The 118,320-nt window shown below is 47.8% G+C and overlaps 1 protein-coding gene and 1 pseudogene across 2 annotated transcripts; one reads left to right on the forward strand and one right to left on the reverse strand.

The window, feature by feature from the left end:
- Nucleotides 1-19,414: 19,414 nt before the first annotated feature.
- Nucleotides 19,415-114,742, reverse strand: LOC147118275 (uncharacterized; annotated as a pseudogene). Its single transcript, XR_015077897.1, has 4 exons — nt 114,659-114,742; nt 99,868-101,451; nt 86,678-86,827; nt 19,415-20,756 (listed from the first exon to the last, which is right to left on the reverse strand). The product of XR_015077897.1 is annotated as an uncharacterized LOC147118275 (transcript).
- On the forward strand, nt 64,232-65,224 carry LOC147118276 (uncharacterized). Its single transcript, XM_085987008.1, has one exon. The coding sequence runs from the start codon at nt 64,232-64,234 to the stop codon at nt 65,216-65,218; it is 987 nt and encodes a 328-aa protein (XP_085843134.1). The 3' UTR covers nt 65,219-65,224.
- Nucleotides 114,743-118,320: the final 3,578 nt, after the last annotated feature.

The following is a 118,320-nucleotide window of genomic DNA, read 5'->3' on the forward strand; positions in this document are numbered from 1 at the left end:
CAAGTCCCACTCCAGGGATGTGGGTTCAAATCCCGCTGCAGGGACTTGAGCACATAAAGCGAGGCTGACACTCCAGTGCAGTACTGAGGGAGCGCCGCACTGTCGGAGGGGCAGTACTGAGGGAGCGCCGCACTATCGGACGGACAATACTGAGGGAGCGCTGCACTGTCGGAGGGGCAGTACTGAGGGAGCGCCGCACTGTCGGAGGGGCAGTACTGAGGGAGCGCCGCAATGTCGGAGGGGCAGTACTGAGGGAGCGCCGCACTGTCGGAGGGTCAGTACTGAGGGAGCGCTGCACAGTCGGAGGGGCAGTACTGAGGGAGAGCCGCACTGCCGGAAGGTCAGTACTGAGGGAGCGCCGCACTATCGGACGGACAATACTGAGGGAGCGCTGCACTGTCAGAGGGGCAGTACTGAGGGAGCGCCGCACTGTCGGAGGGGCAGTACTGAGGGAGCGCTGCACTGTCGGAGGCGCAGTGCTGAGGGAGCGCTGCTCCATTGGAGGGGCTGTACTGTGGGAGCACCGCACTGTCGGAGGGGCAGTACTGAGGGAGCACCGCACTGTCGGAGGGGCAGTACTGAGGGAGTGCTGCACTGTCGGAGAGTCAGTAGTGAGGGAGTGCTGCACAGTCGGAGGGGCCGTATTGAGGGAGCGCCGCACTGTCGGAGGGGCAGTACTGAGGGAGTGCTGCACTGTCGGAGGGGCAGTACTGAGGGAGCTCTGCACTGTCGGAGGGGCAGTACTGAGGGAGCACTGCTCCATCGGAGGGGCTGTACTGTGGGAGCGCCGCACTTTCAGAGGGGTGGTACTGAGGGAGTGCCGTATTGTCGGAGGGGCTGTACTGTGGAGCGCCGCATTGTCAGAGGGGCACTAATGAAGGAGCGCTGCAGTATCAAGGTGCGGTCTTACGGATGAGACATTAAACCAAGGTCCCCGTCTGCCCCCTCAGGTGGACGTAAAAGATCCCGTGGTGCTATTTCAAAGAAGTTATCCCCGGTGTTTTGAGCCCAATATTTATCCCTCAATCAACATGATGAAGAAACAGATTATCTGGTCATTATCACATTGCTGTTTGTGGGAGCTTGCTGTGCGCAAATTGACTGTCACGTTTCCCACATTACAACAGTGACTACACTTCAAAAGTACTTCATTGGCTGTAAAGCGCTTTGGGACGTCCAGTGGTCATGAAAGGCGGTTAAGAAGGCAAATGCTATGCTGGCCTTCATTACAAGAGGATTTGAGTACAGGAGTAAAGGAGTCTTACTCCAATTATATCTTCTTCTTAGGCAGTCCCTCGGAACCGAGGATGACTTGCCTACACATTAAAAATGAGTTCTCAGGTGACTGATGAGTCCAATGCGGGACCTACAGTCTCTGTCACAGGTGGGGCAGACGGTGGTTGAAGGGGTGGACGGGTGGGGTGCTTGGGTTGATGTGCGCTCCTTGCGTTTGGCTTCCCCCTGCTTCTGGCGAAGAGACTCGAGGTGTTCGGCACCTTCCCGGATGCTTCTCCACTTTGTGCGGTCTTGGGCCAGGGATTCCCAGGTGTCGGTGGGGATGTTGCACGTTTTCAAGGAGGCTTTGAGGGTGTCCTTGAAGCGTTTCCTCTGCCCACCTGGGGCTCTCTTGTCGTGTCGGAGCTCTGAGTAGAGCGCTTGTTTTGGGAGTCTCGTACTGGGCATGCGGACAATGTGACCCGTCCATCGGAGCTGAACAAGCATGGTCAAAGCTTCGATGCTGGGGATGTTGGCCTGTTTTGTCCTTGACAGTGGTCTCCAGTCGTTCACCCACCACTGACATTAGACTGATTGGCCTGTAGTTACCAGGTTTATCCCTCTCCCCTTTTTAAAACAGGGGTGTAACATTTGCTATGCTCCAGTCTTCTGGCACCAATCCCATATATCTGAGGGAGATTGAAAGATTGTGGTCAGAGCTTCTGCTATTTCCACCCTAGCTTCCCTCAGCAACCTAGGATGCATCGCATCTGGACCAGGTGACTTGTTAACTTTGAGTGATGACAACAGGTTTGCTAGCACTGTTGGGGGGGGGGGGTTTAAACTAACTTGGCAGGGGGATGGGATACAGAGGGGAGCTGAAATAGGGGGTGATGTGCTGCCAAATATAGAGAAAAAAACAAGTCAGCTTGGTAGACAGGGCAAATATATAAGGGCAAGGCTGGATGGCATCTATTTTAATGCAAGGAGTCTTGCAAATAAGGTGGATGAACTGAAGGTGTTGATAAACACATGGGAGTATGATATTGTTGCTATCACGGAGACATGGTTGAGGGAGGGGCAAGACTGGCAGCTCAATATTCCGGGGTACAGAATCTTCAGGCGAGACAGAGGGGGAGGTATAAGAGGAGGGGGTGTCGCAATATTAATTAAGGAGTCAATTACTGCAGTAAGGAGGGATGATATATTAGCAGGTTCCTCTAATGAGGCCATATGGGTGGAGCTTAAAAACAAAAAGGGGCAAGCACTTTGCTGGGAGTGTACTATAGGCCTCCAAACAGTCAGGGGGAGATAGAGGAACAGATATGTAGACAAATCTCAGAGAAATGTGCAAATAATAGGGTAATAATAATGGGGGATTTCAACTTCCCCAATATTAACTGGGATAGTTAGAGTGTGAAAGGCTCAGAGGGTGTAGAATTCTTAAAGTGCATCCAGGAGAGCTTTTTGAGCCAGCATGTAGAAAGTCCTACAAGAGAGGGGGCGGTACTGGACCTAATTCTAGGGAATGTGGCCGGTCAAGTGGAAAAAGTGCTAGTAGGTGAGCACTTTGGTGACAGTGACCATAATATGGTAAGATTTAAGGTGGTCATGGAAAAGGACAGGGATGGGCCGGAAATAAAGGTTCTAAATTGGGGGAAGGCCGATTTTAATAGGATAAGGCAGGATCTGGCCAAAATGGACTGGGATCAGCTACCTGTAGGAAAATCCGCATCAGAGCAATGGGAGGCTTTCAGAAGGGAGATTGGGATCACACAATGGCAACATGTTCCCGTAAAGGTCAAGGGTGGTTCCAAAAACCACAGGGAACCTTGGATGTCAGGGGATATACGAGAATGGATTAGGAAAAAAAGGAGGGCTTTTGGCAGATACAAAAGGCTAAAGACGGAGGAAGCCCTAGAGGAGTACAAAAAGTGCAGGGGGATACTTAAAAAAGAAATTAGGAGATCAAGGAGGGGCCATGAAATAACACTGGCGAGCAAAATAAAGGAAAATCCTAAGATGTTTTATAAGTATATTAAGGGTAAGAGGATAACTAGGGAAAAAATAGGGCCCATTAGGGACAAAAGTGGCAATCTGTGTGTGGAGCCGGAAGATGTAGGAGGGGTTCTAAATGAATTTTTTGCATCTGTTTTCACTATGGAGAAGGACGATGTAGACATAGAAATAGGGCGGGGGGACTGTAATATGCTCGAACATATTCACATCGAGAGGGAGGAGGTATTGGCGGTTTTAGCTGGCCTAAAAATGGATAAATCCCCAGGCCCGGATGAAATGTATCCCAGGCTGCTGTGTGAGGCAAAGGAAGAGATTGCGGGGGCTCTAACACATATATTCAGGACCTCTCTGGCCACAGGGGATGTGCCAGAGGACTGGAGAACCGCTAATGTAGTACCATTATTCAAGAAGGGAAGTAGGGAAAAACCGGGGAACTACAGGCCAGTGAGCCTAACATCAGTGGTAGGAAAATTATTGGAAAAAATTCTGAGGGACAAAATTTGTCTCCACTTGGAGAGGCAAGGATTAATCAGGGATAGTCAACATGGCTTTGTCAAGGGAAGATCATGTCCGACTAATTTGATTGAATTTTTTGAGGGGGTGACTAGGTGTGTGGATGAGGGTAATGCAGTGGATGTGGTATATATGGATTTCAGTAAGGCCTTCGATAAAGTCCCGCACAGGAGACTGGTCAAGAAGGTAAGAGCCCATGGAATCCAGGGTGCCTTGGCACATTGGATACAAAACTGGCTTAGTGACAGAAGGCAGAGGGTGATGGTCGAAGGTTGTTTTTGTGACTGGAAGCCTGTGGCCAGTGGGGTACCACAGGGATCGGTGCTGGGTCCCTTGCTGTTTGTGGTCTACATTAATGACTTGGATATGAATGTAAAAGGTATGATCAGTAAGTTCGCGGATGATACAAAAATTGGTAGGGTGGTAAATAGCGAGGAGGGTAGCCTCAGTCTGCAGGACGATATAGATGGGTTGGTCAGATGGGCGGAACAGTGGCAAATGGAATTTAACCCGGAAAAGTGCGAGGTGATGCACTTTGGGGGGACTAACAAGGCAAGGGAATACACAATGAATGGTAAGACCCTAGGCAAGACGGAGGGTCAGAGGGATCTGGGTGTGCAAGTACACAGATCCCTGAAGGCGGCGGAACAGGTGGATAAGGTGGTAAAAAAGGCATATGGGATACTTGCCTTCATTAGCCGAGGCATTGAATATAAGAGCAAGGAGGTTATGATGGAACTGTATAAAACACTGGTTAGGCCACAGCTGGAATACTGCGTGCAGTTCTGGTCGCCACACTACAGGAAGGATGTGATCGCGTTGGAGAGGGTGCAGAGGAGGTTCACCAGGATGTTACCTGGGCTGGAGCGCTTCAGCTATGAAGAGAGACTGGGCAGATTGGGTTTGTTTTCCTTGGAGCAGAGGAGGCTGAGGGGGGACATGATTGAGGTGTACAAAATTATGAGGGGCATAGATAGGATGGATGCTGAGGAGCTTTTTCCCTTAGTAGAGGGGTCAATAACTAGGGGGCATAGATTCAAGGTAAAGGGCGGGAGGTTTAGAGGGGATTTGAGAAAGAACTTTTTCACCCAGAGGGTGGTTGGAGTCTGGAACTCACTGCCTGAAAGGGTGGTAGAGGCAGGAACCCTCACAACATTTAAGAAGCATTTGGATGAGCACTTGAAATGCCATAACATACAAGGATACGGACCAAATGCTGGAATATGGGATTAGATCAGACAGGGCTTGATGGCCGGTGTGGACACGATGGGCCAAAGGGCCTCTATCCGTGCTGTATAACTCTATGACTCTATGAACCTATTTAGCATCTCCTTTCTATCCATTTTTATCCAATTTCTCTACTCCCCCCTCCTCTACTGCGACATTAACTTCATCCTCTTCTTTTGTGGAGACAGATGCAAAGTACTCATTCAGTACCTGAGCCCGCCCTCTGCCTCCGTATGATCATAATACAGTCAAGCAGAGTCAGCATGGTTTATGAAAGGGAAATCATGTTGATAAATTTGCTGGAGTTCTTTGAGGATGTACCGAGCAGGCTGGATAAAGGAGAACCAGCGGATGTGGTGTATTTGGATTTCCAGAGGGCATTCAATAAGGTGCCACATAAAGGGTTACTGCACACGATAAGAGCTCACGGGGTTGAGGGTAATATATTAGCATGGATAGAGGATTGGCTAACTAACAGAAAACAGAGTCAGGATAAATGGGTCAAATGCAGGAAGGATGTTCTCGATGGCCGGGGAGTCCAGAACCAGGGGTCACAGTCTAAGGATAAGGGGTAAGCCATTTAGGACAGAGATGAGGAGGAATTTCTTCACCCAGAGAGTGGTGAATCTGTGGAATTCTCTACCACACAAGGCAGTTGAGGCCAATTCATTAAATATATTCAAGAAGGAGTTAGATATATTTCTTAAGGCCAGAAGGATCAAGGGATATGGGGAGAAGGCAGGGACAGGGCACTGAAGCAAATTATTATTTAAATGGAGAGAGATTACAAAATGCTGCAGTACAGAGTGACCTAGGGGTCCTTTTTCATGAAACACAAAAAGTTAGCATGCAGTTTTGGTCTCCTTATTTAAGGAGGGATATACTTGCATTGGAGGCAGTTCAGAGAAGGTTCACGAGGTTGATTCCTGAGATGAAGGGGTTGTCTTATGAGGAAAGGTTGAGCAGGTTGGGCCTATACTCATTGGAATTTAGAAGAATGAGAGGTGACCTTATTGAAACATATAAGATACTGAGGGGGCTCGACAGGGTAGATGCAGAGAGGATGTTTCCCCTCGTGGGGAAATCTAGAACTCGGGGGCACAGTTTCAGAATAATGGGTCGCCCTTTTAGAACTGAGATGAGGAGGAATTTCTTCTCTCAGAGGGTCGTAAATCTGTGGAATTCTCTGCCCCAGAGAGCTGTGGAGGCTGGGTCATTAAATACATTTAAGGTGGAGATAGACAGGTTTTTGAACAATAAGGGAGTGAAGGGTTATGGGGAGCGGGCAGGGAAATGGAGCTGAGCCCAAGATCAGATCAGCCATGATCTCATTAAATGGCGGAGCAGGCTCGAGGGGCCAAATGGCCGACTCCTGCTTCTATTTCTTATGTTCTTATGATGAGATCCTATTTGGTCGCTAATCAGCCCCACCATTCCTTTAACTATCCTTTTACTTTTCATGTTTATAGAAGATTTTTTCCCTTTTATGTTACCCCCTAATCTTTTCTCATATTGTCTCTTTGCCCTTCTTATATCCTGTTTCAATTTCCCCCCGCACTCTCTGTATTCTACCTGGTTTTTGACTCTATTCTGTACCTGACATTTGTCGTAAACCTCCTTTTTCTGTTTTATTCTAACCTCGATGTCCTTTGTCATTGGGAGCTTTAGCTTTGGATGGCCCATCTTTCCTCCTTATGGGAATATGCTTGGTTTGTACCTGAACTATCTCAGCCTTGAAGGCCTGCCATTGGTCATTCACTGTTTTCCTGGACAATCTTTGTTTCCAGTCCACCTGAGCTCGATCCCTTCTCAAATCACTGAAATTGACTCTCTTCCAGCTGGGTATTTTCACCGTTGATTTTATTTTGTCCCTTTCCATAACTACTTTAAACCTAATGATATTGTGATCACTGTTAACCAGATCCCTCCTGCCCCAGAACCGATGAGAGACCCTTTAAATGATCTGACTGTGCAAAGAGGTTTCAGAGTTCATCCCACCTGCTGAGTCACCAGTCTGTTCACACACATCCTCAAAAAAGGAAGATGTTTTAGAAAGGCTGGCGGCACTAAAAGTTCACAGCCATCTCAGAGCAGTGTCCCTTTAATTACAATCTCGCAAAACAAGGAGAATTACTGTCCCTTTAACTACCACAAATCCCTGTGTGGAGGAGAGGGGAGATACAGTCTGTCCCAGTAACTGTCGCAGAACAGAATTAACGACCCTGTTCCATAAGGGCTTGACCCTCCCCCACTCCCTGCTTTTCCTCAAGTGTATCATTCTTAAAATTCTCATCCTTGTTTCCAAATCCCTCCGTGGCCTCGCCCCTCCCTATCTCTGTAATCTCTTCCAGCCCCGACAACCTTCCGAGATATTTGCGCTCCTCTAATTCTGGCCTCTTGAGCATCCCCGATTTTAATCGCTCCACCATTGGCGGCCGTGCCTTCAGCTGCCTGGGCCCTAAGCTCTGGAATTCCTTCCCTAAACCTTTCCATCTCTCTACCTCTCTCTCCTTCTTTAAGATGCTCCTTAAAACCTACTTCTTTGACCAAGCTTTTGGTCATCTGCCCGAATATCGCTTTATGTGGCTCGGTGTCAAATTTTGTTTTCTAACGCTCCTGTGAAGAGCCTTGGGATGTTTCACTACATTAAAGGTGCTTTATAAATACAAGTGGTTGTTGTTTCCTGAAACTAATAACAAATTCCCCAGGGGGAAAAAAATTGTATTTTTACTCCCAGATATTAAAAAGTTTGTGCCACAGAAGCACGAGGTTCATCTGCTTTTATTCGTGAATTTAAAAAGTCTGTATTGCAATCTGAGCCCGTGTGTTGTGAGCCAAAGAGCCTTGTGTCCAATGAGGGGAATAAAGGCCCACAGCCTCCCCTGGCCCCGGGCCCTGAACAAGGGACTGGAGAAACTCGCTGCCCTGCGGATCAATCAGCTGGTGCAAGTCCCGCCCCTCAGGCTCCCCGATTGGTTGGAGGACCCACCGCCAGCTCGCTCCTCCAGCCCTGCCCCGCTCGCTCCCTATTGGTCGGAAGCGCCCATCAATCAGGCCCTGGGCCTGGGTCACATGTCCCTCACAAAGAAAGCCCCGCGCGGTCGCCGGGCAGAGCTGCTGGTCGGCGGGAGCGGGGTCGGGAGATTAATAAACTGTGGGTAGGCTGCGCCGCAGGGTTTATAAAGTTAGAAAACGGCCTCAGGCCCGAATGAGATCCAGCGGCCTGGTCTATGTTCCACCGGACGGCAGCTGTGAGGCTTTTTCTCGGCAACAGGCCCGGGTTAGGTGCCGCCATCTTGGTGAAGGAAAGACAGACCGGTTCCACCTGCAGCACGGCACATGCGTGGCCATCTTGGTACAGGAACAAAGAGTGGGCGGGCTTCAGGGTCCCTGTGACCAGGAGAGACAATCATTGACTCATTGATTTTATTCTCACTCTGCACACAGTGGGTGGAGAACTGAAGGTTTCAGGGTCCCAGTGACCAGGAGAGACAATCATTGACTCATTGATTTTATTCTCACTCTGCACACAGTGGGTGTAGAACTGAACCCAACCAGAGCAGAGGGAGGGAGAAAACTGGGAGTGGAGGAAAGAAATGTTGGAGATGGTGCGATGGGTTTGGATTTCAGCACAGGGAGGAGGGAGAGTGTGTGGGATGGGGATTTACAGCTTTGGGGTTAAAATGTGTTATTTTGGTCATATTTCTAGGTTTGCCATTTTCTGCCCACAGGGCAATCACAGTGCACTGACCAACACCTCAGCTTGTCAGAAAAGGGCAGGTGGAACCGAGCCAAAGGCAGCTCTGGGACTTCATCTTCTGAGCATTGGGTTGGGAAAGAAGAATTCCATTGTTTATTGGGCCCTGGGCGAGCACTGCCCTCCCTCCCACAATTTGAATATTTTGATGCATCTGTCTATTTATATACTAGGAATGTTTTAATTGCTTTCACAGCAAAATGCATTTATTATTAAACCTTCACAGAAGGCAACTGTGGTAAGAATTGAATAAAACTCAGAGAGTTGTCGGGATCTGGAACGCTCGACCTGAAAAGGTCATGAGCTGATTCCATCAATGATTTTAAAAGGGAGTTGGGCGGGTACTTGAGGATGAGGATCTTACAGGGTTACGGACAACAAGCAGGGATGTGGGACGAAGCACGAGGGCTCTTTCTAAGAGCCAGCACAGGCACGATCGGCCGAATGGCCTCCTTTGTGCTGTACTTTTCCATGATTCTATGAAAGCTAACAGAACCAAACAAAGAAATGATCTTCCTTGGTTATTGATCATTTCACTAAATTTCAACAGAGTTCTCTATACACCAACAACAACTTACCTTTATATAGAGCTTTTAAAACATCTCAAGGCACTTTACAGTAGGGTAATAAGACAACCATCGACACACATATTTTGTTTGTGGTCCAGTGCACTGACACAAAGTTCCTTCACAACTGTAATAATTTTATTGCGGTTGTTGTGAAGACTGCGCTCACTCTGCTCATACACCTGGTCTCCAAAGGAGGCAAAACAGGACTAATGCTGCCGAGCTCAGCTCTTTTTGATCAGAAAATATCAACTGTTTTGCCTCGCCAGGAAATGCACAAAAGAGGCAGCAGTGCTCATTGGCTGCCCAGGGAAGTCCTATTTAGATTAAACTCCTTCACCCAGAGGGTGCTGAGAATGTGGAACTTGCTGCCACAGGGAGTAGTTGAGGCGAAGAGCATGGATGTATTTAAGGGGAAGCTGGATAAACACATGGGAGAAAGGAATAGAAGGAGATGCTGATAGGGTGAGATGAAGAGAGATGGGAGGAGGCTTGTGTGGAGCATAAACACCGCACGGACCAGTTGGGCCGAATGGCCTGTTTCTGTGCTGTACAATCTGTGTAATTCTATGTAATAAGAGAGGAGAGAATGTTCCATAGAAATTAGAATTATCTGTTCTGAATTTTAATCCTGAACTTACAGTGATGTCTTTTGTAAACTGCTTTTACAGGGAATATCGTCGGCCTTTGAATGTGGAAGGAGAAATGTTTGCCTGTTCTGTCTGTGGGAAAAGATTTCAAAGATCGGTGTGACTGGAAAAGCACCGAGACACACACCCAAGTGAGAGTGTTCCAGTGCACTGACTGTGGAAAGAGCTTTAACCAGTTACACAGTCTGAAAAAACATCGCACCGTTCACAGCGGGGAGAAACCGTACATGTGTTGTGTGTGTGGATGAGGCTTCAACCGATTGTCCAACCTGGAGAGACACAAGGACACCCACACCATGGAGAAAATGTGGGGACTGAGGGAAGGGATTTAGCTCCCCGTCCCGGCTGGAAACTCATCGTGCAGTCACACCGGGGAGAGGCTGTTCACCTGCTCCGAGTGTGGGAAGGGATTTGGTCAGTCATCCCACCTTCTGACACACCAGCGACTTCACACTGAGGAGAGACCATTCAGTTGCTCTCACTGTGGGAAGAGCTCCAGGCAATCATCTCACGTCATTGAGCACCAGCGCATTCACACTGGGGAGAGACCGTTCACCTGCCCTGTGTGTGAGAAGGGATTCACTAATTCATCCACCCTGCTGATACACTAGCACATTCACACTGCAGAGAGGCCATTCACCTGCCCCGTATGTGAGAAGGGATTCACTAATTCCTCTGACCTTCTGAGACACCAGCGCATTCACACTGGGGAGAGGCCATCCACCTGCTCAGTGTGTGGGAAGGGATTCAATCAGTCATCCAACCTGCTGACACACCAGCGAGCTCACACTGGGGTGAGGTCGTTCACTTGCTCCGTGTGTGGGAAGAGATTCAATCAGTCATCCAACCTGCTGGCACACCAGCGAGTTCACACCGGGGAGAGGCCATTCACCTGCTCAGTGTATGAGAAGAGATTCAATCAGTCATCCAACCTGCTGAGACACCAGCAAGTTCACAAGTGACTGCAGAGGTTTGATTCTGCTGTTATTGCTGCTGTTAATCACATCCAGGACTGAACCATGTTCATTCTGACAGTTGGGGTTTGTTTCTGCTGATGTTAATAACCCCTATAACTGGGCTGGATTTTAATATTCTGGATATATAGCTGATTGAGTTGTTGGGGCTGCAGAGTCCCTTTAAGTACTGCTGTCTGATCTTTCCCCTTAATTTCTGATGCGTGTTCCTGAAATATTTTACAATAAAATTATGAACTTTTACTTCAATCGGATATTAATCTTTGCTATAAAATCTACAATTCATTGTCTGAAAGATTCCATTGATTATCATCTCCAATTAGAAAGTGCTGATTAATCCTCACTGACAACTCTTACTGACTTACACATTACACACAGTGGCACCTCCATTATCCACCAGAAAGAAGGGGAATGGGAATTGGTGGAGAATCGAGAGTCCCCAAATGTTGCCCCTCCCGTGTGGTACAGCAATCCCCTCGGCCCGGGAATGGAGACAAGTCCAGTTATAGTGACGGGATGAGTTAAAGGTATTTACTCAGACAGGCAGAAGGTGGGAAGTGGTGTTCCACGGGGATTGGTGCTGGGACCACTGTTGTTCACCATTTTCATGAATGATTTGGACTTGGGAATCAGAAGTACAATTTCAAAATTTGCTGATGACACTAAATTGGGGGGTGCAGTTAATACTGAGGAAGACTGCGATAGCATCCTTGTAGAATTATTCAGTTGTGTTCAGTAAATAACACCATCTGTTAATTTGCTTTGACTGATCACATCACTATACAGTTATGTGAAAAACAGAAATCATTAAAAGCTCCCAATTTCAGAATTGTTAGATTCAAACTCAACTACTTCCAAGTACAATCTAACATTTCAAAAATTGTAATGGATGTAGGCGAGATAATGGCCCAGAAATTAGGCTCGGGGGCTTGCCATGCGTGCAAGCCCCCGATGAGCACTTACCCGGCGTGCCTGCCGTTCGGCTCCCGTGACGCTTGCAATTCCTGTTTTCAGTTGATTACTCCCGGGCAGTGTCTGAGGTGATCAATTCTTTGCTTTTGCGAAATGCCTTCTTACAGTTTTTGCTCCATTCCCATGGTACCCCCTTCTGTAAAAGAGCGTTTAGCGGGTGCAGTACCGTGGATAGATTTGGTAGAAATTTATGGTAATAGTTAATCAATCCTAGAAACGACCTCAACTGAGAGACATTATCCGGAGCGGGAGCCTTTAAAACTGCCTCTATCTTGTCAGGAGACTTATGAAGCCCAATGACATGACCACAGTACGAGATCCGCTTCTGGAAGAACTCACATTTCTGCCGATTAACTCTAAGTCCATACTCTTTCAGTCTGTTGAGCACCAGTTTCAAGTTTGCGAGGTATTCTTCATCACCATCACCTGTAATCAGAATATTGTCCAGGTAACATTGTGTGCCTGGAATTCCCTGTAATACCTGCTCCATGGCCCTCTGCCAAATTGCTGGAGCCGATGCCACTCCAAAAACCAGCCTATTGTACCGGTACAAACCTCGATGCGTGTTGATCGTGAGGTATTGGCGTGACTCTTCTTCAACCTCCATCTGCAAGTACGCCTGCGCCAGGTCTATCTTGGTGAAGTGTTTCCCACCAGACAACGAAGCAAAAATATCCTCAATCCGCGGAAGCGGATACTGCACCGTGTGAAGCACCGGATTAACGGTGATTTTGAAATCTCCACAGATGCGAACCTTCCCTGGTTCTCCTGGCTTGTTGCTCGAAGGAAGTTTCATAACGGGAACAATGGGCGTAGCCCACTCACTCCAATCTACCTTAGACAGTACACCTGAACGTTCTAGCGCTTCCAGTTCCGCTTCTACAGTAGGTCGTATTGCATAGGGTACCGGTCTGGCTTTAAAAAATTTTGGGTGTGCATGTTCATCAATCTTGATGTTTGCCGTAATTCCTCTCAGTGTTCCCAGTCCCTGCTGGAACACCTCTTTAGCATCATCCAATATTTTGGACAATCGTTTAGGTTTGACATCTGTTTCCCCGGAATCTACCGTTAGTGCCTTCAAGGAGTGCCTGTCCATATTCATTTTCCTAATCCACTCCCGTCCCAGTAGTGGTGGACCTCCTTCAGGTAGCACATATAAGTCCATTACTTGGCTTTCTTCACCCTTGTGGACCACTTTTACCTCTATCTTTCCGATGGGGTACACTCTTTGCCCCGTGTATGTTTTCAATATAATCTCCGTATCCCGTAGGGGAATATGTTGGAATAACCTTTTGTAATCTTTCTTATTCATGACCGTCAATGCCGACCCAGTGTCCAATTCCATCTTTACTTGGACTCCTGCTATCTGAAGGGTGACCCAAATTGTCTGGAGATCTGCATCCTTACCAACGTTGTGTACTCTTAAGCTACCCAGTTCATTACTGCTAGCGTCTGAATCTGACTTCTGTTCGGTCGAACTGTTCTTTGTCACCTTGTGTACCTTTATGTATTTTCCTTGCGGTGACTTTTTGTTGCTGGTCTTCTTTCCTGACCGGCATACTTTAGCTATGTGGCCAAGCCTGCCACACGTTCTGCATTCTTGGTTTTTAAACCAACACTGGTTCTGATCGTGCGTTGTCTTTCCACAACGATAACATTTTACAGTACTCAAACCCAATTTATTTGTACTGAGTTCCGGTGACCGTAGCTGCATTACTGCCGTGCCTCTTGCTGCGGCTTCGTGTGCTGCTGCCACAGTGACCGCTTTCTCAAGCGTCAGCTCATTCTCCTCGAGCAGTCGCTTTTGTGTATCTTCTTTTAATAAACCACACACAAATTTATCTCGTAGCGCCTCTGTCAGTCTCGTTCCAAACTGGCAGTACTTTGCTAGCTTACGCAATTCCATTAAATATTCAGCATTGCTTTCATCCTTCAGCTGCCTTCTGCTGTAAAATTTAAATCGTTCCGCTAGCATCAGCGGCGTGGGGTTTAGATGATTTTTCAGGACAGTAACAATCTCCTCGAACGTCTTATCCGCCGGTTCATCTGGTGATAAAAGGTGTTTCAATTGCCCGTATGTCTTCGCACCCATTAAGTTTAATAATGTTAGTGCTTTCTCTTCATCTGGGATTTTATTTGCTTTACAATAATTTTGTATGCGTTCTACATACATGGCCCAATCTTCTATGTCGCTATCAAAGGTATTAATGTTCCCATGTTTAGGCATCATTGCAATTTAATTTATTTTTATTTTTATCCAAGATGGCGGCTTCCCGCTCTTGTCTTCGTCCTCCGCCTACAAAATGGCGGTTTTCCCGCGCTTGGCGGTCTTCACCCGTCCCCCGACGATGTCTCCGCTTCACCGTGGCTCTCGCGCCTTCAGTTGCCCCAGACACTGCGCCTTTTTAGCCCGAATGCGGCCCGGCCCTTATCACCAGCCGCGATCGATGTCCCCGCGCTGCGCCTTTCGGCCCGAATGCGGCCCGGCCCTTATCTCCGGTCGCGATCGATCTCACCGCACTTATTCCTCCGTCTTCCCTCCCCGTCTGTACAGCCAACGCGGCCGACTTTCTGGTCGCGTCGCTGCCCGGCTTACCCACCACCGAGGTAGAAAGAAGATAGTTGACAGCCGCTGATGGAGGCTTCGAGTTCAGGATGTCTTCTGCACTCTGGTTTCTCGATGTCTGCCGCGCGACGTGTCTTCCAGCAGGGTGATGAGGGTGGAAGCCTCTCTTCAACGTCCGTTCTGTGGACGAAGCCGCCGTGGATATAAACTGCCGCAGGGTAAGAATCGGACTCGTCGCCACTGTTAAGTCTGTGTGTTCTAGTTGTAATTACTAACACAGACTACAAGATTAAAGTTCAACAGGTCTTTACTGGTTGGAGGTCAGGACTATACTAAAATACAATATTACTACACAGTGCTTATATACCGGTGGTCACCACCGGTATTACGTATACAGCAGCCAGAGAAAGTAGTACATCTCTTAAGGTGGAACAGGCTTAAGTTCTCTTAAGGTGGAACAGGTTACATACACCACACTTCCTGCATCTAGTCTGTCCAGGCCTGACAGAATTTTATAGGTTTCGATGAGATCCCCTCTCAATCTTCTAAACTCCAGTGAGTATAAGCCCAATCGACACAATCTCTCGTCATACGTCATTCCTGCCATCCCAGGTATCAGCCTGGTGAATCTTCGCTGCACTCCTTCCATGGTAAGAATGTCCTTCCTCAGGTAAGGCGACCAAAACTGCACACAATACTCAAGGTGCGGTCTCACCAAGGCCCTGTACAACTGTAGCAAGATATCCTTGTTCCTGTACTCGAACCCTCTTGCTACGAAGGCCAACATACCATTTGCCTTCTTAACCGCCTGCTGCATCTGCATGCTTACCTTCAGCGACTGGTGCACAAGAACACCCAGGTCTCTTTGCACTTCCCCTTCTCCCAATCTATTGCCATTCAAATAATAATCTGCCTTCCTGTTTTTGCCTCACATTTATCCACATTATAGTGCATTTGCCATGTTCCTGCCCAATACCCAACCTGTCCAAATCATACTGGAGTTTCACGACATCCTCCTCACAGCTTACCCACCCACCCAGCTTTGTGTCGTCTGCAAATTTGGAGATATTACATCCAATTCCCTCGTCCAGATCATTAATATATACTGTGAACAGCTGGGATCCTAGGACCGATCCTTGCAGTACCCCAGTAGTCACTGCCTGCCACTCGGAAAATGACCCGTTTATTCCAACTCCTTGCTTTCTGTCCGCCAACCAGTTCTCTATCCAAGTCACTACCTTTCCCCCAATCCCATGTGCCTTAATTTTGCACGCTAATCTCTTATGTGGGACCTTATCGAAAGCCTTCTGAAAGTCCAAACACACCACATCCACTGGTTGCAAAAGTTCATTCATGAGTTTGATAGTAAGAACTGTCAAACTCATGAAAACTCAGGGCGCCCAAAACAGCACTTAAACTACAAATAAAAGTTAAAAAAACATCCCACTAAATAAATGAACTATGAATAAATGTAAAAAAACTATTTTAAACAATTAATCAAATTAGGGTCTAAAAATACATTTACTTTACTGTAAATTCTTTAAAAATAATAAACCTGTGGAAAAAAAATTCTAAATTGTATTAATAGACCACTTACCTGTAAAACTAAGTACTTACATCTGGTATTTTCAAGCATAAAAACCGGAGGCATTTACGCACGGGCAACTCTTTACAAAAAAAGGAAATTCAGCATGCACGCGCTGCCTGATACGTCGTACGCATTCCACCTCTTAACCCCTTGGTTCAGAGGACAGGAAATGCCGGTTTTCAGCGCATGCACTGTGCATCCTGAAAACCAGCACTTCCATCGGGCCCACGCGTGAGTACACCGTCCGTACTCACACGTTGGGACCGGAATTACTGGCCCATTAGGGCTGTTGTCCAACACAATCCAAACACAGTGACACACAGACAGATGGGCAGGTGTAGCTTCACAGCGAATCCTTTCAAGCCTCACTAAAAAGTGGCAGACTGGCAATCCATTGTTCACTAATGGAGTTGTGATCTTTGTAAATTAAGAAATGGAAATGTGTCAAAGAGTTGATTAACAGAGTGGGGCATCATATTCCTTTGATTTCTATTTCTGACACCAGGCAACAGAAAAAGGTCATTACAACACGACATAAACAGACTCTTCAGGTGTGAGACATCAGACTTCAGAACAACACATTTGCCAGCTCTGGCCACAAACCTCAGTACAGTCAACCTTTCAGCAGCTGCAGCCCGGATTAAATAACTAGTAGTTTAACATGTCTAGTAGAACTTTTGTATCAAAATAAAACAAACGTATTTGTAACACAAACACAATTAATAATTAAATCACAATGTGATTGTGAGGATCGATTATCGCCTCTTGATATCTTCCGTGTCCACCAGTCGAGGAAGGTATCAAGTGAACCGGTGGACACCGCCTGCTCCCTCTCCAGGGCCACCCGGGCAGGGACAAGGCCATGGGAGAGAGGCAGGCAGCCAGAGTGACCCCCCCATGGGCCCCGCCCATCCTGGGCCTACAAATTGCTGTTTTCACCAGGCGCAAGAGCAGGTCCAGGAGAAGATCCTCCGACTTACCCACCCCCACTCCGCACCAGGCGGCCAAAGATTAGGAGTGTGGGGCTAAAGTGTAACCAAGGGTTGAGGAGCAGCCCCTTCAGGTAACTATACAGGGGCTGCAACCTCTCACACTGAATATATACACGGCCCGTGGACTCCTCTTGGCCGCAGAAAACACATCTGGCCTTGGAGTCCGGAAAGGAGCTTAAACTGTTGCACACGACAGCTCCCTGCAACAGTCGCCACCCCAGATCCCCAGTGGTGCCGGGAAGGACCCCCGCATAGAGAGCCCTCCATTGGGGACCCTCGCCTCCGTCAGACAGCAAGATGACCCGCCAGTCTGATTGACATTGGGCAATAAACTAAATTAATCAATAAATGATACAGAAACCCAAGTCCCCGGGTCCTCAGCCCTGGTGTGAAGTACGCTGACCACCAATTTTCCGTTACTAACTCGCACCTCAGGCCCCGCCCAGTCTGGTTTAATTACTAAATGTTTTCTAACTCGGGTTCAGGCCTGCCATTCTGAGGGAAACAAGGCCTCATTTATTGGTGTGTCCCACCCAAGCGGCTGTTAATGGCTTTAATAAACTGGCAGCAAGGTTTTATTTAAAGGTGGAAAGAGGTGAAAAACGCAACTAGCGATGCCTCAAAACTCGCAGACAGAGAAATCCACTTCATCAGCGCCCCTGCCACAGGATTCAATATCCACCCCCTCTACCACTGGTGCACTGTGTCTGCAGTATGTACGGTCCACAAGATGACCATGGTCAGGCCATGTGGAGTCAAGGGCCAGGCAACAGAATGGATGGAAAGTTCGCTACAAACTTCCCTTAACTCCAACCCTCTGATTTTTGTTTTGTAGCCAGCTTTCCATCCACACAGCCTGACCTTGGTCATCTTGTAGATCTTACATACTGTTATGGATAGCAAGCTGGTCACGAAACAGAAAACAGAGAGTAGGGGTTGGGAGCAGCTACTCAGGCTGGCAAAAGGTGGGAAGTGGTGTTCCACAGGGATCGGTGCTGGGATCACTGTTGTTCACCATTTACAGAAACGATTTGGACACGTGAATCAGAAGAACAATTTCAAAATTTGTCGATGAGACCAAATTGGGAGGTAGAGTTAATACTGAGGAAGACAAAATGCAAGAAGATATTAATAAATTTCAGAATGGGCATGTAATTGGCAAATGAATTTCACTATAGGTCAGTGTGAGGTGGTGTGTTAATGAATGTCACTATAGATCAGTGTGAGGTGGTGTGTTAATGAATTTCACTGTAGATCAGTGTGAGGTGGTGTGTTTTGGTGGGAATAAGGAGGCCACACACTACTTGGACAAGGGGGTAAAAGTGGGTTGCTTTGTGCCTCCTGTGATATTCAGCAGGTTAGCGGTGGCGGTAGATGGTAGCGCCCCGCGGCACTGCACCGCTGGCAATGACGTCATCGCCATGCGCAGCACCCCGGCTGCAACCTTGGGTTGCTACCCCTGACCTATCGCCGGACGATATGTCCGACAGGGTCAGAGATCGTTCCTGTAGCCGTGGCGGCGCCACTTAAAGGGCAGGTGTCGGGTGGCAACTTCTTATTTTGGCTGACTGCCAGCACCTGCCCCCTTCCCCGTTCTTCTTCGGGGTGTCGGCCGCGATCGCTCAGCCCGGCGTTCTTCTTGATCCAACACCCCGTTCCCCGGTGGTCCAGCAGGGCCCTGGTGTGTGCAGTGCTAGACCCCTCCCCTTTAATCAGGGAGGGCGGTCTGCTATGACGCGGTGCTATGTGCCGATGGGCGTGGCGCTGTTGCACAAAGCACCGTGAAATTCACTGGTAGCGCCTCAAGAGGGAGGGGAGCGCTTCCAGTAGCACCCTGTCTCCTGCTTGGGGCGCTACCGCTGAATTTAATGCGCAGGGGCGCTAACTTTTTTGGAGGGCTAAAATTAGCCCCGGCGATGTTAGCGACCCAAAGGGGGCATCACCAAATTTATCCCCCAAAAGTCTAAATGGGCTGGAGGAGCAGAGGGCTCCCGGGATACAGATACACAAATCACTAAAAGTAACGACACACAGGTTAATAAGGCCATTAAAAAAATAGCACTGGGCTACATTCCTAAAGGAGCCTTCTGTTCCGTGCCTAGGAGCTCTGAACCATGGCAGAGAGCAGCTGGGACACGTTTCTCACACGCCTCGAGATTAACCCGCACGGCAACTTTGCTGTCAGTGAAGAGGGACAAGAAAGACCAAAGTGCCATTTGCCCCTCTCAGTGTGGCCCTGAAGGACTGTGTCCAGGTTGGAGTTCTGTTCCCACCGTACGATCCTCTCCCAGATTGTCCTTTCTGAGCTCCAGCCAGGAGATGCTAAACACTCAGGTGGGAAAGGAGAAAATCTGCAACAATGTGTTTAACACAAAGTTGATTTATTTGACATATATCCAGAATATTAAACTCCAGCCCAGTTGCCGGAGTTATTAACATCAGCAGAAACATTCCCCACCTGTCAGAATGAACATGGTTCAGTCCTGGATGTGATTAACAGCAGCAACAACAGAATCCAACCCCTGCAATCAATTGTGAACTCGCTGGTGTGTCAGCAGGTGGGATGACTGAGTGAATCCCTTCCCGCACTCAGAGCAGGTGAACGGCCTCTCCCCAGTGTGAACTCGCTGGTGTGTCAGCAGGTGGGATGACTGAGTGAATCCCTTCCCACACATGGAGCAGGTGAACGGCCTCTCCCCAGTGTGAATGCGCTGGTGTACAGTGAGTTCAGATGATCGCCTGAACCCAGTTCCGCAGTGCGAGCACCTGAATGGTCTCTCCCCAGTGTGAACACGTTGATGGCGTAACAGTTCCCCAGAACCTTTATAGCACTTCCCACAGTCTGAGCAGTTAAAAGGTCTCTCATCAGTGTGAACTCGCTGGTGTGTCAGCAGGTGGGATGAATTAGTGAATCCCTTCCCACACTCAGAGCAGGTGAACGGCCTCTCCCCAGTGTGAACTCGCTGGTGTCTCAGCAGGCGGGATGAGCGAGTGAATCCCTTCCCACACTCAGAGCAGGTGAACGGCCTCTCCCCGGTGTGAACACGCTGGTGTGTCTGAAGGTCAGATGACTGAGTGAATCCCTTCCCACACTCAGAGCAGGTGAAAGGCCTCTCCCCAGTGTGAACTCGCTGGTGATTCAGCAGGTGGGATGAATTAGTGAATCCCTTCCCACACATGGAGCAGGTGAACGGCCTCTCCCCAGTGTGAACTCGCTGGTGTGTCAGCAGGTGGGATGAATTAGTGAATCCCTTCCCACACTCAGAGCAGGTGAACGGTCTCTCCCCAGTGTGAACTCGCTGGTGTGTCAGCAGGTCAGATGACTGAGTGAATCCCTTCCCACACTCAGAGCAGGTGAACGGCCTCTCCCCAGTGTGAACTCGCTGGTGATTCAGCAGGTGGGTTGAATTAGTGAATCGCTTCCCACACTCAGAGCAGGTGAACGGCCTCTCCCCAGTGTGAACTCGCTGGTGTCTCAGTAGGTGGGATGACTGAGTGAATCCCTTCCCACACTCAGAGCAGGTGAACGGCCTCTCCCCGGTGTGAACCCGCTGGTGTGTCTGAAGGTCATATGACTGAGTGAATCCCTTCCCACACTCAGAGCAGGTGAACGGCCTCTCCCCAGTGTGAATGCGCTTGTGTCTCGCTAGGCCAGATGATTGGCTGAAGCCTCGTCCACACACAGAACACGTGTACGGTTTCTCCCCGCTGTGAACGGTGCTTTTTGCTTCCATATTCAAAGGCCGATGAGTTCCTGATGAATCGAGTGACTGTCAGATCTTGACGTGATGTTTGGTTTGAGTTTCCCGTCTGCAAATCCTCCCCTTCTAATACCCTGTAAAATGAATTTAAAACAGGGAGCGTGAGAGAGAACCCACTAAAGAGGCAGGTTGTGAAATTGAGCTCAATGAATCTGGTTATTTGTGGGGCCGGCACTAGAAAAAAGTGACCATGAAAGCTGCCGGATTGTCATAAAATCCCACTGGTTCACTAATGTCCCTCGGTGAAGGGAATCTGCCACCTGGTCTGGGCCGCTGGCCTCTATGGGAGGAGAGAGAGAGGTGGGAGTGGGAGGGGGCGAAGGAGATGGACTTTATACATCTGCAACTCGACCAGAACTTTGACAGAACCTCCAAAACCCGCAACCTCCAGCACCTAGAAGGACAAAGGCAGAAGGTGCATGGGAGTACCATCACCTCCAACTTCTCCAAGTCACACACCATCCTGACTTGGACATATATCGCCGCTGCTACATCATCACTGGGTGAAAATCCAGGAACTCCTTACACAACAGCATTGTGGGAGTACCTTCACCACACGGACTGCAGCGGTTCAAGAAGGCAGCCCACCATCACCTTCTCAACGGGAAGATGGGGATTGGCAACATATTCTGGTCTTGCGAGCGATGCCCACATCCCAAGAATGAATTAAAACAAACCTGTATATGTAAAATGGATTAAAAGCCTCTACAGAAATACTTGTTCCTAAAACAATACTCTTTTACATTGTGCGGACAGTGTCTGTGTAATAACCTAATCTCCCCCAGAATCCACCACCCTTGACTGTCACACATTGGAAATTGGTGGGTCCTCCTGGGCTCAGAAGTACTGGGGATTAAACCCAGCAGCTTCTCCTCCATCTCCACTCCAGCTCAAACTGAAGCAACAAAAAGACCTCCACAGGCGGCCAGGGACCTTCCGTCAGCCTGCAATAAAACTCTTCCCCACAGCCGCTGACTAATGGTGGCCGCAGCACCCACAATTCCCCGCGCCCCAGAAACCGCTCTATCCAACGCGCTGATTTCCCCGCTGAGAGTGCGCATGCTCCCCGGGGTCGCGGGCCATTCTGGGAGCCTGGCTCCGGTCCTTTGCCCCGAGTCGGACTTGGTGGAACGGGCTGAAGAAACCGGGAAGTGGCGGCTCGGATGGGGGAGGCGCTGCACCCTGGGTTTCCTGGTGCTGGGGCCCTGGCCGCACGTCCGCTGGGCCCGGCCGCTCTGATTCTGATTGTGTTTTTTGATGAGGTAACAGAGAGGGTTGATGGGGGCAATGCGGTTAACTTGGTGTACATGGATTTCCAAAAGGCGTTCGACAAAGAGCCACATCCTAGGCTTACCAGCAAACTTGATACCCATGGAATAATAGGGACAGTGGCAGCATGGATACGAAATTAGCAAAGTGACAGGAAACAGAGAGTAGTGGTGAACGGTTGTTTTTCAGACTGGAGGAAGGTACACAGTGGTGTTCCCCAGGGGTCGGTACTAGGATCACTGCTTTTCTTGATATATATTAATGACTTGGACTTGGGTGTACAGGGCACAGTTTCAAAATATGCAGATGACACAAAACTTGGAAGTAAAGTGAACAGTGAGGAGGATAGTGATAGACTTCAAGAGGACATAGACATGCTGGTGGAATGGGCGGACACATGGGAGATGAAATTTAACGCAGAAAAGTGCGAACTGATATATTTTGGTAGGAAGAATGAGGAGAGGCAATATAAACTAAAGGGTATAAGTCTAAAATGTGTGCATGAACAGAGAGACCTGGGGGTATGTGTGCACAAATCATTGAAGGTGGCAGGGCAGGTTGAGAAAGTGGTTAAAAAAGCATACGGGATCCTGGGCTTTATAAATAGAGGCATAGAGTACAAAAACAAGGAAGTGATGATGAACCTTTATAAAACACTGGTTCGGCCTCAACTGGAGTATTGTGTCCAATTCTGGGCACCGCACTTTAGGAAGGATGTGAAGACCTTAGTGATGGTGCAGAAAAGATTTACAAGAATGGTTCCAGGGATGAGAGACTTCAGTTACGTGGATAGACTCGAGAAGCTGGGGTGGTTCTCCTTAGAGTAGAGAAGGTTGAGAGGAGATTTGATGGAGGTGTTCAAAATCGTGAGGGGGTCTGGAAAGAGTAGAGAGAAACTGTTCCCATTGGCGGAAGGGTCAAGAACCAGAGGACACAGATTTAAGGTGATTGGCAGAAGAACCAAAGGCGACATGAGGAAAAACTTTTTTATGCAGCGAGTGGTTAGGATCTGGAATGCACGGCCTGAAAGGGTGGTGGAGGCAGATTCAATCACCGCTTTCAAAAGGGAATTGGATAAATGCCTGAAGTAAAGAAATGTGCAGGGTTACGGGGAAAGGGCGGGGAGTGGGACTCGCTGAAGTGGTCTTGCAGAGAGCCGGCACAGGCTCGACGGGCTGAATGGCCACCTTCTGTGCTGTAACCATTCTATGATTATATAAAATATTAGAAAGTTTGTTCCACAGAAGCACGAGGTTTATCTGCTTTTATTGATGAATTAAAAAAGTCTCTATTAAAACCTGAGCCAGTGTGTTGTGAGCCAAAGAGCCTTGTGTCCAATGAGGGGAATAAAGGCCCACAGCCTCCCCTGGCCCCGGGCCCTGAACAAGGGACTGGAGAAACTCACTGCCCTGTGGATCAGACAATCAGCCGGCGCAAGTCCCGCCCCTCAGGCTCCCCGATTGGTTGGAGGACCCGCCGCCGGCTCGCTCCTCCAGCCCCGCCCCGCTCGCTCCCTATTGGTCGGAAGCTCCCGTCAATCAGGCCCTGGGCTGGGTCACGTGTCCCCGAGGAGATCACGTGCTCTGTCCAACTGACACCGCTCGGTCCGGGGCCTCGCGGACTCTCAGGATTTTCTATTTCTCTTTATTCTCTCCCGATCCACCCCTCCCCCCCAATCCCGCACGAATCTCCACCCAATCGGAGTGGAGAAAACTCACTTTGCGTCACCAATCGCGACTCTGGAACCGACACCAAGGACTTTCCCCGGAATGGTCTGCGCCGACTCCGTCCGGCAGGATCCGAGTGCGCAGGCGCAGCTCCGAGTGGGGGAGGGGGGTTGGTCTCCTCTGGGCATGCGCGGTTGTTGCCCTTGGTGACCGGGAGGGGTCGCTGTGCCGGACTCGGCCCAAACCGCCGCTCCCTGTGCGCATGCGCGGACTATCGTCAGTCAATCAACCATCAGCCAGAAGAGGTCGCTGGTGAGACCAGTGAAGAAAGAAAGACTTGCATTTCTATAGCGCCTTTCACCACCACCGGACGACCCAAAGTGCTTTACAGCCAATGAAGTACAAGTGTAGTCACTGTTGTAATGTAGGAAATGCAGCAGTCAAATAGCGCACACAGCAAGCTCCCACAAACAGCAATGTGATAATGACCAGATAATCTATCTTTTTGTTAACTCTGTTTCTCTCTCTACGGATGTTGCCTGGCCTGCTGAGTGTTTCCAGCATTTCCTGTTGTTATTTCAGATTTCCAGCATCCGCAGTATTTTGCTATTATCCTTTTGTTACATTGATTGAGGGATAAACATTGGCTAGGACACCGGGGATATTTCCCCTGCTCTTTCCCACATTACAACAGTGACTACACCTCAAAAGTACTTCATTGGCTGTAAAGCACTTCAAGACGTCTGCTGGTCATGAAAGCACTATATAAATGCAAGTCTTTCTTTCTCAAAATAGTGTCATGGGATCTTTTACATCCACCTGAGAGAGCAGACAGGGCCTCAGTTTAATGTCTCATCTGAAAGACGCCACCTCTGACAGTGCCTCAGTACTGCACTGGAGTGTCAGCCTGAATTTTTGTGCTCTAGTCTCTGGAGCGGGACTTGAACCCACAACCTTATGCCTCAGAGGCAAGAGTGCTACCATAGAGTCATAGATTTATACAGCACAGAAAGGGGCCCTTCGGCCCATCGTGTCCGCGCCGGCCATCAAGCCCTGTCTATTCTAATCCCATTTTCCAGCACTTGGTCCGTAGCCTTGTATGCTATGGCGGTTCAAGTGCTCATCTAAATGCTTCTTGAATGTTGTGAGGGTTCCTGCCTCTATCACCCTTTCAGGCAGTGAGTTCCAGATTCCAACCACCCTCTGGGTGAAAAAGTTCTTCCTCAAATCCCCTCTAAACCTCCTGCCCCTTACCTTGAAACTATGCCCCCTGGTGATTGACCCCTCTACTAAGGGGAAAAGTTCCTTTCTATCTACCCTATCTATGCCCCTCATAATTTTGTACACCTCAATCAGGTCCCCCCTCAGCCTTCTCTGCTCTAAGGAAAACAACCCCAGCCTGTCCAGTCTGTCTTCATAGCTGAAGCGCTCCAGCCCAGGTAACACCCTGGTGAATCTCCTCTGCACCCTCTCCAATGCAATCATATCCTTCCTATAGTGTGGCAACCAGAACTGCACACAGTATTCCAGCTGTGGCCTAACTAGCGTTTTGTACAGCTCCATCATAACCTCCCTGCTCTTGCCTTCATTAGCCGAGGCATAGAATATAAGTATCCCATATGCCTTCTTAACCACCTTATCTAGCTGTCCTGCTGCCCTCATGGATCTATGTACATGCACACCAAGGTCCCTCTGATCCTCTGTCCTTCCTAGGGTTCTACCATTCATTGTGTATTCCCTTGTTAGTCCTCCCAAAATGCATCACCTCACACTTTTCAGGGTTAAATTCCATTTGCCACTGTGCTGCCCATCTGACCAACCCGTCTATAATCTCCTGTAGCCTGAGGCTTCCCTCCTCGCTATTTACCACTCCACCAATTTTTGTGTCATCTGCGAACTTACTGATCATACCTCCTACATTCATATCTAAATCATTAATGTATACTACAAGCAGCAAAGGACCCAGCACCGATCCCTGCGGTACACCACTGGACACAGGCTTCCAGTCACAAAAACAACCTTCGACCATCACCCTCTGCCTCCTGCCACTAAGCCAATTTTGGATCCAATGTGCCAAATTGCCCTGGATCCCATGGGCTCTTACCTTCTTGACCAGTCTCCCATGTGGGACTTTGTCAAAAGCCTTACTGAAGTCCATGTAGACTACATCAACTGGACTACCCTCATCCACACACCTAGTCACCCCCATCGAAAAATTCAATCAAATTGGTTAGACATGATCTCCCCCTGACAAAGCCATGCTGACTATCCTCAGAATTTTTTCCAATAATTTCCCTACCACTGATGTTAGGCTCACTGGCTTGTAATTCCCTGGTTTATCCCTACTACCCTTGTTGAATAATGGTACGACGTTAGCTGTTCGCCAGTCCTCTGGCACCTCCCCTGTGGCCAGAGAGGTTCTGAAAATGTGTGTCAGAGCCCCTGCAATCTCCTCCCTTGCCTCACACAGCAGGCTGGGATACATCTCGTCTGGGCCTGGGGGTTTATCCACTTTTAAGCCCGCTAAAACCACTAGTACCTCCTCCCTCTCAATACTAATTTGTTCAAGTATATCACAATCCCCCTGCCTGATTTCTATGCCTGCATCGTCCTTCTCCACAGTGAACACAGATGCAAAATATTAATTTAAAACCTCACCTACATCTTCTGGCTCTACACACAGATTGCCACTTTGGTCCCTAATGGGCTCTACTCTTTCCCTGGTTTTCCTCTTGCCCTTAATATACTAATAACACACCTTGGGATTTTCCTTTATTTTGCCTGCCAGTGTTTTTTCATGACCCCTCCTCGTTCTCCTAATTTCTTTTTTAAGTACCCCCCTGCACTTTCTATACTCCTCTAGGGCTTCCACTGTTTTTAGTCCTTTGTATCTGCCAAAAGCCTCCCTTTTTTTCCCTAAACCATTCTTGTATGTCCCTTGACATCCAGGGTTCCCTGGGCTTGTTGGTCCCACCCTTGACCTTTACGGGAACATGCTGGCGTTGTACTCTCTCTATTTCCTTTCTGAAAGACTCCCACTGCTCTGATGTGGATTTTCCTACAAGTAGCTGATCCCAGTCCACTTTGGCCAGATCCTGCCTTATCATATTAAAATCGGCCTTCCCCCAATTTAGAACCTTTATTTCCGGTCCATCTTTGTCCTTTTCCATAACTACTTTAAATCTCACCGAATTATGGTCACTGTCACCAAAATGCTCTCCTACTAACCTTTCTACCACTTGCCCTGCTATATTCCCTCGAATTAGGTCCAGTACCGCCCCCTCTCTTGTAGGACTTTCTACATGTTGGCTGAAAAAGCTCTCCTGGATGCACTTTAAGAATTCCACACCCTCTAAGCCTTTCACACTCTGACTATCCCAGTTAATACTGGGGAAGTTGAAATCCCCAACAATTATTACCCTATTATTCCTACACTTCTCTGAGATTAGCCTACATATCTGTTCCTCTATCTCCCCCTTACTGTTTGGGGGCCTATAGTACACTCCCAGCAAAGTGCTTGCCCCCTTTTTGTTTTTAAGTTCTACCCATATGGCCTCATTAGGGGAACCTGCTAAGGTATCATCCCTTCTTACAGCAGAAATTGACTCCTTGAGTAATATTACTAACCTGATTTTTGGTCAACTCTTGGAGTATTCACGCTTAATAAATCTCCGGGAGAAGGAGTCGCTTCACTTGTACTGGTTACATAAGAACATAAGAAATAGGAGCAGGAGTAGGCCAATCGGCCCCTCGAGCCTGCTCCGCCATTCAATAAGATCATGGCTGATCTGATCCTAACCTCAAATCTACTTTCACTCTCCATCCCACCCGAACCCATGTGATCTCCCGGGAGAGGCAAAAAACCAGATAAAAAACCCAATGGCCAATTTGGGAGAAAAAATCTGGGAAATTCCTCTCCGACCCATCTAGGCGATTGAAACTCATCCAGGAGATCACTCTGTCCCTGTATTTCCTGCAGTACTTACCTTCTGTCAAAGGTGATCTCCACCCCAGCCAGGAACAGGCCCAATTTACTCTTGAAGGACTCCTAGTTGGCAGCCTGTTCCCGAGGTCTCCACTAATCCCTGTGAATAGAACCATCTCCTGAAATCTAACACAGAATTAGAATACAAGTAGGAGCAGGACCAGGCTACACGGCCACTGGGCCCGCTCCGCCACCCACAGGGCCATGACCGATCCAAACCTAGCCTCATGTCTGATATCCTGCCCGCTCCCCGTAACCCCTAATTCCATTTACTTCTAGGAAACTGTCTATTTCTGTTTTAAATTAATTTAATGATGTAGCTTCCACAGATCTCTGGGGCAACAAATTCCACAGACCTACCACCCTCTGAGTGAAGAAGTTTCTCCTCATCTCAGTTTTGAAAGAGCAGCCCCTTATTCTAAGATTATGCCCCCTAGTTCCAGTTTCACCCATCATTGGGAACATCCTCACCGCATCCACCCGATCAAGCCCCTTCACAATCTTATATGTTTCGATAAGATCGCCTCTCATTCTTCTGAACTCCAATGAGTAGAGTCCCAATCTACTCAACCTCTCCTCATATGTCAACCCCCTCATCTCCGGAATTAACCGAGTGAACCTTCTTTGTACTGCCTCGAGAGCAAGTATGTCTTTTCTTAAGTATGGATACCAAAACTGTATTCGGTATTCCAGGTGTGGTCTCACCAATACCTTGTACAACTGCAGCAATACCTCCCTGTTTTTATATTCCATCTCCCTAGCAATAATAGCCAACATTCCATTGGCCTTCTTAATCACTTGCTGCACCTGCATACTAACTTTTTGTGTTTCGTGCAGCAGGACCCCCAGATCCCTTTGTACTTCAGTACTTTCCAGTTTCTTGCCATTAAGATAATAACTTGCTCTATGATTTTTCCTGCCAAAGTGCATAACCTCACACTTTCCAGTATTATATTCCATCTGCCAAATCTCTGTCCACTTACTTACCCTGTCTATGTCCCTTTGCAGGTTTATGTCCTCCTCACTCACTGCTTTCCCTCCCATCTTTGTATCATCTGCAAACTTGGATATGTTACACTCGGTCCCCTCCTCCAAATCATTAATATAGATTGTAAAGAGTTGGGGTCCCAGCACTGACCCCTGCGGAACACCACTAGTTACTGATTGCCAGTCTGAGAATGAACCATTTATCCCAATTCTCTGCCTTCTGTTAGATAGCCAATCCTCCACTCATGCCAGAATATTACCCCCAATCCCATGATTTTTTATCTTGAGCAATAATCTTTTGTGTGGCACCTTGCCAAATGCCTTTTGGAAGTCTAAATACACTACGTCCACTGGTTCCCAATTATCCACTCTGTATGTTACGTCCTCAAAGAACTCAAGCAAATTTGTCAAACATGACTTCCCCTTCATAAAACCATGCTGACTTTGTCCTATTAAATTATGTTTATCCAACTGTCCCATTACTGTCTCCTTAATAATGGACTCCAACATTTTACCAACCACAAATGTTAGGCTAACTGGTCTATAGTTTCCAGCCTTCTGCCTACTACCCTTTTTAAATAAGGGTTTTACATTAGCAGTTTTCCAATCAGCCGGGACCTTTGCTGAGTCCAGGGAGTTTTGGAAAATTATTACCAATGCATCCGCAATCCCTACCGCCACTTCCCTCAAGACCCTAGGATGTAAGCCATCAGGTCCAGGGGAGGGGCAGTACTGCGGGAGCACCGCACTGTCGGGGGAAGCAATGCTGTGGGAGAGCCGCATTGTCGGAGGGGCAGTAATGAAGGAGCGCTGCAGTGTCGGCGGTGCCGTCTGACGGATGAGACGTTAATCCGAGGCCCCCGTCTGCTCCCTCAGGTGGATGTAAAAGATCCCGTGGTGCTATTTCGAAGATGTTATCCCCGGTGTTTTGATCCCAATATTTATCCCTCAATCAAAATGATGAAAAAAGATTATCTGGCCATTTTCACATTGCTGTTTGTGGGAGCTTGCTGTGCGCAAATTGGCTGCCGCGTTTCCCACATTACAACAGTGACTACACTTCAAAAGTACTTCATTGGCTGTAAAGCACTTTGGGACGTCCGGTGGTCATGAAAGGCGGTTAAGAAGGCAAATGGTATGCTGGCCTTCATTCCAAGAGGATTTGAGTACAGGAGTAAAGAAGTCTTACTCCAATTATATCTTCTTAGGCAGTCCCTCGGAACCGAGGATGACTTGCTTACACATTAAAAATGAGTTCTCAGGTGACTGATGAGTTCACACAGGTGGGGCAGACGGTAGTTGAAGAGGCGGGTGGGTGGGGTGCTTGGGTTGACGTGCGCTCCTTGCGCTTGGCTTCCGCTTGCTCCTGGCAAAGAGACTCGAGGTGTTCGGCGCCTTCTCGGATGCTTCTTCTCCACTTTGTGCGGTCTTGGGCCAGGGATTCCCAGGTGTCGGTGGGGATATTGCACCTTTTCAAGGAGGCTTTGAGGGTGTCCTTGAAGCATTTCCTCTGTCCACCTGGGGCTCTCTTGCCTTGCCGGAGCTCCGAGTAGAGCGCTTGTTTTGGGAGTCTCGTATCGGGCATGCAGACAATGTGACCCGTCCATCGGAGCTGATTGAGCGTGGTCAAAGCTTCGATGCTGGGGATGTTGGCCTGAGCAAGAACACTGACGTTGGTGCGTCTATCCTGCCAATGAATTTGCAGGATCTTGCGGAGGCAGTGTGGTAAACCACTGTTATAGTTATCACTGTATATTGTTCTCACTGTTCTCACTGTAACATCACTACACGAGGTCGCCTCTTGTCGCACTGTTATACCTGGGCTGACCACCTCCGACTCCGCCCATTACCTGCCCAGGTATAAAGGTAGCTGACTGGCTAGTATTCCTCCCTGTTGGATCGGATCACCCACGAGGGTGGGCTCTGTTATTTAGCCAATAAAAACCTTCAGTTACGTTCTTAACTCGTCGCCTTTTATTGGACTAATTGATAGGCATATCAATTTTATTGGCTAAATAACAGAGCCCACCCTCGTGGGTGATCCGATCCAACAGGGAGGAATACTAGCCAGTCAGCTACCTTTATACCTGGGCAGGTAATGGGCGGAGTCGGAGGTGGTCAGCCCAGGTATAACAGTGCGACAAGAGGCGACCTCGTGTAGTGATGTTACAGTGAGAACAGTGAGAACAATATACAGTGATAACTATAACAGTGGTTTACCACAGGCAGCGTTGGTGGTACCTCTCCAGTGCACCTCAAATCACTGGAGAGGTACCACCAACGCTGCCTCCAATTATATAGGGCCTTGGTGAGACCACACCTGGAGTACTGGGTACAATTTTGGTCTCCTTACCGAAGGAAGGATATACTTGTCATAGAGGGAGTGCAACAAAGGTTCACGAGATTGATTCCTGGGATGGCGGGACTGTCGTATTAGAAGAGATTGAGTAAACTAGACCTGTATTCTCTTGAATTCAGAAGAATGAGAGGAGATCTCATTGAAGAATACAAAATTATACATTAATTTGGGCTAACCAAATTAGTAACAATATTGTGGAGGAGGAATTCCTGGAGTGTTTACGGGATGGTTTCCTGGACCAATATGTCGAGGAACCAACCAGAGATCAGGCCTTCTTAGACTGGGTATTATGTAACGAGAAAGGATTAATTAACAGTCTTGTTGTACGAGGCCCCTTGGGTCAGATCGATCATAATATGATAGAATTCTCCATTAAGATGGAGAATTCTAAGTTGTTGAATCAGAGACTAGATACTGAATTTAAATAAAGGAAACTACGATGGTCTGAGGAGCGAGTTGGGTCGGATTGATTGGGGAATGTCACTCAAAGGGTTGACGGTGGATAGGCAATGGCAAACATTTGTTCATCCCAGTTTGGCATAAAAATAAAACAAAAAAGGTGACTCAACCGTGGCTAACGAGGGTAATTAGGGATAGCATAAGATCCAAGGAGAGGACATATAAATTGGCCAGAAAAAGCAGTAATCCAATGGATTGGGAGCAGTTAAGGATTCAACAAAGGAGGACAAAGCGATTAATTAAGAAAGGGAAAATAGAATACGAGAGTAAGCTTGCAGCAAACATAATAACTGACTGTAAAAGCTTTTATAGATATGTGAAGAGAAAAAGATTGGTGAATTCAAGCGTAGGTCCCTTGCAGTCAGAATCAGGGGAATTTATAATGGGGAACAAAGAAATGGCAGACCAACTAAATGCATATTTTGGTTCTGTCTTCACAAAGGAGGACACAAATAACCTCCCAGAGATGCTGGTGAACATAGGGTCTGATGAAAGGGAGGAACTGAAAGAAATCAGTATTTGTAGGGAAATGGTGTTAAGGAAATTGATGGGATTGAAGGCCGATAAATCCCCAGGGCCTGATAATCTACATCCTAGGGTACTTAAGGAAGTGGCCCTAGAAATTGTAGATGCATTGCTGATCATCTTCCAACATTCGATGGAATCTGGAACAGTACCCATGGATTGGAGGGTAGCTAATGTTAGCCCACTATTCAAAAAAGGTGGTAGAGAGAAAACGGGGAATTACAGACCGGTAAGCCTGACATCGGTAGTGGGGAAAATGCTAGAGTCCATTATAAAAGATGTAATAGCAGAGCACTTGGAAAACAGTGACAGGATTAGACAAAGTCAACATAGATTCACAAAAGGTAAATCGTGCTTGACTAATATACTGGAATTTTTTCAGGATGTAACTGGTAAAATAGATAAGGGAGAACCAGTGGATGTGGTGTATCTGGACTTTCAGAAGGCCCTCGATAAGGTCCCGCATAAGCGATTAGCGTGTAAAGTTAAGGCACATGGGATTAGGGGCAAGGTATTGACTTGGATAGAGAACTGGTTGGCAGACAGTAAGCAAAGAGTTGGAATAAACGGGTCCTTTTCCGAGTGGCAGGCAGTGACTCGTGGGGTACCGCAGGGATCGGTCCTTGGACCCCAGCTATCACAATATATATTAATGATCTAGACAAGGGAACTGGATGTAATATCTCCAAATTTGCAGATGACACAAAGCTGGGTGGGCGTGTGTGCTGTGAGGAGGATGTCGAGAAACTCCAGGATGATTTGGACAGGTTGGGTGATTGGGCAGAAGCATGGCAGAGGCAATATAATGTGGATAAATGTGAGGTTGTCCACTTTGGTGGCAAAAACAGGAAGGCAGATTATTATCTAAATGGCAATAGATTGGGAGAAGGGGAAGTGCAACGAGACCTGGGTGTCCTTGTGCACCAGTCGCTGAAGGTGAGCATGCAGGTGCAGCAGGCGGTTAAGGCGGCAAATGGTATGTTGGCCTTCGTAGTGAGAGGGTTTGAGTACAGGAACAAGGATGTCTTGCTGCAGTTGTACAGGCCTTGGTGAGACCACATCTTGAGTATTGTGTGCAGTTTTGGTTGCCTTATCTGAGGAAGGATATTCTTGCCATGGAAGGAGTTCAGCGAAGATTCACCAGGCTGATACCTGGGATGGCAGGAATGATGTATGAGGAGAGATTGGGTCGATTGGGCTTGTACTCGCTGGAGTTTAGAAGAATGAGAGGGGATCTCATTGAAACTTATAAAATTCTGGCAGGACTGGACAGACTAGATGCAGGGAGGTTGTTCCCGATGGCCGGGGAGTCCAGAACCAGGGGTCACAGTCTAAGGATAAGGGGTAGGCCTTTTAGGACAGAAATGAGAAGGCAGGGACAGGGTACTGAACTTGGATGATCAGCACTGATCGCATTGAATGGTGGAGCAGGCTCGAGGGGCCGAATGGCCTACTCCTGCTCCTATCTTCTATGTTTCTATCTCTTATGCGGGACCTTATCGAAAGCCTTTTGAAAGTCCAAATACACCACATCCACTGGTTCTCCCTTATCTATTTTACCAGTTACATCCTCAAAAAATTCCAGTAGATTAGTCAAGCACGATTTACCTTTTGTAAATCCATGTTGACTTTGTCCGATCTGGTCACTGTTTACCAAGTGCTCTGCTATTACATCTAGCATTTTCCCCACTACTGATGTCAGGCTTACCGGTGTATAATTTCCCGTTTTCTCTCTACCACCTTTTTTGAACAGTGGGGTAACACTAGCTACCCGCCAATCCATGGGTACTGTTCCAGAGTCTATCAAATTTTGGAAGATGACCAGCAATGCATCTACTATTTCTAGGGCCACTTCCTTAAGTACCCTAGGATGTAGATGATCTTCTATGTTTCTATGTATTCAATCTTTCCTTGTAGCTGAAATTCTCTAGTCCTGGCAACATCCTCGTAAATCTCCCGTCTCGAGCAGTCACATCTTTCCTGCAATGGGGCGAGCAGAACTGCATGCGGTGGTCTAACTGGTGTTTTTGTAAAGTTCAAGCAGAACCTCCCTGCTCTTACATGATACAGAGAGAGGCACTGCCCCTTTAAATACCTGGGGGGGCACCCATTCCCCTTTAAATGGTCAAGCAATTGTTTTTGTTGAAAAGGGGCTGCAGTCCCCTTTAACTCACACCCCCCCCGCCCCCCCTGCTCTCACCCACCACAAATACTCACAAGAGAGAGAGAGAGGAGGAAGAATGCTGGTCTTTGTCCCTTTAAAAGTGGCTGCCCACCAAAATGTTCACAGCACCAGGGCTCTTTGTTCTGGATAAAAGTCGAAAAGAAAAAAGGTTCACTTATTTTTAAATGAATGCAATTAATGAATAGCCTTGCAATAAAGGTAATGCAAAGGAATAAACACTCACAAGCTGGGTTTTTTCCACCCTCTCCTTCCCTTCCCTTTAACAGCTCCTGCAGACAATGAAAGCAGGAAAGCGGCCTGCAGCCCACCGAGGTCCCACCCCCCTCCCTCCCGCGCCGCCATTGGTTGGAGGACCGTCAGCCCGCCCGGTCCTCCCAGCGTTTTCCGCGCTCCTGATTGGCGGGTGCCTCGCGTCAATCACGCCTCCGATTACGCGCTGACGCCAGCACGCAACGACCAGAGGTCGGTTGGATCGGCGCACGCCACCGCAAGGTAAAAAAAGACACCCCACACAAATGAGGAAAAACAATAATAATAATAATCGCACTTTAGAGGGGAGGAGGTTGGGTGAATTAATGAGTGTTTTCAATTTGTTTCGCAAAAAAAAAAATTTGAAAAGCTTCCCAACGGGGCGAGGCGGGCTGCGCATGCACTCCAGCCAGCCTCTGACTCCCCCACGTGGGCCCGGGGGCCGGACGCGCCCACTTGCCTTCCCCTGCACCAATCAGAGCGCGGGCAGGGGCTTCTATCAATCGTCACCTGTCAATCGCCCTCCCTTCCCCCCCTCGTAGTGTCGATTGACAGCGGTGTCAGCCAATGAGGTGCAGGAAGGGGCGGGGCCAGGGCCAGGACTGACAGCAAGCCTGAACTAACTCAATTAAATACCTGCATGCAGCCAAAAAAAAACTTTTATTTACTCAGCAGAAAAAACAGCAAAGCAAATGAGGTTTGCTGAGTCAGCAAAGTCTATTTTAGAAACATAGAAGATAGGAGCAGGAGTCGGCCATTCGGCCCCTCGAGCCTGCTCCGCCATTCAATGAGATCATGGCTGATCATCCAAACTCAGTAATAACAACAGAAAATGCTGGAAAAACTCAGCAAGTCAGGCAACATCCGTGGAGAGAAATTTGAGTTGACGTTTCGGGTTTGACCCTTCTTCAAAACTGGAGAGAAAAGGAACTAGATCGAAGGCAGGGCTGCGATCGGACAAAAGAATAAAAGAACCAAAAGAAGTAAAAGAGATTAGAAGCTAGATGAGATGGTAATAGGCTGTGATTAGGTGTAAAGTGTACTGGCAGGGCAAAAGATAGCTGCCAGGTGTGAGAGAGAAACAAAAGGAAAGAAGGGGGCGGGGGAAAGGAAAGGAGTGGAAAAATATAAGTGAAAATGAAATAGGGGCCGAGGTTATGATCTGAAATTGTTGAACTCGATATTGAGACCGGAAGGCTGCAGAGTGCCTAATCGGAAGATGAGGTGCTGTTCCTCGAGTTTACGTTGAGCTTCCGTGGAACAGTACAAGAGGCCAAGGACGGTGAGGTCCGAGTGGGAATGGAGCGGTGAATTGAAATGACAGGCGACCGGAAGCTCGGGGTCACCCTTACGGACTGAACGGAGGTGTTCCGCAAAGCGGTCACCCAATCTGCGTTTGGTCTCCCCAATGTAGAGGAGACCGCATCGTGAGCAGCGAATACAGTATACTAGATTGCGAGAAGTACAAGTAAATCGCTGTTTCACCTGGAAGGGGTGTTTGGGGCCCTGGACAGTGGGAAGGGGGGAGGTATAGGGGCAGGTGTTACATCTCCTCCGCTCGCACGGGAAGGTGCCAGGCGAAGGGGTTGACACTGCCCTCGACCGTGTCAGTTCTATCTCCCGCACCTCTGCCCTCACCCCTGCCCCTCCCTCCCGGAACCACGATAGGGTTCCCCTTGTCCTCACCTTTCACCCCACCAGCCTCCACATTCAACGGATCATCCTCCGGCATTTCCGCTACCTCCAAAGTGATCCCACCACCAAACGTATCTTCCCCTCCCCTCCCCTTTCAGCATTCCGCAGGGACCGCTCTCTCCGAGACACCCTAGTCCACTCCTCTATCACCCCAAACAGCCCTTCCCCTTCGCCTGGCACCTTCCCGTGCAAGCGGAGGAGATGTAACACCTGCCCCTATACCTCCCCCCTCCCCACTGTCCAGGGCCCCAAACACCCCTTCCAGGTGAAACAGCGATTTACTTGTACTTCTCGCAATCTAGTATACTGTATTCGCTGCTCACGATGCGGTCTCCTCTACATTGGGGAGACCAAACGCAGATTGGGTGACCGCTTTGCGGAACACCTCCGTTCAGTCCGTAAGGGTGACCCCGAGCTTCCGGTCGTCTGTCATTTCAATTCACCGCTCCATTCCCACTCGGACCTCACCGTCCTTGGCCTCTTGTACTGTTCCACGGAAGCTCAACGTAAACTCGAGGAACAGCACCTCATCTTCCGATTAGGCACTCTGCAGCCTTCCGGTCTCAATATCGAGTTCAACAATTTCAGATCATAACCTCGGCCCCCATTTCATTTTCACTTATATTTTTCCACTCCTTTCCTTTCCCCCCCCCCCCTTTCCTTTTGTTTCTCTCTCACACCTGGCAGCTATCTTTTGCCCTGCCAGTACACTTTACACCTAATCACAGCCTATTACCATCTCGTCTAGCTTCTAATCTCTTTTACTTCTTTTGGTTCTTTTATTCTTTTGTCCGATCGCAGCCCTGCCTTCGATCTAGTTCCTTTTCTCTCCAGTTTTGAAGAAGGGTCAAACCCGAAACGTCAACTCAAATTTCTCTCCACGGATGTTGCCTGACTTGCTGAGTTTTTCCAGCATTTTCTGTTGTTATTTCGGATTTCCAACATCTGCAGTATTTTGCTATCGTATCCAAACTCAGTACCCTGTCCCTGTCTTCTCCCCATATCCCTTGATCCCTTTAGCCTTAAGAAATATATCTAACTCCTTCTTGAATATATTTAATGAATTGGCCTCCACCGCCCTCTGTGGCAGAGAATTCCACAGGTTCACCACTCTCTGGGTGAAGTAATTCGGCCCCTCGAGTCTGCTCCGCCATTCAATGAGATCATGGCTGGCCTGCAGCCTCACTCCATACACCCGCCTTTGGCCCATATCCCTTAATACCTTTGGTTAACAAAAATCTATCAGTCTCCGATTTAGAATGAACGATTGATCTGGCATCAATTGCCGTTTGTGGAAGAGAGTTCGAAACCTCTACCACCCTTTGTGTGTAGAAGTGTTTCCTAATTTCTTCCTGAAAGGTCTGGCTCTAATTTTTAGACTCTGCCCCCAGTCCTAGAATCCCCAACCAGCGGAAATAGTTTCTCTCTATTGCCCCTCTCTATTTCCCCTCAATATCTTCAAAACTTCCATCAGATCGCCCTTTAACCTTCTAAATTCTAGGGAATACAACCCTAGTTTGTGTAATAACAACAGAAAATGCTGGAAAAACTCAGCAGGTCAGGCAACATCCGTGGAGAGAAATTTGAGTTGACGTTTCGGGTTGGACCCTTCTTCAAAACTGGAAAGAAAAGAAACTAGATCGGAGGCAGGGCTGCGATTGGACTAAAGAATAAAAGAAACAAAAGAAGTAAAAGAGATTAGAAGCTAGACGAGATGGTAATAGGCTGGGATTAGGTGTAAAGTGTACTGGCAGGGCAAAAGATAGCTGCCAGGTGTGAGAGAGAAACAAAAGGAAAGGGGGGGGGGGGTGAAAGGAGTGGAACAATTACAAGAGAAAATGAAATGGGGGCCGAGCTTATGATCTGAAATTGTTGAACTCGATATTGAGTCCGGAAGGCTGCAGAGTGCCTAATCGGAAGATGAGGTGCTGTTCCTCGAGTTTACGTTGAGCCTCCGTGGAACAATGCAAGAGGCCGAGGACGGTGAGGTCCGAGTGGGAATGGAGCGGTGAATTAAAATGACAGGCGACCGGAAGCTCGGGGTCACCCTTACGGACTGAACGGAGGTGTTCCGCAAAGCGGTCACCCAATCTGCGTTTGGTCTCCCCAATGTAGAGGAGACCGCATCGTGAGCAGCGAATACAGTGTACTAGATTGCGAGAAGTACAAGTAAATCGCTGTTTCACCTGGAAAGGGGTGTTTGGGGAATCTCTCCTCGTAACTTAACCCTTGGAGTCTTTGAAAGAGCTCTCCACTTAATCCCACTCCCCTCATATCCCTGCAAATTTTCCCCCTTAAAGTATCGATCCAATTCTCTTTTGAAAGTTACTATTGAATCTGCTTCCACCGCCCTTTCAGGCAGCGCATTCCAGATCACAACAACTCGCTGCGTAAAAAACATTCCCCTCATCTCCCCTCTGGTTCTTTTACCGATTATCTTCAATCTGTGTCCTCTGGTTACCGACCCTCCTGCCACTGGAAACAGTTTCTCTTTATTTACTCTATCAAAACCCTTCATGATTTTGAACGCCTCTATTAAATCTCCCCTTAACCTTCTGCTCTAAGGATAACAATCCCAGCTTCTCCAGTCTTGCCACATAACTGAAGTCCCTCATTCTTGGAACCATTATGGTAAATCTCCTCTGCACCCTCTCCAAGGCCTTGACATCCTTCCTAAAGTGTGGTGCCCAGAATTGAACACAATACTCCAGCTGGGGACGAACCCAGTGATTTATAAAGGTTTAAGAACATAAGAAATAGGAGCAGGAGTAGGCCATTCGGCCCTTCGAACCTGCTCCGCCATTCAATGAGATCATGGCTGATCTTCTGTCTCAACTCCATTCACCGGCCCTATCGCCATATCCCTTGATGCCCTTACTAGTCAGAAATCTATCGACTTCTGTTTGGAATATACCCAATGATTGAGCCTTCACAGCCCTCTGGGGTAGAGAATTTCAAAGATTCACCACCCTCTGTGTGAAGAAATTTCTTCTCATCTCAGTCTTGAATGGCCTACCTTTTATCCTGAGGCTGTGGCCCCTGGTTCTAGACTCCCCAGCCAAGGGAAACATTCTCCCAGCACCCACCCTATCAAGCCCTGTAATAATTTTGTATGTTTCAATGAGATCCCCTCTCATTCTGCTGAATTCAAGAGAATACAGGCCTAGTTTACTCAATCTCTTCTCATACGACAGTCCCGCCATCCCAGGAATCAATCTCATGAACCTTCATTGCACTCCCTCTATGGCAAGTATATCCTTCCTTAGGTAAGGAGACCAAAATTGTACACAGTACTCCAGGTGTGGCCTCACCAAGGCCCTATATAATTGGAGTAAGACTTCTTTACTCCTGTACTCAAATCCTCTTGTAATGAAGGCCAGCATACCATTTGCCTTCCTAATGGCTTGCTGCACCTGCACATTCACTTTCAGTGACTCATGTACAAGTACACCCAGGTCCCTTTGAGCATCTGCATTCCCCAATCTTTCACCATTTAGGAAATACTCTGCCTTTCTGTTTTTTCTACCAAAGTGGATAACTTCACATTTATCCACATTATATTCCATCTGCCATGTTCTCGCCCATTCACTGAGCCTGTTGAGATCTCCTTGAAGCCTCTTCACATCCTCTTCACAACTGACACTGCCACCTAGCTTTGTATCATCAGCAAATTTGGCAGTGTTACATTTAGTCCCCTCATCCAAATCATTGATATAGATTGTGAATAGCTGGCGCCCAAGCACCGATCCCCACTAGTCACAGCCTGCCATCCTGAAAAAGATCCGTTTATTCCTACTCTTTGTTTGCTGTCTGTTAACCAGTTCTCAATCCATGCTAGTATATTACCCCCAATTCCATGTGCCCTAATTTTGTTCACCAACCTCTTGTGTGGGACCTTATCGAAGGCCTTCTGAAAATCCAGATACACCACATCTACCGGTTTCCCTTTGAGGATGTAACTAGTGGAATAGACAAAGAACTCAAATAGGTTTGTCAAACAGGATTTCCCTTTCATAAATCCAGGTTGACTCTGCCCAATCTTACTATTAGTTTCCAAGTGCCCAGTTGTTGCATCCTTTATAATAGATTCCAGCATTTTCCCAACTGCTGATGTGAGGCTAACAGGTCTGTAGTTCCCCGTTTTCTCTCTCCCTCCTTTCTTAAATAGCGGGGTTACATTTGCTATCCTCCAATCTGCAGGAACCGTTCCAGAAGCTATAGAATTTTGGAAGATGACAACCAATGCGTCCACTATCCCAATGGCCACCTCTTTCAAAACTCTAGGATGTAGGTCATCCGGTCCTTGGGATTTATCGACTTTTAGTCCCATTAATTTTGCTAGTACTGTTTTTTTTACTAATAGTAATTTCTTTAAGTCCCTCATTCTCGCCACACCCTTGGTTTTCTCATATTTCTGGGAGGTTTTCTGTGTCTTCCTCCATGAAGACAGAAACAAAGTATTTATTTAATTTCTCTGCCATTTCCTCATTCCCCATTATAAATTCTCCCGTCTCTGACTGTAAAGGACCTACATTTACCTTCACCAGTCTTTTCCTTTTCACATACCTATAGAAGCTTTTACAATCCGTTTTTATATTTCCGCTAGTTTGTGCTCATAATCCATTTTCCCTTTTATCAATTTCTTGGTCCCCCTTTGTTGATTTCTAAAAAGGTCCCAATCCTCAGGCTGACTGCTTTTTCTGGCTTAATACTAGCTTTCATTTCTTTTGTTAGCCATGGTTGGATCACTTTTCCTTTTGGGTTTTTATGCCCTAGAGGAATATATGTTTGTTGCAATTTATGCATTATTTCCTTGAATGTTAGCCATTGTATGTCCACCTTCATACCTTTTAGTGTAGTCTCCCAACCTACCATGGCCAACTTGTCCCTCATACCCTTGTAGTTTCCTCTGTTTAGATTGAAGACCTTAGTTTCAGATTGGACTACATCACTCTCAAACTTAATGTAAAATTCAATCATATTATGGTCACTTGTCCCTAAAGGTCCCTTTACCACAAGATTATTCATTAGCCCTTTCTCATTACACAGTACCAGATCCAGAATAGCCTGTTCCCTGGTTGGTTCTTCCACATAATGATCCAGGAAACCATCTTCCATGCATTCCAAGAATTTGTCCTCCACACCATTAGTGGTAATTTGATTTGCCCAGTCAATATGTAGTATATAATTCCCTCAATCTGGAGAATAGAAGTACAGTGGATTCGCGCGCGATCTTCTCGAGTCTGTTCCAACTGACCGGTTTAAGTGGCCTGTTCTTATACACAAGCTTGGTTATTGTGAGAAGGATATGCTGCTCGGGTTAGATGAAGTAGGGCGGGAGGAGGCTCGTGTGGAGCATAAACACCAGCATGGACCTGTTGGGCCAAATGGCCTCTTTCTGTGCTGTACACTCGATGTCACACTCAGGAAATGGGATTGTTTGGACCTGTCTGATGACCTCCTCCTGAACCCCTGCTGAATGGCCTCGCCTCAGTGTGACAGCACTTTTAAATCTCTTCCCGTGGTCAGAACATTTTACAGAGTCTCAGTGGGAACTCGCAGCTCTCTAAATAGGTTGGATGCTCAGCGAACAGCGACTGTCCGGTGTGAACTCGCTGGTGTCCGAGCAGGCTGGACGACTGAGTTTATCCCTTCCTGCACTAGGAGCAGTACACATGGATTGGCGGGTAGCTAATGTTACCCCACTGTTCAAAAAGGGTGGTAGAGAGAAAACGGGGAATTACAGACCAGTAAGCCTGACATCGGTAGTGGGGAAAATGCTAGAGTCCATTATAAAGGATGTAATAGCAGAACAGTTGGAAAAAAGTGACCGGGTCGGACAAAGTCAACATGGATTTACAAAAGTTAAATCGTGCTTGACTAATCTACTGGAATTTTTTGAGGATGTAACTGGTAAAATAGATAAGGGAGAACCAGTGGATGTGGTGTATTTGGATTTTCAAAAGGCTTTCGATAAGGTCCCGCATAAGAGATTAGCGTGTAAAATTAAGGTACATGGGATTGGGGGCAAGGAATTTACTTGGATAGAGAACTGGTTGGCAGACAGAAAGCAAAGAGTTGGAATAAACGGGTCTTTTTCCGAGTGGCAGGCAGTGACTAGTGGGGTACCACAGGGATCGGTCCTTGGACCCCAGCTATTCACAATATATATTAATGATCTGGACGAGGGAACTAGATGTAATATCTCCAAGTTTGCAGACGACACAAAGCTGGGTGGGCGTGTGTGCTGTGAGGAGGATACCGAGAAACTCCAGTATGATTTGGACAGGTTGGGTGATTGGGCAGAAGCATGGCAGATGCAATATAACGTGGATAAATGCGAGGTTATCCACTTTGGTGTCAAAAACAGGAAGGCAAATTATTATCTGAATGGCAATAGATTGGGAGAAGGGGAAGTGCAATGAGACCTGGGCACCCTTGTGCACCAGTCGCTGAAAGTAAGCATGCAGGTGCAGCAGGCGATTAAGAAGCCAAATGGTATGTTGGCCTTCGTAGCGAGAGGGTTTGAGTACAGGAACAAGGATGTCTTGCTGCAGTTCTACAGGGCCTTGGTGAGACCACATCTGGAGTATTGTGTGCAGTTTTGGTCGCCTTATCTGAGGAAGGATGTTCTTGCCATGAAAGGAGTGCAGCGAAGATTCACCAGGCTGATACCTGGGATGGCAGGAATGATGTATGAGGAGATATTGGGTCGATTGGGCTTGTACTCGCTGGAGTTTAGAAGAATGAGAGGGGATCTCATCGAAACTTATAGAATTCTAACAGGACTAGACAGACTAGATGCAGGAAGGATGTTCCCGATGGCAGGGGAGTCCAGAACCAGGGGTCACAGTCTAAGGATAAGGGGTAAGCCATTTAGGACAGAAATGAGGAGGAATTTCTTCACCCAGAGAGTGGTGAAGCTGTGGAATTCTCTACCAAAGAAGGCAGTAGAGGCCAATTCATTAAATATATTCAAGAAGGAGTTGGATATATTTCTTAAGGCTAGGGGGATCAAGGGATATGGAGAGGGTACTGAGTTTGGATGATCAGCCATGATCTCATTGAATGGCGGAGCAGGCTCGAGGGGCCGAATGGCCTACTCCTGCTCCTATCTTCTATGTTTCTATGTCATGGAGGGAGTGCGGCGAAGATTCACCAGACTGATACCTGGGATGGCAGGAATGACATATGAGGAGAGATTGGGTCGACTGGGCTTATACTTGCTGGAGTTTAGAAGAATGAGAGGGGATCTCATTGAAATGTATAAAATTCTAACAGGACTACACAGACTAGATGCAGGAAGCATGTTCCCGATGGTCATGGATTCCAGAACCAGGGGTCGCATAGAAACATTGAAGATAGGAGCAGGAGTAGGCCATTCGGCCCCTCGATCCTGCTCCGCCATTCAATGAGATCATGGCTGATCATCCAAATTCAGTACCCTGTCCCTGTCCTCTCCCTATATCCCTTGATCCTTTTAGCCTTAAGAAATATATCTAACTCCTTCTTGAATACATTTAATGAATTGGCCTCAACTGCCTTGTGTGGTAGAGAATTCCATAGGTTCACCACTCTCTGGGTGAAGAAATTCCTCCTCATCTCTAAGTCTAAGGATCAGGGGTAAGCCATTTAGGACAGAGGCCATAGGCAGTAGGCCAATTCATTAAATATATTCAAGAAGGAGTTGGATATATTTCTTAAGGCTAAAGGGATCAAGGGATATGGAGAGAAGGCAGGAACAGGGTACTGAATTTGGATGATCAGCCATGATCTCATTGAATGGCGGTGCAGGCTCGAGAGGCCGAATGGCCGACTCCTGCTCCTATCTTCTATGTTTCTTCTTTGTTTAATCTGAAGAACATATGAGAGAGGGGGAGTGAGTCCCTTTAAATGTGGAGGGGGTGGGTGTCCCTTTAAATGTGGAGGGGGTGGGTGTCCCTTTAAATGTGGGGGTGGTGGTATCTCTTTAAATGTGGAGAGGCGGGGCCGCGCATGCTCATTCGGCCCCTCTCCACGCCACGAGGCAGCCAGTGCGCCTGCGCGGGGCCTCCGGGGCGCACAAGGCCGGGCCCGGGGAAGAGGCGGAATCAGCGGCCGGGGTAAAGTAAAGTGTTGTGGAATCGATTTAAATCGAGGTGAGGGGGGGGAGCGGAGAGCGAGATTATAAACTAAAATACGAGAAAAATCGAACCTGAGAGTCGGGCGGGCGGGACATCCGTGGACGCCGAACGGAGCGGTTTGACCGCGCGGGGCGGCGGAGTGACCCGGAGCAATGTGATTCTGACTGACGGGAGCGCTGACCAATAGGAAAAGGGCTGAGGTGGGAGGCCTGAACTGGGCGGCCTGGTGCTCCAACCAATGGCGGCGCGGCTAGGGGGCGGGACCTTCCTGCCCGGCGCTGAGGCTGGGGCCCGATTGTGACGTCATCACAGGAAGCGGCCCAATCAGGTGGATGGAGGCCCGACCCGGGCCTGTGACTGATGGGAGCTCTGACCAATAGGACGAGGGCTGAGGCGGGAGGACTGAACTGGGCGGCCTGGTCCTCCAACCAATGGTGGCGCGGCAAGGGGGCGGGGCCTCCTCTCCAGCTCGGTTGCGCTGGGGCCGATTGTGACGCGCTGTCCCCAGGTTGTAATGATATCAGCAAATAGTGATGTTATTTGCCTGTTCGATTATGATGTCTTAATAGCATGATTGCAGGTATTGATTACTTATGCCTGACCAGCAGAGGTCATGTGACCGAGAGAAGCAAGGCAGAGAGTTTTACTTTCACTTTGATTCTAGCTGCATCACAGTATAGAGTGTTCTGTAAAAAGGCTGTTAAAAAGAGTTGAATAGACTTTAGATTAAAACAACTTTCTCTTTCAATAAATGAGTCTTTATTGAACCCAAAAAGAAAACAACACACAGGTGAGAGCAGCTCAGTCAGCACAGAGCTGGGGCTGGAATCTGGGAGAGGGGCCGCAGGCAGCGGGCCTGACAAAGGGGCACAAGCTTCACAATACAAGCTGCTTTCAAATGCACAATTGTTTCCTGCACACAGCCTTGGTCACTCTGCAAAAAAAACTGTTTAACAATTCAGATTCAGATTAGATTCAGATTCAGATGAGATTTATTTGCCATATGTAACAAGTACAATGGAATGCTTGTTCCCCGTAGGGACGCGTTAGCTATACATAGAGCGCCGCGTTCAGAATCAATACAATGGCTTCCCGTGGCAGTGGGAGCACGATGTCCCTCAGCCGCTCCGTCCTCCTCTTCACCGCGGCCTCCTCCTCACCGTTGCCGGCTCCACGTGTGGTGGCTTGCTTCTCCCGCTCTGGCCACCATGCCCAACTCCCCTCCTCCCATCCGGACTGCGAGTTACCCGAAATGGAGCTGCCGGCCGACGTGCTGCAGCTTGTCGTTGAGTCTGCTGCTGCTGCTCGTTGCGCTGCGCTCCTCTGCCCGACTCGCCGAACACATCGTCGGGATGTGAATGCTCCAATGCGGCCTCCTCTTCACCGTCGCCGGCTCCACGCTCCACGGCCCGGGCCCTACTTCTCCCTCTCCCGGGTCGGCCTATGGCCACCATGCTCGGCTCCCCTCCTCCCAGTCGGAATTCCTTCCCACTGAGGAGCTGCCGGCCGATGTGCTCCAGCGGGTTGGCTTGGCTGCTGCTGTTGCTAACCGCGCTGCGCTGCCTCTGCCCGACTCGCCGAGCACCTCGCTCCGGTTGCGGGAGCGAGCGACGAGAGCTGGCCACCCGAAACAGGGAGAGCGATCTCAGCACCGGACCGTCACGGCCGCCATCTTGAAATTCATCATAACTCCCCTGCTTTAGGAGAGGCGTAGAGTGCAATAAGCAAGGAAGTTATGATGAAACTGTGTAAAAGACTGGAGTCAGCTGTGGCTCAGTGGATATCAGAGTCAGAAGGTTGTGGGTTCAAATCCCGTTCCAGGGACTGGAGCATATAAAGCGAGGCTGACACTCCAGTGCGGTGCTGAGGGAGCGCCGCACTGTCGGAGGGGCAGTGCTGAGGGAGTGCTGCACTGTCGGAGGGGCAGTACTGTGGGAGCGCTGCACTGTCGGAGGGGCAGTACTGAGGGAGCACCGCACTGTCGGAGGGGTGGTGCTGAGGGAGCGCCACACTGTCGGAGGGGCGTTGCTGAGGGAGCGCTGCACTGTCGGAGGGGCAGTACTGAGGGAGCGCTGCTCCATCGGAGGGGCAGTGCTCATGGAGTGCTGCTCCATCGGAGGGGCAGTACTGCGGGAGCGCCGCACTGTCGGGGGAAGCAATGCTGTGGGAGTGCCGCATTGTCGGAGGGGCAGTAATGAAGGAGCGCTGCAGTGTCGGAGGTGCCATCCTACGGATGAGACGTTAAACCGAGGCCCCCGTCTGCCCCCTCAGGTGGATGTAAAAGATCCCGTGGTGCTATGTTGAAGAAGTTATCCCCGGTGTTTTGAGCCCAATATTTATCCCTCAATCAACATGACGAAAAAACATTATCTGGTCATTATCACATTGCTGTTTGTGGGAGCTTGCTGTGCGCAAATTGGCTGCCGCGTTTCCCACATTACAACAGTGACTACACTTCAAAAGTACTTCATTGGCTGTAAAGCGCTTTGGGACGTCCGGTGGTCGTGAAAGGCAGTTAAGAAGGCAAATGGTATGCTGGCCTTCATTACAAGAGGATTTGAGTACAGGAGTAAAGAAGTCTTACTCCAATTATATCTTCTTCTTTCTTCTTAGGCAGTCCCTCGGAACCGAGGATGACTTGCTTCCACATTAAAAATGAGTTCTCAGGTGTAAGGGTAAACCGGGAGAGCTTCTTCTCCCTGAGACGGACCCTCTGATATAAAGGGTCAACTGGATCCATGTTTATCTGTAATTTAAACAGAGGTCTGGTCGTCTTCCGAGCTCTTTCCCCTAGAGGAGAGGGTAGAATGGGGGTCTTTAGTGTTAAATGGTTTCACCTGGGTCCATTGCTTCCATCACATACCCGTCAGTTCTTGTAGACAAACACATGTATCACTTGTCATTAATACAGTACATGGCCCCATCCAATGGGCCCCATTCTCTTTCTTCCGTTAACTTGCGTCATTACTTGTTGATCTATTCTGGGCAACTCGTCTGGTTTAAGTCCAGCATTCTGCCTTTCTAGATCTTTCATCTGTTGTTGTTTCCTCACTTCTTTATCTGGTGCTTGTACCTCCTGATTTAGTTGTACTAAGTATCGCCTTAATCTATCTTGTACTGGTCCTGGTTCTCCCACCCCTCCAGCCAAATCCTCTGGTAGTCTCATAGCTCGTCCTGTAATTAATTCATAGGGGGTCAGTCCGGTCGTTTGTCCTAGGGTGGCTCGCAGCCTCATTAGTATGCTGGGTAATAATTCCGACCATCCCTTCCCTGTTTCTTGGATGGCTTTTGTCGGCATGTTTTTCAGTGTCCTATTCATTCTTTCTACCATCCCCGAGCTCTGGGGGTGATATGGTATGTGATGTTTTTGTGTCACATGTAGCAGCTTACAGATTTCTTTCATTATTTTGCCGGTGAAATGAGTGCCGTTGTCTGAGTCAATTTGCAGAGGCACTCCCCAACGGGGTATAACCTCGGTAGCCAATATTAGTGCAATTGTTTTTGCAGAGCAGTCTCGGGTGGCAAAGGCTTCCACCCACCTGGTAAATTGGTCAATTATTACCAGGCAATATTTCTTCCCCGGTCTTGTGCTAAGGGGCCGGTAAAGTCAATTTGTAAGTTTTCCCAGGGTCCTTGGGGCCTGGGTTGGTTTGCTACTCTAACTCTACATCTCTGTCCTACATTATTCTTGCGCGTATTATACAGCGGTGGCAATATTTCGCTACTTCCCGACCTATCTTTGGCCACCACCAGTACTGTGTCAGTAGGTGCAACATGTTACTTCTGCCAGTATGTGTTACACCATTGTGGTGATTATTCTTTATGTTTAGTAAGAAGTATTGTGATTGGTTGTTTGTTTCCTGCCTTGGGATATATGCTGTAATCTCATTGGTAGTTGATGTCATGTGATTTGTGGTGGCCATCTTAAATTCAGTTCTTTCCAGCCTTTGGTTGGGACTGGGTGTTGAAGATGTGCTACCGGATTTTTAAGTTAATAAAGCCTAGATTAGAAAGGCAAATCTATTCTTTACTTCAATTTATTAACTTTATGTCAGAATGGAGCGATATCTTCAACCAGAACGATTCAATGCTGACCCTAATTCTGCAGGAGTGGATGATAAATGGAAACATTGGTATTGTACATTTTAAAACTTTTTGGGCGTGTTGGATCAAGAGTCTCTAAATAAGCTGAATATGCTGATCAACTACATTGCTCCGGATGTGTATAAGTATATTTTGGACTGTAAAACTTACAAAGTGGCTATTTCTACATTGGAAAAGATTTTTGTTAAACCAAAGAATGAGGTATTTGCATGTCACCTTCTATCTGCCCGTCGGCAGCAGGTGGGAGAATCTTTGGATACTTATTTACAAGCACTTCGGTGCCTTAGTGTTAACTGTAATTATAAGGCCGTGACGGCTGAAGAATATAAGGAAGAATCGGTACGGGATGCTTTTATTAATGGATTACTGTCTAGATCAATTCATCAGCGGTTGTTAGAAAATAAGACTTTGGATCTTAAGAGTGATTTTGAGCAAGCTTCTACATTGGATGTGGCTCAGAGAAGTTCGGATTCTTATGCTCTTTTTAATCGGCCTGTGACTGGTTTCGGCAGTTCCGGATGAAAAGGAATTATGTGGACTTAATAGGAGTAGTTTACTAGATTCTGAAACAGTTTCTACTTCAGCGGCTGTTGCCTCTAGGATTCAGAAGTGTTATTTTTGTGGGAACGTCCGGCACCCTTGTCTGAAGTGTCCTGCTCGGGAGGCTGTGTGTAGTAAATGCGGCAAGAGAGGTCATTACGCACGTGTGTGTAAATCAGGTTCAATTACCTCCTCTGTGACTATTCAGCCTTTAGATAGGGCATTTATTGCATCAATTTCTGCTGCATTTGCTCATGGCCTAAACAAAGCTATAGTTACGGCCCAAGTTAATGGGTTGGAAGTGAAGGCCCTTATAAATACGGGCAGTACTGAGAGTTTTATAAGTCTTCAGTTTGCAAAGGAGAAGCATTTGAAAATTTCACCTGTTTCCTATCAGGTGTGTATGGCTCAGACGACTCTCACTTCACAAGTAGCTGGTTGTTGCCTTGTGAAATTGATTCTTCTAGGTAATACGTATACTGATATACGCCTATCTGTTTTGCCTAATCTCTGTGCGGATATTTTGATTGGTCGTGATGTGCTTCAGTTACACGAGAGTGTCAGTCTTTCATTTGGAGGGACTAAGCCACCTTTATCTATTTGTGGATTAACCTCTTTATCCATTTCTCCATTATCACTTTTTTCCAATTTGATGCCGGATTGTAAGCCAATTGCTACCAAGTCAAGAAGGTATAGCAGTCAGGATAGAGAATTTATTAATTCTGAAGTTCAACGTCTCTTATTGGAAGGAATCATTGAACCTAGTTGTTCGCCTTGGCGGGCACAGGTAGTTGTCACGACTAACGAGAGACATAAGAAACGAATGGTGATAGACTATTCCCAAACTATTAATAGGTATACTCAATTAGATACGTACCCTTTGCCTAAGATTGATGAGCTTATCAATAAAGTATCTCAGTATAAGGTTTTTAGCACTATTGACCTAAAGAGTGCTTATCATCAGATTCCTATTGTTAAGAAGGATCAACCATATACGGCCTTTGAGGCTGGTGGAAAGCTGTATCGGTTTTGCCGAATACCATTTGGTGTTACTAATGGTGTTGCTTGTTTTCAACGGGCAATGGATGCTTTTATAAGTGATAACTCTCTCTCTGACACCTTTTCATATTTAGATGACATCACGGTGTGTGGCAAATCAAGGGTGGAGCATGATTCTAATTTAGAAAGATTCCTTCAAGCTGCGGAAAAAGTTGGTTTAACTTTCAATAAAGAGAAGTGTACCTTTTCGACCACTGAGGTAAATCTACTGGGGTACATTATCTCGGGAAACAAGATTAAACCAGACCCAGAACGTCTGCGACCATTGATTGATTTACCTTGTCCTACTAATTCTAAGGCTTTGCAATGAGTTGTTGGACTGTTTTCTTACTATTCTAATTGGATTGCAAATTTTTCACAGAAGATCCGGCCTCTTATTCGGGTTACGACATATCCTCTATCATGGGAGGCCAGGACGTGTTTTGATAATTTAAAAAAGGATATTCTTGGAGCAGTTGTGCATTCTATTGATGAGCAGGTTCCTTTTGTGATTGAGATGGACGCTTCTGACTTTGCAATTGGGGCTACTCTGAACCAAAATGGAAGACCTGTGGCCTTTTTCTCACGTACCTTGAACAATAGTGAAAAAAGGCATTCTTCAATAGAGAAAGAGGCGTATGCAATAGTAGAAGCACTGCGTAAATGGAGACATTATTTATCGGGGCGACATTTTACATTGGTAACTGATCAAAAGTCTGTGTCCTTTATGTTTGATGTCAAACATTTTGGAAAGATTAAGAATGATAAAATAATGAGGTGGAGGATTGAGTTGGCATGTTACCATTTTGATATAGTTTATCGTCCGGGGAAGGATAATGTTGCTGCTGATGCGCTGTCGAGGGCTTATTGTTCTGTGATTCACGGAGATACGCTTATTAATCTTCACAATGCCTTATGCCATCCTGGGGTTACGAGGATGATACACTTCGTACGCAGTAAGAATTTGCCCTTTTCAGTTGAAGACGTCAAGCGGATGACTTCATCATGTTCTATCTGTGCTCGGTGTAAACCGAATTTCTTTAAGCCTCAACGAGCTCATCTTATAAAGGCTACTTCTCCTTTTGAATGTTTGAGCGTCGATTTCAAGGGGCCTCTTCCTTCAACTACTCAAAACCGATATATATTTACTGTTGTGGATGAGTTTTCAAGGTTCCCTTTTGCTTTTCCTTGCGCAGATGTATCAGCTGCTACAGTTATCAAATGTCTGACTCAACTTTTTGTCATCTTTGGGATGCCTGCGTATATCCATTCGGATCAGGGAAGTTCTTTTATGTCTTCCCAGTTGAAGGAATACCTTCAGAGTCGGGGAATTTCTACTAGCAGAACTACCCCGTATAATCCCCAGGGTAATGGACAGTGCGAACGATACAATGGGGTGATCTGGAAGGCAGTTATGTTGGCTTTGACATCCCGGAACCTTAAGAATACACAGTGGGAAATGGTACTGCCTGATGCCCTGCATTCCATTAGATCATTGCTTTCAACGGCTACTAATGTGACCCCCCATGAAAGGCTCTTTAACTATCCACGGAGATCTACTACGGGATATTCGGTACCTTCATGGCTTACTATGCAGGGACCTGTGCTGCTTCGACGCCATGTTAGATTGTCAAAATATGATCCTTTAGTGGAGGAGGTGGAGCTGTTGGAGGCAAATTCCCAATATGCTCATATTCGATTCCAAGATGGGAAAGAAAGTACCGTTTCAATTAAAGACTTGGCTCCTTGTGGTGGCCAGCCCTCTTCTGAGGATATTAACAATAGTCATGATTCAGATAATGTGGATGCTGTTACAGATACTACGAATATTTCCAATCCGACTGCAGATAATTATACTTCTATTAGTCAGCCCTCGATGGATGTTCATGACCGTCCCAGTTTACCTCCCGATGGGATTTCTAATCCGGAAACCGTTGAAAATCGGGATATGGATAGCCTTCCTGCAGAAGATACTTCTGTGTCTCCTGGTGTGGGAGGGCAAGGAATTTCACCAAGGTTAAGAAGGTTGACATGAACAAGATATCCGGTCGACCGATTGAAAATGGACTTTTAAATTGATAGTAATGTTTTAAAATTGTTGAAATATTATATATTGTTTTAGTTGAGAGATACTTAATACTTATGTGCAATGTTACTATTTGTTGTTGCTCACTTAGTATTGTGTCATGTTGAATAGTTTTATTTTGTCTGTGCATAGTTTTAGTTGTAAATAATTAATTATAAATTGTAAAGGTTATTTAGGTTGGAGTATATTTTAAAAGGAGGGGTGAATGTGGTGATTATTCTTTATGTTTAGTAAGAAGTATTGTGATTGGTTGTTTGTTTCCTGCCTTGGGATATATGCTGTAATCTCATTGGTAGTTGATGTCATGTGATTTGTGGTGGCCATCTTAAATTCAGTTCTTTCCAGCCTTTAGTTGGGACTGGGTGTTGAAAGATGTGATACTGGATTTTTAAGTTAATAAAGCCTAGATTAGAAAGGCAAATCTATTCTTTATTTCAACCATGGTATAGCGCCATCAGTTGTTGTCTACAACATTCCGGTGCCACCACCTGGTTACGTGGGCCCCATTTCCAAATTCCATCTTGTAATTGCGCGCCAGCTTGGCTCCATTTCTCCTTTTGCTCTTTACTAGTATTTTCTTGTAGCTCCATTATATTCACTTCCTGTAACCCACTGACTATCATGACCATATTTATTTCATTTTTGAACGCGTCCTCTGGTTGCATTTCTTCCGCAGCTAGTTTTGCGCCTAGATCTGCATACCTATTCCCCACAGGGGCCTGGTCCTGGGGTTCACAGAAACATAGAAGATAGGAGCAGGAGTAGGCCATTCGGCCCCTCGAGCCTGCTCCGCCATTCAATGAGATCATGGCTGATCATCCAAATTCAGTACCCTGTCCCTGCCTTCTCCCCATATCCCTTGATCCCTTTAGCCTTAAGAAATATATCTAACTCCTTCTTGAACATATTTAATGAATTGGCCTCCACTGCCTTCTGTGGTAGAGAATTCTACAGGCTCATCACTCTCTGGGTGGAGAAATTCCTCCTCATCCCTGTCCAAATGGCTTACTCCTTTTCCTTAGTCTGTGACCCCTGGTTCTGGACTCCCCGGCCATCAGGAACATCCAGTCTGTCCAGTCCTGTTAGAATTTTATAAGTTTCAATGAGATCCCCTCTCATTCTTCTAAACTCCAGAGAGTATAAGCCCAATCGACCCAATCTCTCCTCATACGTCATTCCTGCCATCCCAGGTATCAGCCTGGTGAATCTTCGCTGAACTCCCTCCATGGCAAGAACATCCTTCCTCAGATAAGGCGACCAAAACTGCACACAATACTCAAGGTGGGGTCTCACCAAGGCCCTGTACAACTGCAGCAAGACATCCTTGTTCTTGTAGTCAAACCCTCTCGCTATGAAGGCCAACATACCATTTGCCTTCTTAACCACTTGCTGCACCTGAATGCTTACCTTCAGCGACTGGTGCACCAGGACACCCAGGTCTCGTTGCACTTCCTCTTCTCCCAATCTATTGCCGGTCTGATAATCTGCCTTCCTGTTTTTGCCACCAAAGTGGATAACCTCGCATTTATCCACATTATACTGCATCTGCGATGCTTCTGCCCAATCACCCAACCTGTCCAAATCATATTGGAGTTTCTCGGCATCCTCCTCACAGCACACACGCCCACCCAGCTTTGTGTCATCTGCAAACTTGGAGATATTACATCTAGTTCCCTCGTCTAGATTATTTATATATATTGTGAATAGCTGGGGTCCTAGGACCAATCCCTGTGGTACCCCACGAGTCACTGCCTGCCATTCGGAAAAAGAGCCGTTTATTCCAACTCTTTGCTTCCTGTCTGCCAACTAGTTGTTTATCCAAGTCAGTACCTTGCCCCCAATCCCATGTGCCTTAACTTTACACGCTGTTCTCTTATGCGGGACCTTATCGAAAGCCTTCTGAAAGTCCAAATACATCACAAAAACTGGTTCTCCCTTATCTATTTTACCAGTTACATCTTCAAAAAATTCCAGTAGATTAGTCAAGCACGATTTACCTTTTGTAAATCCATGTTGACTTTGTCCGATCCTGTCACTGTTTTCCAAGTGCTCTGCTATTACATCTTTTAGAATGGACTCTAGCATTTTCCCCACGACTGATGTCAGGCTTACCGGTCTGTAATTCCCCGTTTTCTCTCTACCACCTTTTTTGAATAGTGGGGTAACATTAGCTACCCTCCAATCCATGGGTACTGTTCCAGAGTCTATCGAGTTCTGGAAGATGACCAGCAATTCTGTCCCTCTAGTGCTACTTGTCTCTCCCAGTCCTCTCTTCACCTTGTTTCTCCTCTCTAATGTTTCATCCTGGTGCCCATCCCCCTGTCAAATTAATTTAAACCCTCCCCCACAGCACTAGTTAACCGTCCCATGAGGACATTGGTCCCAGCTCTGTTGAGGTGTAACCCGTCCACCTTGGACAGGTCCCTCCTGCCCCAGAACTGGTCCCTCCTGCCCCAGGAATCTGAAGTCCTGCAATATTTCTCTTTCAGGTACTTATCCAATTCCCTTTTGAAAGCGGTGATTGAATCTGCCTCCACCACCCTTTCAGGCAGTGCATTCCAGATCCTAACCACTCGCTGCGTCAAAAAGTTTTTCCTCATGTCGCCTTTGATTCTTCTGTCAATCACCTTAAATCTGTGTCCTCTGGTTCTTGACCCCTCTGCCAATTGGAAGAGTTTCTCTCTATCTACTCTGTCCAGACCCCTCTTGATTTTGAACACCTCTATCAAATCTCCTCTCAATCTTCTCTGCTCCAAGGAGAACAACCCCAGCTTCTCCAGTCTATCCATGTAACTGAAGTCCCTCATCCCTGGAATCATTCTCCTAAATCTTTTCTGCACCCTCTCTAAGGCCTTCACATCCTTCCTAATGTGCGATGCCAAGGATTGGACACAATACTCCAGTTGAGGCTGAACTAGTGTTTTATACAGCTTCATAATTTCAACACTTTTGTACTCTATACCTCTATTCATGAAGCCCAGGTTCCCATAAGCTTTTTTAACTGCTTTCTCAACCTGCCCTGCCACCTTCAACGATTTGTGCACAAATACCCCCAGGTCTCTCTGTTCATGCACCCACTTTAGGATTGTACCCTTTAGTTTATATGTCCTCTCCTCATTCTTTCTACCAAAATGTATCACTTCACATTTTTCTGCATTAAATTTAATCTGTCACGTGTCTGCCCATTCCACCAGCCTGTCTATGTCCACTTGAAGTCTATCACTATCTTCCTCACTGTTCACAATACTTCCAAGTTCTGTGTCATCTGCAAATTTGAAATTGTGCCCTGTATACCCACATCGAAGTCTTTAATATAGATCAAGAAAAGCAGTGGTCCTAGAACCGACCCCTGGGGAACACAACTGTGTACCTTCCTCCAGCCCAAAAAACAACTGTTCACCACTACTCACTGTTTCCTGTCACTTAGCCAATTCCCTATCCATGCAGCCACTGTCCCTTTTACTCCATGGGCTTCAACTTTGCTGGTAAGCCTATTATGTGGCACTTTGTCGAACGCCTTTTGGAAACTCATGCACACCACGTCAACTGCATTGCCCTCATCAACCCTCTCTGTTACCTCATCAAAAAACTCCATCAAGTTGGTTAAACACGATTTGCCTTTCACAAATCCGTGCTGGCTTTCCTTAATTAATCCGCACTGTTAGTTTTGTCCCTGATTTTTGTTTCTAAAAGCTTCCCCACTGCCAAGGTCAAACTGACTGGCCCGAGGTTGCTGGGTTTGTCCTTACACCCTTTTTTGAACAAGGGTGTGACATTTGCAATTCTCCAGTCCTCTGGCACCACCCCAGTTTCTAATGAGGATTTGGAAGGTTATGGCCAGTACCTCCGCAATTTCTTCCTTCACTTCCTTCAGCGTACTAGGTGCTTCCCATCCGGTCCTGGTGACTTATTTACTTTAAGTACAGCCAGCCTTTCTAGTACCTTGTCTTTATCAATTTTTATCTCATCCAGTGTCTCCTCTACCTCCTCCTGCACTATGTCTATGGCAGCATCTTCCTTGGTGAAGACAGATGCAAAGTATTGATTTAGTACCTCAGCCATACCCTCTGCCTCCGTGTGTAGGTCTCCTTTTTGGTCCCTAATCGGCCCCACCCCTCCTCTTACTACCCGTTTACTATTTATATGCCTATAGAAGACTTTTGGATTACCTTTTATGTTAGCTGCCATTCTATTCTCATACCCTCTCTTTGCCCCTCGTATTTTCTTTTTCACTTCTCCTCTGAACTTTCTATATTTAGCCTGATTCTCAGATGTATTCTCGACCTGACATCTGTCATACACGCTCTTTTTCTGCTTCATCTTACTCTCTATCTCTTTCGTCATCCAGGGAGCTCTGACTTTAGTTGCCCTACATTTCCCCCTAGTGGGAATGTACCTCGACTGTACCCGAATTATTTCCTCTTTAAAGGCAGCCCATTGTTCCTCTACAGTTTTTCCTGCCAATCTTTGATTCCAATTTACCCGGGCCACATCCGTTCTCACTCCACTGAAATTGGCCTTGCCCCACAGTGCAGTGGATGCGCTCTAGACTGCACTCTCCCCCCGAGGTGTCGTCACCCTCACCGGGATTCAGCACTGAAAACCGGTTTGAGAGCGCCGCACTCCCGGGGGATTCCTGCACTGCCTTGCCTCCTCAAACCCTGCTGGGCGGCCACCCAGTTACAATTCCCACAAACTCTCTGTGACTGCAGGGTGATCACCTCCTGGAACGTGCGCTCCAGGAAACTCTCAGCCTCCCGTCTGCCTGGCAGTGACTCCAGCCGCTCCCCAAGCTCAGAGACCCTGAGCTCGAGTTCCAGCCACTGGAGGCGCTTCCTGCACACGCGGTTCACCAGGACACGTGAAGTGTACCGGAGTTCCCGCGTGGCACAGGAATTGCAGCCTTCGGTCCCATCGTTTGGCTTAAAATCTGTCTACTTAAGCTGTAGATATATCTGATGTTAGGTTAGTGTGCCCTTACCCCTGTTTATTATTCAATCAGTGACGGTCCCTTTGCCAGGCCCACTGCCTGCAGCCCCTCTCCCAGATTCCAGCCCCAGCTATGTGCTGACTGAGCTACTCTCACCTGGGGACAGCGCATCAAGAAGGAGTTAGATATATTTCTTAAGGCTAAAGGGATCAAGGGATATGGGGAGAAAGCAGGGACAGGGTACTGAGTTTGGATGATCAGCCATGATCTCATTGAATGGTGGAGCAGACTTGAGGGGCTGAATGACCTACTCCTGCTCCTATCTTCTATGTTACTGCTAATGAGAGGGAGGAACTGAAAGAAATCAGTATTTGTAGGGAAATGGTGTTAGGGAAATTGACGGGATTGAAGGCCGATAAATCCCCAGGGCCTGATAATCTACATCCTAGGGTACTTGATGAAGTGGCCCTAGAAATAGTAGATGCATTGCTGGTCATCTTCCAACATTCGATGGAATCTGGAACAGTACCCATGGATTGGAGGGTAGCTAATGTTACCCCACTATTCAAAAAAGGTGGTAGAGAGAAAACGGGGAATTACAGACCGGTAAGCCTGACATCGGTAGTGGGGAAAATGCTAGAGTCTATTATAAAAGATGTAATAGCAGAGCACTTGGAAAACAGTGACAGGATTGGACAAAGTCAACATGGATTTACAAAAGGTAAATCGTGCTTGACTAATCTACTGGAATTTTTTGAGGATGTAACTGGTAGAATAGATAAGGGAGAACCAGTGGATGTGGTGTATTTGGACTTTCAGAAGGCCTTCGATAAGGTCCCGCATAAGAGATTAGCGTGTAAAGTTAAGGCACATGGGATTGGGGGCAAGGTATTTGTAGTGTATGTGCCTTTAAGAGCCCCATATGTGCTGTAATGGCCACTCGGGCTATATAAGCCTGTATATTGTGTTATATCCGTTAGTACCCCTCCAGACTTTGTTTAATAAACACCTATGAACCAACTCCTGTCTTCAGTGTCTCTATCAACACACGGACACTACAGTGGTGATGAAGTGGAAACGGACTTACCTGCAATTCGGCAGCACCTCAAGGACATCGATTCCTCGGGTGTCCAGAAGACTCAAGAAAGTGAGAGAAGCTGTGGTTTCACCAGCTGGCCAAGCTGGTGGCAGGTACTGCGCTAATCCTTCCTGGGCATCAGGCTGGGGCTCCAGCGGCTGGCTCTACAGCTGAGACAGGTGGCAAAATCGGAGGCAAGCAATAACGGACTGGGAGGGAGCACTCGGGAGATGGCCGGCGCGGCAAGCAGGTCAGTGTTCAGACCTGGAGAAAAAGTCCGGCGGGAACGAGTCTCTAACTGTAAATAAATAAAAAGAAAAAAGAACGGAAACCGCGGGAAACAGCGTTGTTATCGGCAGTAGCGGCGGGAAAGCACGGGAAGTGCCATATCTTTGCTGCAGAAAAGAAAGAAAAGCGCGGGAAGCGCCATATCTTTTCTGAAATGCCTAAGTCTGGCAATATTGATGCTTTTGATGGTGAAATAGAAGATTGGACCACATACGTGGACAGAGTAGAGGTATATTGCACTGCAAATGGAATAGAAGATGAAAGAAAAGCTTCAGTACTACTGAACCTAATGGGCGCAAAGGCATACGGGCTGTTACAAAATTTAATCACTCCAGCCAAACCAAAGGACAAGAATTTTAAAGAAATTGTTGATACCCTGCAGGAGCACTTAAGCCTAACACCGCTGCTGATAGCGGAACGATTCAAATTCTTCAAGAGAAATCAACACAAGTATGAAAGTAACGCTGATTACCTAGCCAAATTGAGAAAGCTATCAAAGTACTGCCAATTCGGGGCAGGACTATCAGATTATCTTCGAGACAAATTCGTTTGCGGTCTCTTAAGTGAAGGAACACAAAAAAGGCTGCTTTCTGAAAAAGATTTAACATTGGACAAAGCTTTCAGCATGGCTGTATCATACGAAGCAGCAGCAAGAGGAGCTGCAGAGATACAACAAAAGACACAGGACTTCGGCACCCATGAAATGACACAGGGTTTCGAAATATGTTATCGCTGCGGCAGATCCACCCATAACCAGAGGGACTGCTGGTTCAAGGACAAAGCATGCAGGCAATGCGGAAAGATTGGACACATTGCACGGGTATGCCGATCTGGACAAAATAAATCCACAGACAGAAAAAAATAAATCAATAAAGGAAAGTACAGGAAGGTACAAATGATGATGGACAGTAGCTCCGAAGACCAGAAGAGCGATAGCGACTCTGAAAACAAGAGACTAAGCTGTCTCAAATTACATAATGTACTTGCCAAAGATGATTACCAAACCATGTGGGTTATCCTCACGATAGCAGGGTCCCCAGTTAAAATGGAGCTAGATACAGGATCAGCTCTAACCGTAATAAATCGCCGGGATTACGAGAGGCTATTTTCGCATATACCTCTAAAAGACACATCCATTATCTTAAAAACATATACGGGGCAGAAAGTATACCCCAAAGGAAAAATAAGGGTGCCTGTTGTATACAACAGCAAAAAAATACAAAAGTTGTATTTATACATTCGACAAGATGGTGGTCCACCGTTGTTGGGACGTGAATGGATCAGAAAGATACGTTTAGACTGGCACTCCATTCAGGCACTGACGGTGACCAGTAAGAAAAAAAACAATGATGACATCATACCTGAACGATTAAAAGACATCTTGGCCAACGCCAAAGAAGTGTTTCAAGAGAAACTAGGAACCTTGAAAGGCATCACTGCCTCAATAAAAGTGGAAGATGCAGCAATTCCCAAATTTTTTAAGGCAAGACCGGTGCCATATGCAATTCGTCCAGCAGTCGAGGCAGAGCTGGAGAATTTGGAAAAGGCAGGCGTATTATCCAAAATAGATTGGAGCGAGTGGGCAACACCCATCGTTCCAGTCATGAAAAAAGCATTGAATGATGATAAATCTGAAGAACAGAGAAAAATTCGCATCTGTGGAGACTTCAAGGTGACTGTAAACCTGGTCCTTCACACAGTACAGTATCCTCTTCCGAGGATAGAAGATATTTTCGCCTCACTATCCGGAGGGAAACGTTTCACCAAAATTGACTTGGCACAGGCATATCTACAGATGGAGGTTGAGGAGGCCTCTAAAAAGTATCTCACGATAAACACACACAAAGGCCTGTACCAGTACAATCGACTGGTTTTTGGAGTAGCATCAGCTCCAGCTATCTGGCAAAGAGCTATGGAGCAAGTCCTGCAAGGGATTCCGGGGACTCAATGCTACCTAGACAACATCCTTGTAACAGGAGAAAACGACAACAAGCACTTTGCCAATTTGGAGCAGGTGCTCACTAGGCTGAAAGAACGGGGCCTACGAGCAAATAGCCCCAAGTGCAAATTTTTCCAAAATCAATTATCATATTGTGGCCACATAATAAATGAGGAAGGGTTGCATAAGTCACCTGAAAAAATTGAAGCAGTCATAAAAGCCCCAGCACCTGAAAATGTTTCACAATTAAGGTCGTTCTTGGGATTAATAAATTACTATCATAAATTTTTACCGAACTTATCAACTCTTCTACACCCTCTTAATGAACTGCAACAAACAGGAGTAATTTGGAAATGGAACGAAGACTGCAAACGTGCCTTCCATAAATGCAAAGACTTAATCACATCCAAAGAAGTTTTGGCTCATTACAACCCATCACTGCCAATCAGACTGGCGTGCGATGCATCCCCTTACAGCATAGGAGCAGTATTATTGCATAAATTCCCTGATGGCTCGGAACGGCCGATAGCTTTTGCGTCACGCTCATTGAACTCAGCTGAGCGTAACTATGCCCAAATCGACAGGGAAGCACTCAGCCTGGTATGGGGAGTGAAGAAATTCAACCATTACCTACACGGACAAAAATTTACCTTGTTGACTGACCATCAACCCCTCACCTCCATATTCAACCCTAAAAAGGGTGTTCCCATTATGACAGCGCAAAGGCTACAGAGGTGGTCCCTTTTTCTAGGGGCACACCAATATGACATAGAATGCAAAGGATCAAAACAGCATGGAAATGCTGACGGTTTATCGCGCCTACCGTTGCCAACGGTAGAAGAGGCACCTACAGTAGACCCAGTTGAGATGTTCCACTCTACCATAGTGGAATGTCTACCAGTAACAAATTCTGCCATTGAAAGTGAAACGAGAAATGACCCGACTCTCTCACGGGTCTACGATTTAACAGTGAAGGGATGGCCAGCACATGGCGAACCACTGTTGCCAGCATTCTCGCAAAGAAGAGAACAGCTGTCGGTGTGCCGAGGAACCTTGATGTGTGGATCCAGAGTGGTGATTCCACCCAAACTCCAGGATAAAGTGCTAAAGGAGCTTCACGAGGGGCATCTGGGTGGAGTGAAAATGAAGAACCTAGCCAGGGCATTTGTATGGTGGCCAGGTATCGATGGAGACATCGATGAAATGACCAAGAGCTGCCTAGGATGCCAGAAGGTCCAAAACGCTCCACCACAAGCCCCTCTACATCCATGGGAGTGGCCCTCATCTCCCTGGCAAAGGGTACACATCGACTTTGCTGGTCCATTTATGGACTCAATGTTCTTAATCGCGGTTGATGCACACTCCAAGTGGCCGGAGGTAATCAAGATGTCCTCCACCACCACGGAAAAAACCATCACAGTATTAAGGACCATATTTGCCAGGAATGGGCTGCCGGAACAGATCTGTTCTGATAATGGACCGCAATTTGTGTCCGAAGAATTCAGGAAGTTCTTAAAAAAAACAATGGGGTTAAGCACTACACGTCCACCCCATACCATCCTGCCACCAATGGATTGGCTGAAAGGTTTGTCCAGACCTTCAAGAAGGCCATGGGTAATGAAGACATAAAACTTCAGCACAAGGTGGATAACTTCTTGTTCGCATACAGGAATGCAACACATATGGTTACCAACCAAACTCCCGCCATGATGTTCTTCAGTAGAAACCTAAGATGCCGGCTGGATTTTGTCAAGCCCAACATCAGAGGGGACGTGGAGAACCGGCAGTTTCAAGGTATGAACGAAAGGCCAACTAGAACCTTCCAGATAGGTCAACAAGTTTTGGCCCGGGACTACCGTACCGAGAAATGGCAGCCTGGAACTATCTGCACACGACTAGGACCACTGATGTATACCGTGGACATTGGAGAAAGCATAATAAGGCGCCATGCTGACCAAATCATAGAGTCATCCGAAAAGGGACAACCTACACCGCAAATCTATACGCCAAACGATGAAGTAGAGATACCCATATCTACCTCCGATCCGGTGATACTGGAACCCAATGAACCTGACACTGGAATTCAAGCCGAATCAGCCTTGCCAAAAGAACCTACTACACCACCAGAAACTACTACACCACCGAGGCGTTATCCGGACCGAGTCAGGAAGCCTCCAGAGAGACTGACTTATAATTAATTAACTACAGCAATGTATATATTATTTTTCTTATAACATAACATGTAATTAATAATTACTTAAAATATGATGTACTAGTTATCTAAAAGGGGAGGAATTGTAGTGTATGTGCCTTTAAGAGCCCCATATGTGCTGTAATGCCGGTAATGGCCACTCGGGCTATATAAGCCTGTATATTGTGTTATATCCGTTAGTACCCCTCCAGACTTTGCTTAATAAACACCTATGAACCAACTCCTGTCTTCAGTGTCTCTATCAACACACGGACACTGTAGTATTGACTTGGATAGAGAACTGGTTGGCAGACAGGAAGCAAAGACATGGAATAAACGGGTCTTTTTCCGAGTGGCAGGCAGTGACTAGTGGTGTACCGCAGGGATCGGTCCTAGGACCCCAGCTATCCACAATATATATAAATGACCTAGACGAGAGAACTAGATGTAATATCTCCAAGTTTGCAGACGACACAAAGCTGGGTGGGCGTGTGTGCTGTGAGGAGGATGCCGAGAAACTCCAGTATGATTTGGACAGGTTGGGTGGTTGGGCAGAAGCATGGCAGATGCAGTATAATTTGGATAAATGCGAGGTTATCCACTTTGGTGGCAAAAACAGGAAGGCAGATTATTATCTGACCGGCAATAGGTTGGGAGAAGGGGAAGTGCAACGAGACCTGGGTGTCCTTGTGCACCAGTCGCTGAAGGTAAGCATGCAGGTGCAGCAGGCGGTTAAGAAGGCAAATGGTTGATACCTGGGATGGCAGGAATGACGTATGAGGAGAGATTGGGTCGATTGGGCTTGTACTCGCTGGAGTTTAGAAGAATGAGAGGGGATCTCATTGAAACTTATATAATTCTAACAGGACTAGACAGACTAGATGCAGGAAGGATGTTCCCGATGGTCGGGGAGTCCAGAACTAGGGGTCACAGTCTAAGGATAAAGGGTAGGCTATTTAGGACAGAGATGAGGAGGAATTTCTTCATCCAGAGAGTGGTGAAACTGTGGAATTCTCTACCACAGAAGGCAGTTGAGGCCAAATCATTAAATATATTCAAGAAGGAGTTAGATATATTTCTTAAGGCTAAAGGGATCAAGGGATATGGGGAGAAGGCAGGGACAGGGTACTGAATTTGGATGATCAGCCATGATCTTGTTGAGTGGCAGAGCAGGCTCGAGGGGCCGAATGGCCTACTCCTGCTCCTATCTTCTATGTTTCTATGTTTCCCTCACTGATTGCAGCTCTTAACCAACACCGACTTTACAAAGAAAGCCCCGCGCGGCAGCCTGGAGCTCGGGCCCAGCGCGCAGGCGCGGGGGAGGATGATTGACAGGGGCCCAGGGTGTGTGCTGAGCATGCGCGGTGCAGGCCGGGTGCCTGTGGAGCAGGAGAGGGCGGGGCCATAGGGTGCATGCGCGGGGTCAGCCACAAATCAGTGCGGCAGCCAGAGCGCTTTCTGGAGCGCGGGGGCTTGTGGGGATTGCAGCCGCCATTACTGTTGATCCTTTCAACCAACCTGTGCAGCAGCTGGGGCCTGAAAATCAGCTTCACTGCCCCTGGGCTGGGAAAGGGGGACATGAGACAACATTCTCCCTCTTACCCCTTTCTACACTCCTTTTACAGGGTTTTAGAAGTGGAGCATTTACAGACAGGAAGCTCAAACCAAACATCACGTCAAGATCTGACAGAGTCGCTCGATTCACCCGGACCTGAATATCATCGGCCTTTGCACATGGAAGGAGAGAGCAGCGATCGCAGCGCTGACAAACCGCTCACGTGTTCAGTGTGTGGACTCGCCTTCAGCCGGTTGCATGCCTTGGTGAGACACGTGCACCATCACACTGGGGAGAAACCGGGTAAAGGTGGGGATGGTTGGAAGGGATTCAGTTCCCCATCTATGCCAGAAGTTCATCGGCACAGTCACCCCAAGGACAATCCGTTCACCTGCTCCGTGTGTGGGAAGGGATTCACTCGCACATCCCACCTGCTGAGTCACCAGTTTGTTCACACTGATGAGAAACCATTTAAATGTTCTGACTGCGGGAAGAGCTTCAAATACTCCAGGGATCTGAAGGAACACCAGCTTGTTCACACCGATGAGAGACCGTTTACATGTTCCGACTGTGGGAAGAGTTTTAAAAGCTCTAGGGAGCTGACCAGACACCAGCGAGTTCACATCGGGGAGAGGCCATTTCCCTGCTCTGTGTGTGGGAAGGGATTCACTGATTCATCTACCTTGCTGAGACACCAGCTTGTTCACACTGATGAGAGAGCCTTTAAATGTTCTATGTGTCAAAAGAGCTTTAAAAGCTCCGGGGACCTGAAGGAACACCAGCTTGTTCACACTGATGAGAGACCGTTTACATGTTCTGACTGTGGGAAGAGCTTTAAAAGCTCCGGGGCTCTGACCAGACACCAGCAAGTTCACACTGGGGAGAGGCCATTCACCTGCTCTGTGTGTGGGAAGGGATTCTTGCAGTCCACCAACCTGCTGGCACACCAGCTTGTTCACACTGATGAGAGACACTTTAAATGTTCTGACTGTGGGAAGAGTTTTAAATGCTCCGGGGACCTGAAGAAACACCAGCTTGTTCACACTGATGAGAGACCGTTTACATGTTCTGACTGTGGGAAGAGCTTTAAAAGCTCCAATGACCTGCTGAGACACCAGCGAGTTCACACCGTCTGTAATGCAGGGCCCTGTAGACAGCTGGGGTGACATGAATGTGGAATGGATGAATGTTTTATAAATTCTTGTGCTATTGTTTAATCTTTTAATCTGTTGTGCTAATGATTCCCTTGATTTGACTGTTAATGTTATTTTTGTTTTTCTCCTTATCACAGGCAATTGCCTATTAAAAGTCAACCATCACAACCAATAAAACCTGTAACATAACAAAAAAAGGTTTAAAGGAAACTTAAATGAAATTAAGATTGTATTTTCGGTGGTGATGATGCACGCCAGTCCCTCCAGTACCCATCGGTCGCGGAAGGCCTCGAGCGCACCGGTGGACTTTTCATGTTATTACATTGAATGTACAGCACAGAAACAGGCCATTCGGCCCAACTGGTCCATGCCGGGGTTTATGCTCCACACGAGCCTCCTCCGACATATCCTCCTATGTTTATCTGGCTTCTCCTTAAATACATCTATACCATTGGCCTCAACTAATCCTTGTGGGAGTGAGTTCCATATTCTCAACACTAACTTGGTAAAGACATTTCTCCTGAATTCCCTCCTGGATTTATCAGTGACTATTATAATTATGCCCCCGTAACTATGATGAGATTCTGTTAATCTGACCAGTATGTTGTTGTACTTTGTCTTTTTCTGATGAATGAAACATTACTGAGCCCCTGTACCCGTGTTATGGGATGAAGTGCCAGACAAGTGAAGGCACAACGTCTGGGTGTGAATCTAATAATAACCTCACAGACCGTATAGGTGTGATAACCAGATGGGCTTGTGGTTATAGTCTGGTCACAGATGGACTAAATTCCCTGAATTAGCAGGAGTTCAGGAGGCGGTCAATAGACGGGTCCAAACAATCCCATTTCCTGAGCGGTAACCAAGCTTGTGTATAAGAGCAGGCCACTTAAGCCGTTGTCAGTTGGAACAGACTCGAGAAGATCGTGCGCGAATCCACTGTACTTCTATTCTCCAGATTGAGGGAATTTCACCCGATCTGTGTTATGCAGCGCTCTTAATAAAGTCTGGAGAGACAATTTGTGTTCTTGTGAGCTTGATTATCTGGTATCCGAAACCCTGGGACTCACGATCATTAGAGTCCACCTCAGTGTGTGGAAAGGGATTCCCTGGTGTACCCCGCCCGCTGACACACCAGAGTGTCCACAGTGTGACTGCGGTGGGTCGATTCCACTGTTTCCGATGCCTTTAATCACATCCAGGACTGAACCATGTTAATTCAGGCAACTGGGGCTTGTTAATGTTAAGAGCCCCCACTAACTGGGCTGGATTTAAAGATTATTCCCTGTTCTCTCAGTACTCGTGAGCAGAGAGAAGCTGATGTTATAGAATCATAGAGCACAGTAGGAAGCCTTTCGGCCCATCGTGCTGCTGCTGGCTCTCTGAAAGAGCGATGCAATTAGTCCCACTGCCCTGCTCTTTCCCCACAGCCCTGCACATTTCTGCTTTTAGTATATATCCAATTCCCTTTTGAAAGTTACTATTGAATCTGCTTCCACCTCCCATTCAGGCAGTGCATTCCAGATCATCACAATTCGCTGTGTAAAAAAGTCTCCTCATTTCCTCTCTAGATTCTTTTGTCAATGATCTGAAATCTCTGTCCTCTCATTACCGACCCTCCTGCCAGTGACAACAGCTTCTCCTTGTTTGCTCAATCAAAACCCCTCATAATTTTGAGCACCTCGATCACAGCTCCACTTAACCGTCTCTGCTCCAAGTTATATTGCCATTGTTTTGTGAATTGTTGCTGTGATCAAGGTGCTGGATGTCCGTGCCTGGGGAATGGGACATTCTATCCTCGTGAGCACCGAGTGTCAGCATCCAGCAATCTCTGGTCAGGGACTGTCTTTTTAAACTGCCTCACCTCAGCTTTTTAACTCCCTGATTTCATTATTAAACATTTCAGTGTTTTTGCAGAGTGAGCAAGGCTGAACAGATAAATGTGAGGTATCACATTTTGGTCGGAAGAATAGGGAGGTCACTTATCACTTGGAGGGTGCGAGTCTAGGTGGGGTAGAGGAGCAAAGGGATCTCGGAGTACAAATACACAAATCACTAAAAGTTGTGACACAGATTAGCAAGGCCATAAAAAAAGCAAACCAAGCACTAGGGTTTATTTCTCGAGGGATAGAATTGAAAAGTAGTGAAGTTATGCTAAACCTGTATCGAACCTTGGTTAGACCACACTTAGAGTACTGCGTACAGTTCTGGTCGCCATATTATAAAAAGGATATAGAGGCACTGGAGAGGGTGCAGAGAAGATTTACAAGGATGATACCAGAAATGCGAGGGTATACATATCAGGAAAGGATGAACAGGCTGGGTCTCTTTTCTCTTGAAAAAAGAAGGCTGAGGGGTGACCTAATAGAGGTCTTTAAAATTATGAAAAACTTTGATAGAGTGGATACAGAGAGAATGTTTCCACTTGTGGGGAAGAGCATAACTAGAGGCCTCAATATAAGATAGTCACCAAGAAATCCAATAGGGAATTCAGAAGAAACTTCTTTACCCAGAGAGAGGTGAGAATGTGGAACTCGCTGCCACAGGGAGTGGTTGAAGCGAATAGTATCGATGCATTTAAGGGGAGGCTAGACAAGCATATGAGGGAGAAGGGAATCGAGGGTTATGCTGATAGATTTAGATGAGGAAAGACGGGAGGAGGCTCGACTGGAGCATAAATACCAGCATGGACTGGTTGGGCCGAATGGCCTGTTTCTGTGCCGTATATCCGATGTAATCCTATGTCAAGTATCCCAGCTGGCTTAGCTCCAGGCACTTTAGCTCAGTGGGCAGCACTCTCACCTCTGAGTCAGAAGGTCGTGGGTTCATAGTCCCAGGCCAGAGACTTGAGCATAAAAATCTAGGCTGACACTCCAGTACTGAGAGAGTGCTGCACTGTCAGAGGTGCCGTCTTTCGGATGAGATGTCAAACCGAGGCCCCCGTCTGCTCTTTCAGGTGGATGTAAAAGATCCCATGGTGCTACATTGAAGAAGAGCAGGGGAGTTCTCCCCGGTGTCCTGGGGCCAATATTTATCCCTCAATCAACATCACTGAAATAGATTATCTGGTCATTGTCACATTGCTTTTTGTGGGAGCTTGCTGTGCACCAATTGGCTGACGCGTTTCCTACATTACAACAGTGACTACACTTCAGAAGTTCTTCATTGGCTGTAAAGCGTTCTGGGACGTCCTGAGGTTGTGAAAGGCGCCACTGATGAGAGAGCATTTAAATGTTCTGTCTGTCAGAAGAGCTTTAAATACTCCGGGGAGTCCTGAAGCAACACTAGCTTGTTCACACTGATGAGAAACCATTTAAATGTTCTGACTGTGGGAAGAGCTTTAAATGCTCCGGGGCTCTGACCAGATACCAGCGAGTTCACGCTGGGGAGAGGCAGTTCACCTGCTCTGTGTGTGGGAAGGGATTCTTGCAGTCTACCAACCTGCTGGCACACCAGCTTGTTCACACTGATAAGAGAGCGTTTACATGTTCTGACTGTGGGAAGAGCTTTAAAATCTCCAATGACCTGCTGAGACACCATCTTGTTCAAACTGATGAGAATCCATTTACATGTTCTGACTGTGGAAAGAGCTTTAAAAACTCTTATAATCTGCTGAGACACCAGCGAGTTCACACTGTTCTGTAGCGCAGGGCCCTGTAGATAGATGGGGAGACGTGGAATGGATGAATATTTATAAATTCTTGTACTGTTGTTTAATCTTTCAAACTGTTGTGCTGATGATTCCCTTTATTTGGCTTCATGTTATTTTGCTATTTTTCCTTATCACAGGCAATTGCCTATTAAAAGTCAACCATGTGCCTCCTTTTTAAAGGGGCATAAGAAATAAGAGCAGGAGTGGGCCATACGGCCCCTCGAGCCTGCTCCGCCATTCAATAAGATCATGGCTGATCATCGACCTCAACTCCACTTTCCCGCCCGATCTCCATATCCCTTGATTCCCCTAGAGTCCAACAATCTATCGATCTCAGCCTTGAATATACTCAAAGACTCAGCATTCACAGCCCTCTGGGGCAGAGAATTCCAAAGATTCACAACCCTCTGAGTGAAGAAATTCCTCCTCATCTCGGTCTTAAATGGCCGACCCCTTATCCTGAGACTATGCCCCCTAGTTCTAGACACTCCAGCCAGGGGAAACAACCTCTCAGCATCTACCCTGTCAATCCCCTTCAGAATCTTGTATGTTTCAATGAGATCACCTCTCATTCTTCTAAACTCCAGAGAGTATCGGCCCATTCTACACAATCTCTCATAGGACATCCCTCTCATCCCAGGAATCAATCTAGTGAACCTTCGTTGCACCGCCTCCAAGGCAAGTATATCCTTCCTTAGATAAGGAGACCAAAATTGTGCACAGTACTCCAGGTGTGGTCTCACCAAGGCCCTATATAATTGGAGTAAGACTTCTTTACTCCTGTACTCAAATCCTCTTGTAATGAAGGCCAGCATACCATTTGCCTTCCTAATGACTTGCTGCACCTGCACATGCACTTTCAGTGACTCATGTACAAGGACACCCAGGCCCCTTTGAGCATCTGCATTCCCCAATCTTTCACCATTTTGGAAATACTTTGCCTGTCTGTTTTTTCTACCAAAGTGGATAACATCACATTTATCCACATTATAATCCATCTGCCATGTTCTCGCCCACTCACTGAGCCTGTCGAGATCCCCTTGAAGCCTCTTCACATCCTCTTCACAACTGACACTGCCACCTAGCTTTGTATCATCAGCAAATTTGGAAATGTTACATTTAGTCCCCTCATCCAAATCATTGATATAGATTGTGAATAGCTGGGGCCCAAGCACCGATCCCCGTGGTACCCCACTAGTCACAGCCTGTCATCCTGAAAAAGACTCGTTTATCCCTACTCTTTGTTTTTTGTCTGTTAACCAGTTCTCAATCCATGCTAGTATATTACCCCCAATTCCATGTACTTAATTTTGTTCACCAACCTCTTGTGTGGGACCTTCTGAAAATACAAATATAACACATCTACCAGTCCCCCTTTGTCTACTCCACTAGTTACATCCTCAAAGAACTCCAATAGGTTTGTCAAACAGGATTTCCCTTTCATAAATCCATGTTGATTCTGCCCAATCTTACTATTAGTTTCTAAGCGCCCAGTTATTGCATCCTTTATAATAGATTCCAGCATTTTCCCAACTACTGATGTGAGGCTAACAGGTCTGTAGTTCCCCACTTTCTCTCTCCCTCCTTTCTTAAATAGCGGGGTTACATTTGCTATCCTCCAATCTGCAGGAACCATTCCAGAATTTATAGAATTTTGGAAGATGACAACCAATGCGTCCACTATCCCAATGGCCACCTCTTTCAAAACCCTAGGATGTAGGTCATCTGGTCCTTGAGATTTATTGACTTTTAGTCCCATTAATTTAGCTCATACTGTTTTTTTACTAATAATAATTTCTTTAAGTTCCTCATTCTCGCCACACCCTTGGTGTTCTAGTTCAGGGCGAGAGCAGGAAACGGCACCAATACAGTCATCAATGTACCAGAAAAAGAGGTGAGGGAGGGGACCTGAGTAGGGCTGGAAAAAAACTAGCATGCAGGTACAGCAAGCAATAGGAAGGCAAATGGCATGTTGGCCTTTATTTCAAAGGGGTTGGACTATAAGAGTAAGGAAGTCTTGTTACAATTGTACAGGGCCTTGTTGAGACCTCACCTGGAGGACTGTGCTCAGTTTTGATAGAAGTCGATAGGTCTCTGACTAGTAAGGGCATCAAGGGATATGGCGATAGGGCTGGTGAATGGAGTTGAGGCAGAAGATCAGCCATGATCTCATTGAATGGCGGAGCAGGTTCAAAGGGCCGAATGGCCAACTCCTGCTCCTATTTCTTATGTTCTTATTCACTTTGCTTCCAATTTCCACCCTTCCCTCACCTTCACATGGTCCATCTCCGACTCTTCCCTTCCCTTCCTCGACTTCTCTGTCTGCATTTCTGGGGATAGGCTATCGACCAATATTCACTACAAGCCCACTGACTCCCACAGCTACCTGGACTACACTTCCTCCCACCCCGCTTCCTGTAAGGACTCTATTCCATTCTCCCAGTTTCTCCGCCGCATCTGTTCTGACGATGCCACCTTCCATACTAGTGCTCCCGGTATGTCTTCCTTTTTCCTCAACCGAGGATTCCCCTCTACTGTGGTTGACATGGCCCTTGACCGTGTCCATTACATTTCCCACACTTCTGCCCTCACCCCTGCCCCTCCCTCCCAGAACCACAATAGGGTTCCCCTTGTCCTCACCTTTCACCCCACCAGCCTCCACATTCAACGGATCATCCTCCACCATTTCCGCCACCTCCAACGTGATCCCACCACCAAACACATCTTCCCCTCCCACCCCCTTTCAGCATTCCGAAGGGACTGCTCCCTCCACAATACCCTTGTCCACTCCTCTATCACCCCCAACACCCCATCCCCTTCACCCGGCACCTTCCCGTGCAAGCGCAGGAGATGCAACACCTGCCCTTTTACCTCCTCCCTTCCCACTGTCCAGGGCCCCAAACACCCCTTCCAGGTGAAACAGCGATTTACTTGTACTTCTTACAATCTAGTATACTGTATTCGCTGCTCACGATGCGGTCTCCTCTACATTGGGGAGACCAAATGCAGATTGGGTGACTGCCTTGAGGAACACCTCCGTTCAGTCCGTAAGTGTGACCCCGAGCTTCCGGTCGCCTGTCACTTTAATTCTCCCTTCCACTCCCACTCGGACCTCTCTGTCCTCGGCCTCTTACACTGTTCCAATGAAGCTCAACGTAAGCTCGAGGAACAGCACCTCATCTTTCTATTAGGCACTTTACAGCCTTCTGGACTCAACATCGAGTTCAACAATTTCAGACTATAACTTGTATTTCTTTATGTTGTGTCCATCAGTAGTAAGACACAAGACTGCAGGAGAACGGTACAACAGGTGTTTACCCTTAAAGGTTTATACATTACAATTCCTCCCCTTTTAGATTAACAGTACCATAACACTCATTTAACAATTAAATATCAAACTAATTACAATTAACACTTTTAACATGCAACATTAGCTGAAAATAGTCCATTTATATATTCAGTCCTTGGGGAGGCTTCCTGATCCTTTCTGGATCGCGCCTTTCCCGAGTGTCTCGCTCTTGGTGTGGAGGCGATTCTGGCACCCTGTCGTCGGTTGGGTCATCAGCTTCCGATGTTACTGTTTCTGGGGTAGATGCGACCTGTACGTCGGGTTCCTCACCAGGTACGTATGGGCGAGGCATGGGGTTGACGTGTTCCTGTGACTCTAGGATCTGGTCAGCATGGCGTCTCACGATGCTCTCCCCAACGTCCACTGTGTACATTAGTGGGCCCTGCCGTGTGCATATCGTTCCTGGCTGCCATTTTTCTGTTCGGTAGTCGCGGGCCAAGACTGGTTGCCCTACATTGAAGCTCCTTGTTGGCTTCTCATGGATGTGCTGGAATTGCTTACTCTCAACATCTCTTCGTACGTTTGGTCTGAGCAAATCCAGGTGAGATCTTAACCTTCGGTTAAAGAACATCATGGCCGGGGCCTGGTTGGTGATGCATATGTCGCATTCCGGTAGGCGAACAGGAAATTGTCCACCTTATGCTGCAGCGGAATGTTGTCATTGTACATAGCCTTTATTGCCTTCTTAAAGGTTTGTACGAACCTCTCAGCCAATCCATTTGTGGCTGGATGATACGGGACGGATGTGTAATGCCTTACCCCATTCTTCTGCATAAACCTCCAGAACTCTTTGGACACAAACTGTGGTCCGTTATCAGAGCAAATCTGTTCTGGCAAGCCGTTCCTGGCAAAAATGGTCTGTAGGACTGCAATAGTTTTCTCCGTGGTGGGACATTTTGATGACCTCAGGCCATTTCGAGTGTGCATCCACGGCTATTAAAAATATTGAGTCCATGAATGGACCAGCAAAATCAATATGCACCCGTTGCCATGGAGATGAGGGCCACTCCCATGGGTGTAGAGGGGCATGTGGTGGTGCATTTTGGACTTTCTGGCATCCTGAGCAGCTCTTGGTCAGGTCCTCGATTTGTTTATCGATTCCCGACCACCACACATAAGCCCTGGCAAGGCTTTTCATTTTTACCCCTCCCAGATGACCTTCGTGAAGCTCATCGAGCACTCTATCCCTTAACTTGGGTGGAATTGCCACTCGGGATCCACACATCAAGGTCCCCAGGCACACTGACAGCTGTTCTCCTCTTGTTGAGAATGCTGGGAACAGTGAGTCGCCATGTGCTGGCCATCCCTTCACTGTCAAATCATATACCCGAGACAGTGTCGGGTCATTTCGGGTCTCCTTTTCTATACGAGCGTTAGTTACCGGTAGGTATTCAACTATAGTCGAATGGAATATTTCGACAGGATCCACTGCTGGTGCTTCCTCCGCAGTAGGCAGTGGCAGGCGTGATAGCCCATCAGCATTTCCATGCTGTTTTGTGCCCTTACATTCAATCTCATAGTGGTGCGCCCCTAGAAAGAGTGACCATCTTTGTAGTCATTGCGCAGTCATCACCGGAACGCCCTTCTTCAGATTCAAAATGGAGACAAGAGGCTGGTGGTCAGTCAGCAAGGTGAATTTCTGCCCGTGCAGATAGTGATTGAACTTTTTCACTCCCCACACTAGGCTGAGGGCCTCCCTGTCAATTTGGGTGTAGTTACGCTCGGTTGAGGTTAGTGATCATGACGCAAAGGCTATTGGCCTCTCTGAGCCATCCGAGAATTTGTGCGACAGCACCGCTCCAATGCCGTAGGGTGACGCATCACACGCCAACCGAATTGGTAGTGCTGGGTTGAAATGGGCCAATAACTCTTTCGATGTGATTAGTGTTTTGCTCTTCTGGAAAGCTCGTTTACATTCGTCACTCCACTTCCATGGCACTCCAGTTTGCAGCAGGGTGTTCAGTGGGTGTAGTATTGTAGACAAATTTGGCAAGAACTTGTGGTAGTAGTTTACCAGCCTGCGGAACGACCTCAGTTGTGACACGTTTTCCGGTGCTGGAGCCTTGACTACTGCCTCAATCTTTTCTGGGGACTTATGTAACCCTTCTTTATCGATAACATGGCCACAATACGAGATCTGTTTTTTTTTAAAACTCGCATTTGGGGCGGTTAGCTCAGAGCCCATATTCCTTCAATCTAGTGAGCACCTGCTCCAGGTTGGCGAGGTGATCACTGTCATTTTCGCCCGTGACCAGGATGTCGTCCAAATAACACTGGGTCCCTGGGATCCCTTGCAGGACTTGTTCCATTGCCCTTTGCCAAATAGCCAGAGCTGATGCTACCCCGAATACCAGCCGATTGTATTGGTAGAGACCTTTATGGGTGTTGATTGTGAGGTATTTTTTTGATGCTTCTTCTACCTCCATTTGCAGATACGCCTGGGCCAGATCAATCTTAGTGAAGCGTTTCCCTCCAGATAGCGAGGCGAAAATATCTTCAATCCGCGGAAGTGGATATTGTACGGTGTGAAGGACTGGGTTCACTGTTACCTTAAAGTCCCCACAGATGCGAACCTTCCTTGGTTCCCCAGGCGTGCTGCTCTACGACTTTTTCATCACAGGGATGATGGGTGTAGCCCACTCGCTCCAGTGTACCTTGGACAGTACTCCTGAACGTTCCAAACACTCCAGCTCTGCTTCGACGGCTGGGCGGATCGTAAAAGGTACCGGTCTGGCCGTAAAAAATTTTGGGCTTGCGTTTTCTTCGATTTTAATTGTTGCTGTCATGCCTTTTAGTGTTCCGAGTCCTTGCTGGAACACTTCTTGCACGTCGGTTAGGATCTTTGTCAGTCGCCCAGGTGTGACGTCGTCATCCTTTTTGGCAGCCACAGTCAGTGCTTGTATGGAATGCCAATCCAGCTGTATTTTCTGGATCCATTCACGTCCCAGTAATGGTGGTCCTCCATCTTGCAATACATACAGGTCTAGTTTTGGTATTTCCTTACCGTTATATATAACGGTCACCCTTATTTTTCCTTTGGGGTAGACTTTTTGCCCCGTGTACGTCTTCAAAATAATTTTTGTGTCTCTCAAGGGTATGTGTGAGAATAGCCACTCATAGTCCCGTCGGTTTATGACTGTTAGGGCTGATCCTGTGTCCAATTCCATTTTTACCTGGACTCCTGCTATCTGGAGAGTGACCCAAATGGTTCGGTGATCCTCTGTTTTGATCACATTATGTAGTTTCAGACAACTCAGTTCCCTGCTTTTGGAGTCGGTATCACTCTTTTGTTCGTCTGCACTATTCTCCGTCACCTTATGTACCTTCTTGTACTTTTCTTTTGCAGATTTCTTATTGCTGGTTTTCTTTCCCGACCTGCAGACTCGTGCTATGTGTCCTACTTTTCCACACTGTCTGCACACTTTGTCTTTGAACCAGCAATCATTGTGGTCGTGTGTTGTTTTGCCGCAGCGATAGCACTTCTCTGTTCTGTATGACATTTCGTTTGTGCCATATTCTTGCGGTCTCTGTTGTATCTCTGCAGCGCCCCGTGCTGCTGCTTCATATGATACCGCAATGCTGAAAGCCTTTTCCAGCGTAAGGTCCTTTTCAGATAAAAGCCATTTCTGGGTTCCTTCACTTTGAAGCCCACACACAAACTTGTCCCTTAAGGTATCTGCCAGTCCCGTTCCAAACTGGCAGTGTTTCGATAGTTTGCACAGTTCCATTAAATATTCAGCATTGCTTTCATCCTTATGCTGGTTCCATTTGTGAAACTTGAATCTTTCTGCTATCAGCAGCGGTGTGGGATTTAAATGTTCCTGTAGTATCGTCACTATGTCTCCAAAACTCTTTTCCACTGGCTTTGCTGGGGTTACTAGGTTTTGTAATAAGCCATACGTCTTTGCACCCATTAAATTTAATAATACCGGCGCTTTCTTGTCATCTGACACCTCATTTGCCTTGCAGTATACCTCTATTCGTTCGACATATGTAGTTCAATCTTCGACTTCATTGTCAAATGCGGTGATACTGCCACTCTTCAGCATTTTGGGTGTGGTTTAAAATGGCTTAAAATGGCGTCTCCCACGCTTTCCTTCCTCCCCCGCTGCTGCCAACGCCGCTCTCGGCGGTCCTCGTGGCAATGGCGGCGCCCTGTAGGTTTCGCGCGCTTCTCCTGCGCTGCTGCCAACGCCGCTCTCGGCGGTCCTCGTGGCAATGGTGGCGCCCTGTAGGTTTTGTGCGCTTCTCCTGCGCTATTGCCAACGCCACTCTCGGCGGTCCTCGTTGCAATGGCGGCGCCTCGCGGGTTTCTGCGCATCTCTCTCCCTCTCCTCGGCGCTGCTTGGCTCCTGAACACCGGCTGTGCCCTGTGCGCTCTGCCCTCTCTCTCTCTCCCCCGTCGACGCTGCTCGGCCCTTTGCTGTGCCGCTCGGCCGGGCTCTAGCCCGCTGCTGTCCGGGAAGGGTCTGCGCACTACCTGTTGCCAGCCCGTTTCGCTGGACCACCGCGACTGGAAAGCCAAGCCTGGCTCTCAACAGCCTCCCCCGCAATTCTCGAGTCTCTGCTGGATGACTGGGTGGTTGCCCATGGCCGACGCCTGTGTCTCTGGCCTTGACCTCCAATCTACTGGTCTCCAGGAACGAATCCCTGGGAGGTGATGCAGAGTTGCAGGTAGGATCGAATTTGTCTCGTCGCCAATGTTGTGTCCGTCAGTAGTAAGACACAAGACTGCAGGAGAACGGTACAACAGGTGTTTACTCAATGTGGCTCACTCTGGAACTGAACTGTACAGATTACTACTCAGTGCTATATACAGGTGTGGTCACTGCTGGTACTACAGTATACATGAGCTGTAAAAAGTAGTTCCCCCCTTAAAGGTATATACATTACACTTTATATATTTAAATTTTTTTCTCGTTTTCTCACATGGTACCTGTTAATGTTGCTGCCATCATTATTCACACCACATCTAGAGTCATCTTTTGTTTCTTAACTTGTCCCATTACCTCTCCTTTTGCCTCGCACCATCATCCCTTTTGTCAGTCAATCTCTCCTGCCTTCCATCCTATCACAGACCTTCCCTTTGTTCTTCCATCCTATCACAGACCTTCCCTTTGTTCTTCCATCCTATCACAGACCTTCCCTTTGTTCTATCCTCCCCTCCTCCTATCCTCTGCTTAAAAATCTCTCTTCTCTAACCTTTTCCAGTTCTGACGAAGTGTCCTTGACCCGAAACGTTGACTCTGTTGCTCTCTCCTCGATGCTGCCTCACCTGCTGAGTGTTTCCAGCATTTTCTGTTGTTATTTCTATCTTGATACTATTTGACTGCCTGGGGCTGCACGTAGGCCTCTCTGTTCTTATCCACTCGTCATTGATCATCCCATCCCCAGGCTGACTCTGTGTTAAAACCTCAGACGAGCCTGAACCTGTTCTCCCGGTTACAGAACCAGTTTGTCTCTCTCAGGAATGCACAAGGCTCTGTTGTCTGGGCACCAACTCACTCGTGACCTCACATGTTGCAACAAGTCTGCTGCCTGAGCAGTTTGCAGTGCTATTAGGTCTGAGGGTCTCTTAGCAACCACCTCCCTTATCTAGGGAAAGGGCTCATCTCCTGACTTTGGGTGTTATCATTCCAAGCTTCAGCATTCTCTGTCTTTTAGCTTCAATCTGTCTGTGTCCACCCAGTGACAACACTGAGCTCCTCCCTCCAACCACTGACACTCGCCCTCTTGCTGAGAAAGAAAGACTTGCATTTATATAGTGCCTTTCACAACCTCAGGATGTTCCAGAGCAATTTACAGCCAATGAAGAACTTCTGAAGTGTAGTCACTGCTGTAATGTAGGAAACATGGCAGCCAATTGGCGCACAGCAAGCTCCCACAAACAACAACGTGATAATGATCAAATAATCTATTTCAATGATGTTAATTGAGGGATAAATATTGGCCCCAGGACACCAGGGAGAACTCCCCTGCTCTTCTATCAATGTAGTGCCATGGGATTTTTACGTCCACCTGAAAGAGCAGACGGGGGCCTGGGTTTAACATCTCATCCGAAAGACGGCACCTCTGACAGCGCAGCACTCTCTCAGTACTGGAGTGTCAGCCTAGATTTTTATGCTCAAGTCTCTGGACTGGGACTATGAACCCACGACCTTCTGACTCAGAGGTGAGAGTGCTGCCCACTGAGCTAAAGTGCCTGGAGCTAAGCCAGCTGGGATACTTGACATAGGATTACATCGGATATACGGCACAGAAACAGGCCACTCGGCCCAACCAGTCCATGCCGGTATTTATGCTCCAGTCGAGCCTCCTCCCACCTTTCCTCATCTAAATCTATCAGCATAACCCTCGATTCCCTTCTCCCTCATATGCTTGTCTAGCCTCCCCTTAAATGCATCGATACTATTCGCTTCAACCACTCCCTGTGGCAGCGAGTTCCACATTCTCACCACTCTCTGGGTAAAGAAGTTTCTTCTGAATTCCCTATTGGATTTCTTGGTGACTATCTTATATTGATGGCCTCTAGTTATGCTCTTCCCCACAAGTGGAAACATTCTCTCTCTATCCACTCTCTCAACATTTTTCATAATTTTAAAGACCTCTATTAGGTCACCCCTCAGCCTTCTGTTTTCAAGAGAAAAGAGACGCAGCCTGTTCATCCTTTCCAAATATGTATACCCTCGCATTTCTGGTATCATCCTTGTAAATCTTCTCTGCACCCTCTCCAGTGCCTCTATATCCTTTTTATAATATGGCGACCAGAACTGTACACAGTACTCTAAGTGTGGTCTCACCGAGGTTCGATACAGGTTTAGCATAACTTCACTACTTTTCAATTCTATACCTTTAGAAATAAACCCTAGTGCTTGGTTTGCTTTTTTTATGACCTTGCTAACCTGTGTCGCAACTTTTAGTCATTTGTGTATTTGTACTCCGAGATCCCTTTGTTCCTCTACCCCACCTAGACTCGCACCCTCCAAGTGATAATTGACCTCCCCATTCTTCCTACCAAAATGTAATACCTCACATTTATCTGTTCAGCCTTGGTCACTCTGCAAAAACTCTAAAATGTTTAATAATGAAATCAGGGAGTCAAAAAGCTCAGGTGAGGCAGTTTAAAAAGACAGTCCCTGACCAGAGATTGCTGGATGCTGACACTCGGTGCCCACGAGGATAGAATGTCCCATTCCCCAGGCACAGACATCCAGCACCTCGATCACAGCAACAATTCACAAAACAATGGCAATATAACTTGGAGCAGAGACGGTTAAGTGGAGCTGTGATCGAGGTGCTCAAAATTATGAGGGGTTTTGATTGAGCAAACAAGGAGAAGCTGTTGTCACTGGCAGGAGGGTCGGTAACAAGAGGACACAGATTTCAGATCATTGGCAAAAGAATCGAGAGAGGAAATGAGGAGACTTTTTTTACACAGCGAATTGTGATGATCTGGAATGCACTGCCTGAATGGGAGGTGGAAGCAGATTCAATAGTAACTTTCAAAAGTGAATTGGATATATACTAAAGGCAGAAATGTGCAGGGCTGTGGGGAAAGAGCAGGGCAGTGGGACTAATTGCATTGCTCTTTCAGAGAGCCAGCACCAGCACGATGGGCCGAAAGGCATCCTACTGTGCTCTATGATTCTATAACATCAGCTTCTCTCTGCTCACGAGTACTGAGAGAACAGGGAATAACCTTTAAACCCAGCCCAGTTATTGGGGTTTTAACATTATCAAGCCCCAGTTGCCTGAATTAACATGGTTCACTCCTGGATGTGATTAAAGGCATCGGAAACAGTGGAATCGACCCACCGCAGTCACAATGTGGACACTCTGGTGTGTCAGTGGGTGGGATACACCAGGGAATCCTTTTCCACACACTGAGGTTGACTCTAATGATCGGGAGTGCTAAAGTTTCGGATACCAGATAATCAAGCTCACAAGAACACAAATTGTCTCTCCAGGCTTTATTAAGAGCGCTGCATAACACAGATCGGGTGATAATTCCCTCAATCTGGAGAATAGAAGTACAGTGGAGTCACACACGATCTTCTCGAGTCTGTTCCAACTGACAACGGCTTAAGTGGCCTGTTCTTGTACACAAGCTTGGTTACCGCTCAGGAAATGGGATTGTTTGGACCCGTCTGTTGACCGCCTCCTGAACTCCTGCTAATTCAGGGAATTTAGTCCATCTGTGACCAGACTATAACCACAAGCCCGTCTGGTTATCACACCTATACGGTCCGTGAGGTTATTATCAGATTCACACCCAGACGTTGTGCCTTTACTTGCCTGGCACTTCATCCCATAACACGGGTACAGGGGCTCAGTAATGTTTCATTCATCAGAAAAAGACAAAGTACAACAACATACTGGTCAGCTTAACAGAATCTCATCATATTTATGTGGCTATAAATATAAAAGTCACTAATAAATCCAGGAGGGAATTCAGGAGAAACTTTTTTGCCCAGAGAATGGTGAGAATGGGGAACTCGCTACCACAGGGAGTAGTTGAGGTTGTCGTCGATCGTGTCTTCACACTGTTCCCTTTGGGGAACTGTATGAAGTGGTGGAAGTATTTCTGGCCATGTTAACGCTCCTTCTGTGACCGTAACCATCTTCATACCAGCCATTAGGGTGGTTAGTCCTATGGCGGGGGGGTTTTACGGGCTCCCACAACCCATACAAGGTGGGGGGGCACCCACACCCACAAGTATCCCGCTGGATGTCAACCCAGAATTTAGAGCCGGAGCTCTGACTCCACTTGCCGGGACTGTCTGGAGTGGGGTTCGAAACCCTACATCTTCTGGCCCAGCGGCAGGGATGCTACCACTATGCCGAAGGCCCACTCCCAGTAGTTGAGGTGAACAGCATAGATGGATTTATGGGGAAGCCACATGAGGGAGAAAGGAATGGGAGGAGATGTTGATCGGGTTAATTCAAGTAGGGTGGGTGTGGGACATAAACACTGGCATGGACCAGTTGGGCCGAATGGCCTGTTTCTGTGCTGTACATTCTATGTAACACCATCTATGTAGTGTATGTGCCTTTAAGAGTCCCATGTGTACTGTAATGCCGGTAATGGCCACTCGGGCTATATAAGCCTGAGTATTGTGTTGTATCCGTTAGTTCCCCTCCAGACTTTGTTTAGTAAACACCATTCAAACCAACTCCTGTTTTCAGTGTCTCTATCAACATACAGACACAACAGTGGCGACGAAGTGGAAACGGACTTACCTACAAATAGGCAGCAACTCAAGGACATCCATTCCTCTGGCATCCAGAAGAATAAAGAAGTGAAAGAAGCTGTTGTTTCACCAGCTGGCCAAGCTGGTGGCAGGTACTGTGGTAATCCTTCCTGGGCGTCAGGCTGGGGTTCCAGCGGCTGGCTTTACAGCTGGGCCAAGCAGCGAAAGCGGAGGCAAGCAGTAACAGACGGGGAGGGAGCACTCGGGAGACGGCCGGCGCTGCAATCAGGTCGGCGTTCAGACCTAGAGAGAGAGTCCGGCGGGAACGAGTCTCCAACTGTAAATAAATAAATAAATAAATAAGAACGGAAACCGCGGGAAACAGCGTTGTCATCGGCAGCAGCGGCGGGAAAGCGCAGGAAGCGCCATATCTTTTCTGCAGAAAAGAAGGAAAAGCGCGGGAAGCGCCATATCTTTTCTAAGAATCCCAATTCTGGCAATATTGATGCTTTTCATAACGAGATAGAGGATTGGACCACATATGTGGAAAGAGTGGAGGTATATTGCACCGCAAATGGAATAGAAGATGAAAAAAAGCTTCAGTACTTCTAAATCTAATGGGCGCAAAGACATACAAGCTGTTACAAAACTTAATCACTCCAGCCGAACCGATGGACAAGAATTTTAAGGAGATTGTTGATACCCTACACTGCCAATTCGAGGCAGGACTGGCAGATTCTCTACGAGACAAATTCGTCTGCGGTCTCCTAAGTGTAGGAACACAAAAAAGGCTATTTTCTGAGAAAGATTTAACACTGCACAAGGCTTTCAGTGCAAGAGGAGCTGCAGAGATACAGCAAAAGCCACAAGACTTCAGCACCCATGAAATGACACGGGGTTTCGAGAGGTGTTATCGCTGCGGCAGATCCACCCATGACCAGAGGGACTGCTGGTTCAAGGACAAAGCATGCAGGCAATGCGGAAAGATGGGACACATTACACGTGTATGCCGATCTGGAAACAAAAAATCCACTAACAGGAAAAAAATCAATAAGGAAAAGCACAGAAAGGTACAAATGATGACGGACAGTAGCTCCGAAGACCAGAAGAGCGATAGCGACTCCGGGAACAAGAGACTAAGCTCTCTCAAATTACATAATGTAATTGCCAAAGAAGATTACCAGACCATTTGGGTTACCCTCACAATAGCAGGGTCCCCAGTTAAAATGGAGCGAGATACAAGATCAGCTCTGACCGTCATAAATCGACGGGATTACGAGCGGCTATTTCCGCATATACCTTTAAAAGACACATCCATTATCTTGAAAACATATACGGGGCAGAAAGTATACCCCAAAGGAAAAATAAGGGTGCCTGTTGTATACAACGGCAAGGAAATACAGAAGTTGTATTTATACGTTCTACAAGATGGTGGTCCACTGCTGTTGGGACGTGAATGGATCAGGAAAATACGTTTAGACTGGCACTCCATTCAGGCACTGATGGTGACCAGTAAGGAAAAAAATGATGATGACGTCATACCTGAACGATTAAAAGACATCTTGGCCAACGCCAAGGAAGTGTTTCAAGAGAAACTAGGAACCTTGAAAGGCATCACCGCCTCAATAAAAGTGGAAGATGCAGCAATTCCCAAGTTTTTTAAGGCAAGACCGGTGCCATACGCAATTCGTCCAGCAGTCGAGGCAGAGCTGGAGAATTTGGAAAAGGCAGGCGTATTATCTAAAATAGATTGGAGCGAGTGGGCAACACCCATCGTCCCAGTCATGAAGAAAGCATTGAAGAATGATAAATCTGAAGAACAGAGAAAAATTCGCATCTGTGGAGACTTCAAGGTGACTGTAAACCCGGTCCTTCACACGGTACAGTATCCTCTTCCGAGGATAGAAGATATTTTTGCCTCACTATCCAGAGGGAAACGTTTCACCAAAATTGACTTGGCACAGGCATATCTACAGATGGAGGTTGAAGAGGCCTCTAAAAAATATCTCACAATAAATACACACAAAGGTCCGTACCAGTACAATCGACTGGTTTTCGGAGTAGCATCCGCTCCAGCTATCTGGCAAAGAGCTATGGAGCAAGTCCTGCAAGGGATTCCGGGGACTCAATGCTACCTAGACAACATCCTTGTAACAGGAGAAAACGACAACGAGGACTTTGCCAATTTGGAGCAGGTGGTCACTAGGCTGAAAGAACGGGGCCTACGAGCAAATCGCCCCAAGTGCGAATTTTTCCAAAATCAAATATCATATTGTGGCCACATAATTAAAAAGGAAGGGTTGCATAAGTCACCTGAAAAAATTGAAGCAGTCATAAAAGCCCCAGCACCTGAAAATGTTTCACAATTAAGGTCGTTCTTGGGATTAATAAATTACTATCATAAATTTTTACCGAACTTATCAACTCTTCTACACCCTCTTAATGAACTGCTACAAACGGGAGTAATTTGGAAATGGAACGAAGACTGTAAACGTGCCTTCCATAAATGCAAATACTTAATCACGTCCAAAGAAGTTTTGGCTCATTACAACCCATCACTGCCAATCAGACTGGCGTGCGATGCATCCCCTTACAGCATAGGAGCAGTATTATTGCATAAATTCCCTGATGGCTCGGAACGGCCGATAGCTTTTGCATCACGCTCATTGAACACAGCTGAGCGTAACTATGCCCAAACCGACAGGGAAGCACTCAGCCTGGTATGGGGAGTGAAGAAATTCAACCATTACCTACACGGACAAAAATGTACCTTGTTGACTGACCATCAACCCCTCATCTCCATATTCAACCCTAAAAAGGGCGTTCCCATTATGACAGCGCAAAGGCTACAGAGGTGGTCCCTTTTTCTAGGGGCACACCAATACAACATAGAATACAAAGGATCAAAACAGCATGGGGATGCTGACGGGTTATCGCGCCTACCGTTGCCAACGGTAGAAGAGGCACCTACAGTACACCCAGTGGAGATGTTCCACTCAACCATAGTGGAATGTCTACCAGTAACAAATTCTGCCATTGAAAAGGAAACGAGAAATGACCCGACTCTCTCACGAGTCTACGGTTTAACAGTGAAGGGATGGCCAGCACATGGCGAACCACTGTTGCCAGCATTCTCGCAAAGAAGAGAACAGCTGTCAGTGTGCCGAGGAACCTTGATGTGTGGGTCCAGAGTGGTGATTCCACCCAAACTCCAGGATAAAGTGCTAAAGGAGCTTCACGAGGGGCATCTGGGTGGAGTGAAAATGAAGAACCTAGCCAGAGCGTTTGTATGGTGGCCAGGTATCGATGGAGACATCGAAGAAATGACCAAGAGCTGCCTAGGATGCCAGAAGGTCCAAAACGCCCCACCACAAGCCCCTCTACATCCATGGGAGTGGCCCTCATCTCCCTGGCAAACGGAACACATCGACTTTGCTGGTCCATTTATGGACTCAATGTTCTTAATCGCGGTTGATGCACACTCCAAGTGGCCGAAGGTAATCAAGATGTCCTCCACCACCACGGGAAAAACCATCACAGTATTAAGGACCATATTTGCCAGGAATGGGCTGCCGGAACAGATCTGTTGTGATAATGGACCGCAATTTGTGTCCGAAGAATTCAAGAAGTTCTTAAAAAACAATGGGGTTAAGCACTACACGTCCGCCCCATACCATCCCGCCGCCAATGGATTAGCTGAAAGGTTTGTCCAGACCTTCAAGAAGGCCATAAAGGCCATGGGTAATGAAGACATAAAACTTCAGCACAAGGTGGATAACTTCTTGTTCGCATACAGGAATGCAACACATATGGTTACAAACCAAACTCCCGCCATGATGTTCTTCAATAGAAGCCTAAGATGCTGGCTGGATTTGATCAAGCCCAACATCAGAAGGGACGTGGAGAACCGGCAATTTCAAGGTATGAATGAAAGGCCAACTAGAACCTTCCAGATAGGTCAACAAGTTTTGGCCCGGGACTACCGTACCGAGAAATGGCAGCCTGGAACTATCTGCACATGACTAGGACCGCTGATGTATACCGTGGACATCGGAGAAAGCATAATAAGGTGCCATGCTGACCAAATCATAGAGTCATCCGAAAAGGGACAACCTACACCACAACTCTATACGCCTAACGATGAAGTAGAGATACCTATATCTACCTCCGATCCGGTGATAGTGGAACCCGATGAACCCGACACTGGCATTCAAGCCGAATCAGCCTTACCAAAAGAACCTACAACACCACCAGAAACTACTACACCACCGAGGCGTTATCCGGACCGAGTCAGGAAGCCTCCAGAGAGACTGACTTATAATTAATTAACTGCAGCAATGTATAGATTATTTTTCTTGTAACATGTAATTAATAATTACTTAAAATATTATGTACTGGTTAGCTAAAAGGGGAGGTATTGTAGTGTATGTGCCTTTAAGAGCCCCATGTGTACTGTAATGCCGGTAATGGCCACTCGGGCTATATAAGCCTGAGTATTGTGTTGTATCCGTTAGTTCCCCTCCAGACTTTGTTTAGTAAACACCTATCAAACCAACTCCTGCCTTCAGTGTCTCTATCAACACACAGACACAAGAATCTAAGGATAAGGGGTAAGCCATTTAGGACAGAGATGAGGAGGAATTTCTTCACCCAGAGAGTGGTGAACCTGTGGAATTCTCTACCACAGAAGGCAGTTGAGGCCAATTCATTAAATATATTCAAGAAGGAGTTAGATATATTTCTTAAGGCTAAAGGGATCAAGCGATATGGGGAGAAGGCAGGGACAGGGTACTGAATTTGGATGATCAGCCTTGATCTCATTGAATGGCAGAGCAGTCTCGAGGGGCCGAATGGCCTACTCCTGCTCCTACCTTCTATGTTTCTATGAACAGTGAAACAAAGGGAATCATCAGCACAACAATCTTAAAGATTAAACAGCAGTACAAGAATTTATAAAACATTCATCCATTCCATGTTCATGTCACCCCAGCTGTCTCCAGGGTCCTGCGCTACAGAACAATGTGAACTCGCTGGTGTGTCAGCAGGTGGGAAGACCGAGTGAATCCCTTCCCACACACAGAGCAGGTGAACGGTCTCTCCCCAGTGTGAACTCGCTGGTGTCTGTTCAGATTCCTGGAGCTTTAAAGCTCATCCCACAGACAGAACATGTAAATGGTCTCTGATCGGAGTGAACTCGCTGGTGTTGCTTAAGATCTTCAGAGGTTTTAAAGCTCATCTCACGGACAGAACATTTAAATAGTCTCTCATCAGTGTGATATCGCTGGTGTGTCAGTAGGTGGGATGACCGAGTGAAACCCTTCCCACACACGGAGCAGGTGAATGACCTCTCCCCAGTGTGAACTTGCTGGTGTCTCACCAGGCTTGATGACTGAGTGAATCCCTTCCCACACACAGAGCAGGTGAACGGCCTCTCCCCAGTGTGAACTCGTTGGTGTCCGTTCAGATCCCCAGAGGTTTTAAAGCTCTTCCCACAGACAGAACATGTAAATGGTCTCTCATCAGTGTGATATTGCTGGTGTCTCAACAGGTTGGATGACTGAGTGAATCCCTTCCCACACACTGAGCAGGTGAACGGTCTCTCCCCAGTGTGATATTGCTGGTGTCTGAACAGGTTGGATGACTGAGTGAATCCCTTTCCACACACGGAGCAGGTGAATGGTCTCTCTCCTGCTCTCTCCAGCTGGTGTCCCTTCAGCTCCTGGGACATTTGAAAGCTTTCCCCACAGTCAGAATGTTTCACCGGCCTCTCCCCAGTGTGAACTCGCTGGTGTGCCAGCAGATTCGAGGACCAAGTGAATCTCTTCACACACACGGAGCAGGTGAACAGAATCTCTCCTGCTCTCTCCAGCTGGTGTCTCTTCAGGTCCTGGGACCTTTTAAATCTCTTCCCACAGTCAGAACATTTAATCTCATCACTGTGAACAAGCTGGTGTCTCAGGAGGGTGGCAGAATGAGAGAATCGCTTCAAAAACACGGAGCAGGTCAACGGTCTCTCATCGGTGTGGACAAGCTGGTGTCTCAGCAGCATGGAGGGTGCAATTAATCCCTTCCCACACATGGAGCGGGTTAAAGGTCTCTCCATCATGTGAAATTGCTGGTGCATCATCGGAGCGGATGGCTGGGTGAATCCCTTCCACACACGGGGCCGGTGAACGGGTTTCCCCCAGTGTGTAGGCACTGGTGTCGCTTCAGGTATTTGTAGATTTTGAAGCTCCTTCAGAACATTTAAAAGGTTTCTCATCAGTGTGAACTCACGGGGGTGCCAGCAGATTGGAGGAGTGACTGAATCAGGTCTTGAGGAATCACATAACTCTGTCAGAATTTGAGGTGATGTTTGGTTTGAGCTTCCTGTCTGTAAATGCTCCACTTCTAAAACCCTGTAAAAGGAGTGTAGAAAGGGTAAGGGGGAAGCAGGAATTTTTTTGGGCTAATTTTGATTCAAAGAACAAACAGGGCAGAGTCGGTCCCACTGGTGTCCACCCGTGCCCACAATAACCAGTGGGCCAGTGATATACCTATCAATTCATCCAATGAAAAGCGACGAGTTAAGAAAGTAACTATAGGTTCTTATTGGCTAAATAACAGAGCCCACCCTCGTGGGTGATCGGATCCAACAAGGAGGAATGCCAGCCAGTGGACCACCTTTATACCTGGGCAGGTAGGTGGAGCCATGGGTGGAGTCAGCAGTGGTCAGCCCAGGTATAACAGCGTGACAAGATGCGACCTCATATAGTGATACAACAGTGTGAACAGTGATAACCATAGAGTAACGATATAACAGTGATAACTATAGTGTAACGATAGTGAACGATAAAAGTGGTTTACCACATTCACCCCTTGTTTAGATTTGAGTCCGGCGGGGTGAAGTGTACTACCAGTTCTGGTATGTCAGTCTGTCCGGAGGCCTCGTAAGCCTTTCTGATCGTCGCAGCGGCGGTGTTGCATTATCCGGTGTTAATGCTGGTGTCTGCATGGTCAGCGAAGGCTCGTGGGGTTCTGGCATGCTGTCTACCTGGGCTGGAATTGGGGGGGTGGTGGGGGGGGTAAAGGTGGTGTCTCCGGAATGCCCGAGGGTGCGAGGTCTCGTAAGGAGACTGTGTCCTCCCGCCCGTCTGGGTATGCCACATAGGCGTACTGGGGGTTGGCGTGCAGGAGGTTCACCCTCTCGACCAGGGGGTCTGTTTTATGGGCCCTCACGTGCTTTCGCAGCAAGACGGGCCCCGGAGAGGTCAGCCAGGTTGGTAGCGTGGTTCCCGTAGTTGACTTCCTGGGGAAAACAAACATTCGTTCATGGGGGGTGGCGTTAATGGCAGTGCAAAGTAGTGACCGGATGGAATGCAGCGCTGCCGGGAGGACTTCCTGCCAGCGGGAGGTTGGGAGGCCCTTAGACTTTAAGGCTAAGAGGACGGCCTTCCATACAGTCGCGTTCTCTCTTTCCACCTGGCCGTTCCCTCGGGGGTTGTAGCTGGTGGTCCTGCTTGCAGCAATACCTCTCGCTAGTAGGAACTGACGGAGTTCCTCGCTCATGAAGGAGGAGCCCCGGTCGCTATGTATATAGTTTGGGAACCCAAACAAGGTGAAGAGGTCGTTCAGGCATTTAATGACCGTGGTACTGGTCATGTCTGGGCAGGGGAAGGCAAAGGGGAAACGGGAGTACTCATCAACAATGTTGAGGAAGTACACATTATGGTCAGAGGACGGGAGGGGCCCCTTAAAATCGATGCTCAAGCGCTCGAAGGGGCGGGTGGCCTTGATCAGGCTTGCTCTGTCCGGCCTAAAGAAATGCGGTTTGCACTCGGCACAGGTCTGGCAGTTCCTGGTCATGGTCCTGACCTCCTCGATGGAGTAGGGCAGGTTGCGGGCCTTAATGAAGTGGTAAAGTCTGGTGACCCCGGGGTGGCAGAGGTCGTTGTGGAGGGTCTGAAATCTATCAATTTGCGCGTTGGCGCATGTAATTCGTGATAGAGCATCAGGGGGTTCGTTCAGCTTACCTGGCCAGTACAAGATATCATAATCGTAGGTGGAGAGCTTGATTCTCCACCTCAAAATCTTGTCATTCTTGATTTTGCCCCTCAGCTTGTTATTAAACATAAAAGCGACCGAACGCTGGTCGGTGAGGAGGGTAAATCGTTTGCCTGCCAGGTAATGCCTCCAGCATTGTACAGCCTCCACGATCACCTGGGCCTCCCTCTCGACCGACGAGTGTCGGATCTCAGGGCCCTGTAGGGTCCTTGAGAAGAAGGCCACCGGTCTCCCCTCCTGGTTAAGGGTAGCGGCTAGGGCGAAGTCGGATGCATCGCTCTCCACTTGGAAAGGGATGGACTCATCCACCGCGTGCATTGTGGCCTTAGCAATGTCTCCCTTAATGAGGGAGAAGGCTGCGCACGCTTCCTCCGTAAGGGGGAAGGATGTGGACTTCATGAGGGGGCTGGCTTTGTCCGCATAATTGGGCACCCATTGGGCATAGTAGGCGAAGAGCCCCAGGGTTCTCTTCAGCGCCTTTGGACAGTGGGGGAGGGGTAACTCTATGAGGGGGTGCATTCTTTCGGGATCGGGGCCGATGACTCCGTTCTCTACTACGCAGCCGAGGATGGCAAGGCGCGAGGTGTTAAACACACATTTCTCCTTATTGTAGGTGAGGTTCAGCCATTGGGCCGTTTGGAGGAATCTTTCCAGATTAACATCATGGTCCTGCCGGTCGCGGCCGCAGATGGTGACATTATCTAGATAGGGGAACGTGGCGTGCAGCCCATTCTGGTCAACCATCCAGTCCATCTCCCTTTGGAAGACCGAAACCCCATTGGTGATGCCGAAGGGAACCCTAAGGAAGTGGTAGAGGCGTCCATTCGCCTCGAAGGCGGTATACTGGCGGTCCTCAGGGCGGATAGGGAGTTGGTGGTAGGCCGACTTAAGGTCGATGGTAGAGAATACTCGGTATTGTGCAATCTGATTGACCATATCAGATATGCGGGGAAGGGGGTATGCATCCAGCTGGGTGTACCGGTTTATGGTTTGGCTGTAGTCGATGACCAGGCAGTTTTTATTGCCGGTCTTAACGACTACGACCTGGGCACGCCAGGGGCTGGTGCTCCCCTCGATGATGCCCTCCTTCAGGAGACGCTGCACCTCAGAGCTAATGAAAGCTCTGTCCCCGGCACTGTACCGCCTGCTCTTGGTAGCGACGGGTTTGCAGTCGGGGGTGAGGTTAGCGAACAGGGAAGGTGGCGGGACCTTGAGGGTGGATAGGCCGCAGGTGTTACGCGGTAAGTGGTTTAAAAGCTGCTGGTTGTCGACTGTGAGTGGGGGGAGGGGTCCACCGTATGCTAGAGTGACACTTTGGAGGTGGGATTGGAAGTCCAGCCCTAGTAGGATGGCAGCGCAGAGCTGGGGCAGGACGAGGAGTTTAAAATTTTTATACTCCGTGCCCTTAACCGACAGGGTCACAACACAGTAGCCGCTGATGCCTGTGGCGTGGGACCTCGATGCCATCGAGATCCGGTTGCGCGTTGGCCGGACAGTGAGGGAGTAGTGACTCACCGTGTCTGGGTGGATGAAACTCTCCGTGCTTCCGCTGTCGAACAGGCAGGTCGTGGCGCGGCCGTTTACTTTGATGTCCATCATGGACTTGGACAGGTGATGCGGGCGGGCTTGGTCCAGTGTGACGGAGGCTAGTGTATGGCTGAGCGAGCTGCTGTAGTCTGCGGGTGAGGCGGTGGTCGGGTCTGGAGGCAAGGTGGCGGTCGAGTGTGGTGGGTAAAATGGCGGCGCCCACGAGGTTGGAAAAAATGGCGGAGAAGATGGCTGCCCCCACAACTCACATGAGGCACTGCTGGTGTCGGTTGCCTGGATCAAAGATAGCCGCCCCCATAACTCACACGTGGGGATGCTGGCATCTGTGGCCTTGTTGGATCCGATCACCCACGAGGGTGGGCTCCGTTACTTAGCCAATAAAATTGATATACCTATCAATTCATCCAATGAAAAGCGACGAGTTAAGAAAGTAACTATAGGTTTTTATTGGCTAAATAACAGAGCCCACCCTCGTGGGTGATCGGATCCAACAAGGAGGAATGCCAGCCAGTCGACCACCTTTATACCTGGGCAGGTAGGTGGAGCCATGGGCGGAGTCAGCAGTGGTCAGCCCAGGTATAACAGCGTGACAAGAGGTGACCTCGTATAGTGATACAACAGTGTGAACAGTGATAACCATAGAGTAAGGATATAACAGTGATAACTATAGTGTAACGATAGTGAACGATAAAAGTGGTTTACCACAGCCAGAAACAGCCCAATCCACCTCACTGACTTGGCCCTGAAGTCAAATCAAGTCTCATCAAATGACATCATTTGTTACTGTGACAAAGGTAAACTATCCCTCCTCATCCTTCTTGACTTGTTTGCAGCCTTTGACACGGTTGACCACTCCATCCTTCTCCCAACGCCTCTCCACCGTCTTCCAGCTGGGTGGGACTGCACTCGCCTGGTTCCATTCTTATCTATCTAATCGTAGCCACAGAATCACCTGCAACGGCTTCTCTTCCTGCTCCCGCATCGTTACCTCTGGTGTCCCCCAAGGATCGATCCTTGGGCCCTTCCTATTTCTCATCTAAATGCTGCCCCTTGGTGACATCATCTGAAAACACAGCTTCAGTTTCCACATGTACGCTGACGACACCCAGCTCTACCTCACCACCACTTCTCTCGACCCCTCCACGATCTCTAATCTGGTTCTGGGTGAGCAGAAATTTTCTCCAATTAAATATTGGGAAGACTGAAGAAATTGTTTTCAGTCCCTGCCACAAACTCTGTTCCCTAGCCACTGACTCCATCCCTCTCCCTAACATCTCTCTGAGGCTGAACCACACTGTTCACAACCTCAGTGTCATATTTGACCCTGAAATGAGCTTCCGAACACATATCCACAGCATAACAAAGACCGCCTACTTCCACCTCGGTTACATCGCCCGTCTCCACCCCTGCCTCAGCTCATCCGCTGCTGAAACCCTCACCCGAACCTTTGTTACCTCGAGACTCGACTATTCCAACACACTCCTGGCTGGCCTCCCACATTCTACCCTACGTAAACTGGAGGTGATCCAAAACTACCCGTGTTGTAACTCAATGCCAAGTCCCGTTCACCCATCACCCCTGTGCTCGCTGACCTACATTGGCTCCCGGTTAAGCAATGTTTCGATTTCAAAATTCTCATCCTTGTTTTCAAATCCCTCCATGGCCTCGCCCCTCCCTATCTTAGTTATTCCCTTCAGCCTCACAACCACCCGCCCCCCGCGATAGAATCACAGAAAAATTACGACACAGAAGGAGGCCATTCAGCCCATCTTGCCCGTGCCGGCCGATTAAGTGCTATCCACACTAATCCCACTTCCCAGCACTTGGTCCGTAGCCTTGTAGGTTACGGCACTTCAAGTGCATATCCAAGTACTTTTTAAAATGTGATGAGAGTTTCTGCCTCTACCACCCTGTCAGGCAGTGAGTTCCAGACCCCCACCACCCACTGGGTGAAAACATTTCTCCACAACTCCCCTCTAAACTTACGACCAATTACTTTAAATCTACGCCCCCCTGGTTGTGGACCCTCTGCCAAGGGAAATAGGTCCTTCCTATCTCGGCCCCTCATAATTTTATACACCTCAATCAGGTCTCCCCTCAGCCTCCTCGGTTCCAAAGTAAACAACCTCCTCCCCCCCCGAGACATCTGCGTTCCTCCAATTCTGCCCTCTTGAGCATCCCTGATTATAATCGCTGCACCATCAGTGGCCGTGTCTTCTGTTGCCTGGGCCCTAAGCTCTGGAATTCCCTCCCTGAACCTCTCCGCCTCTCTTTCATAGAAAATAGGAGCAGGAGTCGGCCATTCGGCCCCTCGAGCCTGCTCCGCCATTCAATGAGATCATGGCTGATCAAAACCTGCCTCTCTGACCAAGCTTTTGGCCATCTGCCCTAATTTCTCCTTATGTGGCTCGGGGTCACATTTTTCAATGTTTTACAATACTCCTGTGTAGCGCCTTGGGAAGTTTTCCTACATTAAAGGCGCTATAGAAATACAAGTTGTTGTTGTTCTCATTGTTGGAGGTGAGCTCTGAACAGGCCCCGCCCCCTCCCCTTACTCCGCATGCGCCGCTCCAAGGTGAGCGCCAGCTCTGAACAGGCCCCGCCCCCTCCCCCTACGCCGCATGCGCCGCTCCAAGGTGAGCGCGGGCTCTGAACAGGCCCCGCCCCCTCCCCCTACACTGCATGCGCCGTTCCAAGGTGAGCGCGGGCTCTGAACAGGCCCCGCCCCCTCCTCCACACGCGCCGCTCCAAGGTGAGCGCGGGCACTGAACAGGCCCCGCCCCCTCCTCCGCATGCGCCGCTCCAAGGTGAGCGCGGGCTCTGAACAGGCGCCGCCCCCTCCTCCGCATGCGCTGCTCCGAGGTGAGCGCGGGCTCTGAACAGGCCCCGCCCCTCCCCCTACTCCACATGCGCCGCTCCAAGGTGAGCGCGGGCTCTGAAAAGGCCCCGCACCCTCCCCCTACTCCGCATGCGCCGCTCCAAGATGAGCGCCGGCTCTGAGCAGCCCCGCCCCCTCCCCCTACTCAGCATGCACCGCTCCAAGAGCGCTGGCTCTGAACAGGCCCCGCCCCTCCACCTACTCCGCATGCGCTGCCGGGCCCCGCTCCCAAGGATGAGTCGCTACCGTGCCTGCGCAGGGCCTCGCATTCTGGGTCGGCCCGGGCAACCGCGAGAGTCTGGATCACCGGCGGAATGTGACTTTTATGAGGTATTTTTATATACAGCGGAGAGAAGCGCGGGCGGGGAGATAAATAAAAAGTAAATACAAACCGCACCGTCCCAGCACCCTCCCGCACCGAGTGGAGCGGATTGAGCGGCCGCAGCCCCGTGTCTTCTGCAGGGAGCTGGACTGGGGCACGTCATCAATTCCACGGCAGTGACTGACGTGGGCTCCGACCAATAGGGAGAGAGCAGGTGCAGCTCGGAGGACTGAGGTGGCAGCGGGTCCTCCAATCAATCGGGGTGCCCGAGGGGCGGGACTTCCGCCGCCCGCTTCTCCCGCTGCTGAGACAAGTGGAATGCAGCAGAGGGCGCTCTTCGGAGTTTGGGGCTCAGGCCTGCTAGTGGAGCAGTGCAGAGGGAACTTTACTCTGCACTGGGCTTTACTCCCTCAGCACTGCATTGGAGGGGCAGCGCAGAGTTTTAGACTCGAGTCTCTGGAGTGGGACTTCAACCCACAACCTTCTGACTCAGAGGAGAGAGTGCTGCCGCCTGAGCCATGGCTGACACTCGGTATCTAACCCGTGCTGTACCTGCCCTGGGAGTGTTTGATGGGACAGTGTAGAGGGAGCTTTACTCTGTATCTAACCCGTGCTGTACCTGCCCTGGGAGTGTTTGACGGGACAGTGTAGAGGGAGCTTTACTCTGTATCTAACCCGTGCTGTACCTGCTCTGGGAGTGTTTGATGGGACAGTGTAGAGTGAGCTATACTCTGTATCTAACCTGTGCTGTACCTGCCCTGGGAGTATTTGATGGGATAGTGTAGAGGGAGCATTACTCTGTATCTAACCCGTGCTGTACCTGCCCTGGGGGTGTTTGATGGGACAGTTTAGAGGGAGCTATACTCTGTATCTAACCCGTGCTGTACCTGCCCTGGGAGTGTATGATGCGACAGTGTAGAGGGAGCTTTACTCTGTATCTAACCCGTGATGTACCTGCCCTCATGAGCAAATTTGGCTAGGGTAAATAAAATCAGAGAGTTAAATGCGTGGCTCAAAGACTGGTGTGGGAGAAATGGGTTTTGCTTCTTGGGACACTGGCACCAGTACTGGGACAGGAGAGAGCTGTTCCGTTGGGACAGACTTCACTTGGCCAGTGCTGGGACTAGAATCTTGGTGAATCGAATAACTAGGGCTGTAGAGAGGGCTTTAAACTAATTAGTGGGGGGGAGGTTTCAAGAGAGCGAAACAGAAAAATGTCAGCAGAGAAGGCAATAGAGCAAGGTAGCAGTGGGGTAATTCAAAACCAGAGCGTGCCAGGAAGGGACAGAATATATAAAGATAAAGGTAAAGTAGTAAAGGGGGTAAAAGCAGGAATAAATTGTCACAAAACATATTTAAAAGTTCTTTACCTGAATGCACGCAGCATTCATAACAAAATAGATGAGTTGATGGTACAAATAACTACACATGGGTATGATCTGGTGGCCATTACGGAGACATGGCTGCAGGGTGACCATGACTGGGAACTAAACATCCAGGGGTATTTGACTATTAGGAAGGGCAGACAGGAAGGAAAAGGAGGTGGGGTGGCTGTGTTAATAAAGGATGGAATCACTGCAATAGTGAGAAATTATATTGGGTCAAAGGATCAGGATTGTGAAACGGTTTGGGTGGAAATAAGGAATAATAAGGGGAAAAAGTCACTAGTGGGCATAGTCTATCGGCCTCCTAACAGTTGCAACTCCAATGGTCGGAGTATAAATCAGGAAATAGTTGGGGTTGTAATAAGGGACCAGCTATAATCATGGGAGATTTTAACTTTCATATTGACTGGACAAATCAAATTGTGCAGGGCAGCCTTGAGAAAGAGTTCATAGAGTGCATTAGGGATGGGTTCCTTGAGCAGTATGTTACTGAACCAACCAGGGGGCAGGCAATCTTAGATCTGGTCCTGTGTAATGAGACAGGATTAATAAAAAATGTCCTAGTAAAGGATCCCCTTGGAATGAGTGACCATAACTTGGTTGAATTCCAAATTCAGTTGGAGGGTGAGAAAGTTGGATCTCAAACCAGCGTACTAAGCTTAAATAAAAGGAGACTATGAAGGTATGAGAGCAGAGTTGACTAAAGTGGACTGGGAAAATAGATTAAGGTGTAAAACGGTACAGGAGCAGTGGTGTACATGCAAGGAGATATTTCACAACTTTCAAGAAAAATATATTCCACTGAGGAAAAAGTGGCATAAAAGAAAAGACAGCCATCCGTGGCTAAGTAAAGTAAGAAAGGATAGTATCTGACTGAAAACAAGGGCATATAAAGTAGCCAAATCTAGTGGGAGGATAGAAGAGTGGGAAGCATTTAAAAGCCAGCAAAGAATAACTAAAAGATTAATTAAGAAAGGGAAGATAGATTATGAAAGTAAACTAGCAAAAAATATAAAAACAGATAACAAGAGTTTCTACAGTTATATAAAAAGAAAAAGGGTGGCTAAAGTGAATGTTGGTCCCTTAGAGGACGAGACTGGGAAATTAGTAGTGGGGAACATGGAGATGGCAAATGCGCTGAACAAATATTTTGTATCAGTCTTTACAGTAGAGGACACTAAAAATATTCCAATACTGGACAAACAGGGGGCTATGGGGGGGGGAGGAGCTAAACACGAATAAAATCACTAAGGAGGTGGTACTCGGTAAGATCATGGGACTTAAGGCAGATAAGTCCCCTGGACCTGATGGCTTACAGCCTAGGGTCTTGAGAGAAGTAGTGGTAGGGATTGCGGATGCATTGGTGGTAATTTTCCAAAACTCCCTGGATTCAGGAAAGGTCCCAGCAGATTGGAAAACTGCTAATGTAATGCCCTTATTTAAAAAGGGAGGTAGACAAAAGGCTGGAAACTATAGACCAGTTAGCCTAACATCTGTGGTTGGTAAAATGTTGGAGTCCATTATTAAGGAAGCAGTAACAGGATATTTGGATAAGCATAATTTAATCTGACAGCATGGTTTTATGAAGGGGAAATCATGTTTGACAAATTTGCTCGTATTCTTTGAGGACGTAACAAACAGGGTGGATAAAGGGGAACCAGTGGATGTGGTGTATTTGGACTTCAAAAAGGCATTTGACAAGGTGCCACACAAAAGATTACTGCACAAGGTAAAAAATCACAGGATTGGGGGTAATATACTGGCATGGGTGGAAGATTGGCTATCTAACAGAAAACAGAGAGTTGGGATAAATGGTTCATTCTTGGGCTGGCAATCAGTAACTGGTGGTGTTCCGCAGGGGTCAGTGCTGGGACCCCAACTCTTTACAATCTATATTAACGATTTGGAGGAGGGGACCAAGTGCAACGTATCCAAATTTGCCAACAATACAAAGATGGGAGGGAAAGCAGTGAGTGAGGAGGACATAAAAAACCTGCAAAAGGACAGACAGGCTAAGTGAGTGGGCAGAAATTTGGCAGATGGAATATAATGTTGGAAAGTGTGAGGTTATGCTCTTTGGCAGAAAAAATCAAAGAGCAAGTTATTATCTAAATGGAAAAAAATCTGCAAAGTGCTACAGTACAAAGGGATCTGGGGGTCCTGGTGCATGAAACACGGAAGGTTAGTATGCAGGTACAGCAGGTGATCAGGAAGGCCAATGGAATCTTGGCTTTTATTGCAAGGGGGATGGAGTATAAAAGCAGGGAAGTCTTGCTTCAGTTATACAGGGTACTGGTGAGGCCACACCTGGAATACTGCGTACAGTTTTGCATTCCATATTTAAGAAAACATATACTTGCTCTTGCAGTCGTTCAGAGAAGGGTCACTTGGTTGATTCCGGAGATGAGGGGGTTAACTTATGAGGAAAGGTTGAGTAGGTTGGGCCTCTACTCATTGGAATTCAGAAGAATGAGAGGCGATCTTATCGAAACATATAAGATTGTGAGGGGGCTTGATCGGGTGGGTGCGGTGAGGATGTTTCCACTGAGGGGTGAGACTCGAACTAGGGGGCATAATCTTAGAATAAGGGGCTGCCCTTTCAAAACTGAGATGAGGAGAAACTTCTTCATTCGGAGGGTAGTAAATCTATGGAATTTGCTATCCCAGAGAGCTGTGGAAGCTGCAACATTAAATAAATTTAAAATGGAGATAGACATTTTCCTAGCAAATAAGTGAATTAGGGGTTACGGGGAGAGGGCAGGGAAGGGGACATGAGTCTAGATTCAGATCAGCCATGATCCTATTGAATGGCGGAGCAGGCCCGAGGGGCCGTATGGCCTACTCCTGCTCCTATTTCTTATGTTCTTATGAAAGAGCAGGGCAGTGCGACTAATTGCATCGCTCTTTCAGAGAGCCGGCACCAGCACGATGGGCCGAAAGGCATCCTACTGTGCTCTATGATTCTATAACATCAGCTTCTCTCTGCTCACTAGTACTGAGAGAACAGGGAATAATCTTTAAATCCAGCCCAGTTATTGGGGTTTTAACATTAACATGCCCCAGTTGCCTGAATTAACACGTTTCAGTCCTGGATGTGATTAAAGGCATCGGAAACAGTGGAATCGACCCACCGCAGTCACACTGTGGACACTCTGGTGTGTCAGCGGGTGGGATACATCAGGGAATCCCTTTCCAGACACTGAGGTTGACTCTAATGATCGGGAGTCCCAGGGTTTCGGATACCAGATAATCAAGCTCAGAAGAACACAAGTTATCTCTCCAGGCTTTATTAAGAGCGCTGCAGAACACAGATCGGGTGATAATTCCCTCAATCTGGAGAATAGAAGTACAGTGGATTCGCGCGCGATCTTCTTGAGTCTGTTCCAACTGACAACGGCTTAAGTGGCCTGTTCTTAAACACAAGCTTGGTTACCGCTCAGGAAATGGGATTGTTTGGACCTGTCTGTTGACCGCCTCCTGAACTCCTGCTAATTCAGGGAATTTAGTCCATCTGTGACCAGACTATAACCACAAGCCCGTCTGGTCATCACACCTATATGGTCCGTGAGGTTATTATCAGATTCACACCCAGACGTTGTGCCTTCACTTGTCTGGCACTTCATCCCATAACACAGGTACAGGGGCTCAGTAATGTTTCATTCATCAGAAAAAGACAAAGTACAACAACATACTGGTCAGATTAACAGAATCTCATCATAGTTATGGGGCCATCAATATAATAGTCATTAATAAATCCAGGAGGGAATTCAGGAGAAACTTCTTTACCCAGAGAGTGATGAGAATGGGGAACTCGTTACCACAGGGAGTAGTTGAGGTGAACGACATAGATGTATTTAAGGAGAAGCCAGATAAACATAGGAGGATATGTCGGAGGAGGCTCGTGTGGAGCATAAACCCCGGCATGGACCAGTTGGGCCGAATGGCCTGCTTCTGTGCTGTACATTCGATGTAATAACATGAACAGTCCACCGGTGCGCTCAAGGCCTTCCGTGACCGGTGGGTACCGGAGGGACTGGCATGCATCATCACCACCGAAAATAGAATGTTAATTTCATTTAAGTTTCCTTTAAACCTTTTTTTGTTATGTTACAGGTTTTATTGGTTGTGATGGTTGACTTTTAATAGGCAATTGCCTGTGATGAGAAAAACAAAAATAACATTAACAGTCAAATCAAGGGGATCATCAGCATAACAGATTGAAAGATTAAACAGCAGTACAAGAATTTATAAAACATTCATCCATTCCACGTTCATGTCACCCCAGCTGTCTACAGGACCCTGCGCTAAAGAACAGTGTGAACTCGCTGGTGACTCAGCAGGTCATTGGAGCTTTTAAAGCTCTTCCCACAGTCAGAACATGTAAACGCTCTCTCATCAGTGTGAACAAGCTGATGCGCCAGCAGGTTGGTGTACTGCAAGAATCCCTTCCCACACACAGAGCAGGTGAACTGCCTCTCCCCAGTGTGAACTTGCTGGTGTCTGGTCAGAGCCCTGGAGCGTTTAAAACTCTTACCACAGTCAGAACATGTAAACGGTCTCTGATCTGTGTGAACAAGCTGGTGTTGCTTCAGGTCCCGGGAGTATTTAAAGCTCTTCCCACAGTCAGAACATGTAAACGCTCTCTCATCAGTGTGAACAAGCTGGTGTCTGGTCAGAGCCCCGGATCTTTTAAAGCTCTTCCCACAGTCAGAACATTTAAAGGGTCTCTCATCAGTGTGAACAAGCTGGTGTATCAGCAAGTTAGATGAATAAGTGAATCCCTTCCCACACACAGAGCAGGGAAATGGCCTCTCCCCGGTGTGAACTCGTTGGTGACTGGTCAGAGCCCCGGAGCTTTTAAAACTCTTCCCACAGTCAGAACATGTAAATGGTCTCTCATCAGTGTGAACAATCTGGTGTTGCTTCAGATCCCTGGGGCATTTAAAGCTCTTCCCACAGTCAGAACATTTAAATGGTTTCTCATCAGTGTGAACTCGCTGGTGTTTGGTCAGAGCCCCGGAGCTTTTAAAACTCTTCCAACAGTCAGAACATGTAAACGGTCTCTCATCGGTGTGAACAAGCTGGTGATCCTTCAGATCCCTGGGGCATTTAAAGCTCTTCCCACAGTCAGAACATTTAAATGGTTTCTCATCAGTGTGAACAAGCTGGTGTATCAGCAAGTTAGATGAATCAGTGAATCCCTTCCCACACACAGAGCAGGGAAATGGCCTCTCCCCGGTGTGAACTCGTTGGTGACTGGTCAGAACCCTGGAGCTTTTAAAACTCTTCCCACAGTTGGAACATGTAAATGGTCTTTCATCAGTGTGGACAAGCTGGTGTTGCTTCAGGTCCCGGGAGTATTTAAAGCTCTTCCCACAGTCAGAACATGTAAACGCTCTCTCATCAGTGTGAACAAGCTGGTGTCTGGTCAGAGCCCCGGATCTTTTAAAGCTCTTCCCACAGTCAGAACATTGAAACGGTCTCTCATCAGTGTGAACAAGCTGGTGTCTCAGCAGGTGGGATGTGCAAGTGAATCCCTTCCCACACACGGAGCAGGTGAACGGACTGTCCCCAGGGTGACTGTGCGGATGAACTTCTGATGTAGACGGGGAACTGAATCCCTTCCCACTGTCCCCACCTTTACCCAGTTTCTCCCCGGTGTGACGGAGCACGTGTCTCGCCAGGTCAGGCGATCGGCTGAATCTGAGTCCACACATGGAACACGTGTGCAGTTTGTCTGCGCTGCGATCGCTGCTCTCTCCTTCCATGTGCAAAGGCCGATGATATTCAGGTCCTGATGAATTGAGCGACTCTGTCAGATCCTGACGTGATGTTTGGTCTGAGCTTCCTGTCTGTAAATACTCCACTTCTAAAACCCTGTAAAAGGAGTGTAGAAAGGGGTAAGAGGGAGAATGTTGTCTCATGTCCCCCTTTCCCAGCCCAGGGGCAGTGAAGCTGATTTTCAGGCCCCAGCTGCTGCACAGGTTGGTTGAAAGTATCAACAGTAATGGCGGCTGCAATTCCCACAAGCCCCCGCGCTCCAGAAAGCGCTCCAGCCGCTGCGCTGAGTTGTGGCTGACACCACGCAGCGCCCCATGGCCCCGCCCTCTCCTGCTCCACAGGCGCCTGGCCCGCACCGCGCATCCTCAGCACACACCCTGGGCCCCTGTCAATCATCCAATACCAATCTGGCATAAAAGGAAATCTAAAAAGGTGACTCAACCGTGGATAACAGGGGAAATTAGAGACAGCATAAAATCCAAAGATAGGGCGTATAAAATAGCCAAAAAAAGCGCCAGAGCGGAAGATTGGGAACAGTTTAAGATAGAGCAAAGGAGGGCAAAGGGCATGATCAAGAGGGGCAAAATAGCTTACGAAAACAAGCTGGCGGAAAATATAAAAACTAACTCCAAAAGCTTTTATAAATATATCAAAAGGAAAAGACTGGTGAAAACCAAAGTTGGTCCATTGCAGTCAGATACGGGGGAATATATAATGGGAAATAAGGAAATGGCAGATCAACTAAATGCATACTTTGGGTCAGTCTTTACGAAGGAAGACACAAAAAACCTCCCTGGGATATCGGGAAAAATAGGGACATTGGCAAAGGAGGAACTGACGCAAATCAATATCTCTAAGGATATGGTGTTAAGGAAGCTAAAGGGATTGAAGGTGGACAAATCCCCAGGGCCTGATAACATGCATCCTAGGGTACTGAAGGAGGTGGCCCTAGAGATAGCGGATGCACTAAGGATGATTTTTCAGAATTCATTAGACTCGGGAACAGTGCCGATGGATTGGAGGGTAGCTAACGTTACCCCACTATTCAAAAAGGGGGGTAGGGAAAAAGCAGGTAATTACAGACCTGTAAGCCTTACATCAGTTGTGGGCAAAATGCTGGAGTCCATCATTAAGGATGAAATAGCGGAGCACTTAGCAAATGGGGACAGGATAGGACAGAGTCAACATGGATTTACAAAGGGTAAATCGTGCTTGACTAATCTATTGGAATTTTTTGAGGGAGTAACTGGTAGAATAGATGGGGGAGAGCCAGTAGATGTGGTGTACCTGGACTTCCAAAAGGCCTTCGATAAGGTCCCACATAAAAGATTAGCATGGAAAATTGAGGCTCATGGGATAAAGGGGAAAGTTTTGGCGTGGATAGGGAACTGGCTGTCAGATAGAAAACAGAGAGTTGGAATAAACGGCTCATTTTCTGAATGGCAGGCAGTAACAAGTGGGGTACCACAGGGATCTGTCCTGGGCCCCCAGCTGTTCACAATTTACATTAATGACCTGGATCAGGGAGTCGGATGCAGCATTTCCAAATTTGCAGACGACACTAAACTAGGAGGTGGGGTGGGCTCAGAGGAAGAGACCAGGAAGCTCCAGAGCGATTTGGACAGACTGGGCGATTGGGCGGATAAATGGCAGATGCACTATAATGTGGACAAGTGCGAAGTTATCCACCTTGGGTGCAGGAACGGGAGGGCAAATTATTATTTAAATGGCAATAGATTGGGAGAGGGGGAAGTACAGAGAGACCTGGGTGTTCTTGTACACCAGTCACTGAAGGCGAGCATGCAGGTGCAACAGGCGGTCAAGAAGGCAAACGGTATGCTGGCCTTCATAGCAAAAGGGTTAGAATACAGGAACAGGGATACCTTGCTGCAGCTGTACAGGGCACTGGTGAGACCACACCTCGAGTACTGTGTACAGTTTTGGTCGCCTCATCTGAGGAAGGATGTTCTTGCCATGGAGGGGGTGCAGCGGCGATTCACCAGGCTGATACCAGGAATGGCGGGAATGACCTATGAGGAGAGACTATGTAGTTTAGGGATGTACACACTGGAGTTTAGAAGATTGAGAGGGGACCTCATAGAAGTGTATAAAATTCTGACAGGTCTAGACAGACTGGATGCAGAAGGAATGTTTCCCTTGGCGGGTGAGAACAGAACTAGAGGACATAATTTAAGGATAAGGGCTAAACCATTTAGGACAGAGATGAGGGGGAATTTCTTCACTCAGAGAGTGGTGAACCTGTGGAACTCATTGCCACAGAGGGCAGTGTACGCCAGCTCATTAAATATATTTAAGAGGGAATTAGATATATTTCTACGGGCAAAAGGGGTTAAGGGTTACGGAGAGAAGGCGGGGACGGGATACTGAATTAAAGGATCAGCCATGATCTCATCGAATGGCGGAGCAGGCACGAAGGGCCGAATGGCCTACTCCTGCTCCTATCTTCTATGTATCCTCCCCCGCGCCTGCGCGCTGGGCCCCTGAGCTCCAGGCTGCCGCACGGGGCTTTCTTTGTAAAGTCGGTGTTGGTGAAGAGCCACGATCAGTGAGGGAAACATAGAAACATAGAAGATAGGAGCAGGAGTAGGCCATTCGGCCCCTCGAGCCTGCTCCGCCATTCAATGCGATCATGGCTGATCATCCAAATTCAGTAACCTGTCCCTGCTTTCTCCCCATATCCCTTTAGCCTTAAGAAATATATCTAACTCCTTCTTGAATATATTTAATGAATTGGCCTCCACTGCCTTCTGTGGTAGAGAATTCCACAGGTTCACCACTCTCTGGGTGAAGAAATTCCTCCTCATCTCTGTCCTAAATGGCTTACCCCTTATCTTTAAACTGTGACCCCTGGTTCTGGACTCCCCGGTCATCGGGAACATCCTTCCTGCATCTAGTCTGCCTAGTCCTGTTAGAATTTTATAAGTTTCAATGAGATCCCCTCTCATTCTTCTGAACTCCAGCGAGTATAAGCCCAGTCGACCCAATCTCTCCTCATACGTCAGTGCCTCTCTCTTTCTGTATCGTGTAAGAGCAGGGAGGTTATGCTTGAACTGTACAAAACACCAGTTAGGCCACCGCTAGAGTGCTGCGTGCAGTTCTGGTCGCCCCATTGCAGGAGTGATGTGACTGCTTGAGACGGGAGATTTACGAGGATGTTGCCAGGACTAGAGAATTTCAGCTACAAGGAAAGATTGGAGAGGCTGGGGTTGTTTTCTTTGGAACAGAGGAGGCTGAGGGGAGACCTGATTAAGGTGTATAAAATAATGAGGGGCCGAGATAGAGTGGATAGGAAGGACCTATTTCCCTCAGCAGACAGATCAATAACCAGGGGCCATAGATTTAAAGTAATTGGTTGGAGGTTTAGAGGGGATTTGAGGAGAAATGTTTTCACCCAGAGGGTGGTGGGGGTCTGGAACTCACTGCCTGAAAGGGTGGTAGAGGCAGAAACTCTCGTCACATTTAAAAAGTACTTGGCTATGCGCTTGAAGTGCCGTAACCCACAAGACTATGGACCAAGTGCTGGAAAGTGGGATTAGGGAGAAGAACTCTTTGTCGGCCGGCATGGACAAGATGGGCCGAATGGCCTCCTCCTGTGCTGTAAATTTCTATAATTCTATGAATTGTAGTTAAAGAGACAGACACCCCACAAACTCCGTTCCCTAGCCACTGACTCCATCCCTCTCCCTAACATTTGTCTGAGGCTGAACATAGAAACATAGAAGATAGGAGCATTCGGCCCCTCGAGCCTGCTCCGCCATTCAATGAGATCATGGCTGATCATCCAAATTCAGTACCCTGTCCCTGCCTTCTCCCCATATCCCTTGATCCCTTTAACCTTAAGAAATATATCTAACTCCTTCTTGAATATATTTAATGAATTGGCCTCCACTGCCCTCTGTGGTAGAGAATTCCACAGGTTCACCACCCTCTGGGTGAAGGAATTCCTCCTCATCTCTGTCCTAAATGGCTTACCCCTTATCCTTAGACTGTGACCCCTGGTTCTGGACTCCCCGGCCATCGGGAACATCCTTCCTGCATCTAGTCTGTCTAGTCCTGTCAGAATTTTATAAGTTTCAATGAGATCCCCTCTCATTCTTCTAAACTCCAGCAAGTACAAGCCAAATCGACCCAATCTCTCCTCATACATCATTCCTGCCATCCCAGGTATCAGCCTGGTGAATCTTCGCTGCACTCCTTTCATGGCAAGAACATCCTTCCTCAGATAAGGCGACCAAAACTGCACACAATACTCAAGATGTGGTCTCACCAAGGCACTGTACAACTGCAGCAAGACATCCTTTTTCCTGTACTCAAACCCTCTCGCTACGAAGGCCAACATACCATTTGCCTTCTGAACCGCCTGCTGCACCTGCATGCTTAGCTTCAGTGACTGGTGCACAAGGACACCCAGGTCTCGTTGCACTTCCCCTTCTCCCAATCTATTGCCATTCAGATAATAATCTGCCTTCCTGTTTTTGACACCAAAGTGGATAACCTCGCATTTATCCACGTTATATTGCATCTGCCATGCTTCTGCCCAATCACCCAACCTGTCCAAATCATACTGGAGTATCTCGGCATCCTCCTCACAGCACACACGCCCACCCAGCTTTGTGTCGTCTGCAAATTTGGAGGTATTACATCTAGTTCCCTCGTCCAGATCATTAATATATATTGTGAATAGCTGGGGTCCAAGGACAGATCCCTGCGGTACCCCCCTAGTCACTGCCTGCCACTCAGAAAAAGACCCGTTTCTTCCAACTCTTGGCTTTCTGTCTGCCAACCAGTTCTCTATCCAAGTCAATACCTTGCCCCAATCCCATGTGCCTTAACTTTACACGCTGTCGAACGCCTTTTGGAATTCCATGTACTCCACGTTAACCGCATTGCCCTCATCAACCCTCTCTGTTACCTCATCAAAAACCTCAATCAGAATCAGAGCGGCCGGGCCTGGTGGACGTGCGGCCAGGGCCCCGGCACCAGGAAACCCAGCGTGCAGCGCCTCCCCCATCCGAGCCGCCGCTTCCCGGTTTCTTCAGCTGGCTCCACCAAGTCCGACTCGGGACAAAGGACAGGAGCCAGGCTCCCAGAATGGCCTGCGGCCCTGGGGAGCATGCGCACTCTCAGTGGGGAAATCAGCGCGTTGGATAGAGCGGTTTCTGGGGCGCGGGGAATTGTGGGTGCTGCGGCCGCCATTAGTCAGCGGCTGTCGGGAAGAGTTTTATTGCAGGTGATGGAAGTCGGTCCCTGGCCGCCTGTGTAGGTCTTTTTGTTGCAGCAGTTTGAGCTGGAGTGGAGATGGAGGAGAAGCTGCTGGGTTTTCGATGGAATCTGGAACAGTACCCATGGATTGGAGGGTAGCTAATGTTACCCCATTATTCAAAAAAGGTGGTAGAGAGAAAACGGGGAATTATAGACTGGTAAGCCTGGCATCGGTAGTGGGGAAAATGCTCGAGTCCATTATAAAAGATGTAATAGCAGAGCACTTGGAAAACAGTGACAGGATCGGACAAAGTCAACATGGATTTACAAAAGGTAAATCGTGCTTGACTAATCTACTGGAATTTTTTTGAGGATGTAACTAGTAAAATCGATAAGGGTGAACCAGTGGATGTGGTGTATTTGGACTTTCAGAAGGCTTTTGATAAGGTCCCACATAAGAGATTAGCATGTAAAGTTAAGGCACATGGGATTGGGGGGCAAGGTATTGACTTGGATAGAGAACTGGTTGGCAGACAGAAAGCAAAGAGTTGGAATAAACGGGTCTTTTTCCAAGTGGCAGGCAGTGACTAGTGGGGTACTGCAGGGATCGGTCCTTGGACCCCAGCTATTCACAATATATATTAATGATCTAGACAAGGGAACTAGATGTAATATCTCCAAATTTGCAGATGACACAAAGCTGGGTGGGCGTGTATGCTGTGAGGAGGATGCCGAGAAACTCCAGTATGATTTGGACAGGTTGGGTGATTAGGCAGAAGCATGGCAGATGCAATATTATGTGGATAAATGTGAGGTTATTCACTTCGGTGTCAACAACAGGAAGGCAGATTATTATCTGAATGGCAATAGATTGGGAGAAGGGGAAGTGCAACGAGACCTGGGTGTCCTTGTGCACCAATCGCTGAATGTAAGCATGCAGGTGATGTGAGAGTGACTGCCCTCGACATGAAGGCAGCATTTGATCGAGTGTGGCATCAAGGAGCCCTAGCAAAACTGAAGTCAATGGGAATCAAGGGTAAAACTCTCCATTGGTTGGAATCATACCTAGCACAAAGGAATTTGGCTGTGGTTGTTGGAGGTCATTCATCTCAATCACATGACATCACTGCAGGAGTTCCTCAGGGCAGTGTCCTAGGCCCAACCATCTTCAGCTATTTCATCAATGACCTTCCCTCCATCATAAGGTCAGAAGTGGGGATGTTCGCTGATGATTGCACACTGTTCAGCACCATTCGAGACTCGTCAGATACTGACGCAGTCCGTGTCCATATGCAGCAAGACTTGGACAACATTCAGACTTGGGCTGACAAGTGGCAAGTAACATTCGCACCACACAAGTGCCAGGCAATGACCATCTCCAACAAGCGAGACTCTAACCATCTCCCCTTGACATTCAATGGCATTACCATCGCTGAATCCCCCACTATCAACATCCTGGGGGTTACCATTGATCAGAAACTGAACTGGACCAGCCATATAAATACTGTGGCTACAAGAGCAAGCCAGATGCTGGGAATTCTGCAGCGAGTGTCTCACCTCCTGACTCCCCAAAGCCTTTCCACCATCTAAAAGGCACAAGTCAGGAGTGTGATGGAATACTCTCCACTTGCCTGGATGAGTGCAGCTCCAACAACACTCAAGAAGCTCGACACCATTTGATTGGCACTCCATCCACCACCTTCAACATTCACTCCCTCCACCACCGGCGCACTGTGGCTGCAGTGTGTACCATTTACAAGATGCACTGCAGCAACTCGCCAAAGCTCCTTCAACAGCACCTTCGAAATCCGCGACCTCTACCACTTAGAAGGACAAGGGCAGCAGACGCATGGGAACATCACCACCTACAAGTTCCCCTCCAAGCCACACACCATCCTGACTTGGACCTGTATCGCCATTCCTTCACTGTCGCTGAGCCAAAATCCTGGAACTCCCTTCCTAGCAGCATTGTGGATGTACCTACACCATAAGGACTGCAGCGGTTCAAGAAGGCGATGTGGAAACGTGAATAAAATGGGCAATGAATTGGCTTACAAAAATGGCTTCACACAAGGAAAGTCTAGATTAGATTAAAAAGCAGCCCCAGCTGTGCAAAGTGCAAAAGCTAGCAGAACAGAGAATCTGCCTCAGCCTGAGGCCAAGTGTTAACGAAGTGCTAACGACCAGATCAGGGCCACTGAAAGGGCCTAACTGACTAGAGAATGATTGACTAGCCATTGTTCGGTGCCCAATCACTTCAGGGAGGCATATGCAACAGTGAGACAAGTCAGGACTTGCCTGCCAGACTGAAGACCAGATCATGGTCAAACTGAAAGAAAAACCCGGTGATCCCCCTTGTCCCAACGCTTGTTGCCAGGGAAGTGATGTAATGACCCTTATCGGAGAACGCTTGTTGCCAGGGAAGTGATGTAATGGAACACTTGTTGCCAGGGAAGTGATGTAGTGACCCTTGTCCCACGGTATAATAGGGGCTTCCCCACCGGTATTCTCTCTCTCTTAGCCAGAAGGCGTGTGGAACATCAAGAGGGTCAGACATCTCCCGGGGACATAAATGCTGGCACCACGTGTCTAACCCGGGGTGACCCTCGGGACACGAATGTACTGTCGATATGCTGTATGACCACTCCGAACAGTAATGAATAAAATGATGTTGTTTTAACTCTCCGAACCCTCGAGCCTGGAATTCTTCGTACTACGGAACTCAAGAAGAGGACCAGAAAAACCCGGTTCTTACAACTTGGCGTAGTCGGCAGGATCGCAAGACATCAAGAAAGGGGAAAAAGGTAAGCACTGGAATTTATTGTGCCCTTTTTGCACCCTGTCTCTGCGATCTTTATTGAACGAACCAACCGGGTAGCGTACCCTCTGGCTGGCGGTTAACGGAGCACAGGTCCCATTGCTAGCTAGCACGCGGCAGAGTCCGGGACGACTCTAGTCTATTTTAAACTTATTCGTTAAGTCTACGACCTGTGGCAACATGATGGAACCAAGTAGAAAACCAACGACGGAAAAAGGAGGCAGAGCCCCTCCTGAGACCACGTTAGAAGAAATAGTAATCCAACTCAAACAGTATATAGAAAGTACATTCGATGTCCCACAACATGAATATAATATCGAACAAAAATTTGCTGCCTCAAAAGGACAATGGTCCCTTGATGATATAAAAAGAGCATGGGGCAAGACCACCCGTATGAAAGGAGGGAAAAGAAAAACGGGCTGGGTATTGGCCACCTTGAAACAGTGTAGGCAGAGAGGGGAAATAACTCGGAAGGCGGCAGAGGCCAAAGAGAAAGAACAAAAAACAGCTCTCCATGAACAGATAACAAAATACAAAGCCGAGTTAGAGAAACACCAAAAATGCCTTGAAAAAGCAAACGAAAGAGCAGAAAAGTGGAAGGCAAAAACCAAGAAGGAAAGGGAAATACACAGGGAAAGTCCCGGAGTGGTGACGATTACTCCGACGCCCTTGTATCCTACCTATCCTGCAGCGCCCCCTACAGCCCCTCCGGCATATGAACAGCCCACGCTCCAACCCCGATCAAACGAAGCCCATATTGCTAAAATAAATACCCCTCTTACGGACTCATCAGACGAAGAAGATATAACCGAGAAACCACCCCCACGCCTTGCCCCCATCAGGTTACAAAAACATGAAGTAGACGGCCGAAATCTCCGAATTTATACCTATTACCCGGCCAACCCAAAAGATATAGATCAATGGGCAACTGACATGCCGCACCCAAAGAAAAGCGGAGTAAAAGCCTGGCAGTTCTTGGAAAGAAAAAGAACAATCTATAACCTGCACCCATTTGATGGATGCCAGGTTATAGCAGTAGTAGTTAGTGCAAGAGAGTCGGCCGCCCTGACGGCAATAGTCAATATGGCCGTCACCGGACGAGCAAACGCCCTACTTAACGCAGCCAGACAAAGCATCGGGGCCACGGCGCATCGGGCTCAGTTCGCCGGTTCCAGTCCAGCTGGAGATTTGCGTTTTTTAATCCAAGCACCTTACAGGAGAGAGAGAAAGCAGAGCGAGCCCTTCTTCCAGTCCTAGCCATGCCTGCATTCGCCTGCCGCGATTACTTCGCCGCCGAGTGCTTGATGTCCATTTCCAGCGAGGCGGTGTGGCGCGCCGAGCATGCGCAGGAGATCTGCATCTTCCCGCAGCGCATCAGCCAGGGCTCGAGCGGCAGCTACTTCATCCCCGAGCCCGGCGGGAAAATTATCGGTGTTTTTAAACCTAAAAATGAGGAACCGTATGGTCAGCTGAACCCTAAATGGACCAAGTGGCTGCAGAAGCTCTGCTGTCCGTGCTGCTTTGGCAGAGACTGTCTTGTCCTCAATCAGGGCTATCTGTCGGAAGCTGGGGCCGGCCTGGTGTACCAGAAACTGGGGCTTAACATAGTACCGAAGACTAAGGTAGTGTATTTAGCAAGTGGAGACTTTTAACTACAGTGTAATCGACCGAGGGAAATCTCGGGGAAGAAACTGGCTCTCGAGAAAGTGCCGAAAGTTGAGCAGCAGAGGGCTGAGACACAGGAACTGCCCTTACACAATCCCGAAATGGTCCTTTACACGGATGGGTCATCCTTTGTGGAAAAAGGAACCCGATTGGCAGGGTGGGCGGTTACAACAGAATTCGCAGTAGTACGAGCAGGAAGTATGGGAGGAGGGGCCTCAGCACAACAGGCAGAACCAGTCGCCCTCACCCAAGCCTGTCTCTATGCTCGAGACAAGACGGCCAATATATATACCGATTCTAGATATGCTTTTGGCATCGCTCATGACTTTGGACAACTATGGAAACAAAGAGGTTCTCTGACAGCTGCAGGTTAAACAACGGCTCACTAAGTACCACTCTGAAGGAGTGCCATGGCCTCAGGCCCTACCCCTTGTCCTATGTAGTATTCGAGCCACCCCGAATAGGACAACTGGACTCAGCCCCTATGAGGTCGTTACCGGTAGACCAATGTCGCTACCCGGAACAATAGATCTACGTAGGGCTGACATTCATCTTCTAAGCGACACAGTACTAAAGTATTGCAAAGATCTAACAGATGCTGTCAGTTTTGCTTCCCAACAGGTCAGCGCAGCTTGGCAAGAACCCCCACCGGGAGGACACAGCTTAGTCCCCAGGCTACAAGTTTGGGTAAAGAAAATAAAGCCAGCCCCCCTGGAAGACAAGTGGGAAGGTCCGTATGTCATCCTGTTGACCACAGGAGCAGCCGTGAAAGTACAAGGAAAAGAGGCTTGGATACACGCGTCACACGTGAAAAGAGATACGACAGGAGCCCCAACAGAAGGATAAATTGGACTTATTGTGTACCATGATTCCCATCAACATATTGCTAGCCATCTCCTTTACCCCTTTTCTAACATGGGTAGGAGGCATAGAGAATAACTTATTTTAAGGATGGTTGCATGGCTGAAAACATTGGGACAGAAATTACTGTATGGTTTGATTGTTATAAGTGGTGTAATTTTGGGAATTATTATTTTTGTAAATAGTATCAAATGTTGTATAAGTCGTGCAGGAGCTACTATACCCCCTCGCCTCTCCCGAATTAGGGTAGAAGTAGACACAGCAAAGCAGGGGGAACCCCCAGAGGAAGCCTGTTCGGTCCTACACAGTTATCTGTAAATTCGAAATTAAAACCCTTTTGGTTGTGTTCATGGCCAGAACACAAACAAAACGGAGACACAGTGCACTTAATCAAAAACATACCCTATCAAGAGTATACCTTGTATATAATGATTCTTGTAGATTGTATAAAGAATCAAAGGGAGGGATGTGGAAACGTGAATAAAATGGGCAATGAATTGGCTTACAAAAATGGCTTCACACAAGGAAATTCTAGATTAGATTAAAAAGCAGCCCCAGCTGTGCAAAGTGCAAACGCTAGCAGAACAGAGAATCTGCCTCAGACTGAGGCCAAGTGTTAACGAAGTGCTAACGACCAGATCAGGGCCACTGAAAGGGCCTAACTGCTGACTAGAGAATGATTGACTAGCCATTGTTCGGTGCCCAATCACTTCAGGGAGGCAAATGCAGCAGTGAGACAAGTCAGGACTTGCCTGCCAGACTGAAGACCAGATCATGGTCAAACTGAAAGAAAAACCCGGTGATCCCCCTTGTCCCAACGCTTGTTGCCAGGGAAGTGATGTAATGACCCTTATCGGAGAACGCTTGTTGCCAGGGAAGTGATGTAATGGAACACTTGTTGCCAGGGAAGTGATGTAGTGACCCTTGTCCCACGGTATAATAGGGGCTTCCCCACCGGTATTCTCTCTCTCTTAGCCAGAAGGCGTGTGGAACATCAAGAGAGTCAGACATCTCCCGGGGACATAAATGCTGGCACCACGTGCCTAACCCAGGGTGACCCTCGGGACACGAATGTACTGTCGATATGCTGTATGACCACTCCGAACAGTAATGAATAAAATGATGTTGTTTTATCTCTCGGAACCCTCGAGCCTGGAATTCTTCGTACTACGGAACTCAAGAAGAGGACCAGAAAAACCCGGTTCTTACAGCGGCTCACCACCATCTTCTCAAGGGCAATTAGGGATGGGCACTAAATGCAGGCCTAGCCAGCCAGCGACGCCCACATCCCATCAATGAATAAAAAAAAAGGTGCAGCAGGCAGTTAAGAAGGCAAATGGTATGTTGGCCTTCATAGCGAGAGGGTTTGAGTATAGGAACAAGGATGTCTTGCTGCAGTTGTGCAGGGCCTTGGTGAGACCACATCTTGAGTATTGTGTGCAGTTTTGGTCACCTTATCTGAGGAAGGATATTCTTGCCATGGAAGGAGTCCAGCCAAGATTCACCAGGCTGATACCTGGGATGGCAGGAATGATGTATGAGGAGAGATTGGGTTGATTGGGCTTGTACTCGCTGGAGTTTAGAAGAATGAGAGGGGATCTCATTGAAACTTATAAAATTCTGGCAGGACTGGACACACTAGATGCAGGGAGGGTGTTCCCGATGGTCGGGGAATCCAGAACCAGGGGTCACAGTCCAAGGATAAGGGGTAGGCCTTTTAGGGCAGAAATGAGGAGGAATTTATTCACCCAGAGAGTGGTGAACCTGTGGAATTCTCTACCACAGAAGGCAGTAGAGGCCAATTCATTAAATATATTCAAAAAGGAGTTGGATATATTTCTTAAGGCTAAAGAGATCAAGGGGTATGGGGAGAAAGCAGGGACCGGGTACTAAACTTGGATGATCAGCCATGATCGCATTGAATGGCGGAGCAGGCTCGAGGGGCCGAATGGCCTACTCCTGCTCCTATCTTCTATGTTTCTATCTCTTATGCGGGACCTTATCGAAAGCCTTTTGAAAGTCCAAATACACCACATCCACTGGTTCTCCCTTATCTACTTTACCAGTTACATCCTCAAAAAATTCCAGTAGATTAGTCAAGCACGATTCACCTTTTGTAAATCCATGTTGACTTTGTCTGATCCAGTCACTGTTTTCCAAGTGCTCTGCTATTACGTCTTTTATAATGGACTCTAGCATTTTCCCAACTACCAATGTCAGGCTTACTGGTCTGTAATTCCCCATTTTCTCTCCACCATCTTTTTTGAACAGTGGGGTAACATTAGCTACCTGCCAATCCATGGGTACTGTTCCAGAGTCTATTGAATTTTGGAAGATGACCAGCAATGCATCTAATAATTCCAGGGCCACTTCCTTAAGTACCCGAGGATGTAGATTATCTTCTATGTTTCTATGTATTCAATGTTTCCTTGGAGCTGAAATTCTCAAGTCCTGGCAACATCCTCGTAAATCTCCCGTCTAGAGCAGTCACGTCTTTCCTGCAATGGGGCGAGCAGAACTGCACGCAGCACTCTAGCCGGTGGCCTAACTGGTGTTTTGTACAGTTCAAGCAGAACCTCCCTGCTCTGACATGATACAGAGAGAGGCACTGCCCCTTTAAATACCTGGGGGGCACCCATTCCCCTTTAAATGGCCAAGCAATTTTTTTTGTTGAAAAGGGGTCGCAGTCCCCTTTGACTCACCCCCCCACCCCCCTCACCCGCCACAAATACTCACAAGAGAGAGAGAGAGGAGGAAGAATGCTGGTCTTTGTCCCTTTAAAAGTGGCTGCCCACCAAAATGCTCACAGCACCAGGGCTCTTTGTTCTGGATAAAAGTCAAAAAGAGAAAAGGTTCACTTATTTTTAAATCAATGCAGTTGATGAATAGCCTTGCAATAAAGGTAATGCAAAGGAATAAACACTCACAAGCTGGGTTTTTTCCACCCCCTCCTCCTCCCCTTCCCTTTAACAGCTCCTGCAGACAATGAAAGCAGGAAAGCGGCCTGCAGCCCACCGAGGTCCCGCCCCCCTCCTTCCCTCCCGCGCCGCCATTGGTTGGAGGACCGTCAGCCCGCCCGGTCCTCCCAGCGTTTTCCGCGCTCCTGATTGGTGGGCGCCTCGCGTCAATCATCCCCCGATTACGCGCTGACGCCAGCACGCAACGCCCAGGGGTCGGTTGGATCGGCGCACGCCACCGCAAGGAAAAAAAAAGACTCCCCACACAAATGAGGAGAAACAAAAATAATAATAATCGCACTTTAGAGGGGAGGAGGTTGGGGGAATTAATGAGTGTTTTCAATTTGTTTCGGAAATAAAAAAATATTTGAAAAGCTTCGCAACGGTGCGAGGCGGACTGCGCATGCGCTGCAGCCAGCCTTTGACTCCCCCACGTGGGCCCGGGGCCCGGACACGCCCACTTGCCTTCCCCTGCACCAATCACAGCGCGGGCAGGCGCTTCTAGCAATCGTCACCTGTCAATCACCCTCCCTTCCCCCTCGTGATGTCGATTGACAGCGGTGTCAGCCAATGAGGTGCAGGAAGGGGCGGGACCAGGGCCAGGACTGACAGCAAGCCTGAACTAACTCAATTAAATACCTGCATGCAGCCAAAAAAAAACTTTTATTTAGTCAGCCGAAAAACAGCAAAGCAAATGAGGTTAAAGCCTATTTTAAAGAATTATAGAGCGATACCACAGGGATCGGTGCTAGGACCCCAGCTATTCACAATATATATTAATGATCTGGACGAGGGAACTAGATGTAATATCTCCAAGTTTGCAGACGACACAAAGCTGGGTGGGCGTGTGTGCTGTGAGGAGGATTCTGAGAAACTCCAGTATGATTTGGACAGCTTGGGTGATTGGGCAGATGCAATATAACGTGGATAAATGCGAGGTTATCCACTTTGGTGGCAAAAACAGGAAGGCAGATTATTGTCTGAATGGCAATAGATTGGGAGAAGCGGAAGTGCAACGAGACCTGGGTGTCCTTGTGCACCAGTCGCTGAAGGTAAGCATGCAGGTGCAGTAGGCGGTTAAGATTCAAATGGTATGTTGGCCTTCGTAGCAAGAGGGTTCGAGTACAGGAACAAGGATGTCTTGCTGCAGTTGTACAGGGCCTTGGTGAGACCGCACCTTGAGTATTGTGTGCAGTTTTGGTCGCCTTATCTGAGGAAGGATGTTCTTGCCATGGAGGGAGTGCAGCGAAGATTCACCAGACTGATACCTGGGATGGCAGGAATGACATATGAGGAGAGATTGGGTCGATTGGGCTTATACTCGCTGGAGTTTAGAAGAATGAGAGGGAATCTCATTGAAACTTATAAAATTCTAACAGGACAAGACAGACTAGATGCAGGAAGGATGTTCCCGATGGCGGTGGAGTCCAGAATCAGGGGTCACAGTCTAAGGATAAGGGGTAAGCCATTTAGGACAAAGATGAGGAGGAATTTCTTCAACCAGAGAGTGGTGAACCTGTGGAATTCTCTACCACAGAAGGCAGTTGAGGCCAATTCATTAAAGATACACAAGAAGGAGTTAGATATATTTCTTAAGGATCAAGGGATATGGGGAGAAGGCAGGGACAGTGTACTGAATTTGGAGAATCAGCCATGATCTCATTAAATGGCGGAGAAGGCTCGAGGGGCCGAATGGCCTACTCCTGCTCCTATCTTCTATGTTTCTTCCGTGTTTAATCAGAAGAATACATGAGCGGGGGAGTCCCTTTAAATGTGGAGGGAGTGGGTGTCCCTTTAAATGTGGAGGGGGTGGGCGTCCCTTTAAATGTGGAGGGGGTGGCTGTCCCTTTAAATGTGGAGAGGCGGGGCCGCGCATGCTCATTCGGCCCCGTCACCACAACACCAGGCTGCCAGTGCGCCTGCGCGGGGCCTCCGGGGAGCAGACGGAAGGCCGGGCCCGCGGAAGAGGCGGAATCAGCGGCCGGGGTAAAGTGAAGTGTTTGGGAATCGATTTAAATCGAGGTGAGGGGGGGGGGGGAAGAGCGAGATTATAAAGTAAAATACTAGAAAAACCAAACCTGAGAGTCGGGCGGGCGGGCCCTCCGTGGACGCCGGACGGAGCAGATTGATCCGCGTGGAGTGGCGGAGTGAGCCGGAGCAATATGATTCTGACTGATGGGAGCACAGACCAATAGGAAGAGGGCTGAGCTGGGAGGACTGAATGGGCGGCCTGGTCCTCCAACCAATGGCGGCGCGGCAAGGGGGCGGGCCCTGGGTCTCCAGCTCAGGTGTGCTGGGGCCGATTGTGACGCGCTGTCCCCAGGTGAGAGCAGCTCAGTCAGCACAGAGCTGCGGCTGGAATCTGGGAGAGGGGCCGCAGGCAGCGGGCCTGGCAAAGGGGCACAAGCTTCACAATACAAGCTTCTTTCAAATGCACAATTGTTTCCTACACACAGCCTTGGTCACTCTGCAAAAAAAACTGTTTAACAATTCATCATAACTTCTCTTGCTTTTAAACATAGAAACATAGAAGATAGGAGCAGGAGTAGGCCATTCGGCCCCTCAAGCCTGCTCCGCCATTTAATGAGATCATGGCTGATCATCCAAATTCAGTACCCTGTCCCTGCCTTCTCCCCATATCCCTTGATCCCTTTAGCCTTAAGAAATATATCCAACTCTTTCTTGAATATACTTAATGAATTGGCCTCGACTGCCCTCTGTGGTAGATAATTCCACAGGTTCACCACTCTCTGGGTGAAGAAATTCCTCCTCATTTTAGTCCTAAATGGCTTACCCCTTATCCTTAGAATATGACCCCTGGTTCTGGACTCCCCGGCCATCATAAACATCCTTCCTGCACCTAGTCTGTCCAGGCCTGACAGAATTTTATAGGTTTCGATGAGATCCCCTCTCAACCTTCTAAACTCCAGTGAGTATAAGCCCAAACGACACAATCTCTCCTCATACGTCATTCCTGCCATCCAAGGTATCAGCCTGGTGAATCTTCACTGCATTTTGTGTTACTGTTGAATCTGTGTTGACTGCCCTATCAGGCAGTGCATTCCAAATCCGAACCACCCGTTGCATAAGAAAAGTTTTTCCTCCCGTCACCTCTGGTTCTTTGACCAATCACCTTCAATCCGTGCCCTCTTGTGATTGGACCTTCCGCCATTGGAAACAGTTTCTCTTTATTTACTATTTAAACCCTTCATGATTTTTAACGCCTATCAAATCTCATCTTGGCCTTCTCTGCTCTCAGGAGAACAACCCCAGCTTCTCCAGTCTATCCACGCAACTGTAGTCTCTCATCCCTGGAACCATTCTAGTAAATATCTCTGCACCCTCTCCAAAGCCTTCACATCCTTCCTAAAGTGTGCTGCCCAGAATTGCACACAATATTGCCCTGGGGCTGAACTCGTGTTTTATAAAGGTTTAGCATAA

The sequence above is a fragment of the Somniosus microcephalus genome, chromosome 4 (genome assembly GCF_052327205.1).
Source record: "Somniosus microcephalus isolate GS21.2 chromosome 4, FLI_Smic_1.0, whole genome shotgun sequence".
NCBI lineage: Eukaryota > Metazoa > Chordata > Chondrichthyes > Squaliformes > Somniosidae > Somniosus > Somniosus microcephalus.

Excerpts from the sequence above, each read along its gene's own strand:
- LOC147118276 (XM_085987008.1), top strand. The coding sequence starts at position 64,232 with ATGGAAGGAGAGAGCAGCGATCGCAGCGCTGACAAACCGCTCACGTGT.